Here is a 144179-nt window from a genome sequence, read left to right as displayed (position 1 = left end):
GTCTTCGACGACATATTTTAAATAACCACTACATGTAATTATGATGTGGCACCGATGATGACGACGATGCATTCAAGTCAGGGCTATCCAAGTTAGGGCTATATATTCCCCTTACATCATTTCAACCAGTTCATTTTGAAGAAATAATATTGTCTTTTTGGGGCCAGGATATAGGCTTGTTTGTTTTGAATAGCAAAGGGAGATTTTGGATTTTGCTATATATGTACTTATGATTGTGTATTAGCTCCACACAGTTAACCATAAAAGAAGCAAAACAAATTCAAAATCCAGTAAAACAGCACAGCAACTGTAACCCCACCAACAATAAAAGTATCCTCATCTGGATAGGGAAAGCCATAAAAAGGGGTCAGAGAGGAAGAAGAGAAAGAGTTCTAAATTGTGTGTGTGGGGGGGAGCTTTCCAAAATCCCACATCCCCAGTCTTATCCCACAATTCTAGGCAAAAAAAGATGAAAACTGTTAACGGTTCCCAAGGCAACCAAAAATGGCATCCAAAATTCTTGCAAGGTGAGAATTCAAATGCCATATTTTGGTTGCCAAGGCGAACGCTGAGGATTCTGTGCTCTCTGCTCATGTTGTGTTGCAGGGAATCGCTGCAGAGTTTAGGTCCATCTCCAAAACATTCAGATACTGGGGGAATTAAAGCGGAATGGTTGGCATGCCTGGTGGGGGAGGGGTGAAATCCTATGATTGTAGTTGTTTCCTAAGTGGAGAGAAAAAAGAAGGAAGAAAGAGGAGTGGCGATGAGACCCCTGCCCCTTCACAGCATGATTCCTTGCAGGTCACTCAGCCGGGATATGAAACGGGATACAATAAAAGCCACCGACCAAGTCCAACTTAGAGCTGAGTGGCAGAATACATATAGGCCTTTGCAATGAATGTTCAAAGAAGTATTTGCTCCCCCTTAAGAACATAAGAGAAGCCATGTTGGATCAGGCCAATGGCCCATCCAGTCCAACACAGGTGCAAGTGGAGGTGTGAGGAATCATAAGAACATAAGAGAAGCCATGTTGGATCAGGCCAACGGCCCATCAAGTCCAACACTCTGTGTCACACAGTGGAAAAAAAATTTATATACACACATACACTGTGGCTAATAGCCACTGATGGACCTGTGCTCCATATTTTTATCTAAACCCTTCTTGAAGGTGGCTATACTTGTGGCCACCACCACCTCCTGTGGCAGTGAATTCCACATATTAATCACCCTTTGGGTGAAGAAGTACTTCCTTTTATCCGTTTTAACCTGTCTGCTCAGCAATTTCATCGAATGCCCACGAGTTCTTGTATTGTGAGAAAGGGAGAAAAGTACTTCTTTCTCTACTTTCTCCATCCCATGCATTATCTTGTAAACCTCTATCATGTCACCCCGCAGTCGACGTTTCTCCAAGCTAAAGAGTCCCAAGCGTTTCAACCTTTCTTCATAGGGAAAGTGCTCCAGCCCTTTAATCATTCTAGTTGCCCTTCTCTGGACTTTCTCCAATGCTATAATATCCTTTTTGAGGTGCGGCGACCAGAACTGCACACAGTACTCCAAATGAGACCGCACCATCGATTTATACAGGGGCATTATGATACTGGCTGATTTGTTTTCAATTCCCTTCCTAATAATTCCCAGCATGGCGTTGGCCTTTTTTATTGCAAACGCACACTGTCTTGACACTGTCTTAAGTGGAGGTGTGAGGAATCAAATCTGGTTCTCCCAGATAAGAGTCCACACACGTAACCACTACACCAAACTGGCTCTCCACAACTGGCTCTTGACAATAGTGAGACTGATAGTCTGATGATCTGATTCAGTAGAAGGCTGTGTCATGTATTCCTGCGTGTTCAATAGGCCTTTTCCTGTTTGGGGGCTTATACAAGAGGTAACTGGTCAGCTGTCGTTTGAACAGAGTGCTGGACTTGGTGGGCTTTTGGTCAGATCTAGCCTGGCTCTTCTTATGATCATAGTACAGAAACAATGGCCTCCTGTAGAGGAGTCTGTCCCAACCTGACTCTACCTCATCACCTCATATTTTTGCAATTGCCCCATGTCTGCAAGATCCTCTTGGAGGGTCATTCCACAGTTCTGTTTCCCCATTCCTGGAAATCCTGGTCAGACCTCTCCCAACACCTCCGCTGCTTCGCCTGGCATTTCTTCGCAAAGTTCTTACTCACCAGGAACAAGGGTGTGGAGGTGCCTCCGTGTCCTGCTCAGACATGTCCCTCAGGAGGCAGCTCTTTGCGTGCCCAGTGATGTTCGTTCTTCCCCCGGTTTGCATTCTTTCCTGTGAAGGAATGGCGGGACCCACTTGGCCTGAGGTCCCACTGTCTCTCTCTCTCTGTGTCTTCCTTTCCTCCCTGCTCTTCACACAGTCTTCCTCAGTGAATCACATCTACCTCTGTGCGTTCTTTCCCAGTTTATTCTTCCTTGAGTCCCCTGAAAACTTCTCACAGAACTCTTCCCCCCCCCCCTTAGGAAAAGCAAAGGCAGTGAATTAGGCTTGCGCCTCTCAAAAACTCTCCTTTCTCTTGTATTTAATGTAATTTGAGCAACATGATTTGAAACTAGGGTTGCCAGGTCTGACTCAAGAAATATCTGGGGACTTTGGGGATGGAGCCAGGAGACTTTGGGGGTGGAGCCAGGAGACTTTGGGGGGGGGGGTGTGGAGCAAGCAGGATTGAACTCTGAAGGGAGTTCTGGCCATCACATTTAAAGGGACCATGCCTTCGCTCCATTTGGGAATAACAAAGGATATGGACACCGTCTTTTGGGGCTCATAGAATTTGACCCCCCTGGTCCAATCTTTTTGAAACTTGGCGAGTGTTTTGAGGAGAAGCACCTGATGCTATGCTGACAATTTGGTGCCTCTACCTCAAACAACAGCCCCCCCCCCGAGCCCTAGATATCCACAGATTGCTTTTCTATTATACTCTGTGGGAATTGGTCTCCATAGGGTAGAATGGAGTACCCAGCAGACATTTCCCTCCCCCATCCCTGCCTTCTGATAACCCTGAAATAGGAGGACGGTGTCCAAACCAGGGGATCCCCTGCCCCCAACTGGGGAATGGTAACCCTAGTTGAAATGAAGGGGGGAAATTTCAAAGGCAAAACCCAGAATGCAAGAATCAGAAGAGGAATTACACCTCATAATTGAAAGGAAGGCAACTGGGGGTGGGGTGGGGTGAGGAGTACTACAACGTCTTAGTGAGGGAAAATTCACAAGGTACCAATCAGGTGAACAGCATGTAAACACAGTTTGGGGATTTTAAATGTGTATGAGAGTGGTTAAATATTAGGGTTGCCAACACCCAGAGCTTTTTTGGTAGAAAAAGCCCAGCAGCAATTTATTTGCATATTAGGCCACACCCCTGATGTCTCCATGGTTTAGCCTCTGGACAGGCAAGGGGACCTGGCAACCCTAGCTCCACCTCCAAATTTCCTGGAATTGCTTAGCCTGAAGTTGGCAACGCTTCAGGATTGTTTAAGCTAAGACGCCACAGGCATGTTTATCTGTAACCAGGACAGGCCCGGTTTATTTTCAGGCTCACATGGAGCTGAGATGGGAGGCTTCTTTCTTTAAGGCAGGGATCCTTGACCTTTTTTGAGGCTGCAGGCACCATCAGCGTTCTGATCCAGCATGGTGGGCACAGACAGAAAATGGCAGCCTCAAAAGAGCAGCCGCAAGAGGCAGATAGGGCCGTCAAGCTCCTGCCTGGGGGCGAGTTTTCCCCCAGTTTGGGGGCCCACAACCTGCTGGCATGGAGCTGGCCAGCAGGGTTTTGTTTGTTGCCTATACAATGCCAAAGTTTAACTCTGGCTTAGAATTCAAGTTTTGGGGCAAGAAGCAAACCATAATCTGTTGAAGTACCCATGCTGGGACATCACAGCAAATTACAGTTAAATGGAAGATTTTCTAAACCAGGCAGGTCTTGACCACAGCTCTGCATGAGGTAAAAAAGAGCACATGAGGTCAAAAACAAGTCAGGCTCCTTCTCACAAACAAAATTACTGCTATCTATGGTGACTAAAGGGAACCTCCACCTTCAGTCAGCCTCTGAATTCCAGTGCCAGGAGGCAACATAAGGGAAGACCTTGGCCTCTATTCCCTGTTGTTGGCCGCTCAGAGAAACTTGTTGGCCACTGTGTGAGACAGGAAGCTGGACTAGATGGACCACTCGTCTGATCCAGCAGGTCTCTTCCGATGTTCTTATGGAGGCCTTGATCCCTGTACCCTTTCAGAGGGACTGGTTGGCTACTGTGTGAGACAGGATGCTGGACTAGAGGGACCACTGGTCTGATTCAGCAGGGCTCTTTGTATATCATAAGAACATAAGAGAAGCCATGTTGGATCAGGCCAATGGCCCATGCAGTCCAAGACTCTGTGTCACACAGTGGACAATATATGCGTGTGTGTATACACACACACACACATCCTTATGTAGAAAAGTAGTGACTCACAGGAGATTCAAATCAAAGCTCCCCTATCACTGCTTGTTGCCACACTGGGAAAAGACAACCCTTGGTGAATTCCGTTTGCCAAGAGGAGGTGTCTTTTTAAAGCTATTCTGACAGAAGAAAGGGTTATAAGAAGAAGATTTTTTTTTTAATTGTGTAACTGTAGAATTTGGAATTTATTTCCTTTTAAAAAAAAAAAAACACCGGCCTTCCTGTATCTAATTTCTACGCTAATATGACAAGGATAGCAGCAGAAACTTATTTTCAAGATACACAAAGCCAATTCAATTTGGTTCAGCCCCTTGTGGCGTTTTCATTCCTGGGGATTCTTAACGATTCCTCATGTCAAAGGCAGCACTTTTTGACAAGAAACATCCCCTGCCTTAGCCAAGCATAGATCAGCCGAAGTTATGTGGGTCTCAGAGGCCTGTTGTGGTTTCCTGTCGTTCTTTAAACCTCCAGTGATTGGGATCTTTTCTAGACTAAAAAAAGAAAAAGGGATAAGAGAGGGGAGGACCCTGAATCCCAATCTCCTCTGCTCCAAAGCTACCCCGGCGTAGAAGTGAAATGATTACCTTAAATGTCAGGATATCTCCAGATTACATTAGCGTATTAGGGTATTAGGTCGGACTTCATAAGCAGATTGATTTGGGTAAAAATCTCAGTCTGCGAACCTTGGAGGGGGCTGAAATAAATCCTTTTCTGTATCAACAGTATTTAATCAGATGTCTGCTACATCTGCCTTGTTAGTAGCTCTTCGTCTACAAACACACGGGTTGAGAGGTGAACCAGAGACCACCAAGGAAGACTTTTGCAGAGGAAAGCAGTGGCCAACCACCTCTGCTTAATCGCTTGCCTTGGAAACCCCTTGCTGGGGTCGCTATAAATCAGTTGCGACTCGACAGCACTAATGTATGTAGAGGTAAGTCAAAAGATGTCATGATTTTTCACCCAGGTTTTTAGTTTTTGGCTGTGTTGAGCAACACTTTGATAAGGGGGTGGGTGGGCTTGGTTTGTGAAAATGTCTGACTTGTTATTTGTGGTGTTTTCACTTGCACACTCTGTCTCTTGTGCTAGCTAAGTTGCTTTTGGTTACTTAGGTTTCAAATATCATCCCAGGCTTTATCCATAAATGACTATTGAGGTTTGCCAATGCCCAGGCTGTTGGGCTGACCACCTGGTGTCACTTCTTAGAAAATCCAGAAGTGAGGTCAATCTTTCCTGGGAATCACCAGCAACTCTGTGGTATTATAATAGAGTTTCCAGTGATTCCTAGAGAGGTGTGATGTCACTTCTGCATTTTATAGGAAGTGACATCTTGCCATCACTGAGAGCTGCCCCCTCCCAGGTTTCTTGCTGGTATCCAGGCTGCTTCTGGCAACCCTATGACTAATCCAGGGCTTTTTTGTAGCAGGAACTCATTTGCATATTAGGTCACACACCCCTGAAGTAGCCAATCCCCCAGAGCCCTGTAAACTCTTGGAGGATTGGCTACATCAGGGGTGTATGGCCTAATAGGCAAAGGAGTTCCTGCTACAAACCCCACCCCTAAACTAATCCAAGAAGTTTGAGTCCAGTGGTGCCTTTAAGACTGACAAATTTTAATTCTGGGTATAAGCTTCTGAAGAAGCATGCATGATAGATAGATAGATGGATAGACAGACAGACAGACAGATAGATAGAGAGACAGACAGACACATACATACATACATGCATAGATGGATGGCAGGCAGGCAGGCAGGCAGGCAGGCAGGCAGGCAGGCAGGCAGGCAGGCAGGCAGACAGACAGACAGACAGACAGACAGACAGACAGACAGACAGACAGACAGACAGACAGACAGACAGACAGACAGACAGACAGATAGATAGATAGATAGATAGATAGATAGATAGATAGATAGATAGATAGATAGATAGATAGATAGATAGATAGAAGAACATAAGAGAAGCCATGTTGGATCAGGCCAGTGGTCCATCCAGTCCAACACTCCCTATCACACAGTGGCCAATACACACACCTCTGCTCCATATTTTTATCCAATCCCCCCTTGAAGCTGGCTATGCTTGTAGCTGCCACCACCTCCTGTGGCAGTGAATTCCAAATGTTAATCACCCTTTGGGTGAAGAAGTACTTCCTTTTATCCATTTTAACCTGACTGCTCAGCAATTTCATTGAATGCCCACAAGTTCTTGTATTGTGAGAAAGGGAGAAAAGGACTTCTTTCTCTACTTTCTCCATCCCATGCATAATCTTGTAAACCTGTATCATGTCACCCCGCAGTCGACGTTTCTCCAAGCTAAAGAGACCCAAGCGTTTTAACATTTCTTCATAGGGAAAGTGTTCCAAACCTGTAATCATTCTAGTTGCCCTTTTCTGCACTTTTTCCAATGCTATAATATCCTTTCTGAGGTGCGGCGACCAGAACTGCACACAGTACTCCAAATTAGACCGCACCATTGATTTATACAGGGGCATTATGATTCTGGCTGACTTGTTTTCAATTCCATTCCTAAAAATTCCCAGCATGGCGTTGGCCTTTTTTAAATTGCAATCGCACACTGTCTTGACATTTTCAGTGAGTTATCTACCACGACCCCAAGATCTCTCTCTTGGTAACTCTCTGCCAGTTCACACCCCATCAACTTGTATCTGCCAGTTCACAACCCATCAACTTGCAAATAGGTAGATAGATAGATACATACATACATACATACATAGATGGATGATAGGTAGACAGACAGACAGACAGATTGATAGGTATTGATTTTCTATTCTGTTTGAAATTTTAATAAAAGTTAGTTATTGTCTGAGGAAAAAAATGTATGCAGAAGCCTCTGTCCTTTAGAAGCATACATAGACTTCAGAAGGGCTCCCATTCCCAGGGAACCAGCTTTTTGACTCCAGACATTGCTCAAACACTTGAAGTTTCTGAAGAAGTTAGCAGTGACACACAAAAGCTGATACCCAACCACAGAATTTGTTAGTCTTGAAGGTGCTACTGGGCACTGGCTCTCTTTTACTGCTACAGACTAACACGACTACCCAACTTGAAACCTGTATTTGTATTCATAAAGGCTGGAAAACTGAGGATCTTTAAGAGTTGAGAATAAAAATTCTGCACCTAGTAATTATTGTGTGTTTTTTTTTTCCTGCCACAACACGGAAATTCAGGATGCACACCATCTGGAATATAATCACACACACCAAGTGAAGTTTGCAGAAGGGGAGCTAGAATATTCTGTTCTGCGCAGCACTATCCTCGCAAGAAAATTATAATTATTTAAATAGCAATATCGTATTCACCCTGTTTAATCAAGAAGTTGCTCCAAGGGCCACTGTGGCATTACTCGGATGCAGTGCAAGCTATCATCCAGTTCCTTTAATAATTAAAAGGCATTTGAGTTGTCTAAGCTTCTCTAAAGAGATAAGCTGCTTTCTTAGAGCTTGGAGTGGTTTAATCATAAGGCACATTGGCGGAATACGCCCTTGGCATTTAATAATGCACATTTTGGGCGCCCCGACGAGAGAATAAATGCACAGGGCAACATATCCGCCGACAGATTAATATTTTACTTCCAATAATCTACGGAGGGTAACTTTCAGACTCTTCCTGTGAATCAAGATCAAGCTCGATTCGAAAAGGAACACTGTATCATAATATACGGGAGTGTGGTTGCTGCCAGATTAAAAAATCCACAAGCATCTCAGCAGTTTAATTCTGCAAGGGAGATGCAAAGAGGGGGGGGGGGGGGGAAGCTGGAATGAAACATGAAACCCATCATTGAGAACAGCTCCATGAGATAGCATGGAATGCATTTCCGGGCTTTGAAATTTAATTCGCTTTAGAAATCCTGCCTTCAGATTTCCTACGGGCGTGTTAAAGTGAGCTCAAGATGCTGATTTTTTTTTTAATAAAGGTATAGGAATCAGTTAGAAAATTACAGGATATTTGCAAGGTCTAATGTGATTGGAGGCCTCGCTAATCTGCATACAGATGGCCAACGTATGTGCAAAGTACTGTATCGCTGGGTGATACTGAACACCTTGGTTGGGGGCTACAGATCAGATGCTACAGCAGGTGCAATGAGATCCGGATGCCTCCGTCTTGCTGACAAAGGGCCGTCGCACTTTTGTGAGCTGAAATAATAGGGTTGGCTCAAAATGGGGGGAAATGACAGCCTTCATGTGCCCAGATGGCATCTGTTGAACTCAGTTCCAAACAGCACTAGCTTGGTATCACCTGGCTGGCAGTGCAATGAAGATAATAACTCAGTGTCAAATTATTATATACCAGGAGAAGAAGAAAAAAAAAGAGAGAGAGAGAGGATCATTTTGAATATTGATCCTTTTTATGAACCCAAACTACCTCATCCGCTTTTCTCTAGTTTGGTGTAGTGGTTAAGTGTGCGGACTCTTATCTGGGGGAACTGGGTTTGATTCCCTTTTCCTCCACTAGCACCTGCTGGAATGGCCTTGGGTCAGCCATAGCTCTGGCAGAGGTTGTCCTTGAAAGGGCAGCTGCTGTGAGAGCCCTCTCCAGCCCCACCCACCTCACAGGGTGTCTGTTGTGGGGGAGGAAGATAAAGGAGATTGTGAGCTGCTCTGAGACTCTTCAGAGTGGAGGGCGGGATATAAATCCAGTATCTTCATCTACCTCACAGGGTGTCTGTTGTGGGGGAGGAAGATAAAGGAGATTGTGAGCTGCTCTGAGACTCTTCAGAGTGGAGGGCGGGATATAAATCCAGTATCTTCATCTACCTCACAGGGTGTCTGTTGTGGGGGAGGAAGATAAAGGAGATTGTGAGCTGCTCTGAGACTCTTCAGAGTGGAGGGCGGGATATAAATCCAGTATCTTCATCTACCTCACAGGGTGTCTGTTGTGAAGGAGGAAGGTAAAGGAGATTGTGAGCTGCTCTGAGACTCTTCAGAGTGGAGGGCAGGATATAAATCCAGTATCTTCATCTACCTCACAGGGTGTCTGTTGTGGGGGAGGAAGATAAAGGAGATTGTGAGCTGCTCTGAGACTCTTCAGAGTGGAGGGCGGGATATAAATCCAGTATCTTCATCTACCTCACAGGGTGTCTGTTGTGAGGGAGGAAGATAAAGGAGATTGTAAGCCGCTCTGAGACTCTTCAGAGTGGAGGGTGGGATATAAATCCAGTATCTTCATCTTCCTCTGTGGTCCTTCCTCACAACATTGACAGCTGGGATTAAAATTGTAGCCACTGAGCCAATTATAAGTGACACAGGAGGTTACTAGAGCTAGATTTGAGTCCCGCAGCACATTAAGACCCAACAAGATTTTCAGAGTATAAGCATCCAAGAATAAAAGTTCTCTTTGTCGGATACGAAGCTCCCGTTGGCTGTTGAAAGCTCATTCTCTGAAAACGTCATTGGTCTCTAACGTTCTACCGGACTCATATCTAGTGCTTACACTGACAAAGGGAATTTTGCTCCCTCCCCTAAAATAACAGAACTTGAGGGCATCCAGTGAAGCTGATGGGCAGTAGATTCAGGACAGACAAAATGAAATGCTTCTTTATGCAGCACGTGTGGAATTCATTGCCAGAGGCTGTAGTGATGGCCACAGGAATAGACAGCTTTAAAAGGGGGTTGGACAGATTCATGGAGGATGATAATTCTATCAGTGGTGACTGAGGGGGGACCTTCAAATTCAAAGGCACTAAATCTCAGAGCCAGGAGACAACCCCAGGAGGCCTTGGCCTCTACGACCAGTTGTTGACCATCCAGAGGAAGTGACTGTCCACTGTGTGAGACTGAATGCTGGACTAGATGGATCACTGATCTGATCCAGCAGAGCTCTTTTGTTCATTGTAGGCCAAAATGGTATCCTCTCAACTATCTTCACAGGCGATTCCTGATACTCAGCCCTTGAAGGAGAAGACTGCTGGAGATAATAAGGACCACAACACACTTCTACTTTCCCGGCTTGGATTTCAAAAATGAATAGAATCTCAGGATGTAGTCCAGGAGAGCCTGCATTGTGTAGTGGTTGAGAGCAGCAGACTCTAATCTGAATTTAATTCCCCACTTCTTCACACAATGCCTCCTGGGTGATCTTGGGCCTGTTACAGCCCTCTCAGAATTCTCTCGACTCCACCCGCCTCACAAGGTGCCTGTTGTGGGAAGGGGGAGGGAAAGTGATTGTAAGCTGCTTTGAGGCTCTTTAAAATAGAGAAAAGCAAGGTCTAACCTCCTCCTGCTCTTCTCCTCCTCCTCCTCCTCTGCCTGAAATCTTGAAGATTTACTACCAAGGGTTATGCATAACCGAATTCCCTGACATTTTGTGGTTGGCTCTGCCTCCCCGGCAGCCATTTTGTGGTGGCGCCCACAATTCCAGAACTGTGTCAGAACTCCAGAGATACTCAAGGCTGGAGACCTCTGCCATAATACATAGTACTCTATCCTTGGAAGACCGTTTTAGAAGGACTGAGGAAGTAACAAGACAGCTATAAATTATCCCTGTGACTTTAATCTCTTCTAAGGCAGTTTGGCCTTTCTGATGATATCCCGCTGCTTAGTGGATGGCTGTGGTAGAAAACACCAGCTCACTCATCCCGCTTATGAGCTTGAATTAAAAAGCTTTGCCGATATCTTGTGGGGTCAGACAAAGGGCCAAGCAGCAGGCTAAACCCGGCATTTGCCATCCGACTGCAGGACAGTGCAAATCTCTTGGTGCATTGTTATTTACCCACTTGCTTCTTAAATAAATGTTGCTATGTATCGAGGCCGACAGCCATGAGAACAAGATGGGATTTTGAAACAACAGCAGCCATGCCAGAGACTGCCACGGAACGAGTCAGGCCATTTTCAAACAGGAGGAAGTGGAAGAACAAATGTTCACTTTATCCATTACAGAAAGACAGAGAGAGTGCCAGACTTCACGTAGAGCCCAGTGACAGGCGTTTCCAGACTAATATCAACCCCTCTGCAGTTGCTAACTGAAATTTGCTTTCCTTCTCTGCCCTACAAGAAACAGCCATTTCAGGAACAGCGGATTAGGTTTGATCCACAAGCAAAAGGAATGTGTGAACAGCAGATTGAAAGAGAAGAAGAGAGTAAGGCAAGAAAAGGAGGGGTTCTCTTTCTTTTGAATCTTCCCTTCTCCTTCCTTGGGTTGTCAGGTTTTTTTTTAATTTCAAAACTGCTGGTCCCCTATGTGGGACAAAAGAGGAAAGCCAGGACAGGCAGAGATGGAAGAATTGGGAGCAGATGCTAACGAGCCCCCCGACAATAGAGAGCATAGCAAGAGCCCTGGGGAATCAGACCTATGATCCATCTAGACCTGTCTCACGGAGTGGCCAACTAGTTCCTCTGAGGGGCAACGAACAGGGCACAGAGGTCGAGGTCTTTCCCTGATGTTGCCTCCTGGCACTGGGATTCAGAGTTTTTGTGCTTCTGAATGTGGAGGCTCTCTTCAGCCACCATGGCTAAGAGCCATTGATAGAATTATTTATAGACTTTTTCTTCATAGCAGTGGCACTTTCTACTGGCATAGGAAGAAGTGTCTGGGATGGTTCTGGAGAGGACTCTTTTTCTAGCAGGAGCTCCTCTGCATATTAGGCCACGCCCCCCTGGTGTAGCCAATCCTCCAAAAGCTTAGAGGGCTCTTAGTACAGGGCCTACTGTAAGCTCCAGGAGCACTGGCTACATCAGGGGGCGTGGCCTAATATGCAGAGGAGCTCCTGCTAGAAAAAGAGCCCTGGTTCCAGGTTGGGAAATACCTGGAGACTTGGGGTGGGTGGGTGGAGCCTGAAGAGGACAGGGACCTCAGCACGGTACAATCCCCACCCCGCCATTTTCTCCACAGGAACTGATCCCTGTCGCTTGGAGATCAGTTGTAATCCCACGGGATCTCCAGCCACTGCCTAACTTGCCATCTTTTAAACTGGTCCCTTTTGTAAAGTAGCGGGTTCGGACGCTAGAGTGATTTCAGCACAGCCTTTGATTAGCGAAAACACCACTGAAAAACACACACGGCAAACTGAAACTATATACACATAACCCATCACCAAAACACGCCCCCGGAATACAAACCCACCAATAGAAACATCAGGCGCTGTGGAAACCCTGTTTGCTAGAGCGTTAGTCGATAGAGGTTATCTGATTGGCTGGCTCCGTGAGAGCGGCCAATCTGAGTGCAGCTGTGAGGAGCCTTTGCTTCAAGCTCTCCATACACTATGCCTTTTAATACTGGTTTGATCCACAAGCAATTGTCAGGTGACGCCGTCCACCTCCATGCAATGCAAAGCTGTGGCTGTCTATTTCCGCTTGTTAAAATGACGGGATTATCCTGCTCCCCCTTTGTCCAATTGGCAGCCTTATAGATAAGCCCCCTGCTGTGTGTGACTCAGAATGAGTTCTGTCTGTCTCTCCCTGGCAAGGTTGTGTCTCTTCTGCCAAAGCTGCCTGCAATTTTTCGGTCAGCTCTGGAACCAAGCAGGTGGAGCAGCTGCAGCTATAGCAGGAGGCAGCCTGCTGGAAGTCAGCCTTTTCCCTGTGGAGAATTGCCACAGCAGCCACTCCCTGTTCAAAGCAACTGAAGGCGGGCCTAAAAAGAACTCCCTTCCTCAAGCAACTGGCTTGGGGCGGGGGAATGAATGCCAAGAACGGGAGTCGTAAAGATGCACCTGCCAGGAGGTCAAGGGGAAGCTTTTTGAAGGAGGCAGATGGCTTCCCCACCTGAAAGTCCTTTGCTGCAACTGGGGGGGCATTCGATACCAGATGGATCCAGCTGTCCTTTCGTGGTAGAAGATGCAAGCTGTGATTGTATGAAGAGGGCTTTTGGGGTGGGCTCAGGAGAGTTAAGCAGTAAAGAGGCCCCCATGGAGGATAAGGTTGATGGTCTCCAGTTGATGCCTGGAAATCGAGAATTACAGCTGAGCTCCAGACAACAGAGATCAGTTCCCCTGGAGAAAATGGCTGCTTTGGAGAGCGGGCTGGGTATGGCATTAGGACTTCAGGCTTCATCCCTCCAAATCTCCAGGAATATCCCACCCTCTCCAGGCTCCACCCCCAAATACCCAGGAATTTCCTAACCAGGAGTTGGCCACCCTAGTGCTGCCACATTGGGAAATTTGGCCCTCCGTCAATACTCTGATAATAAGACTGAACTATTTTAAAGATTACTGCCATCAGCATTGCTGTATCAATGCTAGGTAATATTATGATTTGGGTTATGAACTCATATCCCAGGGGAAGGGGATTCTGGGCAGGCCCAGGCAGGGCTGGCCTAATTACTTGTTATGATCTTGGGTTTTCATTTGACCTTTCTCCTTCAGTCAGGATCTTGGTAATTTAAGCCTTTTCCTAGGTTCACAGAAAACAACAGAAATGTTTAGGAAACTTAAATGTCAGGCTTTTAAAATTTATTTTCATGGAAAGAGACCCATGCTGGTGGCACAGTGGCTTAGTCTGGGTCAGCAGAGATTGACAGTGGTGAACCCCATGTCATTGGTGAGCTCTGGGCCTGGATAGTCCAGGCTAGCCCGGTTTCAGAAGCTAAGGAGGGTTGTCCCTTGTTAATTTTGGATCGAAGACCACCAAGGAAGTCCAGGGTCGCTACGCAGAGGTAGGCAGTGGCAAAGTACTTCTGTTTGTCTCTTGCCTTGAAAACCTTATGGCAGGGGTGTCAAACTCATTTGTTAGGAGGGCTGGATCTGACACAAGTGGTACATTGTTGGGCCATGCTATGAGTGTCATAAAATTAGGCTTCCCAACCCTCCCGCCCTGGTGGGGGACCCCAGGATTTCCAGCCTCTTCCCCTGCTCCCCAAAAAAACGGAAGCGGGGGGAGGAGGGGGGAAACGGCGCCAAGGAGCGTGGCGAGCCGCCCCATCTCGGAGCGGGCGACACTGCTGCGCAGCTGCCGCCTCTTCTCCGCTTCACCGTAGCTGCTCCTCCGAGATGGGCTCAAGCTGAGCCCATCTCGGAGGAGCAGCTAAGATGAAGCGGAGAAGAGGCGGCAGCAGCGCAGTGGCATTGCCCGCTCCGCTCCGCCTCTGAGGTAAAATCAGAGAAGGGGAGGGTGGAGGCAGGCCAGGAGCGTGGCGAGCCGCGAATCTGGGCTGCCTGCACCCTCCCCTTCTCTGATTTCACCTCAGAGGCGGAGCGGAGTGGGCTGAGCCCATCTCGGAGGAGCAGCTACAGTGAAGCGGAGAAGAGGCGGCAGCTGCGCAGCGGCGTCGCCCGCTCCGCCTCTGAGGTGAAATCAGAGAAGGGGAGGGTGGAGGAAGGAAGGCATTTAAAAAGTTGTGAGGTCCCTTTAATTGTGATGGACAGAACTCCCTTTGGAGTTCAATTGTGCTTGTCACACCCTTGCTCCTAGCTCCACCCCAGTGTCTCCTGGCTCCACCCCCAAAGTCTCCTGGCCCCACCCCCAAAGTCCCCAGATATTTCTGAAATTGGACTTGGCAACCCAAATAAAATATAATGCCAGGTAGTGGAGGTATAAATTCTATAATGGACACAAACACAAAGATATTATTTAAAAAATTTAAAATACAAACATGCTTAAAACTCTTCCAGTATTTTAAGTTGGAAAGGTGGGGGAACAGTGAGATTTGGCAGTGCAATTTTTAAAATAAAACATCAAGAAAAAGCACAAGACTCTGTGCAACACAACGAAATGGCATTGTAAGCTTCTCCCCCACCCCCCAGTTTACTCAGATTGGTAATGGCTTTCAGTATAATACCCCCCTTTGGCTGTGGATTCCCACATCAGAGTACTCACTAAATTAAGTCCATTCAGCAGAGATAAGCTGGCTGAAAGGATTGACCCTTTGTTTGCAAGAACATAACTCCAGAAAGCATGAGTTTATTTTTTTTTTAATTTATTAGACTTATATCCTGCTCTCTCCGCCGAAGCAGGCTCAGGGAGGCTCACAACCAATAAAATCACAATAAAACAATTCAACCACATCAGCTACATATCATAATTAAAATTAAACAATTAAAACAGTTTGGTGCTAATATCATTTGGTGTCATTTCATTTGCGATGGCATTCAGTGCTTATTAGGTATCATTTCCTACTACTATATTGGCAATTCAAGATCAATTAAAAGCTAGCCAGAATAGTGTTGTCTTGCAGGCCTTGAGGAATTGGACAAGGCCCCGCAAGGCCCTAACCTCATCCGGCAGCTGACTCCACCTGGCTATAGGAATACTGAAAACGTAACAATCTCCACTCCAATTGAAACCATTACAGAGCACAAACAAAGCTGCAAGGAAAACGTGGAATGGATCTTTAAATCCACCCCCATGTTTTCCTTGCATCAGCCAGCAAAGAAAGGCAGGAAGAGCCAGGGAACTGAGACTCAGCCTGGGAGCTTCAAAGAGTGCTTCAAAGAGCCTTTGAAGCTCCAAGGCTGAAACTGTAAGAGCCTCAGAGCTTCAAAGGGTAAGGACAGAAGGGAGAGGAGGGGGGTGGAGAAAAGAGTTCAAGATGTTTGACACCCCTGCCCTATGGGATTGCCATAAAATGGCTGCAACTTGGTAGCAGTTTCTACCACTACATCACTGGGGGGGGGGGCTACCTGGTGGAGCCAATTTGGTGTAGTGGTTAAGTGCATGGCCTCATATCTTGGAGAACTGGGTTTGATTCCCCACTCCTTCACATACACCTGTTGATGTGACCTTGGGTTAGGCACAAGTTCTCTCAAAGCTGTTCTGCTCAACAGCAGTTCTGGGAGAGCTCTCTCAGCTCCACCTACCCCACAAGGTGTCTGTTGTTGGAAGGGGAAGGAGATTGTAAACTGCTCTGAGACTCCTTTGGGTGGCGAAGGGTGGGGTATAAATCCAATCTCTTCTTCTCTTCTCTGAACTCCACCCTGGTCCAGACCCTCCATAGGCACTAATCTGTCCTCCTTAAGGATTTTTTTTCCTTTTTAGGCCTCAGCTGATTTCAGGAAGTTTTTAATGCCTCATATTCTTAAGTTAAAACCAGACTTTTAGGGGGAGTGCATGACCGGCAGTTTGTTTGTCGATCCTTCTATTCCTGGACCCACCCCACCCCTGGGTATTATTTTCATAAACGTCAAAACTTTTGATTCAAATCAGGGGTTATTTTAAGAACATAAGAAGAGACCTGCTGGATCAGACCAGTGGTCCATCTAGTCCAGCACCCTCCCTCACACAGTGATAGGGTTCCCAATCCCCCCGCTTTAGCGGGAGACTTCTGGGTTCCCAGCTTAATCTCCCGGTCTTCAAAAATTGAGAAGCGGGGGGGGGGGGGGGGGTGGAGGGGGGGAGAACATACCTATAGAGCTCCTGTTGTAGAGCTCCTGAGCAGTTTGTAAAATCCCTGTCCCTTTAAGGCTGGGCAGGAAGGAGGAAACAGGAAGGGCTTCGGAGAACGGCCCCTCCCTTCTTTGCTTTCGTTTTCTCAGCAGGCACAGTTCTCCGGAAGAAGACCAAGTAAGTATTTGTGTGTGTGTGTGTGAGAGAGAGGGAGGGAGATTCCTTGGTATGGAGGCCCTCCCTCCCTTTAGAAAGTGTGTGGGGGGGAGGGAAATGTCTACTGGGCACTCTATTATTCCCTATGGAGAATGATTCCCATAGGGAATAATAGGGAATTGATCCGTGGGTATTGGGGGCCCTGGGGGGGGCTATTTTTTGAGGTAGAGGCACCAGATTTTTAGTATAGCATCTAGTGCCTCTCCCCAAAATACCCCCCAAGTTTCAAAACGATTGGACCAGAGGGTCCAATTCTATGAGCCCCAAAAGATGGTGCCCCTATCCTTAATTATTTCCTATGGAAGAAAGGCATTTGAAAAGGTGTGCTGCCCCTTTAAATGTGATGGCCAGAACTCCCTTGGAGTTCAATTATGCTTGTCACACCCTTGTTCCTGGCTCCACCCCCAGTGTCTCCTGGCTCCACCCCCAAAGTCTCCTGGCTCCGCCCCCAAAGTCCCCAGATTTTTCTTTAATTGGACTTGGCAACCCTACACAGTGACCAACCAGTTCCTCTGGAGGGCCAACAACAGGGCATAGAGGCTGAGACCTTCATAAGAACATAAAAAGAGACCTGCTGGATCAGACCAGTGGTCCATCTAGTCCAGCACCCTCCCTCACACAGTGACCAACCAGTTCCTCTGGAAGGCCAACAGCAGGGCAAAGAGGCTGAGGCCTTCATAAGAACATAAAAAGAGACCTGCTGGATCAGACCAGTGGTCCATCTAGTCCAGCACCCTCCCTCACACAGTGACCAACCAGTTCCTCTGGAAGGCCAACAGCAGGGCAAAGAGGCTGAGGCCTTCATAAGAACATAAGAAGAGACCTGCTGGATCAGACCAGTGGTCCATCTAGTCCAGCACCCTCCCTCACACAGTGACCAACCAGTTCCTCTGGAGGGCCAACAACAGGGCATAGAGGCTGAGACCTTCATTAGAGCATCAGCAGAGCCCTGCTGGATCAGACCAGTGATCCATCTAGTCCAGCATCCTGTCTCACACAGTGGCCAACCAGTTCCTCTGGAGGGACAACAACAGGGCATAGAGGCTGAGGCCTTCCTTAGAACATGAGGAGAGCCCTGCTGGATCAGACCAGTGGTCCATCTAGTCCAGCATCCTGCCTCACACAGTAGCCAACCAGTTCCTCTGGAGGGCTAACAACAGGCCAGGGAGGCCAAAGCCTTCCCCTGGTGTTGCCTCCTGGCTCTATTTTGAATCTCTTCTGTGTTGGATGGGGTTATACTCCCCTTGGAAAGGCAAGTTTGTACCTTGTGAGTGTTACTCAATGCAGCAATCAGCAACAAGATTTTTTGGGGGGTGGGGGTGGGGTTGAGCTTTTGAGTGTCAAAGCTGCCTTCATCAGATCTGGCAGAGGGAACTTGGACTCTTGAAAGCTTATCCTCTGAAAATCTCATTGGTTTCTAAGTTGCTCCTGGACCCAAATGTAGCTCTTCTACTGAAGAGCAGCACAACTGCTCCCTGAAGCTATCGCCGTGTGTTATTTGGTTAGGGTTTCATTCTTAAAACTGAGGCATCTTACAAGCACACACACACAAAATCAGATCCCCACCAACAAAATCTTGCAAAAGACAAGCACGTCACACCAACGGTGTCACAAAACGGGCAGTAAGTTCAAGACAGACAAAAGGAAACACTACTTTACACAGAGAGTGCTGAAAATGTGGGATTTGCTGCCAGAGGACGTTGTGATGGCCACAGGAATAAGCAGATTTAAAAGGGGATTAGACAGATTCATGGAGGACAAATGTATCATCTATGCCCTGTTGCTGGCCCTCCAGAGGAACTGGTTGGCCACTGTGTGAGGCAGGATGAAGAACCAGATGGACTACTGGTCTGATTCAGCAGGGCTCTTCTGATGTTCTAATGAAAGTTGTGGCCTCTATGCCTTGTTGTTGGCCTTCCAGAGGAACTGGTTGGCCACTGTGTGAGGCAGGATGCTGGACTAGATGGACCACTGGCCTGATCCAGCAAGGTCTTCTGATGTTCTAATGAAGGCCTTGGCCTTCTGGAGAGCCAGTTTGGTGTAGTGGTTGAGTATGCAGATTCTTATCTGGGAGAACTGGGTTTGATTCCCCACTCCACTTGCAGCTGGAATGACCTTGGGTTAGCCGTAGCTATTGCAGAGCTGTCCTTGAAAGGGCAGCTTCTGGGAGAGCTCTCTAAGCCCCACCTACCTCACAGGGTGTCTGTTGTGGGGGAAGAAGATAAAGGAGATTGTAAACTGCTCTGAGACTCTGATTCAGAGAGAAGGGCGGGGTATAAATCTGTGTTCTTCTTTTTCTCTATGCCCTCTTGTTGGCTGTCCAGAGGAACTGTGTGAGATGGAATGCTGGACTAGATGGACCACTGGTCTGATCCAACAAGGTTCTTATTTCTAAAAGGACACCCAATTGTGTTTTGCATGGACCTCTGTGTACAAAAAGGCAGTGTGAGGAACAGACTTCAAACGCCTTCGGGGGCAGAGACAGCTCTTCCGCCTGGCGCAACAGCCAGCCTTCCAGGCTTCCAACGGCAACATCAAAAACTCTTTCCGAGCCCTTTAAGTAATAACAAGATAAAGGCGACATTGTATCTTCGCCAGGCTCGTTTATCCGTTCTCGTAGGGAAAGGAAGTAACCAGTGTTCCCCCTAAGCTGAATTAGCGGGAACTAGCTCACAGATTTTTAGCCTCCAGCTCACACATTTCTGTCTTAGCTCAGGAAGGATGACCCCAGAGCACACTAATTGATGCAGGAGCTCACACCTTTAATGCCAGTAGCTCACGAAGTAGAATTTTTGCTCACAAAACTCTGCAGCTTAGAGGGAGCATTGGAAGTAACACGCAGCCCCGGCCGGATTGCAGCAGGAGGTGTTTTGTGCCGCAAAGACCAGTTCGCACCTGCCAACTGTGCAGAAGGGAGTTGCAGACAGCACCAGGTGTGCCGATGGAGGCGGATTTTATAGCTGGGTGTGTCACGGGTGTATTTTTAGAGGCACTCCAGTCCACAGCACAGCCTCCATCTCAGACAGGCTGCCTAAACTAAGGGTCAGTGGCAATGTTCCCTCTAGGAGATAAGCCGCCGCTCTGATGCTGATGAGGCTGGCCATTGCCACTGGGCCCCTTCTGGATCGGGGCCTGCCTGCAGACACAGATCCTTTTGCTCATGCTAAACAATGCCGTTTCAACCTCCTTCAGCGACTGCGTAGCAAGCGGATTTTGCCATTTTTTTCGCAATAAAGTCCAGCTGCAAAATGCATCGAAAGTGCGTCCTTTAGTGCGTGTGAAAGTGTCTGCTGCACCAACCAGTCCCTTACGAATACTACTGACCAGTGTTCCCTCTAAGCTGCCTCACACTTGCTCACAAAGTAGAATTTTTGCTCACAAGCCTCTACAGCAGGGATGCCGAACTCATTTGTTATGAGGGCCGGATCTGACATAAGAGACCTTGTTGGGCCGGGACATGTCCGGTTGGGCTGAGCCATGTAGGGCCAGGCCATGTGTGTGCCTATTTAGGTAGCAGAGATACAAGTTTTATAAAGAACAAAGGCCAACACAAATATATATATATTTAAACATCTTAAAACGTTAGCACTCGTTGGTCTTAAAGGTGCTGTCTTTGTATTTCTCCCATGGGATCCAGAAAACTGGGCAAAGGAAGCTCTGGCTCTTTCCTTCCTTCCCCAGGGGACCAGGAGGGGGAGGAGCCTCAGCCATTAGAAGGAAGAGAGGCTTGGTTCAGTAGCTCTGCTGTGCGATTGAGAGAGCCTGGCAAAGCAAGTTATTCCTCCCCAAGGAAGGAGCCTCAGCCAATGGAGAAAATAGAGGTTTTGTTCTGTAGCTCCTGTGCAATTAAGCAAGCCTTGCAAAGCAAGCTGTTATGCAAAAGGAAGCAAGAGAGAGGGAGAAGGAAGCAGATGACAGCCAGTTTGCTCAGGGGCCTGATAGGAGCCCTCCAGTGGCCTGATTCAGTCCCTGAACTGCTGTAGAGGCTTGTGAGCAAAAATTCTACTTTGTGAGCTACTGGCATGAAAGTTGTGAGTGAGCAGTTTGGCTACTGCAAAAATTAGTTTGCTCTGGGGCTGTTTTTCCTGAGCTAAGACGAAACTGTGTGAGCTGCAGGCCAAAAAAAATGTGAGCTAGCTCACACTAACACGCACTAAAGGACACACTTTCAATGCATTTTGCAGCTGGACTTTATTGCGACAAAAATGTCAAAATCCACTTGCTACACAGTCGCTGAAGGAGATTGAAACGGCATTGTTTAGCATGAGCAAAAGGATCTGTGTCTGCAGGTAGGCCCCGATCCAGAAAAGACCCATGCTGGTGGCACAATGGTCTAGTCTGGGTCAGCAGAGATTGACAGTGGTGAACCCCATGTCATTGGTGAGCTCTGGGCCTGGATAGTCCAGGCTAGCCCGGTTTCAGAAGCTAAGGAGGGTTGTCCCTTGTTAATTTTGGATGGAAGGCCACCAAGGAAGTCCAGGGTCGCTACGCAGAGGCAGGCAGTGGCAAAGTACTCCTGTTTGTCTCTTGCCTTGAAAACCCTATGGCAGGGGTGTCAAACTCATTTGTTAGGAGGGCTGGATCTGACACAAGTAGGGTTGCCAAGTCCAATTAAAGAAAAATCTGGGGACTTTGGGGGCGGAGCCAGGAGACTTTGGGGGTGGAGCCAGGAGACATTGGGGGTAAACACCAGTTTCTGTTTGCCGTGTGAAAACGCCAACGTTACTTGCAGCCCCGGGGCAGATAGTGTGAAATCAGAAGGAAGCCCCACTGAGAAGAGGAATGTGAGATCGGTGTATGTTGAGTGGGAAATGGGTAAATATCTCTTTCTTTCTAGCCGATTTCTCCAACTATGCTTAAACAGGAGATCACCACAGAAGACCAGAGGTTGCTATGCAGCAAAGGAAAAGAAAGGTCCCCTGTGCAAGCACCAGTCGTTTCTGACTCTGGGGTGACGTTGCTTTCACAACGTTTTCTTGGCAGACTTTTTACGGGGTGGTTTGCCATTGCCTTCCTCAGTCATTTATGCTTCCCCCCCAGCAAGCTGGGTTCTCATTTTACCGACATCCGAAGGATGGAAGGCTGAGTCAACCTCCAGCCAGCTACCTGAAAACCCAGCTTCCACTGGGGATCGAACTCAGGTCATGAGCAGAGCTTAGGACTGCAGTACTGCAGCTTTAACACTCTGCGCCACAGGGGTCTTTATGCAGCAAAAGACCATGACAAATCACCTCTGACCATCTCTCGTCTGGGATGCTCTAGGGATTTATTTATTTGATTTATATCCCGCCCTACCCCACCAAGGCGGGCTCAGGGCGGCTCACAACACAAATATTCTAACATAAAGTTCAAATTTAAATATAATAACAATTTACATAGTTAAGAAATTAAAACATTAAAAAAACATTAAAAACAGTGCATTCGTCCAACAACATGCAATCCATACACTTCCTTCAGTTTTTGGTACTTTAGTGGTTTGGTGCCTGTCAGTTATAGGCCAACCGGAAGAGGACTGTCTTACAGGCCCTGCGGAATTGTCCAATATCCCACAGGGCCCAGACCTCTTCCGGTAACTGGTTCCACCAGCAAGGGGCTGTTATTGAGAAGGCCCTGTCCCTGGTTGACTTCAACCGGGCCTCCTTAGGCCCGGGGATTACGAGCAGATTTTGGGAGCCAGATCGCAGTACTCTCTGGGGAACATATGGGAAGAGACGGTCCCTAAGGTAGGCAGGTCCTAGACCATAGGATGACGTCACCCTGAATGGTTGCCATTTGACAGCACATTCTGCTTCTCCAAGTGTCTCAGGGTGGAATACATGAGGCTGGATCCAGATGTTGGCTTGACCTGACCCAATTCTTCTACTTCCTGTCAAACCTAGCTTTAATCCATGCAGGTCCCTTGATCTCTAGTGTAGGTTTTGTGGTGGTCAAAGGAGATATGTTCCTATGCTTTTCACCGTTGGGATCCAACCCCATAAGTCTGATTTCTCCATATAACCCTAACCAGTTTGGTGTAGTGGTTAAGAGCAGCAGACTCTAATTTGGAGAGCCGTGTTTGATTCCCCGCTCCTTCACCTGCAGGCAGCTGGGTAACTTCGGGTCAATCACAGTTCTCTCAGCGCTGTTCCTCTCCAGAGCCATTTCTGTCAGAGCTCTTTCAGCTCCATCTACCTCACAGGGTGTCTGTTGTGGGGACAGGAAGGGAAGGAGACTGTAGGCTGCTCTGAGATTCCGAATGAAGAGTAGGGTATAAATCCAACTCTTCTTCAAATGACAATTCTGTGAGGCAGGGCTCTTTTACTAGCAGAAGCTCCTCCGCATATTAGGCTATGCCTCCTGATGTAGCCAATCCTTCAAGAGTTTACAGGTCCTACTGTAAGCTCCAGGAGGATTGGCTACATCAGGGGGGCATGGCCTAATATGCAGAGGAGCTAATGCTAGAAAAGGAGCCCTGCTGTGAGGTAGGATAGCCTGAGAACGTGTGATGGGCATAGGGTCACTGAGCAGATTCATGATAGAATGTGGATTTGAACATGCATCTCCAAGATCCTAATTCCCACGTGTCAACCACTACACCACGCTGCCTCCTTGAGCCTGCTCCTTTGTCCCCATAACCCTCCACAAAATCAACACCTTACAAATCACTGGAGAAGACCCTGATGCTGGGAAAGACAGAAGGCAAAAGGAGAAGGGGACGGCAAAAGACGAGATGGCTGGACAGTGTTGTTGATGTGACTAACTTGAATTTGAGCAGACTTCGGAGGACGGTGGAAGACAGGAGGGCCTGGCGTGACTCAGTCTATGGGGTCGCAAAGACTCTGAGTCAACTGTGCAACTGGACGAACGAAGCTTGGCAAACTCCTACTTGTTTTCAAAGACTGAGCCATAAACGCATGTCAAGATGAGCCTGACTAGGATACTAATTAGAATGGGAACAAAATTTACCCTTATTAAAGAATGATGGCTGCAGCAGTTTGATCAACAGATTAGCAGTGCGAAATCAAGCGTGGAGAGGAGATTTGAAAGAACCACATTTAAAAAGATGGTCACAAATCCACTCAGTTTTCGGTTTCTCCCTCTCCCCCCCCCCCCCTCTTTACGCAGCCTTCGTTTCAATATGGCTTATCCAGGAAAAAGTTTCCTGTGGGTTTGGCCCCCTCTGCATGGAACGAGAAATGTTTTAGCCTCTGGAGCATCAAAGTGGATGCCCGATAGCCTGTCAGAATGGCTGGGCTGAACATTGTTTACAGATGTGATGTGGCCAATTGCATTAACGCTCTTGGGCCGCTGCCCAGATTCGGCAGATGCAAATCTAATTAGGCCTAATTACGCTTCTCAAAAAAAAAAAAATGCTAATTCCAGACTCTATGTGCAAAGATCCCAGGGATGTATTTTTACACAACGTGATTCATCTGTATATTCTCAAACAATGCAGTCCCTCAGTGTGTGTTTCCAAACCACCCCTTTTTGTTTAATAAAAACACCTCAGGAATTGCGCACGTTCTCCCCCCCTGACAGCCCCCCGGGAAATCCTTTATTGATCCTACAGTTTACCTTTTGTAAGGATTTGGAGAACCCTTTTTACAAAATGCTGATGAGATTCCTGAGGTTTCCGTCTTCCTTCTCAGCGATGTGTAAAAAGGGACTCCCATCCAAGACTTATGGCAACCCCAGCAAAGGGCTTTCAAAATGAGTTAGAAGCAGAGGTGGTTGGCTATGGCCTTCCTCTGCAGTCTTTCTTGGTGGTCTCCCATCCAAGACTTATGATAACTCTGGCAAGGGGCTTTCAAGGCAAGTGAGAAGCAGAGGTGGCTGGCCATGGCCTTCCTCTGCAGTCTTTCTTGGTGGTCTCCCATTCAAGACTTATGGCAACCCCAACAAAGGGCTTTCAAAATGAGTCAGATGCAGAGGTGGTTGACTATGGCCTTCCTCTGCAGAGTCTTTTTTGGTGGTCTCCCATCCAAGACTTATGATAACTCTGGCAAGGGGCTTTCAAGGCAAGTGAGAAGCAGAGGTGGCTGGCCATGGCCTTCTTCTGCAGAGTCTTCCTTGGTGGTCTCCCATCCAAGACTTATCATAAATCTGGCAAGGGGCTTTCAAGGCAAGTGAGAAGCAGAGGTGGCTGGCCATGGCCTTCTTCTGCAGAGTCTTCCTTGGTGGTCTCCCATCCAAGACTTATCATAAATCTGGCAAGGGGCTTTCAAGGCAAGTGAGAAGCAGAGGTGGTTGGCCATGGCCTTCCTTGGTGGAGTCTTTCTTGGTGGTCTCCCATCCAAGACTTAAGGCAACCCCAGCAAGGGGCTTTCAAGGCGAGTGAGAAGCTGAGATAGTTGACCATGGCAGTCCTCTGCAGCATCTTTCTTGATAGTCTCCCTTCCAAGCACTGACCCAAGTTTGCTTCTAAGATTGGGCTCTACCATGCTGCTTTTTCTCACTTTTAAATACTCTGCTAAACAATAATCTCTGCAAGTGAAAAAGAAAAACCTAAGAGCAAAGTTAGAGATTAATTACCCTTTTGTGCCAGTATTCTGTCCCCCCTGTCCTCATTTTATTTATCAAAAGAACTTCTGTCTTGCAAAATTCTGAACATGCTGGGGCTTGAAGAGGCTCTCAGTTAATAAAACATCCTTTAAAATACAGTAGTCAATAACTTTAAAAAGTGATGATGTCCAAAAGTGCCAACCAGTCATGCCAACTGACGGCCACCCCAGGCCGGGTCTTCCAACGCAAGGGAGAAGCAGAAGCGGCTGGCCATTGCCTTCCTTGGCGGAGTCTTCCTCGGCGTACCTCCTTCCCGGTACCAACCCTGTTTAGCTTCCGAGATCTGGCTTACACCATGCTGCCTTCCCTCCCGGTTACTCCGACCATGATAGACAAATAATTGCAACAGCTAAAACCACAACTCAGGGAGAATTAGAAATGTGAGCTACCCCCTGCAGGGTGAAGTGGTAGAGTCCGTTCTACCGCCTTTGGACTCCATTCCTCCCCCCCTCCCTTCTGTTGCAACAGTTGATCAGGCCTAAGATAACATCAGAATCCTGAAGCATGCAATGAAACAGTAGAGAGAGTGGCTCTCCCAAAGACATTTCAGGGCAGGAATGTTGGCACCCTGGGTGGTAACGGTTGCTCTGGTCCTGTAAGAGGCAGGATTTGAGCCAGCAGACTGAGGAATTTCAGACAGAGATTCTGTTCGGTGCTCTGCTGCCAAGCTTCAGCCACGAGCTTCAGGATAACTAGGAAAGGGAGCCATTGGAAAGAGCCATTCATGCAGTTTGAGAGCCAGTTTGGTGCAGTGGTTAAGTGTGCAGATTCTTATCTGGGAGAACCAGGTTTGATTCCCCCCTCCTGCCGATGTGATCTTGGGTCAGTCATAGCTCTCACAGAGCTGTCCTTGAAAATTTACAAGGTTATGGATGGGATAGAGAAGGTAGAGAAAGAAGTACTTTTCTCCCTTTCTCACAATATGAGAACTCGTGGGCACTCAATGAAATTGCTGTGCAGTCGGGTTAGAATGGATAAAAGGAAGTACTTCTTCACTCAAAGGGTGATTGACACGTGGAATTCACTGCCACAGGAGGTGGTGGCTGCTACAAGCATAGCCAGCTTCAAGAGGGGATTGGATAAGCATATGGAGCAGAGGTCCATCAGTGGCTATTAGCCACAGCCTGTTGTTGGAACTCTCTGTCTTGGGACAGGTATGCTCTGTATTCTTGGTGCTTGTGGGGGGCACAGTAGAAGGGCTTCTAGCCCCACTGGTGGACCTCCTGATGGCACTTGGGATTTTTTTTGGTCACTGTGTGACACAGAGTGTTGGACTGGATGGGCCATTGGCCTGATCCAATATGGCTTCTCTTACGTTCTTAGAGCTCTCTCAGCCCCACCCACCTCACAGGGTGTCTGTTGTGGGGGGAGAAAGTAAAGGAGATTTTGAACTGCTCTGAAACTATGCGATTCAGAGTGAAGGGCAGGATATAAATCCATCATCATCATCATCTTCTCAAAGACTTCCAGGTCGGGCTTAGTCTCTGGTATAGGCAACCACTGCTGTTCCTTGCCTTGGCTTGCTCTGCTTATTTTTAATCGCTTCATGGTACAGTGTTAAGGTTGCCAATTCACCAGGCGTCCCCTGGAGATCTACTGCTATTACACTTGATCTCCAGATGATGAAGACTGGTTCCCTTGGAGAAAGCGGCTGTCTCCAATTTTAAAGAAATGGAATAGGAGAAATCTGCTCCTCCTCAGCAGCAAAAGTTGGGGTCCGTCCACAACATCAGTGCACATGGCAACTTACATCAAATGCTGCTCCCCTGATCTTCTGTTGGTTTTAGCATGACCTGAGTTCGATCCCTGCGGAAGCTGTGTTCAGGTAGCCGGCTCAAGGTTGACTCAGCCTTCCATCCTTCCGAGGTCAGTAAAATGAGTACCCAGCTTGCTGGGGGAAAAGTGTAGATGACTGGGGAAGGCAATGGCAAACCACCCCGTAAAAAGTCCACCAAGAAAACGTCCTGATGTGACGTCACCCCATGGGTCAGTAACGACTCAGTTCTTGCACAGGAGACTATTTTACCTTTACCTTTTAAAAGATGATGATATTGGATTTATACCCCACTCTACACTCTGAATCTCAGAGTGGCTTACAATCACCCTTACCTTCCCCCACCCCCACAACAGACACCCTGGGAGGTGGGTTGGGCTGAGAGGGCTCTCACCGCAGCTGCCTTTTCAAGGACAACTCCTACGAGAGCTATGGCTGACCCAAGGCCATTCCAGCAGCTGCAAGTGGAGGAGTGGGGAATCAAACCTGGTTCTCCCAGATACGAGTCTGTGAACTTGCCTTGGCCCAAAGTCACCCAGTGAGTTTCCATGGCAGATGGGGGGAACTGAAACTGGGTTGTGTCGGTCTTCACCTGCCATCTTTACTACTATGATAAACAGCTAGATTTGGGTCCAGTGGCACCTTTGAGACTAACAAGATTTTCGGGATATAAACTTTCAGAAGCTTGTACCCCCAAAATCTTGTTGGTCCCTACTGGGCTCTAATCTGGCTCTTCAACTGCAGACCAACACGGCTCTTAGGGATGGGCACAGACCAGTCCATGAACCTCATTTCATCATGGACCAGGGGCCAGTTTGAGGTCTGTTTGCTCAGGGACCTCATGAACCATGAACTGGTTCGTAAACTGGAAAAGTTCTTGAAAGTTCATGGGTCGTGAAATTCATGAACCTCGAACTTCCACAGATCTCCATTTTTCCAGTCTGTGCCCATCCCTAATGACTACCCTCTGAAACCACGATGCTAAGAGAGCCAGTTTGGCGCAGTGCTTAAGTGAGCGGATTCTTATCGGGGAGAACTGGGTTTGATTCCCCACTCCTCCACCTGCACCTGCTGATAAGACCTTGAGTCAGTCACAAGTCCTCCCTGAGCTGTTCTTCTCAAGAGCAATTTCAGTCAGAGCTCTCTCAGCCTGACGTACCTCACAGGATGTCTATTGTGGGGAGGGGAAGGGAAAGGAGGTTGTAAGCAGCTCTGAGACTCCTACGGATACTGGAGGGCGGGGGTATAAATCCAGTCTCTTCTTCTTCTTCTAAAGTGGTTCATGACACAGCAGGTATAACTGTGCAAAAGGATCTATTGTATAAGGGTTTTGCTGCCAAAGAAAGTATCGTTTGTGGATGTGGAGGTGTGAATACAATACAGCACACAGGCCCCGCAGGCTCGGATCCAGTCCTGCATGAAACCGTTCCCTATAGTCCTATTAATCACCGAATCCAGTCACGGCCAATGTTCCCTCTAAGCTGCAGAGTATTGTGAGCAAAAATTCTACCTTGTGAGCTACGGGCGTTAAAGTTGTGAGCTACTGCATAAATTAGTGTGCTCTGGGGCCATCTTTCCCAAGCTAAGACAAAAATATGCGAGCTGGAGGCTAAAAATCTGTGAGCTAGCTCACACTAACTCAGCTTAGAGGGAACACTGGTCACGACTGCATAGCCTTGGAGTTGGCAGTATAGCCGTAGAACGCTTGCCTCTCACACAGCACATCTCAAGAGATCTGTGGCTTTGTCACATGCCTTTTAAATTGCCCCTCTGACTCAGAAAGCATTGCCATGGAAATTAATGCCAAGATGGCAAGCAATGGTGATCGGGCCACAGGGGAAGGGGGAGCTTTCGTTGCCTTCCTTTCTCAGACAGAGAATTTTAGGATTTCCTGTGCTTCAGAGGGCAGCTGTTGAACTTCATGTCTATGACGACGGCACATTTCACAGCATTGCTGAAGGTTGCATTACAAGGGCTGGATTATACTCTTCCAGCGTGAAGCTCTAAGTGACTTCATTTGGAAATAAGATGCAGGGAAAGGATTTAGGTGGTCCGAATCGCGAGAATGTCATTCTAGGTATCCGCGAAGCATTGTCAGGAGCGGTGAGGCTGGATACAACCATGCACTTCAAACATGAACCGTCAACATTCCGCACCCAGAGACGTTGAATTCCGAGAGCTGAATAATTTAAGCAAATACATATTCTGGCTCAGTTTGCATAATTTATTTAGATACTGCTAGTTACTGGACTGGGGAAAGAGCTGTGCAGCAGCGAGCTATCTGAAATTATTAATTACTTGCTATCAGAGGAGGAATTCTGGCAGGAGCTCCTTTGCATATTAGGCCACACACCCCGATGTAGCCAATCCTCCTGGAGCTTACAAGGCTCTTTTTTGTAAGCTCTCGGAGGATTGGCTACATCAAGGGTGTGTGGCCTAATATGCAAAGGATCTCCTGCTAGAATTCCAACTCCTGCTTGCTATTATTAATGAAACACCAAATATGAGCAGGTGTTGTACAATTTTTTTTTTAAAAAAGCCCAAACAAACACAGGCCCTGCCTGCAGGCTTACAATCTGAAATTAAGACTAGGCAACATTATGGCGGGAAGCAGAGTTAAAAGGAAGGCTGGTTGGTAAAAGCGAAGGGGAAGAGGCAGGGCTGGCATCAGCGTACCCTAAGGTGGGGCCCCTCCCGGAGCTCTTGGTGGGGCCCACTGCTGCTAAGTCCACCCACCAGCCTCCTTTGCCACCTATCTACATGCCTTTCCCTATCTGTTTGCTTGAAGCGCTCTCCCACCTTTACTCCCACTGGGGAAAGGCATCATGGGAGAACATGTGGTGTGTGTGTGGTGCAGAGTGGTGATGCTGCTGGTGGTCATGGCAGCAGCACTCCCAGCTGCATGGACCAGACAGAGGTGTTGGGGCAAGGGAGGGTAAGGGGCTTTAGGCCACTGAGCATGGGCAGTGGAAGGGTTTAAAGGCAGGGAGCACACAAGGTATGAGGGGGGCTGGTGGTGGGCAGACAAGGGCCTTTGGGCATTGTGTGTTCGGCCCCCTCAAAACCAGGGACTGCCCCTGGGAAGAGATGTGTCTTCAGGAAGCTGTTGAATATAGTATCCCAGGCACCAGAGAGGATGTTCCGGAAGTAGGGAGCTGCAGGGGTCAAGGGGAGCGAGCGGAACTTTTCAACCTCATCTCTACCTTCTGCATTTTACCAGACTGGTAATTTGTAATGGGGCTATACCAGGGGTGGCCAACGGTAGCTCTCCAGATATTTTTTGCCTGCAACTCCCATCAGCCCCAGCCAGCATGGCCAATGGCTGGGGTTGATGGGAGTTGTAGGCAAAAAACATCTGGAGAGCTACCGCTGGCCACCCCTGGGCTATACTGCTCCCCTAGGAGTGGAAGAAGATTTGCAATATTTGAGTGGCATTCAGAATGTACGGAGCCATTTGGGATTTTGGGCAGCTCCCCTTGCCAGTTGCAATGGTTTTCCGTTAGATGAACTCGCCGATGAAAAACTGCAAACATTAGACACGAACAGGGTGGATGGAAGTTGTTAAGTTTGCTTCTGAGTTTGATAACCCAAGGCGGGCAGGAGCACAAGTTAACGTGGGAGGAAAAATACCCAAAACAAACAAGGCCCCAGAACAAGGTCCTCTGTCATACCCAGCCTCCAAAACCGGAACAGAGTGCTGGAACACAGTAGTGGGCAACGAGAGCATACACAGAGAAATCAATACATAAGCACTTCTGCTATGTCAGAGCATCCACCCATAAATTCTACTCTCCCTTTGCTCCATTCTGCCTTCCAGTCAGCCTCTGCTTTGGACTGGTGGTGTGTACAGCGCTATCACCTTTCTCTGTAGAGCATGAGCGGATCATCTAATAATGCCCAAATCAGGGATGCAGCACACTCTCCAACTTCATGGGAGGCTGCCTGCTGCATCTCTGCATAAGCAACTGCTTTGAATGGTTTTCTACCAATTTGGAGGCATGGTCAGATCAGTAACTCATGGCAGATAGGTGGGGGGGGGGGCTTGTCAAACAGCAAGCTGTTCTGGATGCTCTAAACCTTTTGGGGTGGAAGTGAAGGGTGCCCTTAATTTTCTAGAGCACAGTGGTGGCAACCCATTCTGGGGCACTCCGTGTTGAAAAATTTCACCATCGAGCAATCAGCTACTGAATAAGGGAAACGATTAGAAAACCGTATTAAAATGGAACAAACGATTAAAATGGAGCGAACAATTAAAATCGAACGAATGATTAAAATCGAACGAACGAGCAATTAGTCCTGCTGGCAAGAGGGTTGTGCCAGAGGCCACAGTACAGTGATAAAGACTTCAACTAATTCTTTATTTAAACAATGGAATCGGATTCCTAATGCCCCTTCTCTTTGAGAATTTCCCTTAAAGCAGGATTCCGGGATGTGGTTTGATTTTTATATTGTCCCCTCCCTGCCCCCATTCCCGTACACCTAGATGCTATTCTGTTTTTTTCGGTAGATTCGGGGCAATGTTGCTTTGGAACCACATGATGCAGAACATGACACCCATCGTTTTAGGGAAAGTCTCATCAAATGCAAAACTCATAGAGTCCCGCAGAGGTATTTCCACGACTTCGATCAGCTCCCCTTCTTCCGGCTGCCCACCTCCTTTGCCGGTTTTCATCTCGTCGGTCACTTCTACATAAAATAAGGTCTGCTTCGATCCCGTCACACCGACTCCAGATCTTCAGATGAAAGGAGGTGAGGAGAGAGAGAAAAAAAGACGAAGAAATTGTGATATTTAGGTGTTTTTTTAAAAAAATAACTTTTACCTGATCAAAATGGGGAATATGACTCAATTACTCAACACACAGAGCTGCTGCAGAAAACTGTAACCCTGTGCCAAATGTTTCCCTTTCTTTCTTTCTTTCTTTCTTTCTTTCTTTCTTTCTTTCTTTCTTTCTTTCTTTCTTTCTTTCTTTCTTTCTTTCTTTCTTTCTTTCTTTCTCTCTCTCTTTCTTTCTTTCTCATCTTGCCCTGTGTATCAAAGCTCCCTCTATGCTGTGGAATCTTGGGAGCAAAAATTCTACATTGGGAGCTACTGGCGTTAAAGTTGTGACCTAGCAATTTGGCTGCTGCATAAATTAGTTTGTCCGAGGGCCATCCTACCTGAGCCAAGACAAAAATGTGTGACCCGGAGGCTAGAAAACTGTGAGCTGGCTCACACTAACTCAGCTCAGACGGAACGCTGCCCTGTATCCTAGTGTCATTATGCTGAACGTTTCCCTTATTCATGGTGTGATAAGGATGGCAGGGCACAGACTAAGCTGTATTGTGGAAGGGAGAGGGTGGAAGGAACTAGACGACACAGGGCTGCCATTTTGGGCAGGAGCCCTATGTTTCTTATAACTTAAAGTTTCTGATGGGTAGATGGGTTAGTCTGTCTGTGGCAGTAGAAAAGAGCCAGAGTCCAGTAGAACTTTAAAGACTAACAAAGTTTGTGACGGGGTATGAGCTTTTGTGAGTCACTGCTCACAATGTGACTCACAAAAGCTCCTACCCTGCCACAAACTTTGTTAGTCTTTAAGGTGCTACTGGACACTTGCTCTTTCCTACTTGAAGTTTCTCGTTCAGCATTTAGCTATTTGATGTGTTTTGATCGTAAGTATTTCATGTTAATTACCAGGGCTCTTTTTCTAGCAGGAGCTCCTCTGCATATTAGGCCACGCCCCCGTGATGTAGCCAATCCTCCAAGAGCTTAGAGGGCTCTTAGTACAGGGCCTACTGTGAGCTCCAGGATGATTGGCTACATAAGGGGGTGTGGCCTAATATGCTGAGGGGCTCCTGCTAGGAAAAAAGTCCTATTAATTACACACATGATGGCATAATTCCCTCCAATCGCTATATTTTATTACAGTCCCTCCGTAAATTACGTACAAATCTACTATATGTTATCTACTGATTCAGTTTTGCAATCCTAAACAGAGTTACACACCCTTCTAAGGACACTGGCTTCAAGGGCCACCGTAGGGTATTTCCAAGAATTATACTGTTAATCTCACGAGTGTTCACAGTCTGGCATTCACTCATAAATAAACTGGCTCTTGTGGTATACCCTGTAAACCTGTGGTACAAAAGTGCAAACCTGTGGTACAAACCCTGATTATTAATAAAATACAGTTTAGGAGAACGTACAATCCAGCCTTATCGAGAACATATCGAGCCGTGCTTATAAGCAAATACTAAATCACAGCCTTCTTTGTACTACAGTTCGAATCCTTGCAATGCAAACAATGGGCGAGCTGACGAGCGATTAACGTTCGTTCCCCAGGTAAATCTGTTGCCCCTTTATACAGTTCAGAGATAAGTGGCAGGTGCAGGAAATAAAGAAACACACAACAGAAGCAATTGACACAAAATTATATTACATTATACCATCTGCAGACAGGTGCACTGGCAGGTGATCTCACTCGGACTGGAAGTATGTTACGGCGAGGCTAACATGCTATTTATTCATAGGCTGTCAAGCAAAGGACTGCATTGTGCTCTATGTGGGGCCGTTAGCATACTGCCGCTGTTGGAAAACATCAAAGTAACCACCACCCCCCAATTTATGAAACTGAAGCACATGAAGTGAGATGCAAATTCTGGACTTCTAAAAAGCTTTTGAAGAACATTCCTGGTGTAAAGAAGACGACGGCATTGGATTTATATCCCGCCCTCCATTCTGAATCTCAGAGTCTCAGAGCGGCTCACAATCTCCTTTATCTTCCTCCCCCACAACAGACACCCTGTGAGGTGGGTGGGGCTGAGAGGGCTCCCACAGCAGCTGCCCTTTCAAGGACAACCTCCGCCAGAGCTATGGCTGACCCAAGGCCATCCCAGAAGCTGCAAGTGGAGGAGTGGGGAATCAAACCCGGTTCTCCCAGATAAGAGTCCGTACACCAAACTGGCTCTCTGTGGGTGGGGTCATCAGAGATGGCACCCCTAAGCAATCCTCAGGTGGTACAGCCCCAGCTTGATCCACAGCCTCCGTTGTTTCCCTGCCCTTCATATAAGCAGATGTCAAGTATGTCACCTTGTCTGTGAATTTCTTGGTAGCCCCTAGGGTAGAATTCTAGCAGGAGCTCCTTTGCATATTAGGCCACACACCCCTGATGTAGCCAATCCTCCAAGAGCTTACAAGGCTCTTTTTTGTGAGCTCTTGGAGGATTGGCTACATCAGGGGGTGTGGCCTAATATGCAAAGGAGCTCCTGCTATAATTCCACCCTTAGATAGCCCCATGCTCCAAAGTAACCATTTGACAAGCTGGGTGTTGGTGGTGGAAAGTGCTGTCAAAGCACATCTGATTTATGGAGACCCTGGTGGATTTTTCAAGGCAAGATATGTTCAGAGATAGAACCACAGAGTTGGAAGGGGTCTCCAGGGTCATCTAGTCCAACCCCCTGCACAATGCAGGAAATTCACAAGGACCTGCCCCTACACTCCCTGTGACCCCCTCCTCCAAGATCAGAAAACAAAACAAACCCCTCTCCAGGATCCCTGGCCAAATTGGCCTGGAAAAAAAAATATTGCCTGACCCCAAAGTAGCAATCAGCATTTCCTTGGGTGTGTAATAAAGAGCCATGAGAACTAAGCACTGATTTAACCCTTCCTATCCTCCTTCTCATGATCTGCCTAAGTTCACAGGATCTTCATTGCTGTCAGATGGCCATCTAGTCTCTGCTTAAAAACCTCCAAGGAAGGAGAGCCCACCACCTCCCGAGGAAGCCTGTTCCACTGAGGAACTGCTCCGACTGTCAGGAAGTTCTTCCTAATGGTTTGCCACTGCTTGCCTCTGAGTCACAACCTCGGTATTCCTTGGGAGTCTCCCGTCTGAATACTAGCCAGGGCCAACCCTGCTTAGCTTCCGAGATCTGATGTGAACCAGCTACCCTGAGCTATCTGGGTGAAGGTGAGGGCAGGACAAAAAGCTCCTGAAGCATTTTAGAGAGGCTGTTAAATTGAGCTACTTAGGATGCACATATGTGCAGGGGTGGAATTCTAGCAGGAGCTCCTTTGCATACTAGGCCACACCCCCTGATGGAGCCAATCCTCCGAGAGCTTACAAAAAAGAGCCTTGTAAGCTCTTGGAGGATTGGCTACATCAGGGGTGTGTGTGGCCTAATATGCAAAGGAGCTCCTGCTAGAATTCCACCCCTGCATATGGGGATTTCTGAAGCAATGAAATTCTGTTTTCCAACTGGAGAACAGTTGAGTTTCAGGTTTTATTTGGGGTACTGGGTTGCACATGTAGGCACTTTCTTTTTTGCTACTGAATGCATTGTTTTGCTTTGTTTGACCTTACTAACGAAAAAAGAAACGGTTATCTTGTAAAAATTTGAAATAAATAAATGCCTTTCTGAAATGCAAAGCGACCCCCTCCCGCCCCCCAAGTCACGAGCTTGGCTGCTGTCCTCCTCGTTTGATGTTGTCAGCAACATCTTCCATGCTGTTGAGGAAACAAACAATACTCAGCTAATGAAAGTACCAAGAGCTGGTTTACAGCAGCTCCTTAATATGTATTTTAATTTTTCAAACTAATTTTATTTGCAGTCCACCTTTCTCGCTGAGATTCAAGGCAGACTCGACAGGATAAATCAATGTAGTCCAAAAGGCTTTTTTTTTTTAGCAGGAGCTCCTTTGCATGTTAGGCCACACCCCTCTGATGTAGCCAATCCTCCTGGAGCTTAAAGGGATCTTCTTACAGGGCCTACTGAAAGCTCCAGGAAGATTGGCTACATCAAGGGGGTGTGGCCTAATATGCAAAGGAGCTCCTGCCACAAAAAAGCTCTGGTAGTCAATAGGATGAAGCATCTAATAAACAGATTAGCAGGACTAGGATTATGACCTTGTACCACTGGGGTTTTATGCTGGGGTGTTGGTGCGGATCCTCCCGCTCCACCCCAGTCTGGGTGGCCTGCATGGATCATGCGAGCATCTGTTAACTGCGCATGCGCTTGCTTTTCAACTGTCGATGTCCTGTAGGGGCGCTGGCACACAGACACTTCTTGCAGCTTCAAGTGATCTTGTTGGATGTTTTGAGCTGTCTGTTCCTCCGAGACACTGGACTGGTCTTCTTTCAAGCCTCCTGCCAGATGTGGACACCACACAGCCTGCAGTGGGCACCCTATCAGAGAGTGAATGGCTGAGCTGCCCCCAGCATCCGGTGGGTTGTTCACTCTTTGGACTCCTGATTACTTTTCTCACAGCTCACTTGTCTACCGCTTGGAAGTCACACGACTTACATAGTGTCATGATCCTGGGCCTAGTGAGGCCCGCAGGCTCCAGAGAAGCCTGCCTTGGAGTTATACTGAAAAGCGTACATTTCCCAGGATCCCTTCTGGCCCTCTGATTGGGTGGCAAGGTTTTGGAGTGAAACTGGCCCAGAGGGGGGTGGGACCTGGGAGGAGAACATAAAAGAGCCAAGCCCAGGCAGGGGGTGTTCTTTTCCTAGGAGGCAGAGCTGAGGGAGAGCTGCTGGAAGGAAGAGATCCTTGCCCTTAGAGGAAGGGTGAGTAGGTCCAGGTCTGACTGAGACAGTCTAGGGGCAGTAAGTCCAGATGTGTTAGGGCATTTATTTTCCCTTCACCCCTTTTACTGTTTAATGCACCTTGTTAGTTTATATTGCACTGAACTGATCTTTTAAATAAATCTTTTATTGTTGTTCACTCTGCCTGATCCTCACGCCTATCATTTGGCTAAAGGAGGCCTGAAGGGTTTAGGAGGGAACTCTGGGCCTTCTCAAGGGGAACCCTTAACCCAGAGTGGTGGCAGGAATTGGTAATACCCCCCTGAGTAGTGACACATGGAAACACTGATACAGGAAGGTGTTTTGAGGAACAGGGCAAATGCTGTATAACGGGAAGGGAATCAAGATGGCACTGAGATTAAGAACATACCAGTGGTCCATCTAGCCCAGTCTCCTGTTTCACAGAGCAGGCAACTAGCTGCCTAATGTCATAGGCGACGACAACCATGCCAAGCCAATGCCCAGCCTGTGACACCTCAAAGGGCCAACAAACAAGGCACAGCGGCCAAGGTCATCCCCTCATATTGCCTCCTAGCAGTGATATTCAGAGCTTAACTGTCTCTAGACATGGAAGTTCCCTTTAGCCACTGTGGCTAGTAGCCACTGACAGACTTAAAACAGTTTTGATGCTGCCTTTCCACCCGAACGGGGTCCCAAAGGTGGCATATGTAAAAAACATTACAAAACGGGAACATTTTAAAATTACAAAGCAATTCAATAAAAACACATCAGCACCACCAGAAACATGGAGGGGGGCCAATAACCTCAACTGGGACTACGTCAAACGAAACAGAACGTAGTTTTCATCTGCTGGCGGAAGATGCCGAAAGAGACAGAAAGATAAATCTCTTGGGGGGGGGGGGGCGGGGAGACTTCCCAAGCTTTGGACCTTTACTCCATGAATCTGTCAACCCCCTTTTAAAGCCATCTGTCCTTGTGCACCCCCGACTTGGATAGCCTAGGCTAGCCCCATCTCATATCTGAAGCTAAGCCATGGTCACTCCCTGGATTGAAGACTGCTAAGGAAGTCCAGAGTTGTTATACAGGAGCAGGCAATGGCAATCCACCTCTGCTCATCTCTTGCCTTGAAAACCCCACAGTTGATCGTAGTTCCCCTGTGGCTTGACAGCACTTCCTGCCAACACCCCACTGCTTGGGATTCATGTTCAACCAGACACCAAGTATATTTTCTGCACTTTTTAAATTAAGAAGACTGCAGATTTATACTCCGCCCTTCTCTCTGAATCAGAGTCTCAGAGCGGCTTACAATCTCCTTTATCTTCTTCCCCCTGTGAGGTGGGTGGGGCTGAGAGGGCTCTCACAGCAGCTGCCCTTTCAAGGACAAACCTCTGCCAGAGCAATGGCTGACCCAAGGCCATTCCAGCAGCTGCAAGTGGAGGAGTGGGGAATCAAACCCGGTTCTCCCAGACAAGAGTCCGCATACTTAACCACTACACAAAAAAATCCAGAACGCACGTTACTCAAGGCCATTCTGAATTTTGGGCTTGGAACTGCAACTTTTAAAAAAGCATTCCCTGTTCGTAAATGGGCCCCGGTACACCCTTCCTTGCGAACTCTTCCCTCATTGCTTCAGTTGGAAAAGGGAGAATGCGATGCTGTGCATGCCATCTCCATAGCTGTAACAGGTCCCTATAAGAATAATAAAAACAATACGGGCAATTTTTTTTTACCCCAAGCCTATGACTGCTTCCTCGAAAGTAAGTCCCACTGAGTTTAATAAGGCCAGGCTGCAGGCTTTGTTTCACGTGGAAGAAAGCATCTTTTCAACTGGCAAACCCGTTCTCTAATCTGGCTCCAAGGAGTAGCTAGAGACATCTCCTCCGTTTCACTTCCCCCCTCCCCCCCCCCCAGCAAAAGCTCATTAATCCAGCAGGAAACGACATTTGCCAGGATTGACAGCTGTGGATTTGTATTCAATTCCCAGGTTTTTTTCCTCCCCTTCCCTCTCCACTCTCCCTCATTTTTTTTTAAAAAAGCATGTCAGTGTCCACCTCAATAGAGTTGTCAAGAGGAAAGACTAAGAAAGTTTTGTTTTGCTTCAAAGCAGCCACCCTCTATACATTTAGACATGCATGTCCAAGTAGGGGAACAGATGCTTTTTTCACAAACCGGCAATCTGGGAAGGCAGAAGGCTCCAAGCACATTTTCATTTTAGATTATTTAATTCTTGACATTTCCTTAATTCCAAATACTAGACACATACTACACACACACACACACACAGAGTTGGTTACTTCTCTGATTTCTGACTGAATCTCAATTTTTTTAAAAAACTAAATTCCTTGTAAAATAGTCAGCTGTTGCAACAGCAAGGTTGGGATAAAAAAACCCACGTTCTAACATGCATCTTGTGTGTGTGTGTGTTTAAAGTCATCATACAATACCCCAAGTGCTACAAAATCATTGACTCTAGGAATTCCCAAACTGTGCGCTGTGAGGAACTACAAATGTAAGTCTTCTGTAAGGTATCCACGCTGGAGAGTGCCTACCACATCTCTGCATGATTCCATCAAGCAACCCTCACAGATAATGTATCAATTGTGCAGATCGAGCTTCTGTGATCTGGTGGGAAGTGTCAACTCCCCTTTTTAAGGTTTCAGATGTTTTGGTCAACCTGGGGGACCCCCCCCTCCAAATCTATATGTGGTCCAGGGCTTCAGACCCTGGAGAGCTGCTGCCAGTCTGAGTAGACAATACTGACTTTGATGGACCAAGGGTCTGATTCAGTATAAGGCAGCTTCATATGCTCATATGTTAAATATTTTGGGAAGGGATGGTGGCTCAGTGGTAGAGCATGTGCTTGGTAAGCAGAAGGTCCCAGGTTCAATCCCCGGCATCTCCAACTAAAAAGGGTCCAGGCAAATAGGTGTGGAAAACCTCAGCTTGAGACCCTGGAGAGCTGCTGCCAGTCTGAGTAGACAATACTGATTTTGATGGAACCAGGGTCTGATTCCGTAGAAGGCAGCTTCATATATATGTTCAATTACTATTTTTAATGTGCTTTTACAAGTGCATTTTGGTTCTCATTTTAATTGCTTTTATGATACCTTTTTAAAAACCGTGGGGCAGAAAGGCGAAGCAACAAAGTTTTGTAAATAAGCAAGTCATGTACCATCATTTCGGTATATATGAAAGAAGACTATATATATATCTCCTACTTTGCTCTCCAGCTGGGACTCAAAGTGGCTTAGAACGTTCTTCTGCCTTCCTCCATTTTCTCACAACCCTGTGAGGCAGCCTAAGTCGAAAGTCTGTGAAAGGTCCAAGATCACCCAGTGAGCTTCCACGGTAGAAGTGGGGATTTGAACCTGGGCCGCACAAGGTCACAGTTCATCCCTGTAGCCACTACACCGCAGCTCTGCAGCCATTGAGGACTCATGTGACATCTTTTTATGTTCCCTTCCTGAGACTACAACAACAGAAGGCACAACCAATTGCTGGGGGTGGGGGGTGGGCTTTAATTGTCCTCCAACAATTACCTACTTACCGGTACGACGTAATCCTCTTCAGGCTGGCTAGAGGGACCTCGTAGCCACACTCCTCTAAGACTTCCTGGCAGGCGATTTCCTCCAGAGAGAGCTCCGGCTTGTCTATGATGCCAGCGCAGAGCTCGTAAGTCACTCCTACCGAAGCCGGCAAATGACATTCAAGAGGATGCCAGTTCTCCGAGCAGGTTTTCTCAAAGTCTTGAGGGCAGTGCTGAGCCATGTCACTCATGTAGACCGCTGAAAACAGGCAACAAGCATACCTAGTTTCTGACATCGCAACGCATGGAGAATGAATGACCTTAGCTTAGTATTAGAGCATGCAGTTTGCATGCTAAAAGTCCCACATTCAGTACTTAGCAACCTCAGTCAAAGGATATCTGGTAGCAGCTACTAGAAGACTTTTCTGTGCCTGAGATCTTGGAGAGCCACTGCAGAGGAGACAATACTGAGCTAGGGAGACCATAAGAGCATAAGAACAGAATCACTGGAATAGAATTTGTGAGCTAATTTATGCAGAAACTCACAACTTTCATGCCAGTAGCTCACAAAGTAGAATTTTTGCTCACAAGACTCTGCAGCTTAGAGGGAACATGGACAATGGTGACCCTGGTGTAATCTATTGGGCAAACCACACAATAATCTGTTCCTTTCTCTGACCTGTATTGTCACTGCAGAATCAAGTGGCAGAATTCATAAAGCAAACCAGCCCTTGGTGTGCTTTAAAATTGTGAAGGACTTCAACGAATCTTTGATGTCTGCGTATAAATAATCTCAACCCGCTTTAATGAGGTTTGCACAACTGATTTCTGATAACCGATGAAGCAACTGATGGTGAAAAGTGCTGCTAAACAGATGGAAAGAGCTTCCATCAGCGCCAGTTCGGTGTAGTGGTTAAGTGTGCGGACTCTTATCTGGGAGAACCGGGTTTGATTCCCCGCTCCTCCACTTGCACCTGCTGGAATGGCCTCGGGTCAGTCATAACTTTCGCAGGAGTTGTCCTTGAAAGGCCAGCTTCTGGGAGAGCTCTCTCAGCCCCACCTACCTCACAGGGTGTCTGTTGTGAGGGAGGAAGGTAAAGGAGATTGTAGGCCGCTCTGAGACTCTGTCCTTGAAAGGGCAGCTGCTGTGAGAGCCCTCTAAGCCCCACCTACCTCACAGGGCGTCTGTTGAGGGGGAGGAAGGTAAAGGAGATTGTGAGCCACTCTGAGACTCTTCGGAGTGGAGGGCAGGATATAAATCCAATATCTTCATCTACCTCACAGGGTGTCTGTTGTGGGGAAGGGGAAGGTAAAGGAGATTGTGAGCCGCTCTGAGACTCTTTGGAGTGGAGGGTGGCATATAAATCCAATATCTTCATCTACCTCACAGGGTGTCTGTTGTGGGGGAGGAAAGGGGATTGTGAGCCGCTCTGAGACTCTTCGGAGTGGAGGGCGGGATATAAATCCAATATCTTCATCTACCTCACAGGGTGCCTGTTGTGAGGGGGAAGGTAAAGGAGATAGTGAGCTGCTCTGAGACTCTTCGGAGTGGAGGGCGGGATATAAATCCAATATCTTCATCTACCTCACAGGGTGCCTGTTGTGAGGGGGAAGGTAAAGGAGATAGTGAGCTGCTCTGAGATTCTTCGGAGTGGAGGGCGGGATATAAATCCAATATCTTCATCTACCTCACAGGGTGTCTGTTGTGGGGGAGGGGAAGGGAAAGGAGATTGTGAGGCGCTCTGAGACTCTTTGGAGTGGAAGGCGGGATATAAATCCAGTATCTTCATCTACCTCACAGGGTGTCTGTTGTGGGGGAGGGGAAGGTAAAGGAGATTGTGAGCCGCTCTGAGACTCTTCGGAGTGGAGGGCAGGATATAAATCCAATATCTTCATCTACCTCACAGGGTGTCTGTTGTGGGGGAGGGGAAGGTAAAGGAGATTGTGAGCCGCTCTGAGACTCTTCGGAGTGGAGGGCAGGATATAAATCCAATATCTTCATCTACCTCACAGGGTGTCTGTTGTGGGGGAGGGGAAGGTAAAGGAGATTGTGAGCTGCTCTGAGACTCTTTGGAGTGGAAGGCGGGATATAAATCCAGTATCTTCATCTACCTCACAGGGTGTCTGTTGTGGGGGAGGGGAAGGTAAAGGAGATTGTGAGCCGCTCTGAGACTCTTCGGAGTGGAGGGTGGCATATAAATCCAATATCTTCATCTACCTCACAGGGTGTCTGTTGTGGGGGAGGGGAAGGTAAAGGAGATTGTGAGCCGCTCTGAGACGCTTCGGAGTGGAGGGCAGGATATAAATCCAATATCTTCATCTACCTCACAGGGTGTCTGTTGTGGGGGAGGGGAAGGTAAAGGAGATTGTGAGCTGCTCTGAGACTCTTCGGAGTGGAATGCGGGATATAAATCCAGTATCTTCATCTACCTCACAGGGTGTCTGTTGTGGGGGAGGGGAAGGTAAAGGAGATTGTGAGCCGCTCTGAGACTCTTCGGAGTGGAGGGCAGGATATAAATCCAATATCTTTTTCTAAGTCACAGCTGACTTATGGTGACCCCATAGAGTTTTTAATGCAATGGGTTTTTTCAAAAGTGGTTCACCGTTGCCTGCCTCTGCACAGCAACCCTGGACTTCCTTGGCAGTCTTCCGTCCGAATACTAATCCGGGCCGACCTTGCTTAGCTTCCGAGATCTGATGAAATCAGTCTTGCTAGCAAATCATTAATAGCGGCACTTAGATGACAATGGAGCACTTAATGTTTGAAAACGGCTGGAGGAAAACCAATTAAAGCCATTTAGCAGAATGGAAGACAATCTGATAATACTTTTTTTTTTTTGGAAGTCAGATTTCTGCAAGATGGTTCTTCGAACACCGTCTCTTCCTTGAGGAACAACTTCTGTCTCAAGGAAACTTCCACTTGTCAGCCAACAGGCACGTTTCACAGGATTCATTGATACTTGCTTGGACGTTGGGCTGTACGGGATGTACCATGTGCACAAGGATTAGTCTTTCAGCCTGGAGTTATGAGAAGCGTGCATGTCTGTTTGGGAGGGAAAAACATTCCCTTTTGAACATACAGGACCCCATCGTGCAGACTGCCAAGTGTAATTCGCAACGGGCCTTTTGCATTAATCCAGCAACAGTTGTTGTAGTAAATACTCTTCCAAAGGAAACTCAAAGAACCACATAATACCATCAAAGGAAACACGAAGGGTTGGATTCTGTGCTACCACTCGACACCATGTTCGTGGGCAGGCTACTGAAAGACAGACCACCATTGCCCGTGGCCTTTGTTGTTAAGTTGCTAGCCTTCTTATTGGCCCAGCCTTTAAGAACAATCTGACAAGCACAAAGCCAGTTTGGTGTAGTGGTTAAGTGTGCGGACTCTTATCTGGGAGAACCGGGTTTGATTCCCCACTCCTCCGCTTGCACCTGCTGGAATGGCCTTGGGTCAGCCATAGCTCTGGCAGAGGCTGTCCTTGAAAGGGCAGCTGCTGGGAGAGCCCTCTCAGCCCCACCTACCTCACAGGATGTGTTGCGGGGGAGGAAGGTAAAGGAGATTGTGAGGCACTCTGAGACTCTTCAGAGTGGAGGGTGGGATATAAATCCAATCTCTTCATCTACCTCACAGGGTGTCTGTTGTGGGTGAGGAAGGTAAAGGAGATTGTGAGCCCCTCTGAGACTCTTCGGAGTGGAGGGTGGGATATAAATCCAATATCATCATCTACCTCACAGGGTGTCTGTTGTGGGGGAGGAAGGTAAAGGAGATTGTGAGCCCCTCTGAGACTCTTCGGAGTGGAGGGTGGGATATAAATCCAATATCATCATCTACCTCACATGGTGTCTGTTGTGGGGAAGGGGAAGGTAAAGGAGATTGTGAGCCCCTCTGAGACTCTTCGGAGTGGAGGGCAGGATATAAATCCAATATCATCATCTACCTCACAGGGTGTCTGTTGTGGGGGAGGGGAAGGTAAAGGAGATTGTGAGGCCCTCTGAGACTCTTCGGAGTGGAGGGTGGGATATAAATCCAATATCTTCATCTACCTCACAGGGTGTCTGTTGTGGGGGAGGAAGGTAAAGGAGATTGTGAGGCGCTCTGAGACTCTTCGGAGTGGAGGGCGGGATATAAATCCAATATCTTTATCTACCTCACAGGGTGTCTGTTGTGGGGGAGGGGAAGGTAAAGGAGATTGTGAGCCCCTCTAAGACTCTTCGGAGTGGAGGGTGGGATATAAATCCAATATCTTCATCTACCTCACAGGGTGTCTGTTGTGGGGGAGGAAGGTAAAGGTGATTGTGAGGCGCTCTGAGACTCTTCGGAGTGGAGGGCTGGATATAAATCCAATATCTTCTTCTTCTTCTTCAAAGGAAGCAGAGGAACAAAAGAACACAGGAGCAACAGTGCTGGATACCAATGACTCATGTAGTCCAGTGTTCTGTTTCACATGGTGGCCAACTAGGGTCCCTTCTAGTCACCAACCGGGGATGTGGGGCAGAGTTACTCCTGGGGATTCGGAGGTGGAGCCTGGGGAGGACAGGGGACCTCAGTGAGGTACAGTGCCATACAGTCCACCCTTCCAAGCAACCCTTATCTCCAAGGGAATGAGTCTCTGCTGTCTGGAGATGAGCTATAATTCCGGTTGATCCCCAGGTCCCACCTGGAGGTTGGCACCCTTGTGGGGAACTGGAGGCCTCATACTTTTTACAAGCCTGGAGTTTAGCACTAGAACAAGCTTCATCTGCTGTAATGGAATTCACTGCCACAGGAGGTGGTGGTGGCTGCCAGCATAGCCAGCTTCAAGAGGGGATTGGATATACATATGGAGCAGAGGTCCATCAGTGGCTATTAGCCACAAGGTATAGATGGAACCCTGTGGCACAGAGTGGTAAAGCTGCAGTACTGCAGCCGGAGCCCTCTGCTCACGACTTGAGTTCGATCCCGGCGGAAGCTGGGTTCACGTAGCCGGCTCCAGGTCGACTCAGCCTTCTATCCATTAGTAAAATGAGTACCCAGCTTGCTGGAGGGGAAAGTGTAGATGACTGGGGAAGACAATGGCAAACTACCCCGTAAAAGGTCTGCCGTGAAAATGTTGTGAAAGCAACATCACCCCAGAGTCGAAAACAACTGGTTCTTGCAAAGGGGACTACTTTTACTTTTATAGATGGAACTCTCTGTCTGGAGTAGTGATGCTCTGCATTCTTGGTGCTTGCGGGGGCAACAGTGGGAGGGCTTCTAGTGTCCTGGCCCCACTGACAGACCTCCTGATGGCACCTGGGTTTTTTGGCCACTGTGTGACACAGAGTGTTGGACTGGATGGGCCATTGGCCTGATCCAACATGGCTTCTCTTATGTTCTTATGTGTGACACAGAGTGTTGGACTGGATGGGCCATTGGCCTGATCCAACATGGCTTCACTTATGTTCTTAGGTTCTAACTTATGAGAGTCAGGCCTTTGTTAAGGCAGAAGAGCTGGGGCTGATAATACAAGGTGGTAACCCTACTTGGTACACTGTGCCTTGTTAAACCTTGCTATGAAAAAAAAGGGGGACAGACTGGGTTCGCCAGCTCTGGGAGATTCCTGGAGATTTGGGGGAGGAGTCTAAAGAAGGCAGGATTTAGGGAGCGGAGGATCTCAGCAGGTTATAATGCTATACGGCCCAGCCTCCAAAGCACACATTTTCTCCAGGGGAACTGATGTCTGGAGATCAGTTGTAACTCCTGGGAGACCTCCACACCTGGAGGCAGGCAATCCTAGGATGGACAGATGTTGGCAGTCCCAAGCAGCCAGGAAAAAACAGGGTTTTTTGAGACTCTGGTCTGGTTTGGCGAATTGTATAGATCTGATATACAGCACTCGCCACGGAATGGAGAAGGGCCTTGGCTCAGTGGTAATATATCTGCTTTGCATGCAAAAGGTCCCAGGTTCAATCCCAGGCATCTCCAGTTCAGTAGGCGATGTGAACCCAGATTCACATCCTTGCATGGCCCTGAAGTTCTCCAAGTCACTTGGGACCACGTGAACACCTGAAGCTGCCTTATATTGAATCAGACCATCAGTCCTTCAAGGTCAGTATTGTCTATGCAGACTTGCAGCAGCTCTTCAGGGTTCTCAGAAGTCTTTCAGACCTCATGAGAGCCAGTTTGGTGTAGTGGTTAAGTGCACAGACTCTTATCTGGGAGAACCGGGTTTGATCCCCCACTCCTCCACTTGCAGCTGCTGGAACAGCCTTAGCTCTCGCAGAGCTGTCCTTGCAAAGGCAGCTTCTGAGAGAGCTCTCTCAGAACCACCTACCTCACAGGGTGTCTGTTGTGAAGGAGGAAAGTAAAGGAGATTGTGAGCCACTCTGAGACTCTGAGATTTAAAGTATAGGGCAGGGGATAAATCCAATATCTTCTTCTTCTTTCACATAACTCACTAGCTGGTTCTTTTACCTGGAGATATTGGGGATTGAACCTGGGACCTTCTGCTTGCCAAGCGGATGATTCTACTTCCGAGCCATGGCTCCTCCCCAGAGTTGTTGCAGTTATAACACTGACCTAGGCCTAGGGAGCCCTCCTTTGAGGTGAACCTTTTTCACTGAAAGGAGGCTCTTTGGCTGGTAAAGCGCACCATTGGATTGCAACTGACTCCCAGCAAACCCGTGAAGTGCAACTCCGTGTCAAAAGATGAGCAGAGCTGTTTTGAATTCTTCTGCACAACAGCCCCCGTCTTTAGGTTCGCTGTGCATTCTGCTTTCAAGTGGGGGCAGGGGATCCCCCGGTTTGGAGGCCCTCCCTCTGCATCAGAGTCATCAAAAAGTGGGGGGGAGGGAAATGTCTGCTGGGCACTCCATTATTCCCTATGGAGACCAATTCCCATAGGGTATAATGAAAAATTGGTCCACAGGTATCTCGGAGGAGGGCTGTTTTTTGAGGTAGAGGCACCAAATTTGTAGCATAGCATTCAATGTCTCTCCTCAAAATGCCCCCCTCCCAAATTTCAAAAAGATTGAACCAGGGGGTCCAATTCTATGAGCCCCAAAAGAAGGTGCCCTTATCCTTCATTATTTCCAAAGGAGGGAAGGCATTTAAAAGGTGTGCCGCCCCTTTAAAATGTGATGGCCAGAACTCCCTTTGGAGTTCAATTATGCTTGTCACAACCTTGCTCTTGGCTCCATCCCCGAATCCTCCTGGTTCCACCCCCAAATTCTCCTGGCTCCACCTCCAAAGTCTCCAGATATTTCTTGAATTTGACCTGGCAACCCTACCTGTCTTTCTTGGTGGTCTCCCGTCCAAGTCCCGGCCCTGCTTAGCTTCTGAGCTCCAGCAAGATCGAGCTCGTCCGGGCTATTAGGTCTGCCACCTTAGACCGCTGGAAGGCTCAGTGGAATGGTTGGATCCAAGCCAATTCTTCTGGCCTCTCCCTAAAACATCCTATATGGCGTCAGTGGAATATAGAGCATAGGTTGTCGGCAAACCTGATGGGGCTCAGGCTGGAATTGACCCGCCAGGCAGCTTACAACACAGGCATTTCCCGGAAGATGGAGCGTAGTAGGTTCGTCTGGCTACGGAACGAATATTACACCACAACTATTCACAGGGCCCCCAGTTCTTTTACTGCTAAAAGACGTAACAGCTTGCTTCATGGGAGGGTTAAAAATAAAAAAAAAAGTAAAGCAAAGTGGAAAAAAACGGATTACCTGGACGGAACTGCTTCACCACAACAAAGCACTGCCGAGAAGTATTAAAGATCAGAATGGACACGCTGAGGAAGGAGAGGAAAGAAAACCAAAAAGGAAAAGATCAATGCACTCAGAAGAAGGGGGAAAAACAACAACACACCATGCTGCAGAGTCATCCCTTTTAATGGGTTTAGCATTCGCCTTAGAAGAAAGGATGAGTTAGCCATGTGAGCTAAGGAGGCCGTTATTAAATTATAGCTCTGCAAGGGAGCAGACTAATTCCGAGAGGCTAGCGCCTTCTGATCTCGGGGAGACAGGTTTTCAGAGGCGTGCTCCGGTACATGTGAAGGGTGCTCTTCTAATGGAAACAATGTACATTCGCAAAGCCAGCATTGGACCTGTGCGTGTGTGTTTGTCTTTCAACAGGCATCAGAAAAACTTGTGCCAGAATCAGGGGTCATTTTGTAAAAAAAAATAGCATAAGTCATTAGCATATGCCCCCCCCCACCAGCCAAAAGCAACCCGATGCAAGAAAGGAGAGCCTCAGGCGAGCGAGGTCTGCTTGGGCTGACTAGAGATCCAGCCAGCTCAAGAAGGCCTCGCTCACCTGGGGTTCTCCTTGGCCACCGCCCCCCATAGTCAAAAGGCCAGCAAGCCACCCGCTGCCCAAAATCACATAAAAAGTGGAGAAAGGGTGGTGTGGGCTTCTCCAGGGGTTAATGAGGGCTGCTGGGGGCATGGCACTGGTGACTGGCTGGCTGCCTGCTCTCCTAATCCAGGGATTGTTATGCAGCTGCACCTACCATTCAATGGACAAGGTAGGTGGGGAGGAAGAAGGGGAACCCTCCGAAAGGTTCAGGAGCTGTGCTCCTGTGAGCTCCTGCTGAATTCAAGGTCTGGCCGGAATCATCCACTCACAACATGTGGAACGTTACGTCTCAGCTGCATTAGTTCAAATAATAAGTTAAGAGCCCCGGCTCTGCGGAATGCCCTCTTGGAAAACATCAGGGCCCTGCGGGACCTGCCACAGTTCTGCAGGGCCTGTAAGACCGAACTGTTCCAATTCACTTTCAACGGTTAAGGGGAGGTGGCTATTATTCCACAACACTGACAATCTCACTGAACCAATACAACTGAAACCAGACCATCAGAATAACCAGAACATCAACCTGCATCTTGGACTTCTAATGATTGTAAAATGTATGGAATGATTTTATTGCATATGCTGTTTTTAATATTTTATGTTGTTTTTAACTGTTGTTAGCTGCTCCCTGAGCCCACCAAGGGAGGGTGGCATATAAATTTGATTAAACAAACAAACAAACAAACGAACAAACAAATAGCTCTGTTAATTTTGCTACCTGCCCTACTTTTGGTATCCAGGATTTCATACATGTTTTCAAAGCCCACTTTCCATAAACTCCAGTGTGAGGGAGTGGTTAAAAGCGTCAGATTTGGGGGACTCCGAGTTGTGCCATGGAAGCCCGCTGGGTGACCTTGGGCCAGTCACACTGTCTCAGCCCTGCCTACCTCACGGGGTTGTTGTGAGGATAAACTGGAGGCGAGGAGGACGATATAAAATGCTTTGGGTCCCCATTGTGGAGAAAGGTAGGGTACAAATGAATTTTCAAAAAAACAAGACCTAGTTTCTCTGCGAAGTCTCAGCCATAGTTCCCCCCCCCCCCCCAAATAAACAGCATTTGTTCATTTGGCCCTTGTGTCAAGTGAGACACATGCTTGTACATACACCTGTATGAGAAAGCAACAGAAATATTGGTATTTTATAAAATCTTATCTATTGCTTCACACTTGCACTACAGCTTTAATATGTCTTTGGTTTTGGTTTGCTTTTTTTACATGGATATATATACCCAGGGCTGTTCTGTAGAAAAAGCTCAGCAGAAACGCATTTGCATATTAGGCCGCACCCCTTACGTCACCATTGTTTCACACAGGACTTTTTTGTAGGAAAAGCCCAGCAGGAACACATTTACATATTAGGCTACGCCACCGTGCATCACCATTGTTTCACACAAGACTTTTTTTTTACAGAAAAAGCCCAGCAGGAGCCTATTTGTATATTAGGCCACAGCCCCTGACGCCAAGCCAGCCAGAACTGTATTCCTGTGCGTTCCTGCTTTAAAAAAAAAAACAGGCCCTGTATTGGTAACTTGATTCACCCTGTGCATTCTATGCACTGGGTTCTGTCAAACTCTGTGCGTTTTTAGTGCCTTCCAATTCTCTGTGTATTAGGTTTGCATCCGCAGCTTATTTGTTTTGATCATACTGCCTTTGTATTGCATCTACCTCTTGAACCCCGCCTGAAGCCGATCCTAGGATGATTTGAATAGCTGTTTTTTGTATAGGTTTCTGTCTGGGTGTGTGTGCATGTGGGATTAAAGGGTCAGATATTTTGTAAATACCGGTAGTAAGTCTACAATTGTAGTTAAACTTTAAAATTTTTAACAAAACGATGCTGAAAAAAATACCTATTGCAAAAGAAGTATTGGTATTCTTTCTTTCTATCTATCTATCTATCTATCTATCTATCTATCTATCTATCTATCTATCTATCTATCTATCTATCTATCTATCCATCCATCCTTCCTTGCACAGCTCACGGTGGCTCATAATATTAAGATAATACATAAAATAGGTTACATAAAAACTTAAAACCAAGACTGAAAACCACAATTTAGGAGTGCTTTAATTAAATGCAGTTCTCACTGAAACTGTCTTTAGCTGCCTCCTGAAGACGGATAGGGAAGGCCCCCCTCCAGATGCAAATCCCTGGGGAGGTTGTTCCATAATCGTGGGGCTGCCCAGATGAAAGGCCTCCTTTGGATGACTTGAAAGCAGAATGCAAAAGCCATTTTTTAGATTAGCTTTGTCCCCCCGTCCCTCCCTTGAATGTTAAATGTTTCCAGTATCTCTCAGGGCATTGTGACAGAATTTCTTTTGAGGTTGGTCCTCTTTATGAAATTGGCCACGAGATCCCTTTATGAAATTGGCCATCAAGGGGTCCAAGCTATCCAGCACTACCATGCATCCATATTGCTTATAGCTTAGGCTGAGAATGAAGGTCAGCAGAAAGTGGGTGAAAGGTAAGAGCTATCTGAGGGCAACCTTAGCCTTATATGGTATGAGCAGGAACCGGAAAGAGTGAAGATAACTGACCATTTGCAAATGCAGCTGGGAGTTCTGGAATGTAGTTGACGTATAGAATCATAGAGTTGGAAGGGATCTCCAGGGTCATCTAGTCCAACCCCCTGCACAATGCAGGAAACTCACAAACACCTCCCCCTAAATTCACAGGATCTGCATTGCTGTCAGATGACCATCTAGCCTCTGTTTAAAAACCTCCAAGGAAGGAGAGCCCACCACCTCCCGAGGAAGCCTGTTCCACTGAGGAACCACTCTAACGGCCAGGAAGTTCTTCCTAATGTTGAGCCGGAAACTCTTTTGATTAAATTTCAACCCACTGGTTCTGGTCCTACCTTTTGGGGCCACAGAAAACAATTCCACACCATCCTCTATAGGACAGCCCTTCAAGTACTTGGTGATCATATCATCTCTCAGCCGCCTCCTCTCCAGGCTAAACATCCCCAGCTCCTTCAACCTTTCCTCATAGACCCCTCACCATCTTTGTTGCCCTCCTCTGGACCCATTCCAGCTTGTCTATATCCTTCTTAAAATGTGGCACCCAGAAATGAACACAATACTTACCAGAGTAGAGTAAAGCGATACCATCACATGACGTGATCTGGACACTATACTTTTGTTGAAACAGCCCAAAATTGCATTTGCCTTTTTAGCCACCACATCACACTGTTGAGTCATGTTCAGTGTATATGATAAGATGATGATGAAATAGAGATAAGTGATAAAGTTACCGGTGGGAAAGCCTTTATAAACCTTGACATTTTGTGCAGAAGTTGCTGATCTACACTAGAGACAGGAGACTGTCTCTATGCTGGTCATGCCAAACTAATTGGGACTTGGGACTTAGACTCTAACCGGCAAAATGTAGACTAACAGGGTGAAGTACCTAGAATAGGGACTTAGACTTTTCATAGAAGTTATGACTATAGAACTATGCTTAACTATATTCTAACTGTGTTAGTATTCTGAAACTGCACTAATGTTATCTATTGCTTTGCTTTTCTATATATTATTAAGCCTTCTGTCTGGAGAGAAGAAACTTGGAGTCTAACAGAGCTTATCTGTATGGTCCTGAAACTTATCAGTGTGTATGTATAAGCCTTCTGGAAACTGCTGGTTGTTTTGGTTACTGAGGTGTACAAAAGTAAATCCCGCCTCAGGCATTGAAGGAGCCACCTCGAGAAATATTAAATGGACTATATAAAGCCATTGTTTCCTTACCAGGGGGTTAACCTGATGGTTGCTGCAATGTGCAAACAAATTCTAAACCTGGGGTGTCAAACTGAGGTGGCCTGAGGGCTGGATCAGGTCCTCAGAGAGCTCCTATCAGGCCCATGAGCAACTCACTGTCATCTGCTTCTGTCTCTTTCTCTTGCTTCCTTCTGCATCACACAAGAGCTACAGAACAAAGCCTCTATTTTCTCCATTGGCTGTCCAGAACACAAAGCAACTTATTTACAAAAGCTCACAATGCCCAGCCATTTCATGTTTTCCCCTGAGTCTTAGGCTCAAAGCATGAGATTTCTGTAATGAATGTCAATAAGTCAAAAGCAGGTTTACGACTTACAGATACACACCCAAACAACACCTGAACAGCATACTCAAGATTGCTACAGCACAGACATTGTCTCCAGATTTTAATGCAGAAATTCAGAGCAAGAGATGTCAGTTATCAGAAACTGTTAAATAAACAAACTATTGCAAGAGTGCTAATCTTTTATGCATATTTTAAGTTTTTTAAAAAATCTGTAATTGTGTTTGTCTGCGTCATTTATAAAGTTTATATTTCCACTATGTGGCATCACATTTTATGATACACACGGCCCAGCCTGACAAGGGCTCATTTATGTCGGATCCAGCCCTCATAATAAATGATTTTGACACCCCTGTTCACAACATTCAGGATCAGGGCCAAAGTCAGCAGTCAGTCAGCCCTCAAACAGAGCGTAACGTATTCATCGTCATGGCATCGTTTCCCCAGACCCTATGAGCGCTGGGATCATTTATCATTTGGTGAGTCATAAGGTTTCTTCGTATGACTGGTTACGGCTAGATCGCGTGCAGTGTGGTGGCTAAGAAACCACTAGTGCTGTTTTAAGGTAGAGTTGTGATACGTGCACGTAAAGACGTGTCAGCTCGACAGAGAAGACCTGTTCGCACGAGTCATATAATTCACTGAAATCCCATTGTCTAATTTGATTATCAGCTGCAATGCAGATACCTTGGCAAAAGTAACCAAATGTTTAAAAGCAATGTTATAAACTCCTACTCTGGAACAAAGTTTGAGTCCAGTGGCTCTTTAAGAACAACAAAGTTAAATTCTGGGTATAACCTCCTGTGTCTGAGAGCCAGTTTGGTGTAGTGGTTAAATGCAAGGACTCTTATCTAGGAGAACAGGGTTTGATTCCCCACTCCTCCACTTGCACCTGCAGGAATGGCTTTGGGTTAGCCATAGCTCTCATAAGAGTTTTCCTTGAAAGGGTAGCTGCTAGGAGAGCTCTCTCAGCCCCACCCACCTCACAGGGTGTCTGTTGTGGGGGTAGGAGATAAAGAAGAATGTAAGCCGCTCTGAGACTCTGATTCAAAGAGAAGAGCGGGGTATAAATCTGCAGTCTTCTTCTGTACCTCCCCATTTGGGCAGAGGCTGCAGCTCAGTGGAATAGCCTTGCATGCAGAAGGTCCCTGTGGAGGTGAAGTGGGTGGAAGCCAAGTACAGGGCTTTTTCAGTGGTGGCTCCTCACATATGGAATGCCCTCTCCCTTGAGATTCATCTGTTGCCTACTCTCTTTTGAGTGCTGGGCCAGAACACTTCTTTATACCCAGGCTTTAAAAAACAACAACAATGTATTAAAAACAAACAACATAAATAACTCATTCCACAATTAAGAAGTGAGGGGGACAAAATAACACTAATCACCCCAAACTGTATAGCTGCCAAAAGTCGGACAAAAAGTCCCCATGTTTCTTATAAAATCTCTCTTCTGGAACACATTATACACTTTTATAACTAGGTTCTAATCTTTCCAGCATTCTGTGTGTGCACCCAGGCTTCTAACCAAGGGATTAGATCTGTTAAAGTTGTGGTTACAGTCTGCTTCTAGCTGGAGGACTGTATTACAAGCATCATGTCAGGCTGCTATTTTATACCTTGATCTGAATGGCCTGGGCTAGCCTGTTCTCACCAGAACCTGGAAGCTAAGCAAGTTCAGCCCTGGTTATTATTTGGATGGGAGACCACCAAGGAAGTCTAGGGTGGCTTTGCAGAAGCAGGCAATGGCAAGCCACCTCCAAAGGTCTCTTGCCTTGAAAACCTTACTGGGTCAGCTGTGACTTAACAGCACTTTCCGCCACCTAGCTGGGTTTTTAATGTCTTTATGACGTGGTCAACGTTACTCCTATTTATGCCAATTGTATGATTTTTGCCGCATTCTACTTTACGAACTGCCTCAAATAAGTATCTGGAGATTTTGCATTTTGTAAATGAATAAACCCAGAGTATCATTGAGCATCAAAAGATCAACAGACTAATTTTGGCGGATGAAGCTTCTGTTCTAGGGTTGCCAAGTCCCCTGTGGTCTCCGGCAGGGGCCTTTTTTTGTGCATGCGGCGCAATGACATCACCCGCAAGTGACGTCATCATACCGGCGACTGGGGACTTATACTTATTGTACCATAGAGCTTCCCCTCCCAAATTGCTAGAGTGTCTGGGAAAACCATAGAGTTTGTCCTGGAAATGCCTAGAATGGCTAGTGTGCAATGTCACCGGCGCGATGGCATCGCTTGTGGGTGATGTCGCTGTGCCGGTGATGTCGGGGGAGGTTCCCCCCGCTGGCCCAATGTGGGCTGGCGAGTTGGGAACCTTCAGCGCGGGAGAACCCCCCGCCCAGCTCGGGGGCTTGGCAGCCGTAGCCTGTTCCGAAGTGTCCCCATTCAGGGGCCATGGGGAAGAAGGGCTGAACTAGAGAGCGCTGAGACTTTCCTCACCGATAGGCTATGAAAATGGTTCACTGGAGGTTTTCAAACAGAGGCTAGATGGCCACCTGACAGCAATGCGGATTGTGTGAACTGAGGCAGATCATGAGCGGAAGAGCAGGAATCAGTGCTTAGTTCTTGTGGCCCTTTCTAACACGCCTAGAGAAATGCTAGATTGCCACTTTGGGGTCAGGAAGCCATTTTCTCCAGTCCATCTTGGCCAGGGATCCTGGAGGGGTTTCTGCCATCTTTTGGGTATGGAACAAAAAGCAAAAAGCCCCACGTGAAACCAGCTTCAATATCAAATTACATAAACAAGAAAAACCATTCATATATAAATAATTGTATTTAACCCACATATATTGCTTTCATCAAAACAACCATAATACTCAGTCCCTAGAACAAAAGGAAGCGTTTACACCGAGAGTTCTTTTCTTTTATATGGTAAAATTGTCCAGCTTTTCCATGTAATCCTGGTGTGATATTCCAAATGATGAATGTCTCTCAATGGATGCAGTCAAATAATTCAATTTTCAAAGAGGAAAGGGACAAGGTTGTACTAATACCCTTGTTTCGGAAAAAGCTTTTTCAAGCTATAAAAGACCTCTTAGCAGAGAGCTTCTTCAAGCTGCAAGACACCTCTTGGTAGAGAGCTTATTCAAGCTGGAATAGACATCTTAACAGAGAGCTTCTTCAAGCTGCAATAAACCTCTTAGCAAATTCTTAAAGCAAAGGCAATCATAGCCCAAATGTTTTCTAACTGAACACCCAAAGGTGCTCTTTTGGGTATGGAGCAGGGGTCACTGGGGATGTGTGTGAGGGGGAGGTATTTGCGAATTTCCTGCCTTGTGCAGGGGGTGACTAGATGACCCTGGAGGTCCCTTCCAACGCTGATCCTGTACTCCCATCACAATTAGAGAAGTGACGTCTGGTTCCTGCATAGCTCAAGAAGAGACCCCAAAACCTGACATGGGATTGGATCCCAAGGATCTATTCTAATGGTGATGCCTTCCCCTTGTCACCAGGGCCAGCCCTAGACTGTCTGGCACCCTAGGCAAGGCTAACTTCTGCCCCCCCCCGCACTGATAACATCACTAGTCACATGGGAGATGCCCAATTTGGTGCTCCCAGAAGGCTGGTGCCCTAGGCAATTGCCTAGCTTGCCTAGTGGCAGTGCCGGCCCTGCTTGTCACAGGAATCGTCCCCTCATGCAGGAGGCCAGCAAACAGCCTCTTCCCGCTTGGACCAGAGAAAAGCGCTGCCATTAGCAGAATGGGACCCAATCTGTGACAACGATCACAGGACACCGACTTGCTCTTCAGCACAAAGCCAAATAGAGTTTAGATGGGGCAAATTTATGAGCTGTGGGGGGAGGAAGGGCATGGGGGAGGATTAAGAGAAGCCAATGGCCCATCCAGTCCAACACTCCGTGTCACACAGTAGCCAACAAAACCAAGTGCCATCAGGAGGTCCATCAGTGGGGCTAGAAGCCCTCCCACTGTGCCCACCCAAGCACCAAGAATATAGAGCATCGCTGCCCCAGACAGAGAGCTCCAACAATAGGCTGTGGCTAATAGCCACTGATGGACCTCTGCTCCATATGCTTATCCAATCTCGTCTTGAAGCTGTCTATGATGGCAGCCACCACCACGTCCTGTGGCAGTGAATTCCACGTGTTAATCACCCTTTGGGTGAAGAAGTACTTCCTTTTATCAATTCTAACCTGACTGCTCAGCAATTTCATTGAATGCCCACGAGTTCTTGTATTGTGAGAAAAGGAGAAAAGTACTTTTTCTCTCTATCCCATGCATAATCTTGTAAACCTCTATCATGTCACCCCGCAGTCGACGTTTCTCCAAGCATTGGAGGCATGCTCAGAGGCAGAGCATCTGGGTTGCACGCAGAAGGTCCGAGGTTCATTCCCCAGCACCCCTAGTGGGAAGATCAAGCAGAAAGTGATGTGAAAAGATCTTTCTCTGCCTGAGAGTCCAGTCTGTATAAACAAGGATGACCTCGAGAGACCAATGGTCATGGGAGGAGCTCTGGCTTAGTGGTAGAACATCTGGTTTCCATGTAGAAGGTCCCCGGTTCAATTCTTACAAAAAATAGTTGACATTTCCCACTTTTTTTTTTAGACAGAAGCGGCTGCATGTATCCCACTTTTGCGTTCCAGCTCTTTTCAATGCAATGTCTTCTTTGTGATATATTCTCTGACACAAACATTTCATTAGCCAACGTATGTTTCTCTGTTTCCGTGACAGCTTGACAACTACCTAAGCATGCGTTTCGATTGACCCTCTGCCCTAATAATCAGTAGAAACCTAGGATGGAGAATGTAAATCCAGACGCTGGGTTTAACCATCCATTTGCTTGGTGCAAATCATATTTTTTGTCTTAAATTCCTCATCGGGAACAGTGATGTGCAATACACTCTCTAAGCTGTGGAGTCCCGCAAGCAAAAATTCTACTTTACAAGCTACTGGCATTAAAGTTGTGAGCCACTGCATAAATTAGTTTGCTCGGGGGCTGTTTTTCCGGAGCTGATAAAAATGTGTGAGCTGGAGGCTAAAAAACTGTGAGCTAGCTCACACTAACTCAGCTTAGAGGGAATGCCGGCAATGCGCCTTCACAATTTTGAGGGACGGTAGCAGTCCCTCCATGGACCTGGTGCCTTTCCACTTAATCACCTTTTAATAAAAATAAATTCTAATGTTCCATCCATTGCACTTTAATAATCTCCTTATCTCGGAGAGCCAGTTTGGTGTAGTGGTTAAGTGTGCGGACTCTTATCTGGGAGAACCAGGTTTGAGTCCCCACTCCTCCACTTGCACCTGCTGGCATGGCCTTGGGTCAGCCATAGCTCTGACAGAGGTTGTCCTTGAAAGGGCAGCTGCTGTGAGAACCCTCTCAGCCCCACCCACCTCACAGGGTGTCTGTTGTGGGGGAGGAAGGTAAAGGAGATTGTAAGCCTCTCTGAGTCTCTGATCCAGAGAGAAGGGCGGGGTTTAAATCTGCAATTCTTCTTCTTCTTCTCTCTTTGTCTTTCTGTAGCAATGCTCCCTTGAAGCCATGGAGTTTTGTGAGCAAAAATATTACTTTGTGAGCTACTGGCACTAAAGTTGCGAGTGAGCAATTTGGCTACTGCATAAGTAAGTGTGCTCTGGGGCCCTCCTTCCTGAGCAGAGACAAAAATGTGTGCGCCGAAGGCTAAAAAACTGTGAGCTAGCTCACACTAACTCAGCTTAGAGGGAACACCGCTCTGTAGTGTTTCCATTTGGAGAAGAGGTGGTGGACATTTCTGCTGACTCCTCGATCCCATTACATACTCATAGCCTATTCCTAGCATTCAGTCCCTTTCTCCTGCTCAAACATCAGTCAGGACAGAAGACAAGTGCAGGCTGGGTTGGCAACATCCTCAAAAGCTCAGGGTTACCAACCCAATATGTGGGATGCCATTAACTCCCATGCTATACAAAAAGCCAATGCTCACAACCCAAAACGCTGCAAAATTAAAGCCAATTTTATATCTAGTATGCACAAATAAACCACATGAATTCAAAAGCAACACAGTTGCAGTTTTGAAACACTGCTGACTCGAACTGATACTTGCAGATTGTGCCATTCCACTGCTTGCAACAAATGTCCGTTTTTAAAGAGCTGCCGCTCTATTCCTTCACGTCCTTCCTGTGCGTGGAATATGGCGACTGATGACACAGTTCTTAATAGTTGATGGTAAGTTCAGTCATTATTGTTTCCAAGATGAGAATAGCGCAACGGTGAACTGGTAATCATTCCGTTTCCCACAAACGCTTCGACTGGCGCATATCCATTGCTTGGAACAAACTTTCTGATTTCCCCAGTGAGCTAGCACCGGCGGTCAGCGGGTGCTCTTTAAAAACGGATATTTGTCGCCAGCAGTGGAACGGCATGATCTACAAGTATCGTATATTGGCCACTGTGTGACACAGAGTGTTGGACTGGAGGGGCCTTTGGCCTGATCCAACATGGCTTCTCTTATGTTCTTATGTGTGACACAGAGTGTTGGACTGGATGGGTCATTGGCCTGATCCAACATGGCTTCTCTTATGTTCTTATGTGTGACACAGAGTGTTGGACTGGAGGGGCCTTTGGCCTGATCCAACATGGCTTCTCTTATGTTCTTATGTGTGACACAGAGTGTTGGACTGGATGGGCCACTGGCCTGATCCAACATGGCTTTTCTTAGGTTCTTATGTGTGACACAGAGGGTTGGACTGGATGGGTCATTGGCCTGATCCAACATGGCTTCTCTTATGTTCTTATGTGTGACACAGAGTGTTGGACTGGAGGGGCCTTTGGCCTGATCCAACATGGCTTCTCTTATGTTCTTATGTGTGACACAGAGTGTTGGACTGGATGGGTCATTGGCCTGATCCAACATGGCTTCTCTTATGTTCTTATGTGTGACACAGAGTGTTGGACTGGAGGGGCCTTTGGCCTGATCCAACATGGCTTCTCTTATGTTCTTATGTGTGACATAGAGTGTTGGACTGGAGGGGCCTTTGGCCTGATCCAACATGGCTTCTCTTATGTTCTTATGTGTGACACAGAGTGTTGGACTGGATGGGCCATTGGCCTGATCCAACAGGGCTTTTCTTAGGTTCTTATGTGTGACACAGAGGGTTGGACTGGATGGGTCATTGGCCTGATCCAACATGGCTTCTCTTATGTTCTTATGTGTGACACAGAGTGTTGGACTGGATGGGCCGTTGGCCTGATCCAGCATGGCTTCTCTTATGTTCTTATGTGTAACACAGTGGTTGTTTTCGCACTCACCTCCAGCCGGCGCGACCCCCCTCTTCACCGCGCAGGATCTGCGCGGATTTCGCACTAAATGCCGCGGAGCAGCCTTTTGCACCGGAAACTCCCGGCGCAAAAGCCGCTCAAACGTAAACTGCCAAAAAGCAGTTTCCGTTTGCGCGGCTTTTGCGACGGGAGTTTCCGGCGCAAAAGGCTGCTCCGCGGCATTTAGTGCGAAATCCGCGCAGATCCTCGCAGTGAAGAGGGGGGTCACGCCGGCTGGAGGTGAGTGCGAAAACGACCAGAGTGTTGGACTGGATGGGCCATTGGCCTGATCCAACATGGCTTCTCTTATGTTCTAATCAGTTCGAGTCAACAGTGTTTCAAAACTGCAACTGTGTTGCTTTTGAATTCATGTGGTTTATTTGTGCATACTAGATATAAAATTGGTTTTAATTTTGCGGCGTTTTAGTCGTGAGCATTGGCTTTTTGTATAGTTCAGGTTATACATGACCTTCTCCTTGACTTACATCGCTGTAATTGTGGGGACATTAACTCCCATGCAGCAAATACAAAATGTCATGAGGAGGAGGAGTTGGTTTTATACTTCACTCTTTACTACCTAAAGGAGTCTTGGAGCAGCTCACAATCACCTTCTCTTCCTCTCCCCACAACAGACACTCCGTAAGGTAGGTGGGGCTGAGAAAGCTTTGAGAGGACCATGATTGGCCCAAGGTCGCTCAGTTGGCTTCATGTGGAGCAGAAGTGGGGTCTCAAACCCGGTTCTCCAGACCAGAATCCGCTGCTCTTAACCGCTACACCAAACCGGCTTTTTTGGAGACATGTTGGCTGCTAACAGACGGTCAGTTTAGGGTGGGTGGGAGGCATTCTGAATTGGGCCAGCTCAAAAAGAGCCGTCCTGAAGCCTCCACATGCTCCCCAGCAAGGCGCCTGTATCCTGTCTGCGAGGCGGCTGGGCACCTCCAGACGCAGAGACACCTCAGAAGCCAGACCACTCTTTCTTCCCGCAACAAGTTAAGCCCTCAAGCGCTCCTGACAGTTTTTAAGGGGGGGGGGGAGGAAAGGTGGAAGCAGCTTGGTGCAGCTTGGTGCTTTCACACAGTCAAGTCGCCTCGCATCCGCCCTGCTGCTTCCAGATGGCAAAGAGGCGACTGGTGGCCAGCTCAAAGACTTTCAAAGTGGTAGCTTTTTGAGCTACTCTGTGGAGCCTGGAGGACGGGGTGAGAATGGGATAGGGACGGGCGGCAGATGCTGCCGTCTGGAGGGGTTTTTTGGAGTCGATTTCAGCAGTGTCTCTGAGTTGGCCCAAAGTGCTGGTCTGTAATCAACCTGTCAGAGGGGGGCACAATCCATGTCAATGCACTGATATCAGGGTTTCCTAGCTTCCCATTTGGGGAGAGGTTACAGCTCGGTGGAAGAGGCTTGCATGCAGAAGGTCCCAGGTTCAATCGCAGACATCTCCAGGTAAAAAGGACCAGGCAGCAAATGATGAGAAAGACCTCTTACTTTCCAGAGAGCTGCTGCCAGTCTGAGTACAGAAGACAGACTTTAATAGACTGATGATCTGCTTCAGAATAAGACAGCTCTCTCTGTGTGTGCCTGTGTGAGAAGTGCTGTCAAGTTGCTTCAGACTTATGGAGACCCTATGAATTAATGTCCTCCAAAATGTCTTTTTATTAACAGCCTTGGTCAGCTCTTGCAGACTGAGGGCCCTGGCTTCCTTTATTGAGTCCATCCATCTTATGTTGGGTCTTCTTTCTTTCAGCCTTCAACTTTTCCTAGTGTTATTGTCTTTTCCAGTGCCTTTTGCCTTCTTATAGCCAGTTTGGTGTAGTGGTTAAGTGTGCAGACTCCTATCTGGGAGAACCGGGTTTGATTCCCCACTCCTCCACTTGCACCTGCTGGAATGGCCTTGAGTCAGCCATAGTTCTCGTAGGAGTTATCCTTGAAAGGGCAGCTTCTGGGAGGGCTCTCTCAGCCCCACCTACCTCACAGGCTGTCTGTTATGGGGGAAGAAGATAAAGGAGATTATAAGCCACTCTGAGGCTCTGTTTCAGAAAGAAGGGCGGGGTTTAAATTTACGGTCTTCTTCTTACTATTGTAGTATAACCAAAGTACAATAGCCTTAGCTTAGTCATTTTAGCTTCTAAGGAGAATTCACGCTTGATTTGATCTAGAACCCACTCATTTGTCTCTTTGGTGGTCCAGGGTGTCCATAAAGCTCTCCTCCAATGCCACCTTTGAAACAAATCAACTTTCTTCCTGTCAGCTTTCAGTGGGACATGCCTCTGAGTAAACACGTACAGAGCATTGCACTGCAATTACTGAACGCATTTCAACTTCTTCCCCAGTTTCCTTCTTTTCCCACAGAACCCAACCTCCCAACTCCGGACAAAATAATCCACCACAACCATTTTCCGAAGTTTTCTGCAGAAAGGATGAGCTATTTCATGGGGTTCTTCTAAAATATATGTGACACAACCACCACAACACTGTTTGTGATAAATAATCAGTGCATGAAATGAAGCATTTCATGTGGATGAGAAAGAAACAATAAGTTAAAAACTGGGTTAACATGCGTCAAGTAACGGAAGAATAGGTTATTATTTTTCCTAAGATTCAGTCTCTTCGAGAAGTGTTCGGAACAGATGGAACAATCAGAGAACCAAGCTGTCAAAGTTAAGGAACAAGATCAATTTAAGCTTGAATGAAATAGTGTTGTCATTACAACTGTCTCCTTTCTGTGCCATCTTGAGACAACAGGGAACACTGGAACATCAAAGATTGGCGAAGCTTACCAAATTAATCTGCACAAAAACAAAATTAGTCAGCAATTCAAGTAGCAACCTGATTTTCTCAAAAGCTGACAAAAGAGACAAAAAAATGAATTTTGCTTTCTCTCAGATAGCTATAGGAGGATTCAGAGAAATTTGGTTTCCCTTACGGAGAGTGAAACCTTGGTTGGATGGAAGTAATCAAGAAATATTAGGCAAATGAAGGTTTCAGAAAAACTGAAAGCACCTTGAAAAATTATTTTCTCTTGTTAATCTTCTCTGGTTAGACCTCACTTAGAGTATTGTGTTCAGTTTTGGGCACTACAATTTAAGAAAGATAGAGACATGTCCAGAGGAGGGCAACAAAGATGGTGAGGGGTCTGGAGCCCAAATCCTATGAAGAAAGGCTGAAGGAGCTGGGGATGTTTAGCCTGGAGAGGAGACGACTGAGAGGTGACATAATCACCATCTTCAAGGACTTGAACGGTTGTGTCATATATGGAGGATGCTGCCAAGTTGTTTTCAGTTGCCCCAGGTCAGTCCAGAACCAATGGGCTGAAACTAAATCAGAAAAGTTTTTGACTAAATATTAGGAAGAACTTCCTGACAGATAGAGCGGTTCCTCAGTGGAACAGGCTTCCTCGGGAGGTGGTGAGCTCTCCTCCTTTGGAGGTTTTTTTAAACAAGAGACTAGATGGCCATCTGACAGCGATGCTGATTCTGTGAACTTAGGGGGAGGTGTTTGTGAATTTCCTGCATTGTGTGGGGGGGTTGGATTAGATGACCCTGGAGGTCCCTGTGGTTCTAGAATAGATGCTGCATGAATTCCAGTTCACCAGGATTTGGTCAACGATAAATGGGTGGAGTGGATTTCATCATTACAAGATGCACACAAGTGGGTTAAAAGCTTATTAAAAACAGAGAATCCAGCGATGGTTTCCCTATATTGTATGGCAACATAATGCACAAAAGATTAGTGCCTGACCAAGGCATTATGTTATCAGAATGCCAAAACAGAACACAAGAACAGGAAAAGAGTAGACTTTCCTTGGAATGTATGAGGTCTATACAAGAATTTAATCTGAAATTGACATCAAACGGCCCCGAACAATAGGTCTCATGTGCAAACATGCCAAAAATGCATACAATTTGTTTTTGTTCTCGCTCCCTCCCAGGAGAATTTAAACAGTCAACAAAACCATGCTTCAGGTACAATGGGATGCTGATAGCTTTGTGAATAATGACACAGCCTGGAGAAACGGTCTGAAGGAAGACTTCTGCTGCTGATGTGGGTGCCCCAATTTGCATACGGGGCTCCCCGCTTGCAAAGACTTGTTCTAAGAAGGGAGCACAGCTATATGCTTATCAAGGCAGAGAAAGAAGTACTTTTCTCCCTCTCTCACAATACGAGAACTCGTGGACATCAACGAAATTGCTGAGCAGTCGGGTTAGAACGGATAAAAGGAAGTACTTCTTCACCCAAAGGGTGATTAACACATGGAATTCACTGCCACAGGAGGTGGTGGCGGCTACAAGCATAGCCAGCTTCAAGAGAGGATTGGATAAACATCTGGAGCAGAGGTCCATCAGTGATATTAGCCACAGTGTATTGTTGGAACTCTCTGTCTGGGGCAATGATGCAATGTATTCTGGGTGCTTGGGGGGGGCACAGTGGGAGGGCTTCTAGTGTCCTGGCCCCACTGATGGACCTCCTGATGGCACTTTTTTTTTTTGCCACTGTGTGACAGAGTGTTGGACTGGATGGGCCATTGGTCTGATCCAACATGGCTTCTGCTTATCACTTTGGCATGGGAAACTGTCCCACCCTCACTGAACCTCAAGATTCGTGTCATCACAGGGGCGCTCCCAGGACTTTTGATCTGGCGCTTGAATCTGTTGTTGGGGATGCCCGTGTTTGAAGTGAAAGCCTGGTTCTTGGCAGCTTCCTACCTCTTCCAGTCCTCGGGCTCACTGGAGCAGGGCTGGTGCTAGGGTTTTTGGTGCCCTCGGCGAGCTGCCCATTAGTGCCCCCTCCCCATTTTTTTTTTAAAAAACAGAGAATTGTAGGAGAAATGAAGAAACTTGGAACTATTTACATTTTTAATATTTTTTTTATTTTAAATCTTGTTTTATTATTATTATTATTTTTTTAAAAAAGCGAGATTAAGCAGTTAAAATTGTGAGAACACTACTTGATCCTTTTAGCTGGAGGCGCCAGAGCCAAGACCTTGTGCGTGCGAGAAAGATGCTCTACTGCTGAGCTATGGCTCCCACCCCGCCCTGTAACAGACCCAGGAAACGTGGAACTGGCCGGACAGCATCTGCACTCCATGAAGCCTGCTTTCCATTGGGGAAGGCAGGCTCCAAGGAGCACACCCGCTGCGCGTGGGGAGGGGCGGTGCCTGGCATCTCCCAATAGGCCAGGTGACACCCTAGGCAGCTGCCTGCTTCCACGAAGTGGCCATGCACCAGACCAGCAACACAGTTCCAAAATGCACGGTGCTCCCTTTTGCACGACTCCTCTGCTAAAACAGACTACAGTTTTAGCAGGAATGCTTCTGAGGTGGCCCGATGGCCTTTGTTGGGGCAACAATTCCCTAGGCTTGAGCCCAGGCGGTCTTGTGCTGTGATCCCCGGGCCTGCTTTCATCCTTGTCATTCCACTCTTGGTTCTTTTGCCTGCATCTGTATTGTGTGAGTGGGGGGTGGGTGGGTGGGATGCTTTGCATGTAGAAGGTCCTGGGTTCAATCCCTGGCATCTCTGGTTCAATGACCACAGGTAACAGCTGTGTGGAGAGACCTTTTCCTGCCCCTCCACCACTGTATTGTTTTAACTTTTTAAATTAATTTATATTTGTACTTATATTGTTATTGATTTTATCTGTCATTGTGATATCATGATTTCGTATCATGCTCTGTAAGCCGCCCTGAGCCTGCCTCGGCGGGGAGGGCGGGGTATAAATAAAAATTTACTTACTTACTGCTTACTTACTCTGGAGAGCAAATTGGGGAACAGAGTAGACAGTATTGAACTAGATGATGAACGGAGTTGAGTGACTGAATGTAGGGAAGGATCAAATGTTCATATGCAATCCTCTTCTCATTCCTTCCCAGTCCCAGGGCTTTTTTTTGTAACAGGAACTCCTTTGCATATTAGGCCACACACCCCTGATGTAGCCAATCCTCCTGGAGCTTACAGTAGGCCCCGGAATAAGAGCCCTGTAAGCTCTTTGAGGATTGGCTACAGAAGGAGGAGGAGGAGATGATATTGGATTTATACCCGCCCTCCATTCTGTATCTCAGAGTCTCAGAGTGGCTTACAATCTCCTTTCCCTTCTTCTCCCACAACAGACACCCTATGAGGTAGGTGGGGCTGAGAGAACTCTCACAGAAGCAGCCCTTTCAAGGACAGCTCTGCAAGAGTTATGGCTGACCCAAGGCCATTCCAGCAACTGCAAGTGGAGGCGTGGGGAATCAAACCCGGTTCTCCCAGACAAGAGTTCGCGGACTTAACCACTACACCAAACTGGTTTAATATGCAAAGGAGTTCCTGCTACAAAAAAAAAAAGAGCCCTGTCCAGTCCCACCATTGGACAGATTTCTGGACTGATGAATTTCAGCTATATTTGATATCAACTGTTGCCTGCTCCTGATGGGACCCTGTGATTAACCTGGGTGAGCTCCAGCTTGTGAGAAAGAGTGCTTGTGGGAAGGGCTGGAATTCTAGCAGGAGCTCCTTTGCATATTAGGCCACACACCTCTGGTAAGCTCTTGAAGGATTGGCTACATCAGGGGTGTGTGGCCTAATATGCAAAGGAGCTCCTGCTAGAATTCCACCCCTGCTTGTGGGTGTCCTGAAAGACAGGGGTCCCCGGCGTGGTGCTCACAGGTGCTATGGAGCCCACCACCTTTTCTGCTGCCTGCCAAGTGTTTTTAGGAAGTGGGCGGGGTCATGTGAGGCTTTTGCCCAGCAAAGCTTCTGACGGGCCACGGGAGTTGATTGGCTGATAGATTTTTAAAATAATACTGCTTTGACAGCCGCTGCCACCACAGAAAAAGTGGCTTATAAACTAAAAATGAGACCATTTTGTTTTAAATGACAAACAGCTGCACAAACGTTTTGAAACAGCCTCGCTCCCTGAACAGAGCGGCCGATTTAAAATGGCCCCCTGAAACAGAGTAGCCTTTCGTGCTGTTCAGAATATAAGGTGGGGATATGTTCACCTGCTGAGAATCCTTAGTGGGGTAGCAAGCGACCATCCCTTTGTGGATGGCTGTCTGCCGCGAGGAGGGACAGTGGCTCGGTGGTAGAGCATCTGTTTAGTAAGCAGAAGGTCCCAGGTTCAATCCCTGGCATCTCCAACTAAAAAGGTCCAGGCAAATAGGTGTGAAAAACCTCAGCTTGAGACCCTGGAGAGCCGCTGCCAGCGTGAGCAGACAATACTACATTTGATGGACCGAGGGTCTGATTCAGTATAAGGCAGCTTCATATGTTCATATTCCCTTACGCCTGAGTCCTCAGGGAAAGGAGTTTCTGGAAGCCATGTCCTGTCCTGCCATTTACCTGCTTTCTCAGTAGCCCTTGATGTCTCTGGTTGAGGGCCAGTCTGGTGAAGTGCTTAAGTGTTCGGACTCTTATCTGGGAGAACTGGTTTTGATTCCCCACTCCTCCACTTGCAGCTGCTGGAATGGCCTAGGGTCAGTCATAGCTCTCACGGAGTTGTCCTTGAAAGGGCAGCTGCTGAGCGAGCTCTCTCAGCCCCACCCAGCTCACAGGGTGCCTGTTGTGAGGGAGGAAGATAAAGGAGATTGTGAGCCACTCTGAGACTTTGATTCATAGAGAAGGGCGAGGTATAAATCTATGGTCTTCTTCATCCTCTTATGCAAAGGAGTTGCATATTAGGCCCCTCCCACCCCCGAAGTAGCCAATCCTCCAACAGCTTGCAGGGCTCTTAGAGAGCCAGTTTGGTGTAGTGGTTAAATGTGCGGACTCTTATCTGAGAGAACCTGGTTTGACTCCCCACTCCTCCACTTGCACCTGCTGGGATGGCCTTGGGTCAGCCATAGCTCTTGTAGGAGTTGTCCTTGAAAGGGCAGCTTCTGGGAGAGCCCTCTCAGCCCCACCCACCTCACAGGGTGTCTGTTGTGGGGGAGGAAGATAAAGGAGATTGTGAGCCGCTGCGAGACTCTGATTCAGAGAGAAGGGCGGGGTATAAATCTATGGTCTTCTTCTTCTGGGGCTGGGAGGCAGGGGAATTCTCCTTGGCACAAACCCGGAAATGCTTAAATAGGCAGGAGCAACCGTAATAGTCTAATCTTTTTGGATGGCTGGAAGCTCAGCAGGGTTAAGCACTTAGGAGAGCCCACCAAGTTAGACTGGGGCTGTTATACAGAGGAAATAAGGTTGCCAGCTCTAGTTTGGGAAATATCTGGAGATTTCAGGGGTAGGGCCTGAGGAAGGCAGGGTTTGGAGAGGGGAGGGACTTCAATGGGGTGTAATGCCATAAAGTCCACCTTCCAAAGTGGTCGTTTGCTCTAGGTGAACGGACCTCTGTTGCCTGGAGATCAGTTGTAACAGTAGGTCTCCAGCCACCACCTGGAGGTTGGCAACCCTGCAAAGAAGGCAATGGCCAACCTCCTCAGTTCATCTCTCACCTTGATAACACCACAAGGTGGAACTTCATAGGGTTGAATGAGTCAGTTGCAAGTCAATGATACACAGGGCTTTTTTTTGTAGCAGGAAACTCCTTTGCATATTAAAAAGGCAAAGGCAGTCCCCTGTGCAAGCACCAGTCGTTTTCGACTCTGGAGTGACGTTGCTTTCACAACATTTTCACTGCAGACTTTTTACAGGGTGGTTTGCCATTGCCTTCCCCAGTCATCTACACTTTCCCCCCAGCAAGCTTTGCATATTAGGCCACTCTTACCCCCACCCACCCGATGTAGCCAATCCTCCAAGAGCTTACAGGGCTCTTAGTACAGGGCCTACTTTAAGCTCCAGGAGGATTGGCTACCGGGGGGGGGGGGGAGATGCGGCCTGATATGCAAAGGAGTTCCTGCTAGATAAAAAATCCTGATGACACACTTTAGGTTGCACAGTTCCTTCTCTTCTCATTCCCTGGAAGCCTTGGAGGTTTTCCCAGCATCTTTAGCAATTGGCTCAGAGTTTGGTTAACGCAGGTAGAAAAACATGCATTGAATGGGAGTGTGGAAGCCTCTAAAACATTTTCCAGAAAGGCTTCCCCTGGAAACATGGATTTCAAACCCATCTAACAAGCTTTTGCCTATGTGGGTGTGGAAGAACACAAAAGCACTAACACCCCCCGGGGTGACGTTCAATGGGAAAGGCATGTTCTAACTTAACCTTCAGTATTTCAGCTACCATGCTGCTAAAATTCCTCTCCAAACTGCAGGACTTTTCCTGTCTTGAGTTGTTTAGGAGGAAGAGAAGTGAGCTAATCTTAAAAGTTGCTGAGATAAAGTTGTCTGTTTCTCGTCTATCCTGGTTTCAACTGTACATTTGGTGCAGGATGCAGCCAGTTTGGTGTAGTGGTTAAGTGTGCGGACTCTTATCTGGGAGAACCGGGTTTGATTCCCCATTCCTCCATTTGCACCTGCTAGAATGGCCTTGGGTCAGCCATAGCTCTGGCAGAGGTTGTCCTTGAAAGGGCAGCTGCTGTGAGAGTCCTCTCAGCCCCACCCACCTCACAGGGTGTCTGTTGTGGGGGAGGAAGGTAAAAAAGATTGTGAGCCGCTCTGAGACTCTTCGGAGTGGAGGACGGGATATAAATCCAATACCTTCTTCTTCTTCATGCAAATGCAAGGGACTGCAGCATTTTTTTATCGTAAAAGAAAGAAAAGGTGAGAGGAACAGAACTGTTTCTTCCAACTCATTTTCATTCCATCGTGGCCCTTCGTTTTTAAAGATACACATCTGGAAAAGGTTCTTTGCAGAAATGTACTGCACGAAGGTATCCATTTGTTCTCCATATCCACTGAGAAAACTGAAATTGGTGTGTACCAATTGTACAATGGGTGGCTAGATTGCTTCTGGGCATACTCGAGATGTTGTGCCCTGAGAGAGCCAGTTTGGTGTAGTGGTTAAGTATGAGGACTCTTATCTGGGAGAACCGGGTTTGATTCCCCACTCCTCCACTTGCAGCTGCTGGAATGGGCTTGGGTCAGCCATAGCTCTGGCAGAGCTGTCCTTGAAAGGGCAGCTGCTGTGAGAGCTCTCTCAGCCCCACCCACCTCACAGGGTGGCTGTTGTGGGGGGAGAAGATATAGGAGATTGTAAGCTGCTCTGAGGGCGGGTTATAAATCTGCAGTCATTGTTTTTAACATGTCACGTACTTTAAGAGTTGGTGGAGAGATAAAGGAAGGACTATTTCCTGCCCACCAGTTTAGGTCATTCCTAGGGTTGCCAGGTCTGTGTTGGAAAACAGCTGAAGACTTTGGGGGTGGATCTGGGAAAGGGCGGGGTTTGGGGAGGGGAGGGGCCTCAACAGGGCACAATGCCATAGAGTCCACCCTTCAAAGTAGCCATTTTCTCCAGGGGAACTGATCTCTGCCTGCTGGAGATCAGTTGTAAAAGTGGGAGATCTCCAACCCTAGCTCACCAGATGCTGCTGAGATGGCAACAAGCAGTTGATAATGGCCACAGTACTACCCTAGAAGTTTGACCTTCAGCTAAGGTTCTATTTTGCAGGACAGGTGGAAAGCATAGCGCTACGTACTGGACTTTATGTTTGGCGGGAAGCTTTCGTGCACGCCCGGGCAGCAGCAGGAAATGCTAGAGACTCTTGATGGATTTGAGCACTACACAGTAACCAATGAGCGATCTTGGCACGAAACTTGACTGCCGTGATTTGGTATGGGAATGGGTGTGTGTGTGTTTCATTTGCATGTATATAAACAGGGTCGTGGCCCCGCCATTTTGTTTTAGCATGTAGTTGCCAATAAAGTACAATCCTGGTTGAACTCCAATGCACTGAACCCAGCAGGGCTTTTTTGTAGCAGGAACTCCTTTGCATATTAGGCCACACACCTCTGATATAGCCAATCCTCCAAGAGCTTACAGGGCTCTTTGTACAGGGCCTACTCTGAGCTCCAGGAGGATTGGCTACATCAAGGGGAGGTATGGCTTAATATGCAAAGGTGTTCCTGCTACAAAAAAAGCCCTGGAACTCAGTATTTAACACATAGGGAAACAGGGGAAGGGAAAAGCCATAACACGGAGATTCATGAGTAGGTTCACAGGGGTAGAATTCTAGCAGGAGTTCCTTTGAATATTAGGCCATACACCCCTGATGTAGCCAATCCTCCAAGAGATTACAAGGCTCTTTTTTGTAAGCTCCTGGAGGACTGGCTACATCAAGGGGGTGTGGCCTAATATGCAAAGGAGGTCCTGCTAGAATTCCTTACAGGGCTCTAAGTACAGGGCCTACTGGAAGCGCCTGGAGGACTGGCTACATCATGGGGGTGTGGCCTAATATGCAAAGGAACTCCTGCTAGAATCCCACCCCTGGGTTTTCAACACAAATTAATGCTTAACTTATTAGGAACCTATATCAAGAAGCTTAAGCTGGAGATAAACTGTTTGATTCCAGGATGGAAGTACCGCAGCGACAGCCTTCGATTGTTCCCTGGTACAACTCCTTTACTTTCCCAGAGCTCTAAGTATAATGTGGGCAAGCCAGAGACCAAACGTGTGTGCTCTCGCACAAGCCTTACTGCTTGGTTCTGAGCTTTCCTTCACAGCATTCTGAATTCCACCCCCAAAGGCCAATGCTAGTTCAAACGGCTAGTTAGGATTCAGTTCGCTGCACAGGCAAAGCTATAAGCGCTTAACAACAACAAAACTCAGCCTGTCACACATATCACAAATAAAATGGCTCTGAAGTGGTGGTTGTTGTTCAGTTGCGAGTCGAGTCTGACTCTTTGCAACCCCATGGGCCAAGTCACGCCAGGCCCTCCTGTCTTCCACCATCCTCCTAAGTCCTCTCAGATTCATGTTAGTTACATCAGTAAAGGGTCGTTTTGTATAAAAATAGGTGGTGGAGCTCATCCAGGGATTGTTATGCAGCTGCACCTACTATTCAATGGGCAAGCCTTACGTGGCCTGGGACCAACATACCTGTGGGACCGTCCCCTTCCATATATGCCCAGGAGGTTGTTATGTTCAGCCTCCCAACATCTGTTGGCCATCCCCAGCCCAAGAGATGCCCGCCTTGCCTCAACTAGGGCCAGGGCTTTTTCAGTCCTGGCCCCGACCTGGTGGAATTAGCTCCCGGGAGAGATCCCTACTGAGAACACACGGGAGTGACACAGATTAAAAGAGAGAGAGAATTATGCTTATTAACACTTTGCTGATGTCGGGGGGAGGTCAGTTATGGCTCCAAATGCACAGAGAAAAGGGTCTCCAAGTAATTCACTAGTTACCGCAGAGAACAGGGGCCCCCAATCCCTGGGTCGTGGACCAGTACCAGTCTGTGGCCTGTTAGCAACCGGGCCGTAAGTTATTTCATTATATAATACAATGCAAGAAGAAGAAATTGGATTTATATCCCGCCCTCCACTCCAAATCTCAGAGTCTCAGACCATCTTACAATCTCCTTTATCTTCCTCCCCCACAACAGACACCGTGTGAGGTAGGTGGGGTTCAGAGGGCTCTCACAGAAGTTGCCCCCCTTTCAAAGACAGCTTAACCACTACACCAAACTAATAAAGTGCACAATTGTATCATCCTGAAACCAACATGAACGCCCCCCCCCCCCCCAGTCTGTGGAAAAATTGTCTTTCACAAAACCGGTCCCTGGTGCCAAAAGGGTTGGAGATCACCGCTCTAGAAGACCTGGGAAGAGACTGTTCAAAGACCTGTTCCCGGGTTTTATTATTTTTTAAACACACTTTTATTTTGTAAGGTTTTGCTCTGCACTGTTCAGGTGATACCTTCAATTCTGGGGCTCCTCCTGGCCTACGGAGAGCCAGTTTGGTGTAGTGGTTATGTGTGTGGACTCTTATCTGGGAGAATCGGGTTTGATTCCCCACTCCTCCACTTGCAGCTGCTGGAATTGCCTTGGGTCAGCCATAGCTCTGGCAGAGGTTGTCCTTGAAAGGGCAGCTGCTGTGAGAGCCCTCTCCAGCCCCACCCACCTCACAGGATGTCTCTTGTGGGGGAGGGGGAAGGTAAAGGAGATTGTGACCGCTCTGAGACTCTTCGGAGTGCAGGGCGGGATATAAATCCAATATCTTCATCTACCTCACAGGGTCTCTGTTGTGGGGGAGAAGGTAAAGGAGATTGTGAGGCGTTCTGAGACTCTTCGGAGTGGAGAGCGGGATATAAATCCAATATCTTCATCTACCTCACAGAGTGTCCGTTGTGGGGGGGAAGGTAAAGGAGATTGTGAGCCGCTCTGAGACTCTTCGGAGTGGAGGGCGGGATATAAATCCAATATCTTCTTCTTCTTCTACATTTTGTTTCTAGGAAAAAGCAACACTTGGTAATATGCCAAGGGAGTTGGGGGCAGGATAGTTTTCATTACTTAGAAAATGAGATCTCATTAAGGAAAACATTGGAGACCCCTGGCATAAAGGATCATCTACAAACAGTTCCTTAGAAGAAATTTATTTGTGTCTCGCAAGAACTTTTTAGAGATGTTCCATGCCAAAAAAGCTCACTGCAGGCGAATGAGGAATAACTATACATTTCAAGACGTGTTAACAATCCTGTAAGCATCTATCTCGGAAACATAAACTCTAGCTACTTGCTGTTGCCTCTTGAACTGTGAACAATATTTTATTTAATCAGCGTATAAAAGAATGAGGTGCCGGGGAAAGTAAAATAAACAAATCCTCGTCAACGGTGGTTCGCATGTAATAGATAAAAGTATAGCATGTAAAAACTCAATTGCAGCAATGAAATATTCGGCCAGCGTTCTGTATACAATATTCTGTCTTTGTCAGGGCATTTTGAAGATAGAATATTTTCTTTTTCTCTTCTGCGATAACTTGGCTCGCATCCCAGGATCCACAAGGCAATGAGGCCTTGCAGCTTAAAAAACATATTAGCCCCCCTCCAAAAAAACCCCTTTAATAAAACTTGAAACCTACTCTGTTTAGCTTCACTGAGCTCTCTGTGAGTGTTGTTTGCAACACATTTTGGAATAACCCTTCGTTATTCGTGAAAGTTGTTTTCTTTTAAAAGTCCCTGAGCGTTATTACCCTGGAATAACCCCCCCCCCCCCAAAAGCTGCAATGGCACACAAAATTGTTTTGATGGGGTGTGAACTGGCAGAGATTGACCAAGAGAGAGATCTTGGGGTCGTGGTAGATAACTCACTGAAAATGTCAAGACAGTGTGCGATTGCAATAAAAAAGGCCAACACCATGCTGGGAATTATTAGGAAGGGAATTAAAAACAAATCAGCCAGTATCATAATGCCCCTGTATAAATCGATGGTGCGGTCTCATTTGGAATACTGTATGCAATTCTGGTCACCGCATCTCAAAAAGGATATTATAGCATTGGAAAAAGTGCAGAAAAGGGCAACTATAATGACTAAAGGTTTGGAACACTTTTCCTATGAAGAAAGGTTAAAACGCTTGGGGCTTGGAGAAACGTCGACTGCGGGGTGACATGATAGAGGTTTACAAGATTATGCATGGGATGGAGAAGGTAGAGAAAGAAGTACTTTTCTCCCTTTCTCACAATACAAGAACTCGTGGGCATTCAATGAAATTGCTGAGCAGTCGGGTTAGAACGGATAAAAGGAGGTACTTCTTCACCCAAAGGGTGATTAACATGTGGAATTCACTGCCACAGGAGGTGGCAGCGGCTACAAGCATAGTCAGCTTCAAGAGGGGGTTAGATAGAAATATGGAGCAGAGGTCCATCAGTGGCTATTAGCCACAGTGTGTGTGTGTATGTATGTGTATGTATGTATCTACGGCTCCGAATCGTGGGTTTTATACCGTCATCACCTGCGATTCCTTGAGCGCTTTCATCAGCGCTGCCTTCGCACCATCCTCAACATCCACTGGAGTGACTTTGTGACCAACACTGAAGTCCTCAAGGGGGCGGACGTTACAAGCATCGAAGCACTGCTGTTGAAGATGCAGCTGCGGTGGGCAGGGCATATTTCTAGGATGGAAAACCACCGCCTTCCCAAGATTGCTCTGTATGGCGAACTTTCCACTGGCCATCGAAATAGAGGGGCACCAAAGAAGAGGTACAAGGACTCCTTGAAGAAATCCCTTGGCACCTGTCGCATCAACCATCACCAGTGGTCTGACCTAGCCTCAGATCGCAAAGCATGGAGGCACACCATCCACCAGGCTGTCTCTTCTTTTGAGAACGCACGCATAGCTGGTCTTGAGGACAAAAGGAGATTGAGGAAGAATCGCACTGCTACAGCACCAACCCCAAATCAGACTTTTCCCTGCAGCCACTGTGGCCGGACTTGCCTGTCCCGCATTGGTCTTGTCAGCCACCAGCGAGCCTGCAGCAGACGTGGACTACTGCACCCTTCTTAAATCTTCGTTCGCGAAGTCAAGCCGATATATATATATATATATATATAAAAATAATTTTGGCCTCTGTGTGACACAGAGTGTTGGACTGGATGGGCCATTGGCCTGATCCATCATGGCTTCTCTTATGTTCTTATGTTTCTGCAGGTGCCGCTGCACTGGCAAATCTGATCTGCCTGCCTGCCAGGGGTAATCTGACTGTCAAGTGTGTAGAAGCAGAAATTCTTTGAGAGTGATGCACAGGTGAGAACTCCTAAATCCTATTGCAGTCAATCCCAGACTTGGTGATGGCACACAAGTAATGCATCGTGAGCAAGTCAATGAATTACTGAAGTTTCCCGTCAGGGGTGGAATTCTAGCAGATCTCCTTATCAGGCCACACACCCCTGATGTAGCCAATCCTCCAAGACCTTACAAAAAAGAACCTGGTAAGCTCTTGGAGGATTGGCTACATCAGGGGTGTGTGGCCTAATATGCAAAGGAGCTCCTGCTAGAATTCCACCCCAGTGAACCTACTCATGAATCTCTGTGTTATGGCTTTTCCCTTCCCGTTTCCCTATGTGTTAAATAAAACAGAGCCTTGTAAGCTCTCGGAGGATTGGCTACATCAGGGGTGTGTGGCCTAATATGCAAAGGAGCACCTGCTAGAATCCTACCCCTGGTTCCCGTAAGTGCACAATCCCCACCTCCGGAGATGACTGCCCATATTGCTTCTATATAATCCATGGCTTCAGTCTTGGCTCCTTCCTGGCAGCTCCTAGTGTGGGACAGGAAATTCCCGCTGGGTTGTAATACAGAGGCTGTGCCGGAATTACATGCTTTTAGGAAGGGGCTGTCTGCTGCATCTCTGCACGGGTTACTGTTCTGGGCTGATTTCTTACCAATCAAAGAGGTAGCATGGGCCAACCAGCTATACAGAAAAATAAGGAATCAACCTACTGAGTATTCTAAATAAGCTTTGGGAGGCACATAAGAGTGGTTAAGAAAGCTGATTTATTTGAAATGTTGGAGGAGAGTTTTATGGGTATTGTGGACTTCCCAGAAGCAGGCTCTAGAGAAAACCAAGCCTGAACTCTCCCTAGTATCTAAAATAATCTAAACTGAGCCTATCATAGGAGATTACAAGGGTCACTGGAAAAGACAGTAATGCTAAGAAAAGTTGAAGGCAGCAGGAGAAGAGAAAGACTCAACGTAAGATAGACTGAGTAAATCAAGGAAACCAAGGCCTTCACTTTGCAGGACCTGAGCAAGGCTGTTTACAATAGGATGTTGTTGTTGTTCAGTCGCACAGTAGAGTCTGACTCTTTGCAACCCCATGGACCAAGTCACGCCAGGCCCTCCTGTCTTCCACCATCCTCCGAAGTCTGTTCATATTTGTGTTAGTTACATCAGTAACGCTGTCCAGCCATCTCATCTTTGGCCGTCCCCTTCTTCTTTTGCCTTCTGTCTTTCCCAGCACCAGGATCTTCTCCAGTGAGTGCTCCCTTCTCATTTGGTGGCCAAAGTATTTGAGCTTCAGCTTCAGCATCTGGGTTGATTTCCCTTAGGACTGACTGATTTGATCTTCTTGCAGTCCAAGGGACTCTCAAGAGTCTTCTCCAGCACCACAGCTCAAAAGCATCTATTCTTCTGTGCTTGGCCTTCCTTATAGTCCAACTCTCACAGTCATAAATTTCTACTGGGAATACCATTGCTTTGACTATACGGACTTTTGTTGGCAGGCTGATGTCTCTACTTTTTATTATACTGCCTAGATTTGCCATAGCTGTCCTCCCAAGGAGCAAACGTTTTAATTTCAGGACACTGGGAAGGTAATTAATTCATAGGGTCACCATAAGCTGGAAGTGATTGACAGCACTTAACACACACACACATACAAGTGACATTTGCTTCTCAAGCACCACAAAGGACACTGTAGTTTCTCCTTTGCTGCTGCAGCTGCTGATACACCACAGCAGCAATGTCTTATGGCATATGCCAATCATGGCCTTTTGGCTTTTTTTTTTCCAAATGAACCACTGAATATCATTATACCATTATAACAACTGGTGTCTGCAGTTCTCTGAATTCCCAGCTTTCATTTTTTAAAAATGTCTCTAACCCTTTTCGTTGCACATATATTAATTGCACATGTATTCTGAGAGCCAGTTTGGTGTAGTGGTTAAGTGTGCGGACTCTTATCTGGGAGAACCGGGTTTGATTCCCCACTCCTCCACTTTCAGCTGCTGGAATGGCCTTGGGTCAGGCATAGCTCTCGCAGGAGTTGTCCTTGAAAGGGCAGCTGCTGTGAGAGCCCTCTCAGTCCCACCCAGCTCACAGGGTATCTGTTGTGGAGGGAGAAGATATAGGAGATTGTAAGCCGCTCTGAGTTTCTGATTCAAAGAGAAGGGCGGGGTATAAATCTGCAGTCTTCTTCTCCCTTAATTCTCCTCAACAAAAAGAGCTACAGACCTACCATCTTCCAAAAAGAAAAGAAAAGAAAGCTAGGAATTCAGAGAACTTGATACACACAGGGCTTTTTTTGAGCAGGAACACACAGGAACGCAGTTCCAGTTGGCTTGGTGTTGGAGGTACGGCCTAACATACAATTGAATTCTTGCTGTTTTTTCCCTACAAAAAAGCCCTGTGCGAAGCAATGGAGATGCCAGAGGGTGTGGCCTAATATGCAAATGAGTTCCTGCTGGACTTTTTCTACTAAAAAAGCCCTGGATATGCAGATTTCTATATGATATAACGATATTCAGTTACTGATTTCTTAAAAAAAAAAAAAAACAAATTTTGTGACAGGAGGAGGAAATTGTGAGCACAGGGGCAGGAAAAATGGCCGCCATATCAGCAGGTCCAGGAAAATCCAAACTTTTATAACACAGCAGCCTTTCCAGGTCTTACTGTGATTTCCTTAAAACTCTGCAGCTAAGTAGGTTTAGAAAAGATCAGACTGCAGTCAGGGAAACCTCACGAGGTGCACTATGTGCCACAATTCTATGGGGAAGCAGGAAAAAAACCCTGCTTTCTGACAGCATCAAACATAGGGCAAACAGCTCCTGTGGAAAGGTCTAAATTTAATCCAAGGGGAACAAAAAAAAGTATCTCAAGATATTTTAAGTTTGGCACACATTGTCCTGTCATCAATCCTGCCCCCACCATGTCAGGATGATTTCTATGTAATGTGACAGGTTCGCACAATGTTGTTCAGCCACATCTTCCAACAGTGGCCTTTGCAAGTTTTATGAAGCCAAGCAACACTTATCTACCAACATCTCCATGGATTAACTTGCTGTGCTGGCATTTTGGTGGTCACTAGATCCCTTCTACCCCACAAAACACAGCCACAAGGACTGGTTTTGGAACCAGTGGGAAACTATGGGAGCACAGGATGTGTTGCTAGGCAGCACATATTCATCTCATGTCCCTGGTGCCATTAGAAGATTTATTTTAAAAACTGTTATGAGAGCTGCAAAGGCTGAACCATTGAAGTTCTAGGATGGGCATGCCCTCCACAGGAAAGGGGCTGTGGCTAAGTGGTAGAGCAGGGGTGGGACCTTCTGCTTGGCATGCAGAAGGTCCCAGGTTCTATCCCCAATTAAAAGGACCAGGCAGTAGGTGATGGGAGAGACCTCTGCCTGAAACCCTGGAGAGCCACTGCCAGTCTGAGTAGACTCTACTGACCTTGATGGACCAATGGGATGATTCAATATAAGTATGTTCATATAACTCTGGCTTAAGAAATATCTGGAGTTTTGGGGAGGGGGCAGAGCTTAGAGAGTGCAGAGTTTGAGGGACAGTGGAATTTGGGGCAGAGGCGGACCTCAGCTGGTTATAATGCCACGGAGCCCACCCTCCAAAGTTGCCATTTTCTCCAGGGGAATTGATATCTGTTGCCTGGAGATCAAAGGTGGTGGGCACAATCACAAAATGGCTGCCATGGGAAGTAGAGCCAATAAAAAATGGCTGCCACAGGAGGTGGGGCCAACCACAAAATGTCAAGAGACTGAGCTACATCCAACTCTAATGGTAACTCTTCGTCGTTTCAGGCAGAAGCTCTGTTTAACGGGATTCCTTTTAATCTGCATAGCCAATCAGAAGCCTGCTGGGGAAAAGCCCCGCCTACTTTTTAAAAATACTGGGCTGGGTCTTTGAAAATGTGTATTCTCCCATCCTTGCTTACAGCTTGCTAACACACACGGAAAATCAACAGTATCTCATTCTTTGGTCGAGAGAATGTTTTTCTCCCTCTCCTGTAATACTAGCACTGGGGCCAATCTATTAAGTTGATGGATCATAGATTCAGGAAATCAATGGAAACACTTTCTTACTCAACAAGTAATTAAACTACACAGTTCACTGCCAATAGATGTAGTGATGGCCATCAGCACAGGTGGCTTTAAAAGGGGCCTTAAAAAAAGGTGAGATAGAGTCATGGAGGAGAGATTCATCAGTGGCTATGAAGATTAATATTCAGAAACATCAAGCCTCCACACAGCAGTGGTAGGAGTCAGCATCCAGGGAAGACCTTGGCCTCTATGCCTTGTATGCTGGTCTTCCAGGTAACTGGATAGCCGCTTTGTGAAACAGTGTGGACCACTGTTCTGTTCCAACAGGACTCTTCGCCACAGGAGGTGGTGGAGGCTACAAGTATAGCCAGCTTCAAGAGGGGATTGGAAAAACATATGGAGCAGAGGTTCATCAATGGCCTTTAGCCATAGCATATTGTTAGAACCCTTTGTCTGGGGCAAGTGATGCTCTGCATTCTTGGTGCTTGGGGGGCCCAGTGTGAGGGATTCTAGTGTCCTGGCCCCACTGATGGATCTCCTAATGGCACCTGGGTTTTTTTGGCCACTGTGTGACACAGAGCGTTGGACTGGATGGGCCTCTGGCCCGATCCAACATGGATTCTCTTATGTTCTTAATGCTTGCTTACACCCCAGAACTCAGAATGAATAAACATAATAGCTTAGGCCATGTCCAATTCATGTGTAGTTCCTACACAAACGACGTGGCGGTGGACAGTGCCATCTAGTCGCAGCTGACCCTGTAGGGTTTTCAAGGCAAGAAACGTTCAGAGGTGGCTTGCCATTGCCTGCCTCTTTGTTGCAATCCTGAACTTCTTTGGTGGCCTCTCATCCAAAAACTGATCAGGGCCAAACCTGCTTAGCTTCACTGACCTGATGCAATTGGGCTGGCCTGAACATCCAGGTCAGGGCACACAAATGATACCTTATGAAATTTCCAGATTTCAGCTCCACTAACGGAAACGCAACCCAGATTCAAAAGGTCACTACAAAACAATAGCATTCTATATAAATCAGGCTCAGGCTTTGAGGTAGATGTGTTTCCTATAAGCATAATAGTCAGTTCTCAAAACTCCATCACACTCCAACAAAGCTGTGAGTATAAGCAACAAATGGAACACAAGAATGAATTTAACCTCAACCCAATGGGGATACTTGGCATTACAGTTCCAAGATAGCATCCTACCATCTGCAGTCTCTGAAGAAAATATACTAGGTCCACCATTTTTAAACAGGTACTGGGGTTCTTGCTTCAGGATCACAGAAACTGTGAAGCATGTTTTATTTGAATGTATAAGGAAACTAGAGAGAAATGGATCAAGTCACTTACACCCCAGTGAAATGAGCCTCTTCCAAGCATTTTAGTTTCTAAAATTAATAGTGCCTAGGCCAGCAAATACACTTTTAAAACTAAATTCCTTGTTCAGGCCATGAGAATTTGGACACACAGTGATGACATCTTCCCTAACTTAGTAGATCATGTCCTCTCTGGCTTGAATTTTTCCTTTCTTCTTTTTATTCTTAGTTGGGATAGATCAATACTACTCAAGACCTATAGGTCAGAGGAAGAAAGAGTGGGAGGAAGGAAGGAAGAAAGAAAGGGAAGGAGGGGTAGAGAGAGAGAGAAAGAAAGAGAGAAAGAAAGAGAGAAAGAGAGAGAGAGAGAAAGAAAGAGAGAAAGAGAGAAAGAGAGAAAGAAAGAAAGAAAGAAAGAAAGAAAGAGAAAGAAAGAGAGAGAGAGAGAAAGAAAAAGAGAAAGAAAGAGAGAGAGAGAGAAAGAAAGAGAGAAAGAGAGAGAGAGAAAGAAAGAAAGAGAGAGAAAGAAAGAGAGAAAGAAAGAAAGAGAGAGAGAAAGAAAGAGAGAAAGAAAGAAAGAGAGAGAGAGAGAGAAAGAAAGAAGGGAAGGAAGGAAGAAAGAAAGAAAGAAAGAGAGAGAGAGAGAGAGAGAAAGAAAGAGAGAGAGAGAGAGAGAAAAAGAGAAAGAAAGAGAGAAAGAAAGAGAGAAAGAAAGAGAGAAAGAGAGAGAAAGAAAGAAAGAGAGAAAGAAAGAAAGAAAGAAAGAGAGAAAGAGAGAGAAAGAAAGAAAGAAAGGAAGGAAGGAAGGAAGGAAGGAAGGAAGGAAGAAAGAAAGAAAGAAAGAAAGAAAGAAAGAAAGAAAGAAAGAAAGAAAGAAAGAAAGAGAGAGAGAGAGAGAGAGAAAGAAAGAGAGAGAGAAAGAAAAAGAGAAAGAAAGAGAGAAAGAAAGAGAGAGAGAAAGAAAGAGAGAAAGAGAGAGAAAGAAAGAAAGAGAGAAAGAAAGAAAGAAAGAGAGAGAAAGAAAGAAAGGAAGGAAGGAAGGAAGGAAGAAAGAAAGAAAGAAAGAAAGAAAGAAAGAAAGAAAGAAAAGAAAGAAAGAAAGAAAGAAAGAAAGAAAGAAAGAAAGAAAGAAAGAGAGAGAGAAAGAAAGAGAGAGAGAGAGAGAGAGAGAAAGAAATCCAGTATCATCTAAAGAACAGCAATTATGCTATGAAGAACTTAAGGTCCAGTCATGTTTATGAGTACAATATGCAAACAAATCAGATCACTGCCACCAGCTGAAAAGAGCATACAACAGATCATTCCGGCACAGTTCCCTCCACAAAGGCAGGGTGGAATTCATTCTCCTTGTATCATCACTGATAAAGAGGTGTCAAGTCTATACTGGATTAACTTCAACAATAGCGATCGCACAACATATCCTTTCACGGCTTGTTCACAAAACTTTTCCTTAATGCTCAACCTGAAACGTTCTGTCTTCCACTTCAGATCTTACCTTGTACTGTTCTCAGTGGCTAAGGGAGATAATTGATACCTCAGCCTCTGTTAAAGATCTCTATATTTATTTATTTATTTAAAAAGTACCCTGCCTTCTGTTAAGCCTCACCAGCTCAAGTACAAGCATGCCTTGCTCTTTTAACAATTCTTTCTCATGATGGAGAATCAGGTACTTACAATTCTCCATCACACACCTCCCAGAAACTGTGATGCAAACAGTCTATATACATACATTTAAAAGCAGAAATCCAGACTGCATAGCTCTAATTTCGAGGGGAGGGAACAATTGTGCAAGCTCAAATCATACACATGAAGGCTTCATGTCATAAATTATGGGCAATGCAATGGGAGCCATTCATTCCACCAAGTTCCTTTGCATATTAGCAGGAGCTCCTTTGCATATTAGGCCACACCCCCTGATGTAGCCAATCCTCCAAGAGCTTACAAGGCTCTTTTTTGTAAGCTCTTGGAGGACTGGCTGCATCGGCGGTGTGTGGCCTAATATGCAAAGGAGCTCCTGCTAGAATTCCACCCCTGCTTGGGCCCATGACACAGGTGGACTTGGGCTGTGTCTGCAGTGGTCCGGTGGTGGAAGGTGCCGTCAGGTTGCAGCCATCTATGGCGATGCTGTAGGGTTTTCAAGGCAACAAGCAAACAGAGGAGGTTTGCCATTGCCTGCCTCTGTGGAGAAATTCTGGACTTCTTTGGTAGTCTCCCATCTAAGTATTTATCTAGGACGAACTCTGCTTACCTTCCGAGCTTTAATAAGACCAGGATAGCCTGGGCCATACAGGTCAGAGCATGAAAGAGTCATCAAAATAAGATATGGACCTAAACCAAGCTCTTATATGGACCTAAACCAAGCTCTTATCAAAATAAGATATGGGCCTAAACCAAGCCTAAGCCACAGCCCCTTTTCTAAACATACCACAAACGGGTCTAATGTTAAAAAGCAGAACCGCTGGATTCGAGTCCACTAGCACAGTATCTCCCAACCTTTTTGGCACCAGGGACCGGATTTACGGAAGACAGTTTTTCCACGGACCAGTGGTGGCGGGAGCAGCACTGGGTTTTTTGCTGGCCCAGGCTGCCCCCCCCCACACCCCATCCCTGCCCCCATGAGGGTCTTTAAATTGGGGGGAGACTGGGGCTGCTTTTGCTGCCTCCCTACTAAGTGGACAAGTGGCAGAAGGCCAATCTGCTTCCCCTTCACATTTAAAAATCCCCACCAGTCAGCTGATCAGGTGCTGGGCGGAAGGGGCGGCGGGGCTGCTCTGCCTCGCTCTGAGGCTGCCTTCCTGCCTTGGAGCAAAGCTGCACTGCCTCTTTTGTCTGCCTGGGTGGGCATGGGAGATGCAGCGCCTCTGCAACCCAGTTATTGGCAGGCCACGGACCGGGACTGGTCTGCAACCTGGTGGTTGGAGACCCCTGCGCTAGCACCTTAGAGACCAACAAGATTGTGGGTGTGTATGCTTTCGAGAGGTAAAGTGAAAGTAGCTTTGACTCTCAAAAGCTCGTACCCTAAAATATCTTGTTGGTCTCTCAAGGTGTTACTGGATTCGAATCCACCCACTACTCTCTTGAAACTGATAAAAAAGTAGCCTCGTTGGCATTGTCTAGTGCTATGTTATCAGACTTTGGCTATATGGACTGATGCATGTGTACATTTTAAATAATACGCATGGGTAGAAATACTTGGTATAGTAGAAGACTGTAGATTTATAACCCGCCCTTCTCTCTGAATCAGAGTCTCAGAGCGGCTTACAATCTCCTATATCTTCTCCTCCCACACAGACACCCTGTGAGGTGGGTGAGGCTGAGAGGGCTCTCACAGCAGCTGCCCTTTCAAGGACAACCTCTGCCAGAGCTATGGCTGACCCAAGGCCATTCCAGTAGCTGCAAGTGGAGGAGTGAAGAACCAAACCCGGTTCTCCCAGATAAGAGTCTGCACACTTCACCACTACACCAAACTGGCTCTCAGTGGTATAGTAAGTGGTATCGTATCTTGCGCCCTGACCTAGATGGCTCAGGCTATCCTGATTTCATCAGATCTCAGAAGCTAAGAAGGTTAGTACTTGGATGGGAGACCATCGAGGAAGTCGGGCGTCCTGAACATCTCTTGCCTTGAAAACCCTATGGGGTCACCATAACTTGGCTGTGACCAGCGTTCCCTCTAAGCTGAGTTAGTGTGAGCTAACTCACAGTTTTTTTAGCCTCTGCCTCACACAGTTTTGTCTTAGCTCAGGAAAAAGGGGCCCCAGAGCAAACTAATTTCTGCAGTGGCTCAGAACTTTCATGCCGGCAGCTCAGAAATCAGCATTTTTGCTCACAAGACTCCACAGCTAAGAGGGAGTATTTGCTGTGACTTGAAGGTATTTTTACATGCACATAGCAACTGCGTGTCTGGGTATAGCAGGTGCTTATCTGTATCCACCTTCTGTTTTTCTGGAACCAACTTCTGAGATTTCTCCGATAACTCCTTCTGCTAATGGAAGGGATGGAGGGAATCTCCACCCATTCCTTCTTACTGCTGTCCCTAAGGATCCCCTGTGCCTTAGGCATGCAGGGGAAAGGGTTAATGATCTGTTTAGAAGGAGGAGGAGGAGGAGAAGATGATGATATTGGATTTATATCCCGTCTTATACTCTGAATCTCAGAGCAGCCTACAATCTCCTCTACCTTCCCCCCCACAACAGACACCCTATGAGGTAGGTGGGGCTGAGAGAGCTCTTATAGCAGCTGCCTCTTGAGGACAACCTCTGTGAGAGCTATGGCTGACCCAAGGCCATTCCAGAGGCTGCCAGTGGAGGAGTGGGGGAATGAACCCTGGTTCTCCCAGATAAGAGTCCGCACACTTAACCACTACACCAAACTCTCCACCAGAGAGATCAAGGGCTACTGAGAAAGCGGGTAAACAATCCAGGAAGGAAGGGAGGAGGAGGCACCGGCGGCCGCTTTTTCAGCAGCTCACTTGTCCTTCCTGCTGCTGCTGCCTGCCCCACCCCACACTGATTGTGATTGCACCGGAGGGCCGGCATAGGAGCCGCGAGCCTTGGGTGCTGTTTTAAAGTGGCCAAGTTTGCGGATGACACTAAATTGTTCAGGGTGGTGAGAACCAGAGCGGATTGTGAGGAACTCCAAAGGGATCTGTTGAGGCTGGATGAGTGGGCGTCGACGTGGCAGATGCGGTTCAATGTGGCCAAGTGCAAAGTAATGCACATTGGGGCCAAGAATCCCAGCTACAAATACAAGCTGATGGGGTGTGAACTGGCAGAGACTGACCAAGAGAGAGATCTCGGGGTCGTGGTAGATAACTCACTGAAAATGTCAAGACAGTGTGCGTTTGCAATAAAAAAGGCCAATGCCATGCTGGGAATTATTAGGAAGGGAATTGAAAACAAATCAGCCAGTATCATAATGCCCCTGTATAAATCAATGGTGCGGTCTCATTTGGAGTATTGTGTGCAGTTCTGGTCGCCGCACCTCAAAAAGGATATTATAGTATTGGAGAAAGTCCAGAAAAGGGCAACTAGAATGATTAAAGGGCTGGAGCACTTTCCCTATGAAGAAAGGTTGAAACGCTTGGGACTCTTTAGCTTGGAGAAACGTCGACTGCGGGGTGACATGATAGAGGTTTACAAGATAATGCATGGGATGGAGAAAGTAGAGAAAGAAGTACTTTTCTCCATTTCTCACAATACAAGAACTCGTGGACATTCGATGAAATTGCTGAGCAGACAGGTTAAAACGGATAAAAGGAAGTACTTTTTCACCCAAAGGGTGATTAACATGTGGAATTCACTGCCACAGGAGGTGGTGGCGGCCACAAGTATAGCCACCTTCAAGAGGGGTTTAGATAAAAATATGGAGCACAGGTCCATCAGTGGCTATTAGCCACAGTGTGTGTGTATATATAAATTTTTTTGCCACTGTGTGACACAGAGTGTTGGACTGGATGGGCCGTTGGCCTGATCCAACATGGCTTCTCTTATGTTCTTACCCACTGATCAGCTGATCGGCGGGGGGTCCTTTAAAGAGCCTGGGAAGCGTGGCGCTCCACTGCCCCTTCCCGGGCATTGAAATGGTGGGGAAGGGAGGGATCAGGAGGCACAGTGGAGCACAGCCCTCATAGGCAAAGGACGCATTTGCCGGGGGGGGGGGGGGAGGGCCGAATTTGGCACCCTCGCCCTGCCGGCGCCTTAGGCAAACGCCTAATTTCCCTAGTCGGCGAGCCAGCCCTGCATGGAAGACATGCACTGCTCTCTACTACAAGCAGTGACAGCACACTGTGTTATATGCACACAGTAAACAGTCAGCAGGGAAGAGAGAGTCCAAGCGCAGCCATACCTGCAGCAGAATGGATCATGCCGTACCCAGGTAACATACTGAAATTTGGAAGAGACAGTTACTTTGTGGGAAGGCGACACTATTGTCTATTGTTTTGCAATCTCTTCTAGAAACATGGATATAGAACGCCTGTTGCTGTGAGCTGGTTTGCCGTAGGTAAAAAACAACAAGGGATTTAGCACAGCAATCAACCTCGCTAGCCCAAGGCACTGAGAAATCGCAAGGATATCTTTCCCCCCTACGAATAGCTTTTCCAGTACTAAAATCTGTGCTGGCTTTTCCAGTACTAAATCTGCGCTGGCATTTCAACGATATCTGCTTTTGCTCCTCCACCACCACCTCAGGTCCTTTGAGGAAAACAAAAAGTTCCACTTAAATGTTTATCCTTAGAGATGCTGCAACTTTTTTTAAAAAAAATGCAGAGAGATCTTTTTCCCACATGACAAAGCTAAGGAGCTTGAAGATTTTTTTTTAAACTTTAGAAAAGAAAAACATCCAAAATGAAACATGAAGATATTTATAATCTTGCGGGGAGGGCAGGATATAAATCCAATAAAGCAATAAATAAAAATAAAATTGAGCTTGGCATAAAGCACTTTCACAAATGCTGAAAAATGAACTTCCAATCCCCTTTCATTGCACTTTGCAACTGGGTTTTACTGTATGAAACAGCAAAAATCCACTAGTAAATGATAGCCAATGTGCGATGAAAGTGGATTGAAAGTGTACTATTCAGCACATAGTAGGACTGCCAAGCCCCCGGGCTGGGCGGGGGTTGTCCCGCCCTGGAGGTTCCCAACCCACCAGCCCACATGGGACCGACGGGAGTAACCTCCCCCTGCATCACTGGAGTGATATCACCTGGAAGTGATGTCATTGCACTGCCGATGTTGCTCGCCAGCCGCTCTAGGCGTTCCTGGGAAAACTCTATGGTTTTCCCAGACGCTCTAGCGATTTGGAAGGGAAAACTCTATGGTTTCCATAAAGTTTTCCTGGAAACGCCTAGAGCGGTTGTCGGTGCGATGATGTCACTTCCAGGTGACGTCATCACGCTGCACGCATGTTGTGCACACAAAAAAAGTCCTCCACGGAGGCCATGGGGGACTTGGGAACCCTAGAGCAGGGGTGGCCAACGGTAGCTCTCCAGATGTTTTTTGCCTACAACTCACATCAGCCCCAGCCAGCATAGCCAATGGCTGGGGCTGATGAGAGTTGTAGGCAAAAAAACATCTGGAGAGCTACTGTTGGCCACCCCTGCCCTAGAGCATGGTGAAAGGGGGGGGGGGGAATCCTTTCTCTGTTTCCCATAGTGCTAGATTTGAAGGGCACATGATAAAACTGATGGACAGCACCTTCAGGACAGACACAAGGAAGTCTTTGTTAACTAATTTAATTATCTACTTAGTCTGCCTCTCTCACTGAGATTCAGTGTAACTGCAGGAGCAAAATGGGGTAGAGGCTGGCTTTGTGCCAATGCCACAATGTTATTTCCACCTGGAAGTGATGTCACCACATCAGCACAACACTCTAGTATTCACCTGAAAAAATATAGTTTTACCCGGGGTGTTTTTTGTAGCAGGAAATTTGCATATTAGGTCCCACACCCCTGATGTAGCCAATCCTCCTGGAGCTTACAGGCGGCCCTGTACTAAGAACTCTGTAAACTCTTGGAGGATTGGCTACATCAGGGGTTTGGGGCCAAATATGCAAAGGAATTCCTGCTACAAAAAAAGCCCTGGTTTTACCATACAGTTTGGGGTGAATCCTAGAGCATCACACCAACATAGCGACATCCCTTCCAGAAGCAGTGTTGATGCCATGTTGCTCATTGCGCCTCTGTCCCCCATTTCCTTTGATTGCCACAACTAGTGTAAATTGATACAATCAATATGAAGAGACATTTAATAAGCAAGAACTAATAAAATGGCCCTCGGACGACCTGCAGAAATGTTTCAACCCCTGTAACCGCAACAAACTAGATAACTTGCATTGTATAAGTAATAGGCAGTTTTCTTCTCCATGAACGGAAAACATATCCTTCTCGAAAAAGATTCCTAGAAGGATCCTTTAAAGAAAAAGAATATCACATCCCAATGCTCATAAGAGAAGATTGCACTGCTTTTCATGAACTGGATTCTGCACTGTTTTCAGGCTTGCCTCTCATTTTTGTGTGTGTTTCGGTATGTAAATGTAACCCCCATGTAGGCAAAGGACCATTTATCTGAAGATTCAAGTAAAACGTTCAGAAATGCTCAGGAAGGCATTTTCATAAAGGGATCAGAACTGTAACAGCATGGAACAATCCAGGAAGGTCCCTTTATAATGGAACAGGACTATAATCTACTGCAGTGATTACTGTAATCTCGCTTTTACTGCATTGTCTTCTACCTTTTTAATGCTGCTCTTACATTATTCTTGCCATGGGCGGTTTCCTGTTTGCATGGTTTTCTAATTTTGTAATCCCAGTTCTATGGCGTCATTCATTGGCTGTTTTTTTTTAAATATATATTTTTGCTTTTTTAATATGTGCATGTGAGTGGGCTGTCATACAGAGGATGGTGCAGAATTGTTTCCTGTAGCCCCAGAAGGCAGGACCAGAACCAATGGGTTGAAAATAAATAAGAAGAGTTTCCGGCTCAACATTAGGAAGAACTTCCTGACCGTTAGAGCAGTTCCTCAGTGGAACAGGCTTCCTCGGGGGGGGGGGGGCTCTCCTTCCTTGGAGGTTTTTAAACAGAGGCTAGATGACCATCTGACAGCAATGCGAATCCTGTGAATTTAGGGGGAGGTGTTTGCAAATTTCCTGCATTGTGCGGGGGGGTTGGACTAGATGACCCTGGAGGTCCCTTCCAACTCTATTACGCTATGAGTGTGTCTGCCCCTGAAGTCACTGGCAACCTCCGGTGACTGACCCCTACTGGGGGCCTGGTGGATATTCAGGGAGGTGGTTGAATAAAGCCTGCCCTCACTTCCCTACTGCTGGTATTCCAAGGAAGTCTCCCACCCAAGTACTCCCCAGAGTCGATCTTGCTTAGCTTCTGAGATCTGATGAGATCGGGCTTGCCTGGGCTATAATCCAGGTCAGGACATTCATTGGCTATCTTGTGCAGTATGACCGCACTGTTTTTTTGGCTTTTAAAAAATTCTGTAACCTGCCTTGAGTCACAGTGAGAAAGGCAGGCTACAAATAAAGTAAGTCAAACAAACAAATAACTAAAGCATTGCATCCATACAGCATCATATCCATGTCAAGCAAGATATGGAAGAGCAGGCATGGGTCCCTGTGCACTGCCAGCAAAAAAGATTTGACCGGGGCTTTTTTTTTGTAGCAGGAACTCCTTTGCTTATTAGGCCACACACCCCTGATGTAGCCAATCCTCCAAGAGCCTTGTAAGAAGAGCCCTGTAAGCTCTTGGAGGATTGGCTACACCAGGGGTGTGTGGCCTAATATGCAAAGGAGTTCCTGCTACAAAAAAAGCCCTGGATTTGACAGTCTGGGATCTTCCCCACTGCCCCCAGAGCCCTTTCTGATCCCAGAAAAGTCTTGCCAGGGTTGAGCACTCAAATGTGCTAACAGCTGCGTCAGTTGGACAGCTGTAGCAGGGAGGGGAAACGGGACAAGCTTGCCCTTTCTGTCTCTTGTGTGAGCAGAGCTCCACTCACGGAAGAGAAAGGAGCGATTTCACTCCCTTCCTCCTCCTCACTGCAGCTGCCTGACTTGTGTGGCTCTCAGTGCACCCAAGTTCTTCAACCCCACCGTGAAACTTCTCCAGGATCAGAAAGGGCTCCTCTGGGAAAGGGGAAGGTGGGGATGATCCACAGTCTTTGCACCTGTGCAGTGCAGCATCCAACCCGTAACACTGAAGCTATGAATTCACAACCTTATTGCAAGGAGAAAACCCCTAGAAAAACACCGCGGTCTCTCTTTCTTTCTCTCTCAGACGAATTTGTTTTGAGATTCAGTCTGGTGTGGTGGTTAAGAGCGGAGAGCTGGGTTTGATTCTGGAGAGCTGGGTTTGACTCCCCACTCTTCCTCCACATGAAACCAGCTTGGGTTTCTCAGAGCTCTCTCAGCCTCACAGGATGTCTGTTGTGGAGAAAAGGAAGGGAAGGAGATTTTAAACACTTTGAGACTTTGGGTAAAACAGGGTATGAAAACCTCCTCCTTCTCTTCTTCTTCTTCTTCTTCTTCTTCTTCTTCTTCTTCTTCTTCTTCTTCTTCTTCTTCTTCTTCTTCTTCTTCTTCTTCTTCTTCTTCTTCTTCTTCTTCTTCTTCTTCTTCTTCTTCTTCTTCCTGGCTGATTTTATACACTTTCCTCCAGCAAATGCTCTTAGTCACTTGCACAATCTGTTTAGACCCGGGAAGGGTTTGCGGGCCAAGTACTTTTCCTGCCTTGCTGTCATTGGGGTTATGCAAATTTAGAACTTTACGGTCACGTTCAAAATCTCTTTTGACAATCTTAATGCATCTTTACTAAAAAAGGCAACTTTCTTTTAGCATGTACTCGCAGCTTAACACACGTTGCGTCACAGCTAGGACCGCAAAGAGAGAAACAACCGCTACATAATGTGGAAAAGACTCATGAATGAGTCTGCAAGAAAGAAAAAATCCCAGCACAACTGTTTCAGAAATTCAAATCCAAACTTTGCATGGTGGCAGACTCTAACCTGGAGAGCCAGCTTTGATTCCCCACTCCTCCTCCTCCACCTGAAGCCTGCTGGGTGACCCTGGGCCAGTCATGGTTCTTTCTGAACTCTCTCAGCCCCACCTGCCTTGCCTGCTGCGAGGAGAGGAAGGGAAGGCTATCGTAAACCACTTTGGGACTACTTAAAGTAAAGAAAAGCCAAGGATAAACCTACGTCCTTTTGGTGTACTGGTTAAGTGCGTGGACTCTTATCTGGGAGAACCGGGTTTGATTCCCCCACTCCTTCACGTGCAGCTGCTGGAATGGCCTTGGGTCAATCATAGCTCTGGCAGAGGTGGTTCTTGAAAGGGCAGCTGCTGTAAGAGCCCCATCCACCTCACAGGGTGTTTGTTGTGGGGGAAAAAGACAAAGGAGATTGTAAGCTGTCCTGAGACTCTGATACAGAGAGATGGGTGGGGAATAAATCTATAGTCTTCTTCTTCTACTCTTCATCTCCATTGGTGGCCTCTGCTGAACTGATCCCAGGTCCAACCAACCCAGCTATACTGAAATAAACAGTGTACTGCTTTAATGCTATAGCTCTGCCAACAGTGTACTGCTTTAATGCTATACCTCTATAATGGAAGAGGTTCAAGCTACCTTTGGACACAATTCTGCTTGCTCTGTGCACAGGGCACTTCTCTGGAGACCAGAACAACCATCCACTTCCTACTAACTGGGACTTTTATTGTAGCAGGAACTCCTTTGCATATTAGGCCACACACACCCTGATGTAGCCAATCCTCCAAGAGCTTACAGGACTCTTAGTACAGGGCCTACTGTAAGCTCCAGAAGGATTGGCTACATCAGGGGGTGTATGCAAATGAGTTCCTGCTACAAAATAAGCCTGCTACAAATAAGCTCCATTAGGATTGGCTACATCAGGGGGTGTATGCAAATGAGTTCCTGCTACAAAATAAGCCCCACCACTATCTTCATTCATCACTATCTGCACATTAGCGCTCCCAAGATACGCTATGCTGAAGACAGAACATTCATTTCAAAAGGAAGCCCTTCTTCCTTTTGAAGATGGTGAGGGGTCTGGAGACCAAGAAAGTTTAAAGGAGCTGGGCATGTTTAGCCTGGAGAGGAGGCGGCTGAGAGGTGATATGATCACCATCTTCAAGTCCTTGAAGGGCTGTCATATAGAGGATGGTGTGGAATTGTTTTCTATGGTCCCAGAAAGGTAGGACAAGAACCAATGGGTTGAAATTAAATCAAAAGAGTTTCCGGCTCAACATTAGGAAGAACTTCCTGGCCGTTAGAGCGGTTCCTCAGTGGAACAGGCTTCCTCAGGAGGTGGTGGGCTCTCTTTCCTTGGAGGTTATGAAACAGAGGCTAGATGGCCATCTGACAACAATGAAGATCCTGTGAATTTAGGGGGAGCTGTTTGTGAGTTTCCTGCATTGTGCTGAGGGTTGGACTAGATGACCCTGGAGGTCCCTTCCAACTCTATGATTCTACCATATTGCATACTGAAGCATTCCGTGGTTGCCTGAGACCCAAGCATATGGAGCTGCTTCTAATAAGTACAGCCTGTGGTCCTTACAGCTTGCAAAAGCAGTGGCCATGGAATCCTTCAGTATGAGGGAATGGCCTCCTTTGAGACAATGGGACAAGTATGGAGAGCATCCAACAGCTGGATCCTGAGGCAATGCAGTGGTTGGGGAGAAAGGAAGAAGCTAGACCAGTTTCTTTGAAAGCCAGCATGACGTACTGGTTAGACGAGAATCTGAGAAACTCAGGTTTGGATCCCATTCTACCACAGAAGCTCACTGGGTGACCACGGGCCAGTTATACACTCTCAGCCTAACCTACCAGTGTGGTTGTTATGTGGACAATATGGAGGATGGAAGAACAGTGTTATAAGCCACTTTGGGTCCCCATTGGGGAGAACAAGTGGGGTATAAGTATTGAGATATAGAAAGTGCTCACCGTGCCTCAAGAAAGCAGTATTCTGCTGTTTACGATATACAGCCCCCATAATTTTTTGCCATCAAGTCATAAGAATAGAAGATGCCCTGTTGCATTAGGCCAATGGCCCATCCAGTCCAACACTGTTACACGGTGGCCGAAACCCAGGTGTCAAAACCATTGGGGCCAGGACACTAGAAGCCCTCCCACTGTTGTCCCCCAAGCACCAAGAGCATCAGTGCCCCAGACTGAGACCGATTCCCCACTCACCTTGTTGCTCCTTTTCCCACAGCGCTTCTGCTAGATTTCCCTCCATGGCAGGCAGAAACCAGTTTTCAGAGAATCCTACCTGCTGTGGAGGGAACTTGAAAAGAGGCAAGACAACTCGCCGCCTTGGGGCAGCTTGTGCGAAATCCAGCAGAAGCGCCACGGGAAAAGGAGGAACGAGACCAGAACACGGCAAGTGGGGAATCGGTCAGAGAATTCCATCTATACCTTGAGGCTAATAGCCACTGATGGACCTCTGCACCCTTTGTTTATCCAGTCCCCTCTTGAGGTTGTCTGTACTTGTAGCTGCCACACGTTAATTACTCTTTGGGTGAAGAAGTACTTCCTTTTATCTTTTCTAAGCCCACTGCTCATTAATTTCATTGAGTGCCTACAAGTTCTTGTACTGTGAGAGTCGCAGCCAACCTATGGCTACTCCATAGAGTCAGGGCAAGAGATGTTCAGAGATGGTTTCCCATTGCCTGTCTCTGCATAGTGAACCCGGTATTCCTTCGTAGTCTCCCATCCAAGCACTAACCAGGGCTGGTTAGCTTCTGTGAGCTGACTAGCCTTGGCTATCCAGGAGAGGGTATATAGCCCTATGATGAAACTTGCAAGCTAAAATCCCCTTTAATGGAGTGCCAGGATACTGGATTTATAACAAGGGTTAACTGGTTGACTTTGGGCCAGTCACCATCTAACAGCTTAGCCCATGACAAAGGTTTGTTGAAGGAATAAAATGGAGTGAACCCGTGCTTGTGGACTAAGAACATAAAAGAAGCCATGTTGGATCAGGCCAATGGCCCATCCAGTCCAACACTCTGTGTCACACAGTGGCCAAAAAAACCCAGGTGCCATTAGGAGGTTCATCAGTGGGTTCAGGACCAGTGTTCCCTCTAAGCTGAATTCATGTGAGCTAGCTCATAGATTTTTGGCCTCTGGCTGACACATTTTTGTCTTAGCTCTGGAAAAATAGCCCCAGAGCAAACTAATTTATGCAGCAGCTCACAATTTTAATGCCAGTAGCTCACAAAGTAGAATTTTTGCTCACAAGACTCCATGGCTTAGAGGGAACATTGGTCAAGACACTAGAAGCCCTCCCACTGTTGCCCCCCCCCCCCCCAAGCACCAAGAATACAGAGCATCCCTGCCCCAGACAGAGAGCTCCAACAATAGGCTGTGGCTAATAGCCACTGATGGACCTCTGCTCCAGATGTTTATCCAATCCCCTCTTGAAGCTGTCTATGCTTCCAGCCCCACCCCCCGCCTCCTATGGCAGTGAATTCCATGTGTTAATCACCCTTTGGGTGAAGAAGTCCTTCCTTTTATCAGTGTGTTGGAAGAATGGAAGAGTACAAAAGTGTCAAAAGTGAATGAAGTAATTTCACCTTGATAGATGCTTTCCGTGTGAGATTTCTCAGTGGGATCTACACAGAAATAAATTACCTGAGAAAGACAGTTCGGGATAGGACAATTCAACAGATCTGGGACGTGTGTGTGTGTGGGGAGGAGGGTGCAAGCCAGTTTTATTCCTGCAAAGGCAGAAAATAAGCACTGTGGAGCAAGTTGGCTTCGTTCTCTCTCTCTCTGCCTCTCTCTCCAGTTCAACGCTGTCACTAAAAAAGTTACAGATGACAGCTGCTGAACATGCAAAGGCAACAAATGTTATGTGACCAGAGATGACTGGCATGACATGTGCACCTTATGCAATCATGTTCCCTGCTATTTTAAAAATGTCCTGTGAAAAAAAGCTCCCATTTTTTTTTTTAAAAAATGGTAATTGTCAGAAACCTTCTGGAAAACGGATCTCTTGTTAAGCATTTTTCTGCAACTCTTTTTTAAATGGCCGTAACGCACTTTTGTTTGAATTCGCAGCAATATTTGTGAAGCGTCAGTGCAGGAACAATGAAAGAAGTTATGTCTAAAACTGCAATGCACAGGGAGGCACTGCCTTCCCAGCAATTCCCTCTGATCTCTCTAATCCACCCAAAGCGACATATGAACATATGAAGCTGCCTTATACTGAATCAGACCTTCGGTCCGTCAAAGTCAGTATTGTCTACTCAGACTGGCAGTGGCTCTCCAGAGTTTCAAGCTGAGGTTTTTCATACCTATTTGCCTGGACCCTTTTTAGTTGGAGATGCCGGGGATTGAACCTGGACCTTCTGCTTACCAAGCAGATACTCTACCACTGAGCCGCCGTCCCTCCCCTTCTCAGAGATCTCCCCCCACCAGGCCTGTAGTCAGGATTTCAAATGTTGGGGGGCATTTAAATTTCTGAGGGGGCACTTTAAATAATTTAATTCTTGTCGGCGAGCTGTGTACTGATGCTCTATCTGTCTGATCTTTGCCAGGCTGTCTTTGGGCAGAAATTCGAGTAGCACACACATACAATATATATTCAATTGCTCATTATATTCAGTTGCTCATATCATAAACACAGTATACACAAAAATATATTCACAAAGTCCAAGTCCACAGATGCCCACTGTATTCCAAAGTCTACTTGAAATGCAATCTTCAATTCCTTGTGTGAAGTAGTGGAGAAGAAAAGACGGGACGTAACCAGCTGTGGAATTTATGCGAGGCATTGCCCATTAGCGAAGTAGGACTGAGTCCCAATTAACGGATGATCATTTGTATAACTGGAGAAGGTGTACGCAGCGATTTGCGTTGTGAGTGACGATTGAACAAGATGTGGCCGAAACCAGTCTCCATCTTTTCTTCTCCACAACTTCACACAAGGAATTGAAGATGACATTTCAAGTAGACTATGGAATACAGTGGACATTTGTGGGCTGGGACTTTGTGAATATATTTTTGTGTATACTGTGAGCAAATGAATATAATGAGCAACTGAAGATATATATTGTATGTGTGTGCTACTCGAATTTCTGTGTTTTTGACATATCTATATCAGGTATCCTCTGTCTTTACCAGGCTGTCTTTGGGAGCAGCAAGGCACAGGTGGGGCTTCCTTACTTTCCAAAGGGCCATCTCTACCCCCACTCCCCAGTCTCTGAACAGGGAGGACCAACCTCTCACAATCTGCCCACCTGCTTCCCAGGCAGCAGCAGAGGCAGCAGGAAGGGAAGGCTGTGGGTCAGGGGCCCTGAGTCAGAGGCCTCGCCAGGAAGTCGGGGGGGGGAGGCAGGGCCCCCACAGGCCCCCCTGTGGCTACAGGCCTGCCCCCCACCCCTTGCATTACTCAAGTGTAACACTGGGAACATGGTAGAGCATTTTTGGAAATGCCTTCCCCAAGTTTTTAAACCTGTTTCCTTGAGTAGACATGGGAAGTATGAATCAACTCTTAATTCAAATGCTTGGCAAGGGCATGTGACACAATGAGTGTTGTCAACTCTGGTTTGAATAATTCCTGGAGATTTGGGACAGTCCCTGGGTATGGCAGAGTTTAGGGAGGGGAGGAATTCTCTGTCTGGGGCAGTGATGCTCTGTATTCTTGGTGCTGGGGGGGGGGGGCAAAGAGGGAGGGCTTCTAATGTCCTGACCCCACTGATGGACCTCCTGATGGCACCTGGTTTTTTTCGGCCACTGCATGACACAGAACTGATAAAAGGAAGTACTTCTTCATCCAAAGGGTGATTAACACATGGAATTCACTGCCACAGGAGGTGGTGGGAGCTGGAAGCATAGGCAGCTTCAAGAGGGGATTGGGTAAACATATGAAGCAGAGGTCCATCAGTGGCTATTAGCCACAGTGTATTGGTGGAACTCTCTGTCTGGGGCAGTGATGCTCCGTATTCTTGGTCCTTGTGGTGCGGGAGAGACAATGTGGGAGGGCTTCTAGTGTCCTGGCCCCACTGATGGACCTCCTGATGGCACCTGGGTTTTTTGGCCACTTTATGACACAGTGTTGGACTGGATGGGCCATTGACCTGATCCAACATGGCTTCTCTTATGTTCTTATGAGGAACTCAGCAGGTATATCATGCCACTAAGAAGGGGTCCCAAGCCTTTTTGAGCCTGCAGGCACCTTTGAAATTCAGATACAGTGTGGTGGGCACAGCCACAAAATGGCTGCTACAAAATGGCTGCTGCAGGTGACAGAGCCAGCCACAAAACCACTACCGTGGCTGACCTTCAGTCACACAGTGAAGATTCTTAGTACAGTGAGGGTGGCTGCTGCCAAAGCAACACTTTTAAAGACCTGCACAGGCAATCAAATCTGCAGTGGCCAATCAGAAGCCTTGCTGGACAAATGCCACATTTGGTGCCACCCACTTCAACCTATTAGGTGGTTCCAGACTTCTAAAATCCTAATGCATTGGTAAATGAATGACCCATCATCCCTCCTACTAGCTCCTCTCTTTCCAAGCTTCAAAAGAAAATCATCTATTGGTTTTGAACCTATGCTGGAGCCGAACCTCTGTTTTTTGAATTGCAGAAATCACTTAATAGTTTTGTGAATTGTAGAAATCACTTGCTAGATACACTTAATATGTCCCGGGAACTGAACTTTCACCTCCACTTGCAGCTGGACCTGCAGCTAGGGAAGGGCATGAGCCAACTCACAAACATAAGTTTGTGAAGAATTCTGGCCAGTTAGTGCAACTATATTGGAGTCAAACCTAGAATTCTGAATTTAGAAATTTTTGAATTCTTCCTTTGTACTATATACGTAGAATTATTTGTGACAGGACTTCTCAGACAAATGTTCTGGAAAACTCAGAAATGTTAACAAGTTCTAAAGGTTTGGGGTTTTTTAACTGTACGTCTTAAATATATTCATTCACTTAAAATATTCCTGTCTTGTTTCTTCCATAAACAAAGTAAGCACAGCAATTTTCTTAACTCATTTCTTATATATAATCCATCCAGCTCTCCTTCGGAAATCTATTGGCAGGGCCGGATATGGGGCGGGGGCAGAGGGGGGGGGCGCTTGCTCCGGGCGCCGACAGAGGGGGGGCACCAAATTGGGTATGGAGTCCACTCTATTCTATGGGCCCATAAAATAGAACAGGCCCATAAGGGGGCGTCATTTTTTAATTTTGCCCCCCCTTAAAAAACATGTAGATCCGGTCCTGCCTATTGGTGGATGTTCATCAAGGGACTAATCTGGTCCAGTCATGCTCAGCATTGGTAGAGTCAGGCCTCATTTTGGGCACAAGCTCAAAGGAGCGGAGCTCTGGAACCTCTTAACTTTCATTGTGCTCCTTCTTTCTTACCCCCTCCCCCCAAAAAACTTGCTTCTGGGCTTCATTGTTCAACCTCTCCCACCCCTGTGAGAATTTTCCTGAACTCTAAGCTTTGACAAACTTTCTAATATTTTCCCCCCCACAAAAAATGGGAAAATAACCAAAACATCAAGCAGTCAGACGACAATCTTCAACAAGCCCCTGTGGCTACACAGGAGAAAGTAATTTTAAAAAGTATGATGGGAGGAAAGGTTTTATGATGACAATTATAATTGAAGAAGCATTTGAAGGTAGATGCTGAGCTGATATCATTTAGTACCCCTTCCGGTGATGTCAAGGATGTGTGGCATACGCAAATGAGTTGTGCTAATGAGCTGTGGCACTTCTTCCTCTACAAATTATGTCAAAATGACCCCTGGGTAGAGCTTCTTCCTCTTCAAATGATGTCAAAATGACCCCTGGGTAGAGCTATTGTCCTGATTGTTCCCAGATAATTCTCATCATCATAAAATTATCATTAAGGGTTGAAACCACATTGGGAAGGTGTGTCAAACCATGCCACTTGTCACGGCAGCAGTAAACAGAGGTGGAAAGGTGTCCAGCCACCTGGTGAATCTTACTGCCACCACTTCCCACTTCCTCTTCCCTTTTTACCTTCATTCCACCCACACAGAAGTACAGGCATTTAATTTATTTATTGCCTTTTTTAAGCTGTTACTGACCCAAAGGGTTTTGCAGCGACTTGCAATATTAAAACCATATAAATGAGGTAAAAACAGAAAAAAAGATAACAAATATGTGGCTAGCGTTATACTACTGGGAGGGGGGGGAATTAAAGGAATATAATGCTTGCTACCAAAGCTGTTCTGCAAAGTTTACCTGTCATGTGTCCTCATGAAGTCCCAGATCTTTGAAACACCATTCTGGAAAACAAAAACCCATTACTAATTAGTGAGGTCTTCAGGTTGACTTCATAACAACCACTAATTGTGACATTTTACCTATACATTTTCAAGCTTAATTTGATGTTTTTGCAGCAGACTGAAGTGGTAAATTCATTTTATTCTTTATTTACATTATTTATAGTCCACACAAAGTGAGTCAGTATAATCAACAAAATGGGTCATACAAAAACCAATGCATTAGGATTTTAGGAGTCTGGAACCCCCAGAAAGAAGTGAAGCACAGCGTAAATATTAACATGAGACATTAAGCAGTACAGAAATTAGATAAATATAGGGTTGCCAATCCCCTGTTGGGGGCAGGGGATCCCCCTGTTTGGAGGCCCTCCCCCAATTCAGGGTCATCAGAAAGTGGAGGGAAGGGGAAGGAAATGTTTGCTGGGTACTCCATTATACTCTATGGCAGGGGTGGCCAAAGGTAGCTCTCCAGATGCTTTTTGCCTACAACTCCCATCAGCCCCAGCCAGCATGGCTAATGGCTGGGGCTGATGGGAGTTGTAAGCAAAAAAACATCTGGAGAGCTACCGTTGGCCACCCCTGCTCTATGGAGACCAATTCCCATAGGGTATAATGGAGGATTGATCTGCAGGTATCTGGGGCTCGTGGTGGTTGTTTTTTGAGGTAAAGGCATCACATTTTCAACATAGCATCCAGTGCCACTCTCAAAATACCACCCCCCCAAGTTTCAAAAAGATTGGACCAGGGGGTTCAATTCTATGAGCCCCAAAAGAAGGTGCCCCTCTCCTTCATTATTTCCAAATGGAGGAAAGGCTTTTTAAAGGTGTGTGGTCTCTTTAAATATAATGGCCAGAACTCCATTCAGAGTTCAATCGTGCTTGTCATACTCTTACTCCTGGCTCCACCCCCAAAGTTTCCTGACTCCACCCCCAATGTCTCCAGATATTTCCTGAGTCAGACCTGGCAAACCTAGATAAATAGGATCCTACTTACAATAAGCTGTACACAGCATCACAGATCATAGTCCCTAATCATTTATCCGAGTAAGTCTGTGAACCGTTTTATACAGTGCAAGCCTACTGCCTGTGCAGAAAAGTCCACTTGAATAACAGCTTTGTATAGTTTGCAGAATGCCAGGAGAAGGAGAACTTTCCCTCATAACGTTTTACCCTTCCCTTTCTCCCAGGAGCTCATTCTCCCCATCTCTATTGGACCCTCACAACAACCCTGTGAGGTAGGCTGAGAGGACTGAATGGCAGAGTGCGATTTCAACCGGGGCCTTCCAGATCCTAGTCTTTACACCAAGCGAGTAGCTTCTTTTTGGCAACAGATGAAACACAACTCCCCCCCTCCCCCAAAAATCCCATTCAGTATAGCAGTTACTCACTAGGAGACCTGGCTCTTAGAAGCGACACGGGTGTCAGACCTTGTCCTGAAACCTGGCGTGACTGAGTTATGTTCAGGAAGCTCTTACAGGTTCCAATATTCAGGTGCTGCTTCCTTCTATGGCAGTACACTGTTTATTCATTCAGAACGTTCTCACAATACAAGAACTCGTGGGCACTCCATGAAATTGCTGAGCAGTCCGGTTAGAACAGATAAAATAAAGTACTTCTTCACCCAAAGACTGATTAACACAGGAGGTGGTAGCAGCTACAAGCATAGACGGCTTCAAGAAGGGATTGGATAAACATATGGAGCTGAGGTCCATCAATGGCTATTAGTCACAAGTTTTAAATGGAACTATCTGGGGCAGTGATGCTCTGTATTCTTGGTGCTTGGGGGGGGGGGGGCAACAGTGGGAGGCACCTGGATTTTCGGCCACTGCGTGACAGAGTGTTAGACTAGATGGGCCACTGGCCTGATCCAACACAGCTTCTCTTACGTTCTTATGTTCTTAACATTTATATGCTGTTTCTCCAAAGAACTCGGTTGAAGTGGCTCACAAATAAAACCGCAAAGCAGCATAAAAATAATTAAGCACCCAGTTACCGAAAACCCTGTCAGGGAGTGAAAACAGCATCTAGAAGCCCAAGCTGTTCCTTGTAAAACTGTTCCTCGGGTTGGAAGCAGATGGTAAAAACACCTGAAAGAGGCCGGTAGGTAGGGTCACCAGCTTCGGGAAACATCTGGAGATTTGGGGGTGGTGGAGCCTGGGGAAGGGGGGTTGGGGAGCAGAGGGACCTCAGCAGGGTACGTTGCTATAAAGCCCAGCCTCCAAAGCAGCCATTTGCCATAGGGGGATGGATCTCTATGGTCCGGAGATCTGTTGTAAAGTGGGAGATCTCCATGTATCAACTGGAGGGTGGCAACCCAAGCAGCAGGCATCAGGCAAGCCTTAAGGGAAGAGCATTCCACAGGTGAGGCAACCACTGGCAAAAAAACAAAACAAACACCATAGGATTGCCAGGTACAGGTTGGGAAATACCTGGAGATATGGCGGGATGGGGCCTGAGGAGGACAGGATTTGGGGAGGGGAGGGAGTTCAGTTGGGTATAATGCCATAGAGCCTGCCTTCCAAAGCAGCCATTTTCTCCACAACTCACCTCTGTCAGGAAATCTCCCGTCACTTCCTGGAGGTTGGCAACCCTAAAACCACAGCACCCTGTCTCAGGTGCCATCATTTCTGCTGGCAGGGGAAGACAGAATGAAACAAGCAACTGCAACTGTGTACATAAACAATAAAGAATTCTACACCAATATAGAAAAGTCTCTATTTGTTCTTCAATGATACCTCATACGCAGTACAAAAATATATATTTCTCCTAAGGGAATAGGTTCCACAAAATAAGTATTTTTCATCCAGTTTTTCTCCAAGAATATCCAGTTCATATTCAGAAATGTTTACAAGAGATGTACAGTCAAAATCCTTCACCATAAACTGTGTGGAGTCCGGTTCCCTTAAAGATATTGGCTCCAAAGGCTTCTTTCTCCTTACGTGCCAGTCGACTAATGGATCACGTTTCGCATAAAATGCTTTTTCATATAGCCATTCTGTAATAACGATCAATTGACTTCAAGCTAAGACTTCTTCATATCATAGAATCATAGAATAGGAAGGGACCTCCAGGGTCATCTAGTCCAACCACCTGCACAATGCAGGAAACTCACAAACACTTCCCCTCTAAATTCACAGGATCTTCATTGCTGTCAGATGGCCATCTAGCCTCTGTTTAAAAACCTCCAAGGAAGGAGAGCCCACCACCTCTCGAGGAAGCCTGTTCCACTGAGGAACCGCTCTAACGGTCAGGAAGTTCTTCCTAATGTGAAGCCGGAAACTCTTATAATTCACATCAGGCACAAGCTCAATCAGGGGAAGACAAGCAAGGCTTGAGAAGGTCTTAAAATAGTGGGCTGGAAAGTACTGCACAGGCTGAATATCTGTTTGGACCCTGACCCATTCTGGGTCTTGAGTTTCCATAGTACCTTTCCTCACAATCTCCTGAGGCAAAACAAGCCATCGTATTTTGACCCAAATGAGCCTTTCCTCACACAACATACATTTTAAAAAAAACATCATTTTACTTCATGAGGCTGTGGGAAATGTTTGGAAAACCTTGAGCTAGGTACGCGAGAACAATAAATAAAGAAATTGAGCTACCGGGTGGGCGAAGACACTGCTCAGCAAATGTAGGCCTGAAGGCTTAGATACAGATTTGTCAGGACAACTGAACACAGAACAGTTGGTGGGGATTAGGTAACCACCACAATTGCCTTGGACAATCATCTTCTAAGCTTTATAAATTTAACTAAGGTTCCCCCCCCCCCTTTTTTTTTCTTTTTTGGGAAAGGGCGAGTGTTTGCCCAGCGGCTGTGTTTGGTCATAAATGATAAAACAGTTGTTACTCTGGAGCAATGCCTTACCATAGGCACAATTTCAGTCTGAACATATGAAGCTGCCTTCTACTGAATCAGACCCTTGGTCCATCAAAGTCAGTATTGTCTTCTCAGACTGGCAGTGGCTCTCCAGGGTCTCAAGCTGAGGTTTTTCACACCTATTTGCCTGGATCCTTTTTTGGAGATGCTGGGGATTGAACCTGGGACCTTCTGCTTCCCATGCAGATGCTCTACCATTGAGCCACCGTCCCTCCCCAACTATCTGTTAAAAATGGCAGGACTTGGGAAGCGAAAAATGCCTCTTTGTGGAACACATCATGATGACGGAGTAGACATTTACAGATGCAAATCAGTGACACGAAAGCAAAGGCCCTCTGTATTGGGTACTAGGGATGCCAACCTCCAGGTGGGGACCTGGGGATCCCCTGGGATTACGACTCATCTCCAGACTTCAGAGATCATTTCCTCTGCAGAAAATGGATGCTTTGGGGGGGGGGGGGACTCTGTAGCATTGTACCCTACTGAGGTCCCTGTCCTCCCCAGGCTCTATCCCCAAATTTCCAGAGGTTTCCCAAACCCTACTCCCCATACTTTGAAACACCCTCCCAGAAGCCATCAGTTCCGCAGTTCCGCAGGGCCTGCAAGACTGAACTGTTTCGGATGGCATATGACATTTAATGGGAGAGGGCTGCCATCATCACATCTGGATCTATCATGCTTCAGTGCTAACTGCCTAGGATCTGTTCATGTTGAGAAAGGAAAATTATATGATCCACCTGAAGTAGCACCATTGCAATGTTTTGTTATGAGGGGCGGATCTGACATGAAGGAGACCTTGTGCAGCTGGGCCATATCAGGCTGGGCCATGTGTGTATCTATTTAAGATTAGGTAGCAGAGATAGGAACTTTATAAATGACACAAACACAATTAATTAAAAAAAAAACTTAAAACATGCTTAAAATGTTAGCACTCACTGGTCTTAAAGGTGCTTTCTTTGTATTTCTCCCATGGGATCCAGGGAACTGGGCAAAGGAAGCTCTGGCTTTTTCCTTTCTTCCCCAGGGTACTGGGAGGGAGCCTCAGCCAATAGAAGGAAGAGAGGCTTGGCTCAGTAGCTCTGCTGTACAACTGAGAGAGCCTGGCAAAGAAAGCTATACCTCTCCTCCCTACCTCAGCCAATGGAGAAAACAGAGGTCTTGCTCAGTAGCTCCTGTGCGATTGAGCAAGCCTTGCAAAGCAAGATGTTATACAGAAGGAAGCAAGAAAGAGGGAGAAGGAAGCAGATGACAGCTAGTTGGCTGGGGGCTTGATAGGAGCCCTCCAAGGGGCCTGATTTGGCCCCCGGGCCGCATGTTTGACACTCCTGGATTAGAGGAAGAGACCTCTGCATGGGTGACTTTCAGCTATACTTCTTCACCTTCTCCCCTTTCCTGTCACTCTTCCCGTCATTAATTATCTATCAGCCTCGTGGAAGCTACGATTTTTGCCCATGCACAGCTCAGTTGTGTCGTACAAAGATCCTTTTTTGGTGGGGGGAGGGGGGTTCTTTTGATCTACAATAATGAAGTTATGAGTAGATTAACCCTATAAAGGCATATATGCATGGTCCTGCTTATCCTTATGCACTGATCAGATAATGCTGCAAAGGTATCTGGTGGTTATCTCCAATAACATCCAATTTTACTTGGCCAGCTTGCACCTGTTCAAATAAATAAGGCAATAAACGAATGGAACGGTCCAACATCCCATTGTTTGCCGTGGCAGGAACTCAAATGAGTGCCCATTTGCTTTTATTGTCCCAGCCTACTGTAATTTGAACCCGGCTATACGCGGCCGGGTTTCCATTGTGCCGAATGCCTCCTGCTAATTATTAATAGCAGGTAAATAGTTACCAATGGCTATACAGCTCTGTGTACTTTGCAGCACAGTAAACCCAACGGGCTTCTGGCTATTTTATCGAGAAATAGGCAAGATCGCAGCACCGATGTACTTGTCTTGAGTTCAACAAACCCGTATATTTATTGCATACAGTAGAGATAGGCAATTGGGAACGCGGTGTGACTTTTGGCAAGTTCTCAACAGTAAGTTTTCCCTAGCAATGAGAAAGGTTGTTAAGCATAGCCCGAGTAGACCCTGCTTTGTTATTATGCATTTCAGCCATGTTCTAAGACACTTTGCCTGTACCTTAGAATAGGGGTCCCCAACCCCTGAGCCATGGACCGGTACTGGTCCATTGCCTGTTAGCAACTAGTGCTAACCCCTTTCATCCGGAACCCGGACAGACGAGAGGCAGCACGGCTTCGCTCCAAAGCTGCCTCCCCTTGCAGGGAAGGCAGCCTCAGAGCGAGGTCACACCGCCTCTTTCATCCACCCAGGTTCTGGAGGGGCAGCACTGCTGCGACCTTTGCCTATCCCCTCATTTATAGACCCCTGCCAATCAGCTGATCGGTGGGGGGGTTAATGGAAGGCAGATTGGCCGCTTTTGCTACCTGGTCACCTAGTGGGGAGGAAGCAGAAGCAGCCATAGTCTCCCCCCTCATTTAAAGACCCCCCATGGAGTGATTCCCCATTCCTCCACATGCACCTGCTGATGTGACCTTGGGTCAGCTACAAGTTCTCTCAAGGCTGTTCTGCTCAAGAGCAGTTCTGTCAGAGCTTTCTCTCAGTCCCACTCACCTCACAGGGTGTCTGCTGTGGGGAGGGGAAGGGAAAAGGAGATTGTAAGCCGCTCTGAGACTCCTTTGGTTAGCAAAGGGCAGGGTATAAATCCAACCTCCTCCCCCTCTTCTTCTTCTTCAATTTGGAAGAATCTCAGGCAGCAGGTCTGAGAAAGACTCAAGGCTCTGGAAAGCTGCTTCCAGATAGCAGGCTAGGTTGCCCAAGAAGAAGAGATTGGATTTATACCCTGCCATTCACTACCCAAAGGAGTCTCAAAGCAGTTTACAATCTCCTTTTCCTTCCCCTCCCCACAACAGACATCCTGTGAGCTGGGTGGAGCTGAGAGAGCTCTCCCAAAACTGCCCTTGAGCAGATCAGCTCTGAGTTATAACTGACCCAAGGTCACTCCAGCGTTGCATGTGAAGGGAGTGGGGAATCAAACTGAATTCTCCCAAATAAGAGTCCATGCACTTAACCACTACAACAAACCGGCAACAGTCTCACAGTGCAAGGCAGCTTCATACCCTCATACACCACTATGAAGATACTGCTCCTTCCCTAGGTCATCTTGTGCCGGCTACAGAGAGCTAAACTTTTGAGCAGAAAAAGTAATGGACGAATATACACATTAACAGACAGTATGCACACAAACGTGAATATGAGGGGGCATCTAGCCACCATCACCCTCTGTACAAACCTTTTGTCCTTTCTCTGTTTGCCTTGCTGGAGTCTCTGCTCCCATCAGGTGAAAATGTCATTTCATGCATCCATTTTCCGTTTTAGCTTAATGGAAATTGATTTTCACATCTACAGTAGCTGGCAAGAGAGGACGAATGGGGATTTCATAATTTGACTGAGTCGTTCTCCCCCCCCCCCCCCCCCCCGCCTTGTGGCAACTGCATTATTAATGCCAGTTACTGTCATGTAAAGTCAACAGCTCCCCTCGCCAGTGACTATGGCAATGGCCCTCTACGCTCCGTACCTCCAGGTCAATCTGAACTTGGCGCGTCTCGTTCATGTGCATTGCCATTTGCGTGCTTTAACCTTGATGTCATTTTAATTAGCCCCAGCTCAGGAGGGATTGTTTTCAGCATCGCTTTTAGTGTCGCTTTCAAGTAAATAAAATAATGCGGGGGGGGGGGGGGGACTGTTAACCTTCGGTGCCAATCTCCACTTAAAACCATCAGGGATTTTCGAAAGGTAACGCGGAGCCAATTCTCCGAGTGGTGTTGTGAAATCTGAATTATCCCCACGAGCCGTACATGGCAAGACAGAGAGGCAGCAAGTCTAGGCTTGCAAAGATTGCTGTGTAACAAACTTAAATGAACTCCTTTCCGTACTCTTCTTACAAAGATCAAGGTTTTCAGTTTTCAGTTTGGTGTAGTGGTTAAGTGTGCGGACTCTTATCTGGGAGAACCAGGTTTGTTTCCCCACTCCTCCACCTGCACCTGCTGGAATGGTCTTGGGTCAGCCATACCTCTCACAGGAGTTGTCCTTCAAAGGGCAGCCTCTGGGAGAGCTCTCTCAGCCCCACCCGCCTCACAGGCTGTCTGTTGTGGGGGAAGACGATATAGGAGATTGTAAGCCGCTCCGAGTCTCTGATTCAGAGAGAAGTGCAGGGTATAAATCTGCAGTTCTTCTTCTCAAATACCCTGCCCTCCAAACACGGAAAAGATTCCCTCCTTCTCCAGAGATACTTTGCACACTCTTGATGCAGAGAGACTGTGTGCTACAATTGGACTCCGACCAAAGGGGATCTACGTTAGAAACCAATCTCAGCCATGAAACTGGGAAGACTGGTGGTGGGCAAATGTCCTCATCTTTAAGAAAAGGGGAAAGGAAGATCCGGATAACTACCAACCCATCAGCTTGACATCTGGAAAAGTTTTAGAACAAATCATCAAACAGTCATTAAGTATTTAGAAAGGATGACTGTGATTACTAAGAACCAGCATGGGTTTCTCAAGAACAAGTCATGTCAGACTAATCTGATTTCTCTCTTTTTTTTTAGGAAGTTACAACCTTGGTGGATCAGGGGAATATCGTAGACATAGTTTATCTTGATTTCAGTAAGGCTTTTGATAAGGTTCCACATAATATTCTTATTGACAAGTTGGTAAAATGTGGTTTGGACTCTGTTACTGTTAGGTAGATCTGTAACGGACTCATAATGGTTCCTCATCCTCTTGAAGGGACAAGTGGGGTGCCTCCAGGATCTGTGTTGGGACCAGTTTTGTTTATTATCTTTATAAAATGATTTAGATGAAGGAACAGAGGGAATGCTTATTACATTTGCAGATGACACTAAATTGAGAGGGATAGCAAATACGGTAGAAGACAGAGTCAGGATACAGGCAGGGAAACTTGACAGGCAGGGAAACTGGGCTAAAACAAATAAAATGAATTTTAACAGGGATAAATGTAAAGTTCTGCATTTAGGTAGGAAAAATCCAATGCATAATTATAGGATGGGGAAGACTTGTATTGGCAGTAGTTTGTGTGAAAAAGATAGGGGTCTTAGTGGACCGTATGCTGAACATGAGTCAGTAGCGTGATACAGTAGCTAAAAAGGCAAACATGATTTGGGGCTGTATCAACAGAAGTATAGCGTCCAGATCGCACAAAGTGATGTTATCGCTTTACTCTGCCCTGGTTGGACCACACTTAGAGTATTGTGTTCAGTCTGTTTTGAATTTGCCTCATAGAAATAAAGTCTTCTTTACTGAAATACATTTCAAGAAGTGTATCTACTTATGTGAGGTAGATGCACTATGGAAGGGATAGTGGCTCAGTGGTAGAGCATCTGCTTGGTAAGCAGAAGGTCCTAGGTTCAATCCCCAGCATCTCCAATTAAAAAGGGTCCAGGCAAACAGTTGTGAAAAACCTCAGCTTGAGACCCTGGAGAGCCGCTGCCAGGCTGAGTAGACAATACTGACTTTGATGGGCCAAGGGTCTGATTTAGTATAAGGCATATATATGTTCAGAAGCATACCAAAATTTTGCCTCAGAAACCTGAGATCAAAGAACAATGGAAAACATCTCATGTTTAAATGCAAGATTTGGGAATGTCCTTCAAAATTATAGTGACGCTGTAGATGCTCTTCTTTATTTCAAAAAGGAAATCAACAAGCAATATCCGAAACACACTTTTGCAACACATAAAATATGTAACTGTGCTCTGATAACGATTATTCCAGAAAGCGATATCCTTCTTCAACTATTTGCCCAAATTATTAATATTATCCTATTCTTTTCCCCTGGCCTGTCGAATGCCAGGAAGCTTTTCCATCTAATACACACAAGAATGCATATTTTCAGCCTTTCCAGTCCAATAATGCTCTTGCCAACCGCGTTTCACCCACATGATTTCAACGACGATTAACGAGCTCCATCCGTATAATGGAAACTCCTTGACTGTAGGAGCTATAACATTTCACTCATTGCAGTAATCCCACACCAAGTGACACATGCATAAATTAATAGCCTGAAACCATAAGTCTCTGTTAGCTTTCGCAGAGCAAACAGTGATTTTTGTCAGTACAACTGAACTGTCACTTTCATTGCACAACTCTTGTCTTGACTGCCGCTGAAAGAAAAAAAAAGGGGGGGCAGGGATACACTCCCTAACCCTTGCGCCACTGAGAAGCAGCAGACAGGCTTGTCACTGGTCCCAATCCAGGGGTGTCAAACATGTGGCCCGGGGGCTCCTATCAGGCCCCCGAGCAACTGGCTGTCATCTGCTTCTTTCTCCCTTCCTTGCTTCATTCTGCATAACAGCTTGCTTTGCAAGGCTTGCTCAATCCCACAGGAGCTACAGAGCATAACCTCTGTTTTCTCCATTGGCTGAAGCTCCTCCCTTGAGAGGTAGGGAGGAGAGGTATAGCTTTCATTACCGGTCTTTCTCAATTGTACAGCAGAGCTACTGAGACAAACCTACTGGCTGAGGCTCCTCCCTCTCCTGGTCCCCTGGGAAAGGAAGGAAAGAGTCAGAGCTTCCTTTGCCCAGTTCCCTGGATCCTATGGGAGAAATACAAAGAAAGCACCTTTAAGACCAGCGAGTGCTAACGTTTTAAGCATGTTTTATTTTAAGGTTTTTTTTAAAATTGTGTTCGTCTGTGTCGTTTATAAAGTTTATATCTCTGCTACCTAATCTTAAATAGATACACACATGGCCCAGCCTGATATGGCCTGGCCCCACAAGGTCTCATTTATGTCAGATCCGGCCCTCATAACAAATGAGTTTGATACCCCTGTCTTAAACTGTCTTCGCTGGTGCCTCAAGTACTGTGATGAGATGACTGTCACATTCTAGGACTGCGGTCTCCAACCTTACTAAGCCTGTGGCTGCTTTTGGAATTACGGGGGAGTGGGCGTCAACACAAAGTGACTTCCATGGGTGTGGGAGGCAGGGTTACCAACCCCAGTTGTGGGCACGGTTCTCCCCCTCCCTGATTTGGAGCCCCTTCCCCCATTTCAGGGCTATCAGAAAGCAGGGGGGATATAGCTGCTGGGTGATCAATTATGCCTATGGCAGGGGTGTCGAACATGCAGTTCGGGGGCCAAATCAGGCCCCTGGTGGGCTCCTATCAGGCCCACGAGCAACTGGCTGTCATCTGCTTCCTTTTCCATATATCTTACTTCCTTCTGCATCACAGCTTGCTTTGCAAGTCTTCTTCAATTGCAAAGGAGCTACAGGGCAAAACCTCTATTTTCTCCATTGGCTAAGGCTTCTCCCTTGGGGAGGAAGGGGGGGAGGAATAGCTTGCTTTGCCAGGTTCTTTCAATTGCACAGCACAGCTACTGAGCCAAGCCTCCCTTCCTTCTATTGGCTGAGGCTCCCCCCTCCATCCCCTAGGGAAGAAAGGAAAGAGCCAGAGCTTCCTTTGCCCAGTTCCCTGGATCCCATGGGAGAAGTACAAAGAAAGTATCTTTAAAATCAATGAGTGTTAATGTTGTAAGCATGTTTTAAGTTTGTAAAAAATATATATTTGTATTTGTCTGTGTTCTTTATAAAAAATTATATCTCTGCTACCTAATCTTAAACAGGTACACACGTGGCCCAGCCCGACATGGCTCAGCCCAGCCTGACATGGCCTGCCCCAAAAAGTATTTTATGTCAGATCCGGCCCTCATAACAAATGACACCCGTGCCCTATGGAGACTGGTTGCCATGAGATATAATGCAGAATTGATCCGTGGGTATCTGAGGCTCGGGGGAGGGGAGTGTTTCTTTAGTTAGATGCACCAAATTTTCATCATACTTGCTGGAATTATATATTGTTGGGTCATATTTGGATTTTTGTATTGTCCACCCATTCCAGCTGTTCTCCAGCAGGTCAACATAGCAACCCTTTGAAACAATAACTGAATGGGCATTCCCCAAAGATCTGAAGGTGATCTCTCCAGGGATCTTCTGAATCACTACTCTAGATTGGCCCTTCATTTGGGAAACACACTGGCGGGCACTCATGGGACCTGTCTATCTGCAGGATCGCCTTTCCCCACATGTTCCCCAGACAGTACTGTGCTCGGGGACTCAGAACCTCCTCTCAATCCCCAGGCCAAGGGAGGCCAGGCTGAGTTCCACCAGGGCCAGGGTCTTCTCTGTGGCAGCATCGATATTATGGAACACACTTCTGGAGGCCATTAGGGCCTTGTGGGATCTCTCCCAGTTCCTCAGGGCCTGTAAAACTGAATTGTTCCAGTTGGCATATAACAGCTAAAATGGGAGAGGGCTGCCAACCTGCCTGGATCTGACTACTGTCTACCAATGTCTATAACAATGCCTCTAAGGAACACCGACAGATATTGGAAAAAACTGAAAGGAATATTTAGGAAATTGTCTGTATTCTGACATATAGCACCATGTTTTTTAAAAAAAATTTAAAAGGTTTTAACTGATGTACTTGTTTCTGATGCCATTTTAGATTGTTAGCTGCCCTGAGTCCACTCGCAGAAAGGGCGGGATAAGAAAGAAAGAAAGAAAGAAAGAAAGAAAGAAAGAAAGAAAGAAAGAAAGAAAGAAAGAAAGAAAGAAAGAAAGAAAGAAAGAAAGAAAGAAAGAAAGAAAGAAAGAAAGAAAGAAAGAAAGAAAGAAAGAGAAAGAAAGAAAGAAAGAAAGAAAGAAAGAAAGAAAGAAAGAAAGAAAGAAAGAAAGAAAGAAAGAAAGAAAGAAAGAAAGAAAGAAAGAAAGAAAGAAAGAAAGAGCCCTTGGTCGAGGATTGCTGTTTTTAGAACTTTGGTCTGCAGTTAGATTTGCGGGAGTGTTACACTGAAATGCGGTGGCCATTTCTCTGGTCCTCCATCCATCCTGTGAAGTGGACTGCCAGAAAGCCCCATTTTCTCAACCACCAGTTCCCTTCCGCAGGGCTGTCCCTGGAGATGGAGGAGAAACTGTCAAGACACATCCTACCTCCGGCATTCTGGCAATGGAGCCTCTGAACATACTTATGAGGCCATTAGTACAAAGCCTTAGGCATGAACTCCTCTCACAGCACACGCTTGCTCGGAAACAAGTGACTCATGAATTCCATGGGACGTACTTCCTGTGTACACATGAAGCTGCCTATACCATGTACCTTATATGTTAGTAACGATTCCCTCTCTTCTGAGGGAAACGGTGCTCAAAATGGCAAAAACAACATATAAGGAGGGTATGAAGTTCCAACCTAGGATCAGCATAGGGGTGGTACATTTACACCTAGTTTCTTTAAATGAAACAAAGTCCTCAGGGCCAGATGAATTGCATCCAAGGGTTCTAAAAGAGCTTGCAGATGTAATTTCTGAGCCTCTGGTTATTATTTTTGAGAATTCTTGGAGAACAGGAGAGGTGCTGGAAGATTGGAGGCGGGCAAATGTTGTCCTCATTTTCAAGAAGGGGAAAAAAGATGATCCGGGTATCTACCGACCCGCCAGCTTGACGTCTATGCCTGGAAAAGTTTTAGAACAAATCATCAAACCGTCGGTCCTGGAACATTTAGAAAGAATGGATGTTATTACTAAGAGCCAGCATGGTTTTCTCAAGAACAAGTCATGTCAGACTAATCTGATCTCTTTTTTTGAGAAAGTGACTACCTTGCTGGATCGGGGGAATGCTGTAGACACAGCATGACGTACTGTATTAATTTGCTGCTTGCTGACATGAGAGAGCTCCTGAAGGATGTGCGAAGCCTGCTTCTGTGCTGCATCCGGAAGGGAGGGGACCAAGGTGGTAAGTTGGTAGGTCAGATTGAAAATATATGCCAAAAAATAGGCCAAATAATTGTGAATTTTGGAAGTAGCAGTGGTAAGAGAATAGATCATTCTTCCTAAAGTGTCCAATTTCTTCCCTTCCTTTTCAGGTGGAACCGGGTGTCATGTTTGTTTAGATTTTGAGGACAAATGCACAATCATGGAACTTGGTGCCGGATGATTGAAGAGAAATTTTGATTCAGGAGCATGAATTTTGTAGAGGGATTCAACTCATTTAGATGTCGGTGGCACTGAAGTGGGTTTGTCCCATGCCTCTTTCAAGGCTTCCAAGTGAACTGGAAGCATCGGGAGAAAAGAGCCTGCCAGTAGGTCTGCGTGTACTAAATCGTGGACTACATCTGAAACTCTAGGTGCGTCAGTAGTCAGTTTAATATTAAGTGAATTTGCCATGTTGGACAGCAAATCTAGGTAAGATTTAGAACCCTCTGAGGGTGATAGGTCAGCAGGTTTGATGATGTCGGAGGCTGGTAAAGGAGGAGCAGAGGCTGTAGAATGGGAGGAATCCGATTGTTCCGCTTCATATTCTTCCTGAGTTTCAATGGGTGTATCAATGGGCTTGGTAGGCATCGATATTTGTTTGGTCAGCAGGGGAGGCTGTTCCGTCTGTTGTTTAGGGGAGCACACTGAAGTCGATCTAGCTGGAGACAATGGTTTTGATACCATAGTGTAATGCTTAGAGTGTCGATAGGGACTCTCACAGGGTCAATAAGACACGTCCTCACGGTACCGAGGATGATCCTCACGGTATACGTGCTCCCAATGTGGATGATAAAGCACCTCACGGTATCGAGGGTCCTCACAGTACTGAGGGTCTTCATGGTACCGATACCGATGGGAATCCGAGGAAGGTGATCTGTAATATCGTCGGTATCTATGAGGAGATGGTGATCTGGACCGTGATGGGCTATAATAGTAATAGCGTTCCCTATGACGACTTCGAGATCTCTCGGCTCGGACTCGAGTGGATGGCTCTCTCGGTATCGAGGGTTCTCTTATGAGTGGAGATGCGGGTGTCGTTATCTGTTGTTTGCTAGGCGTCTGTCTATTAGGCATCGAAACATCCCGGAAGGAGTGTGCGCCGAGAAGGTTAGCACACTGACTTCTGTGTGAACCTGGATATTCGGTGTTGAGGATATTTTCTGGCAAAGACCCATGAAGTGATGGGGATCGAGAATGGATATGTACGACCTCGAGAGGTACGGTATCGATGGGCACCGAGACCTTCGATTAAGTCAGTGCTGTCTGTACTGAGGCCACAGTGTCGACATTCGGGTGCAATGAAGAAGTCATGGTGGGAGACTTTGAATCAGAGGACCTATGGCCCGTCTTAGATTTGGTTTTCGGTGATGTTGAAATCGAAGGATGTTTAGAAGTCGATTCTGTGCGATGTTTCTTTCTAGAATCGTCAGAATTTTTTGAGTGCTTCCCGGACTTAAGCTTGCTGGGAACCGAAGCCACGGAAGCTGCCGGTCGAGCCACTCCCTTTTGAGTAGATAGGGAAGATGGCGAGGTTTGGGATCCTGAAGTATGGGACATAGTAGGGCGCAGTGACGACTCTAACAAATGACTTCTGAGTCTAGCCGCGCGGTTTTTTCTTGCTTGCTTTCCAAACTGACTACAATGCAGGCAAGTATCGGTACGATGGGCCTCACCCAGACAAAAGAGGGATAAAGAATGTCCGTCTGTGGATGGGATTTTTGAGGCGCACCAAACACACTTCTTGAAAGTGATTTTGTCTTTCCCTTCCGCCGGGGGGGGGGAGGGGGAAGGAAAGGGACAAAGGTAGAAAGAGGGTAGAAAGATAATATTTTTTTTATACAATGATACCGGTAAAGTTGAAGAAGGAGACGAAGACAAACGGTGAGGAGAAAATGCAGGAAAACAGATGAAGATCGCAGTGAATAGAGGAGACTCAGCGAGGTAGGTGTATCTCGGGCGGCGGTAAAGAAGAAACTGGGTGGGTGAAGCGCCTCCCTCTCGTCTAGGCATGCGCAGTGGATGGCTCCTTCCTGGGACGAGAGGAAGTGCGTGCCAAAATTAACGCTCCAAGATTTCTTTGAATTCTCCGAGATCGGGATCGGTCCTGGCGGATAACCCATGTGTGGGACTGCACAGAGACCACGATGAAGATTAGAGGGAATGCTTATTAAATTTGCAGATGATACTAAATTGGGAAGGGTTGCAAACACAAAAGACACAAACAGGATACAGGATGACCTTGACAGGCTGGAAAACTGGGCTAAAATCAAAAAAATGAATTTTAATGGGGATAAATGTAAAGTTCTGCATTTAGGTAGGAAAAATCCATTGCATGGTTATAGGATGGGGGAGACTTGTCTTAGCAGTTGCATGTGTGAAAAGGATCTAGGGGTCTTAGTGGATCATACGCTGAACATGAGTTAACAGTGTGATGCAGTGGCTAAAAAAGGCAAATGCAATTTTGGGCTGTATCAACAGAAGTATAGTGTCCAGATCACGTGATGTGATGGTATCGCTTTACTCTGCTCTGGTAAGACCTCACCTGGAGTACTGTGTTCAGTTTTGGGCACCACATTTTAAGAAGGATATAGACAAGCTAGAACGAGTCCAGAGGAGGGTGATGAAGATGGTGAGGGGTTTGGAGACCAAGACCTATGAGGAAAGGTTGAAGGAGCTGGGGATGTTTAGCCTGGAGAGGAGACAGCTGAGAGGTGATATGATCACCATCTTCAAGTACTTGAAGGGCTGCTGTGGAATTATTTTCTGTGGCCCCGGAAGGTAGGACCAGAACCAATGGGTTGAAATTAAATCAATTAGTTACATATGAACATATGAAGCTGCCTTATACTGAATCAGACCCCAGAATTGGTCCGTCAAAGTCAGTATTGTCTTCTCAGACTGGCAGCGGCTCTCCAGGGTCCCAAGCTGAGGTTTTTCACACCTATTTGCCTGGACCCTTTTTTGGAGATGCCAGGGATTGAACCTGGGACCTTCTGCTTCCCAAGCAGATGCTCTACCACTGAGCCACCGTCCCTACAATTTCACTTCCTTGCCCTCGCAATGGGCCCACCATTTCCTTGCTCTTTTTCTTACTCTGAACATAAGAAAAAAACCTTTTTTTGTTGTTTTTAGCATCTTTGGCCAGCCTAAGCTCATACTGAGCTTTAGCTTTCCTAACTTTTTCTCTACAAGCACTGACGATTTGTTTAAATTCATCCTTGGTTATAAGGCCCTCCTTCCAATTCCTAAAGGAGTCTTTTTTATTTCTCAAGTCTTTAGAGAGCTGTTTATGGAGCCACTTTGGCTTCTTTAGGCTTTTTCCATTTTTTATTCTCACAGAAATAGTCTGCGATTGCACTTTCAGTATTTCACTTTTAAGAAACTCCCACCCCTCCTGAACCCCCTTCCTCCTAAGTATTTCTGACCATGGGATTTTATCCAGCATAGTTCTAAGTTTATTGAAGTTCGCCATTCTGAAGTTCAACCTATAAGTCTGACTACGTATAGCTTTTCCCTTCCCTAAGACTGTAAATTCCAAAATCACATGGTCACTACTGCCCAGGGTGCCCACTATTTCCACTACTTCAATCAATTCTTCCTTGTTGGTGAGAATCAAATCCAAGACAGCAGATCCCCTTGTTTCCTTCACTTTCTGGAAAAGGAAGTTGTCAGCAAGACAAGTCAGGAATCTATTTGACTTTTCATTTTTAGCAGAGTTGGACTTTCAACAGATGTCTGGGTAATTGAAATCTCCCATGCTCATGGTATCCCTTCTCTTGGAGAACTTTGCAATCTGCGGTAGAAGTATCTCATCCAAGTCTTCTGCCTGACTTGGTGGTCTATAGCAGACCTCCAGAATAATATCACTGTTATTTCTTACTCCTTTTATTTTTACCCAGAGCCTCTCAACTGAGCTGCCATGCTCAGATTCACATATTTCCTCAGAAGGTTCCAAGTTCAACCTCCAGCTAAAAAGATCAGGTAGTTGGCTGCCCTTGACTAAAGAGATACACATTCATTTAAAAAAAAATCACAAAAGAGTGTAAATATCCCCCCGCCACCCGCACATATCCTACACCACCCCATAATCACTTTAAAAAAGAATACAACCTCAGGTCACGCTCAGAATTTTTACAACCTGCACCTTTCCCCAGTCTTCAAAGTGAAGCATTACATTTTGTCAGGAGACTACAATGAAACTGCATCCAGATGGTTATGGCAGCAGAGTCTACTGTTCAAAGGTGCCATTTCTTTTTTTCACCCTTTAGGAGGCAAAACAAACATTTGCGAACACGTTTGCTTACTCAACTGTTAATGCGATACCTGGGCCGGGCCAGCGTGTTCCTTTCATTGGCTCCCAGAATGGGTACGTTAGCCTCAGTGATGTACAAGGCAAGGCTTATTTATTTATTTACTTGATTTATAACACACCCTCCCCTGTGTATCAGGGCTCAGGGCGGGGGACAACATTTCCAATACACAAATTCGAATATCAAGTTAAAAACAACCTCAGCTATTCAGGAAAGCACTTACAGACGGAGGAAAGAGAAGCCAGGCTAGATAGAACATATGAACATATGAAGCTGCCTTATACTGAATCAGACCCTCGGTCCATCAAAGTCAGTACTGTCTACTCCAACTGGCTTATGCTTATCAAGGTAGAGAAAGAAGTACTTTTCTCCCTCTCTCACAATACAAGAACTCGTGGGCATTCAATTAAATTGCTGAGCAGTTGGGTTAGAACTGATAAAAGGAAATACTTCTTCACCCAAAGGGTGATTAAAACATGGAATTCACTGCCACAGGAGGTGGTAGCGACTACAAGCATAGATAGCTTCAAGAGGGGATTGGATAAGCATATGGAGCAGAGGTCCATCAGTGGTTTTAGCCACATCCCTTATGAATATACAGTGGAGGTGAAGAATAGGTTTAAGGAACTAGAGTTGATAGACAGAGTGCCTGAAGAACTATGGACGGAGGTTCGTGACACTGTACAGAAGGCAGCAATCAGCACCATCCCAAAGAAAAAGAAATGCAAGAAAGCAAAATGGCTGTCTGATGAGGCTTTACAAATAGCTGAGGAAAAAAGGAAAGCGAAAGGCAAAGGTGAAAAGGAAAGATTCACCCAACTTAATGCAGATTTCCAGAGAACAGCAAGGAGAGATAAGGAGACCTTCCTGAAGGAACAATGCAAAGCAATAGAGGAAAATATTAGAATGGGAAGGACAAGAGATCTCTTGTCAAATGGGCCTTAGAAAGCATTACTACAAAGCGAGCGGAGATGACGGAATCCCAGTTGAGCTATTCAAAGTCCTAAAAGATGCTGCTGCTAAAGTGATACACACATTATGTGAACAAATTTGGAAAACGCAAGAGTGGCCACAGGATTGGAAAAGATCAGTTTATATTCCAATGCCAAAGAATGTTCAAACTATCGCACCATTGCACTCATTTCACATGCCAGCAAGGACGTGTTAAAGATCCTACAAGCTAGGCTTCAGCAGTATGTAGATCGGGAACTACCAGAAGTTCAAGCTGGGTTTCGGAGAGGTAAAGGAATAATAATAATAATAATAATAATAATAATAATAATAATAATAATAATAATAATAATAATAATAATAATAATAATAATAATAATAAGGTTTTATTTATACCCCGCCCTCCCCGCCGAAGCAGGCTCAGAGATCAAATTGAACTAGAGATCAAATTGTCAACATTCACTGGATTATGGAGAAAGCACAGGAGTATCAGAAAAACGTCTATTTCTGTTTCATGGAGTACGCAAAAGCCTTTGATTGTGTGGATCACGACAAACTGTGGCAAGTCCTTAAAGAGATGGGAGTACCAGACCACCTCACATGTCTCCTGAGAAACCTGTATAAGGGTCAAGAAGCAATAGTCAGAACGGGATATGGAGTTCGACAAGGATATAGATTGTCACCCTGCTTATTTAATTTATATGCAGAGTACATCATGCAGAATGCTGGCCTAGATGAAGCAGAACAAAAATTGTTGGAACTCTGTCTGGGGCAGTGATGCTCTGTATACTTGGTGCTTGCAGGGGGGGCACAGTGGGAGGGCTTATAGCCCCACTGGTGGACCTCCTGATGGCACTTGGGTTTTTTGGCCACTGTGTGACACAGAGTGTTGGACTGAATGGGCCATTGGCCTGATCCAACATGGCTTCTCTTATGTTCTTAACTGGCTCTCTGCAGCACATCTGAATTCCTATCGGGAATTTGCAGCTGGCGTTCTGCTGCAAGTCCCTGTGGTGATGACATGACAGATGTAATGTGTAGTTTGGCCCCGAGATCTTGGAGATCCACAGTTGCTCAAGAGGAGACAGTACTGCCCACGACAGACCAATGGTCTGAGTCAGCATAAAGCAGATACATGTTTGCAGTGTGTATTTGGACAACTCACTCTCTCTCTCTCTCTCTCATTGAAAGGATAAAAGGAGATAGCCCCAGACGCTGCACTGAATTCCGGAACAAATTACTTAACCTATCACTAGAAGTAAACACTGTTACGCAAGGCGGCTACTTATAAAGACGGCCCTACCCCCTTCAAGCTGCTATACAGTAGGAAGTTGAAACTGAAATCCGAAAGAGGATGTGTGGTAAGCACTAAGAAACTTGATAAGTTATGACATTAAAGTTATGACTTTGCTCACTAACATCAGTTTGCTACCAGGTCAGCAATAACTTTGGATGCAGACTGGGGCAACGGCCACTGACATAACAAGATTCCAAAAAACCTCCACACTTTTATCTCAGTGCTTTATGTTAACATATGAAAGTGGTTCAGACAGAGGCTGTTATCACTGCCTGGATTCTTCTGCAGGTCTTTTACAAAAAACAGGGGTGGAGAACAGTGGCTCTCCAGATGTTTTTTGTCTACAACTCCCATCAGCCCCAGCCATTGGCCATGCTGGCTGGGGCTGATGGGAGTTGTAGGCAAAAAACATCTGGAGAGCCACTGTTCCCCACCGCTGACATAAACCCAGCAGTAGCCTTTTCTATAGCAGTGTAACATTATAAGGCGTTACCTATCAGGTTCACTGAATTTTCAACTTTCTTTTTTTTTAAGTTAAGTCTCTGTTTCCTTTTGTTGCAGACATGGAGGGGGTGTATCTTGGCAACAGAAAGGACGAGAGACTTCCTTTTTTAACTGAATGCTGAGTATTCAGAGGACTTAGAAGACAAATAATCAGGGCCGGCTCACCGATTAGGCAAACTAGGCATTTGCCTAGGGTGCCGGCAGGGCAGGGGTGCCAAAATTGGCCCCCACCTCGCCCCGTAGATGCCTGCCTTCTTCCCGCTCCCTCCCACCCACCAATTCTTAATGCCTTGGGAACCTGTGGCGAAGCGCCAGCTCCCAGGGCTCTTTCAAGATGCCCCCCTCCCCTGCCAATCAGCTGATCGGTGGGAAAAGCTGTGGGGAGGCCAGTGCTAGGAAGGAAGGAAGGAAGGAAGGAAGGAAGGAAGGAAGGAAGGAAGGAAGGAAGGAAGGAAGGAAGGAAGGAAGGAAGGAAGGAAGGAAGGAAGGAAGGAAGGAAGGAAGGAAGATAGGCGGGGGAGGGGAGGGAGGGAGAAGTGGAAAGGAAACAACTGGCTTGACTTGGAGAAGTGATTTAAATAGGCAAATGCCTTCTTCAATCCAGCTGATGGGGCAGTGGAAGCGTTGAGAGCCACGCAATATGTGAGAAATAGCTACATGTGGCTCCTGAGCCACAGTTTGGCCACCCCTGCGCTATAGTAATTTTTATAAAGCGTTTCATGGTGTAGGGATGGAAATGGCAGATTCAGAGGAATGCAGCACAGAAAATGTGCCTAAGCAGGGGGCACCTTTTGATGCCCAGCACCCTTTTTATAGGGAAGGCACTTCAGCCACATACTGGCAGGAAACACAGGATAAAAGACGGCTTGCAGAAGCACAGAAAAAGTGCTGGGAAATGTTGGAAAGACAACGGATGGGCAATGATGCTGTGGGGAAGCTCAGAAGTAATCAGCTAGAATTGGGAGCCCAAAGGGAAGCAAAAAGCCCATGTAGAATTCACCACTGTGAAAAACACTTAACCAGGGATTTTTTTGTAGCAGGATCTCCTTTGCATATTAGGCTCTTATTCCGGGGCCTACTGTAAGCTCTTGGAGGATTGGCTACATCAGGGGCGTGTGGCCTAATATGCAAAGGAGGTCCTGATATTAAAAAAAGCCCTGCACTTAACACAGGTGGGGGTAGCAGCAGGGGATAAATTGTCTTATTTTCTCTTGCTTGCACAACAGTGTCTGATCAGAACAGTCTGTCTGAGTAACGACAGCCTCAGAAGCACTTATACTGCTCTTCAATTTATATGTTTATAAAATATTTTAATCATCTTTGTTTTATAACTAGAAATGGAAACCGACATTTTTATGTATAGTGTTTTTATACTGTGCCCAGACTGAATTGTATACCCTGGTATACAATGCCACTTGTTACTTTTTGGGGCGATAGGTCTCTGATTATATTAAACTTGACTTGACTATACTACTCTTTGGGGCCTAAAGGCAGCTCTTCTGGAGTGGGAGAGGGGGGGGGCAAGCTCCCCCAAATATGAAAAAAAAAATCAGTTGTGGCACTGGAAGTAAGCAAGTTGGGAGAACATGGGGCTCTTTAGCTTGGAGAAACGTCGACTGCGGGGTGACATGATAGAGGTTTACAAGATAAAGCATGGGATAGAGAAGACAGAGAAAGAAGTACTTTTCTCCCTTTCTCACAATACAAGAACTCGTGGACATTCAATGAAATTGCTGAGCAGTTGGGTTAGAACGGATAAAAGGAAGTACTTCTTCACCCAAAGGGTGATTAACACGTGGAATTCACTGTCACAGGAGGTGGTGGTGGCTACAAGCATAGACAGCTTCAAGAGGGGATTGGATAAGCATATGGAGCAGAGGTTCATCAGCGGCTATTAGCCACAGCCTATTGTTGGAGCTCTCTGTCTGGGGCAGTGATGCTCTGTATTCTTGGTGCTTGGCGGGGGGGGCGGGGCACAGTGTGAGGGCTTCTAGCCCCACTGGTGGACCTCTTGATGGCACTTTTTTTTTTGCCACTGTGTGACACAGAGTATAGGACTGAATGAGCCATTGGCCTGATCCAACATGGCTTCTCTTATGTTCTCAACATGCAAGCAGCCTCTCCACTGAATACGGAGGCTGAAGCTGAGAGGGGCAAATGTCCCTTATTCCAACAAACCACCTTTCCAGCAGTTCTCTTTCCAATCCCTTCTTCTCTTAAAAAAAAAAAAAAAGTACATGCAAACTGGTTAAAAAGGCTCCAAAAGGGGAATTTTCAACACAAAAGCCAAGATGTCAAACTTTTACCTTCGAGTTGTTACGACTTTAAAAAAAAAACACCTTAGGGTGACAGTGTCTTTCATAAGCACTTCTTCCCTTGGTCTTTGGGGCATTTTATGCAAAAAAGCAAAAGCAGTCTGCGGCTCAGTCTCACCCAAATTGCTCAGGAGCCATTTTCCGCTCACTTGCTTTGAAAGCCATTAAAATATCTTGACGAAGACTAGCGGCAGGGGGTTAATGGAAGGCAATGCTTAGAAGCGAGCTTTAGATTCTCCCCCCTAAGACTTTCTCACAGGACCTTCTTACAGAGATTGCGGGGACCTTTCACCTCCCTCACTCCTTCACAAAAAACCAATACAAAGCTGACAGATGCTACCCACACTCCAGATTTCAAATTACCCGCTAGAACTAACAGCTGGCCGCCCCCTTCTCCAAACCTGGGAAAGGCATTCCTCTTTCTACCAAGCTAAGCGTGTGCGTGATGCTGAGTTTAAAAAAGAAGACCACGCTGGTTCATCCCTGTCCCAATTTTTTTTTTCTGCACTAGAATCATAAACTCATAGAGTTGGTTTCTATGATTCCATGACTCAAGTGTAGAATGTCAGTTTGAGGAAAGGGCTGAACCAGGATTAAAGGTCTAGTGCGGAATTGGCTCATAGCATGTTGCATTCGAGCTGTGGTGCTGGAGAAGAATCTTGAGAGTCCCATGGACTGCAAGAAGATTAAATCAGTCAGTCCTAAGGGAAATCAACCCAGACTGTTCCCTGGAAAGTCAGATGCTGAAGCTGAAGCTCAAATACTCTGGCCACCAAATGAGAAGGGAGCACTCACTGGAGAAGACCCTGGTGCCGGGAAAGACAGAAGGCAAAAGAAGGGGACGGCAAAAGATGAGATGGCTGAACAGTGTTACTGATGTAACAAACACGAATTTGAGCAGACTTCGTAGGATGGTGGAAGACAGGAAGGCCTGGCGTGACTTTGTCCATGGGGTCGCAAGAAGTTGGACTCGACTGTGCGACTGAACAACAATGTTGCATTAGGACATTCACTGATGGTGAATTATTTATTACTTTAGATTTTTATCCTGCCCTCTCTGCAAGCGGACTCAGGGCGGCTAGCAGTCTGTTCAATTGGAACATCTACAGTTACCGATTAAAAGCAATAAAACAATTCAAAACATTTGCTGTTTAAATACAATATACAGTAAAGGCGGGATCTTTCTTCCTAACAGTGATCCCATAGTTGTCATAATTTCTCAACAGTGTAAAGTGGCAGTCCTCTCCAGGTTTAGATGGTAAAGGCCTGTCGAAATAATTCAGTTTTGCAGGCCCTGCGGAATTGGGAAAGATCCCGCATGGCCCTTATGGCCTCCAGGAGGGTGTTCCACAATTCTGGTGCTGCCACTGAGAAGGCCCTGGCCTGTGTAGAACACAGCCTGGCCTCCCTTGGTCTGGGGATAGATATTAGATGTTGTGTCCCTGAACACAGTGCTCTCTGGTGAACATGCGGAGAAAGGGGGTCCCGTAGATAGGCAGGCCCTCGATCATATAGGGCTTTAAAGGTCAATACCAACACCTTGAACCGAACTCAGAACACAACAGGAGGTGAATAAGATGATGGTTTCCAAACCAGTCCATTGATGGTAAATAAGGTTGCCTGGACCAAGGAGCCGCTGATTTTGAGTCTAGCAGCACTTTATAGACCAACAAGATTTTATGGGTATAAGTTTTCGGGAGTCAAAGCCACTTTCGCCAGATACCAAGGATGACTCCTTCATCTTGATAGCTGAAGCATCTCGTGGTGCTTTTTATTAACTATTTATGGTCACCATCTATGTAGCATCACATTTTACAGAATATGAGAAGCCATGTTCAATCAATCAATCAATCAACATTTTATTTATATCCCGCCCTCCCCGCCGAAGCAGGCTCAGGGCGGCTAACAACATCAAATACAATAGGTTATACAATAAGTATTTAAAATCAGTATTTAGCTTTAAAATAGTCTAATTTAAAATTTAAATTAACATTCTGGTGCTATTTCCAATAAGCATGATGGCGAAAATCACTTAGGCGAGTCCCTCTGTTATTTAATCGGCAAAGGCCATCCCAAAAAGGGTGGTCTTGCAGGCTCTGCGGAATTGTTCAAGGTTCCTGCCTCAAAGAGCTTATAATGTTAAGAATTTGATGGGGGCAAAAAGAGAAAGCAAAGGGTGGGGATAAACAGAGAGGAAATACATGTTCCTTCCTGTTTCACGTACTTAGCCTGATTTCGGTAGGAGATGGGTTGCACGTATATGTGAATAAGTTAACACAGGACAAACACCGTACCACTTTGCACTGCTTCCAGATCCAATGTTTTTTCAGAGTCACAATCTAACTTGGAAAAAAAATGAAGCCGTAAGAAATCACAATCTGACCAAAGAGTCACAATCTAATTTGGAAAAAATGGAGGCATAAGAAATTAAACATTGCAAGTCTGAGCTGGCCCTAAGAGCTGCAAAGACAGGGAAATCCACCACATACAGACTTTCTCATCACTTCTATCCTGTCAAAGAAAAAGCCACACCTGGTACAATTCTGCTTTCTATGCAAGTTTCAGATGCTACTGAAGTTCCCACAAGCACCAGACTTGATAACTGTATCTGTAATGCATTTTTCACGTTGCACCCCAGCCCATGATCAGAGTGCTGAAAACCTGAACTGCTTTTCTAATCTTTCCAACTTTAGAAGAAAAAAACCTAAATCCAGTTTCAGTTGAAAGGGAGTCCCTTGCAGATAACATGAGTTAGAAGTATTAAACTGACGCCAGAGAGTGAAGGAAGAAAGTCTAGCTGAGATCCTTTTACATTCACCAGGGAAGGGGGTAGGTAAGTAGTTGTTCAGTCGCACAGTCGATTCCAACTCTTTGCAACCCCATGGACAAAGTCACGCCAGGCCCTCCTGTCTTCTACCATCCTCCGAAGTCTGTTCAAATTCATGTTAGTTACATCAGTAACGCTGTCCAGCCATCTCATCTTTTGCCATCCCCTTCTTCTTTTGCCTTCTGTCTTTCCCAGCATCATGATTTTCTCCAGTGAGTGCTCCCTTCTCATTTGGTGGCCAAAGTATTTGAGCTTCAGCGTCAGCATCTGACCTTCCAGGGAACTGTCTGGGTTGATTTCCCTTAGGACTCACTGATTTGATCTTGCAGTCCAAGGGACTCTCAAGATTCTTATCCAACACTACAGCTCAAAAGCATCTATTCTTCTGCGCTCGGCCTTCCTTATGGTCCAACTCTCACAGCCATATATTACTACTGGGAATATCATCACTGACTATACGGACTTTTGCTGAAAGGGTAGGTAAGACCCAGGGCCAAACTCAAGGAGATCGCCCCCTTTTGAAACGAAACTCGACCAAAAGAATAGACAGGACTATCTCTATGCTCACATGTATGTGTGTTCAGGGAAGAACTGTGAATATTTCTTATGAAAATTGCCACAGACATTCTGGTTCTATAAGAGTGAGCACGCACTTGAATCTGACAGACCCACTCGCAATCAAGTATAAAGGCTCCTCTTCCACCTGGGTTTATAAATTTAGTATATTTAAGATATTTCTATTCCACCCCTCCTATGACTAGATGCGAGCATTTAAAAAGAAAAGAAACATCCGTCAAATAACGCAATAACAGAAGAGAACAAGATTAAGTCAACAGAGTTAATACATATATCAAGGTGGGTAGCTGTGTCGGTATGAAGCCATATAACAAACTTAGAGTCCAGCGGTACTTTTAAGACCAACAAAGTTTAGTTTATTTATATCCTGCCCTCCCCGCCGAAGTAGGCTCAGGGTGGCTCACAAAGTGTAATTCAAGGTGTGAGCTTTCGTATGCAAGCACACTTTATCGGACAATTCCATTCCACTCCATTGTCTGCCGAAGTGGGCTTGCATGTGAAAACTCACGTCTAGAATTAATATGCACTCAACAACACTATTCCAAAGTCTTTCTCAGAAGACATAAGAACATAAAAGAAGCCATGTTAGATCAAACCAGTGGCCCATCTAGTCCAACACTCTGTGTCACACAGTGGCCAAAAAAATCCAGGTGCCATCAGGAGGTCCATCAGTGCGGCCAGGACACTAGAAGCCCTCCCACTGTTGCCCCCCCCAAGCACCAAGACAGGTAGCTACAGTCTCCCCTGGGGGCCAGAAAGGACATGCTCCAGCGGACATCATCTGGAAGGCCATCCTACAGGAATGACTGGCAATTCTGCCTTATGAACAACTTAAAACAGGGGGTTGTACGTTCGGACAGGATGCCAGAGTTCCCTTCAAAGCCTGAGAAGGGTTCTAAGTAGGGTTGTCAACGGGCCTGAAGATAAATGTCACTTTAACAGAGGCTTAATAGGATATTATTTCCCAGATGATGTTCTTTACCTCCATGCCATGAAAAAGCTTCATTTCCACCCAGGAAATTTTTTTTCATCCAAGACTGCTAGCAACTCTCCTTCTAGGTCAGGGGTGGTCAAACTTGCTTAATGAAAGAGACACAGAATAAGCATTAGATGTTTGAGAGAAGGAAGGAAGGAAGGAAGGAAGGAAGGAAGGAAGGAAGGAAGGAAGGAAGGAAGGAAGGAAGGAAGGAAGGAAGGAAGGAAGGAAGGAAGGAAGGAAGGAAGGAAGGAAGGAAGGAAGGAAGGAAGGAAGGAGAGGTGGAAAGATAGTAACTTTAACTTTAAATGCATTCTCCAAGCTGCTATCTGGCTTCACTTGGAGAAATTATTTAGAGGCAAATGCCTTCTCCAAGTGGACAATGAGATAGTAGGGGCTTTGAGAGCCACACAATATGTGTGAAAGAGCCACATGTGACTCCTGAGTCACAGTTTGGCCACCCCTGTTCTAGGTCTTACGACTGGCAGCCCTGTTTTACAGTCGCCCAGGCCTTCTTAGTTTCCAAACTTTACTAACTGAAAGGGTGAGCCAGTTTAGCCCCATGGACTTCAACGGGGCTAGGTTTAAATCCAGTTCACTCTAAATGGAACTAGTGTGGCTGGGACAGCAAACAGGATAGCCACAGCCAGATAAGAAAGGAGAGCAGGGTTCCCGCGCCTTCCATAATGGTGTAGCTGGGGCTTTTCTTTTGGTAGAAAAAGCCCAGCAGAAACTCATTTGCATTTTAGGCCACATCCCCTGACATCACCATTGTCTCACACAGGGCTTGCCTTGTATAAAAAGCCCAGCAGGACCTCATTTGCATATTAGGCCACACCCCTGACATCACCATTGTTTCACACAGGGCTTGTTTTGTAGGAAAAGCCCAGCAGGAACTCATTTGCATGTTAGGTCACACACCCCTGACATCCCCATCATTCCACACAGAGCTTTTTTGTAGGAAAAGCCCAGCAGGAATTCATTTGCATATTAGGCCACACCCCCTGACACTGAGCCAGCTGGAACTGTGTTCCTGCTCAAAAAAAAAGTCCTGGGTGTAGCAAAGAAGATATTGTCAGGAACCACTTGTTGTACATGGTGAGAAAAGACACACCAGCTGCCAAAATCCCTCTTAAATTCTTGGTTCCCCTTACGCTTGATACCCAGTTGTAACAGTCCCCTCGCCCCCAACGTCTTGTGCTTTTTGCTTTTGCATGGCAAAAAGTGATCCACCAAGAAATATCTCCACCCGCAACTGCGGACATTAGCAGCAGGACTGGGGCGGGGGGAGACCAAAGGAAATTTTAAAAAATCACAAGTTTACACGTAACCCCTTGCATGTACATACCCCCCCCCCCTCTAAGATCCAACTTCTTCATGCCTTTTGTTCTCGCATCCAGATAAAAACACCTGCTCTGCTCACAGCAGCTGAAAGGCCCGGTCAGCCAAACCCAGAGTGTGCATAATCTCTTTCCCTAGCACGCATCATAAACATGGCTTTAGGGAAAGATAGAGACTCCCTGCCCCTCCCTTCCATAACAACATTTGACCGATTCGCGGAAAAGCACATCGCTCACCTTGAGGAGTTTTGCCCTTCTCTCGCCTCTAATATATTCATCGCTGCTCATCGCAATCTGTCCCCGCAAAATCCCATTTCCTGTCCTATTCACGAGGTGCAGCAACCTGGAGCTTCAGAAATCGCCGCCACGCTTTCTTTCCCACGGCCTTCTCACCTCTCCTCTCCCCCCCAAGCCCCCCACTCCCATTGTTTCTCATCTGTTCTCCCCTCCTGCAAAACTGCTGTCAGATGTTCACTTATCCCTAATCTTAGCTCGCTGCCTTTGATATTCTTTCTAATCCAACAACCTGTCAACTGGGGCATCGGCCCATGTCCAGGCCAGCTGCTCCGTCCCAGGCTCCAAGATTCCCTTCCCAGCTTCCGTATGGGAGGCTCGGAGGACTCTGACCCAGGAAGGGAGGGGGAAAGAAACTTGAAGCAAATAATTAATACCCTTTCGACCAGTACTCGGGACCTCGGTGCGCCATTAAGTGGCCTTCTGTGTGGAGGAAAAGTAATCCTTAAATGTTTAAATTTAAGCGTTAATGCATTAATTGGACCTTGGTCAATGTTTAAGGGGGAAAAGGGTGAGAAGATGCTTTCTATCTGAAGAGCTGGCATTGAGCTCACAGATGAGCTCCGCAAGGGACACAAAGCCATCTTGTTTGCAAGGAGGACAGTACATGGGGAAATGAGGTACCTGCACAAATCATAGAATCACAGAGTTGGACCTCTAGGGTCATCTAGTCCTACCCCCTGCACAATGCTCACAAACTCACAAACACCTCCCTCTAAATTCACAGGATCTTCATTGCTGACAGATGGCCATCTAGCCTCTATTTAAAAACCTCCAAGGAAGGAGAGCCCACCACCTCCCGAGGAAGCCTACTGAGGAACCGCTCTAACGGTCGGGAAGTTCTTCCTAATGTTGAGCCGGAAATTCTTTTGATTTAATTTCAACCCATTGGTTCTGGTTCTACCTTCTGGGGCCACAGAAAACAATTCCACACCATCCTCTATATGACAGCCGTTCAAGTACTTGAAGATGGTGAACATATCACCTCTCAGCCACCTGTGGCTAATAACCATTGATGGACCTCTGCGCCATATTATTCGTTCCCCTCTTGAAGCTGTTTATGCTTGTAGCCACCAGCACTTCCTGTGGCAGTGAATTCCACGTGTTAATCACCCTTTGGGTGAAGGAGTACGGTACTTCTTTTCATCAGTTCTAACCCATAGCAAAAACAATCTGTTCTCCACCCCACCCCAAAGCCCCTATTAACTCTAAACGCAGGACATACTGAGCCCAAGCCCAATGGAACAGCTGTAGGAAAGGGTTCCCAGTCCCAGTCCCAGTTGTAGCTTTGGGAGGTGATAGCAAAATACAAAGTATAGAGGAAACATAGAAACCCAGCTGGTTGCCAAGTCCAATTCAAGAAATATCTGGGAACTTTGGAGGTGGAGCCAGGAGATATTGGAGGTGGAGCCAGGAACAAGGTTGTGACAAGCATAACTGAACTCTAAAGGGAGTTCTGGCCATCGCATTTAAAGGGACTGCACACCTTTTAAATGCCTTCCTTCCATTGGAAATAATGAAGGATGGGGCACCTTCTTTCAGGGCTCATAGAATTGGACTCCCTGGTACAATCCTTTTGAAACTTGGAGGGTCTTTTGGGGAGAGGCACTGGATGCTATACTGAAACTTTGGTGCCTCTAACTCAAACAAATTCCTTCCAGAGTCCCAGATACTTGTGGATCCATTATACCCTAACGCAGGGGTGGCCAATGGTAGCTCTCCAGATGTTTTTTTGCCTACAACTCCCATCAGCCCCAGCCAGCATGGTCAATGGCTGGGGCTGACGGGAGTTGTAGGCAAAAAACATCTGGAGAGCTACCGTTGGCCACCCCTGCCCTAACAGAATCGATCTCCATAGGAATATTGGCGTGTCCAGCAGACATTTCCCTCCCCTCCCCCCGCTTTCTGATGTCCCTGAAGTGGGTGGATCCCCAGCCTCTACCTGAGGATTGATGACCATATCTCTCACCCAACCTGCCCTCAGGCGTGATTCTTACTGCTACTACTAATAACATTCCAATGATCAGTCTTCAAAAGGACAGTAACATTTCACTAACGTTTATCCTCAAACAAGTCTAAAATGCACTGCAAACCAGCATTTTTCTCCGTCCCCTGCCCCGGGGAGATGAATGAATAAATGTATTCTATATTAAATGTATTCATTGGTCCAACTCATTTCAATGTCATCTAAGGTGGCTGATAGTTCTCCAATGCCTCAGGCAAAGGTCTTTCCCATCACAAGTGTTCAACAACCTTTCAACAGGAAATTCTGGAGAGTGCACCTGGGAATGGCATGCAAAGTATGGGCTCTACCACTGACCTATGACCCCTCTACTTATGTATGTGACATCTTTTTCTATAAGGCTAGAACAAGGGTGGCCAAACTTGCTTAATCTATGAGCAGCATAGAATAAAACATCAGATCTTTGAGAGGCGCAAGACATGAACATCAGATGTTTGAAAGCGGGCAGGGAAGGAGGGAGGGGAACAGATGGAGGGGAGGGGGAGGGAGAGGTGGAAAGAAAGCAATTTTAACTTTAAATGTGTTTTTTAAGCTGCTGGCTTGGCTCGGAGAAGTGATTTAAAGAGAGAAATGCCTTCCCAAGCTGGCTGATGGACTAGTGGGGGCTTTGGGAGCCACACAGTAAGTTCGAAATAGCCACACGTGGCTCCTGAGCCACAGTTTGGCCACTCCTGGGCTAGAAGCAAAATTGTGTCATTTAGTATGTTGCACAGCTGTCTTCCTGGGGGAAGGATTTTCTGTGTTACTCATTTAGGTTATCAGACATACCATCTCATACACTGCAGGTTTAATTTTTATTTGTACAGGTGACCAAATTTCCAAAGGCACAAGGATACCTTCATGTAACTTTTGCACATGGCAAGCTCAAACTCAGCCAACATTGCATTGCTCTAGTAATAAGGATTTTGTGTGGTGACCTCAGAAAAAGAAGATGATGACATTAGGTTTGTATCCCACCCTCCACTCTGAATCTCAGAGTCGCAGAGCAGCTCACAGTCTCGTTTACCTTCCTCCCCCACAATGAACACCCTGTGAGGTAGGTAGGACTGAGAGAGCTCTCACAGAAGCTGCGTTTTCAAGGACATCTCTGCGAGAGCTATGGCTGACCCAAGGCTATTCCAGCAGCTACAAGTGGAGGAGTGGGGAATCAAACCCGGTTCCCCCAGATAAAAGTCCACGCACTTAACCACTACACCAATGGCTTAGAGAAAAGCGGTAAGAAAATATATGGATTGCGCAGTAATTAAAAGGGAATCTTGCTGGGGAGAAATGGAGATATCTTAATAGAGGATCTCCCCATCTAAGAAAGGGATTAAGAAGATTGCAGAAACTGCCAGAAAAAGGAAATGGGACAGAGATTCTGGGTAAATTGAGGACGGACTAGAAGATTAGATGCACTGAGAAAGCAGGAAATGGGGTAAGGAAGCTGACTGGAAGGCAGGATAGTGGAGGGGAGAGTAAAGGCCATGGGAAACGAAAGGGTAAATGAAGGAAACTGGTGGGGCGGCTCTACGGAAACTTAGGGGGCACTGAAAGCAATAACTTCCCATCAAAAAGTTATAAGCAGCAACTGCATTTATCACATATAGAATAAAGCACTAAAATAATCTGCATTTAACCGCTACATATTCATTTGTTTACTGTATTTCTCACTGAGACGCAAGCTGGGTTACAGAAGAAAGGCAACAGACTCCTACAGCAGAAGACAAGGGAATAGTACAGAATTAAAAGGCAACAACGAACTGCCTAAAGCAGTTGGAGAACCAGCGTGGTGTGGTGGTTCAGAGTGGTGGACTCTAATCTGAAGAACTGAGTTTAATTCCGCACTGCTCCACATGAAGCCTGCTGGGTGACCCTGGGCCAATCACAGTTTCCTCAGAACTCTCTCAGAGAGGAACGGGAGAGGAAGGGAAAGCAGGGTATAAAAACCCAACTCTTCTTCTTCTTAAGGTATACTATAAGCAATGTAGTTCAGGTACAATGTACAACTGATTTAGTTAGAGTAATATTTGGAATAATCATGGCAGTAGACTGTACTCCTATTGATCAAAGATCAGCAGCCTGGGAACTATGATGCAGAGTGGTAAAGCTGCAGTACTGCAGTCAAACTCTCTGCTCATGACCTGAGTTCGATCCTGGTGGAAGCTGGGTTCAGATAGCCAGTGCAAGGTTGACCCAGCCTTCCATACTTCTGAGGTCGGTAAAATGAGTCCCCAGCTTGCTGGGGGGAAAGTGTAGATGACTGGGGAAGGCAATGGCAAACCACCCCGTAAAAAGTCTGCCGTGAAGAAGACAACGACTGCAGATTTATACCCCACCCTCCTCTCTGAATCAGAGACTCAGAGAGGCTTACAATCTCCTATATCTTCTCCCCCCACAACAGACACCTTGTGAAGCAGGTGGGGCTGAGAGGGCAAGGAAAACTCCTGCGAGAGCTATGGCTGGCCCAAGGCCATTCCAGCAGCTGCAAGGGGAGTAGTGGGGAATCAAACCCGTTTCTCCCAGATAAGAGTCTGCACACTTAACCACTATATCAAACTGGCTCTCAAACGTTGTGATGCGATGTCACACCAGAGTCGGAAATGACAGGTGCTTGCACAAGGGACTACCTTTACCTTTTTTTAGGCATGTCTATGCAGAAGTTTTCTGTTATTCAGTAGGTCCCACTCCCAGGGAAGAATGTTAAGATTTGCACTGTATGTGGCCAATCTGTCACCCTTCAGATTCAATCCCAAACAATATGATGATAAGAAGAGTGACATTATCTACCTCAGAGGTGTCAAATATGCAGCCCAGGGGGCAAATCAGGCCATCGGAGGGCTCCTATCAGCCCCCCCCCCCAGCAATTGGCTGTCATTTGCTTCCTTCTCCCTCTCTTGCTTCCTTCTGCATAACAGCTTGCTTTGCAAGGCTTGCTCAATTGCGCAGCAGCTACAGAGCAAAGCCTCTGTTTTCTCCATTGACCGAGACTCCTCCCTTGGGAAAGAAGGGGGGAAGGAGAGCTTGCTTTGTCAGGCTCTTTCATTTGCACAGCAGAGCTACTGAGCCAAGCCTCTCTTCCTTCTTTTGGTTGAGATTCCTCCATCTCGTGGTCCCCTGGAGAAGGAAGAAAAGAGCCAGAACTTCCTTTGCCCAGTTCCCTGGATCCCAAGGGAGAGATACAAAGAAAGTACCTTTCTTTGTCTTAAGTAGACAGCAGACCATCAATTGCTTTACCTTACTAACTTTTGTACTGTTTATTTAATTTTTTATATTCTAATAGCCTGTGGGGAGGTAGAAGGGCTGTGGCTCAGTGGTAGAGTATCTCAGGTTCAGTCCCTGGCATCTTCAGTTAAAAGGACCAGGTAGTAGGTAGTGTGAAAAACCTCAGTCTGAGACCATAGAGATCCCCTGCCAATCTGAGTTGATAAGACAGACCTTGATGGACCAGGGTCTGATTCAATATAACACAGCTTCATGTGATCATAGTACAGATAGGAACTGCTTTCACCACACTGTACTTTTTGCACTGCCGAAGAAAAAGCCCAGCAGGAACTCATTTGCATATTAGGCCACACCCTCTGATGCCAAGCCAGCCAGAATTGCATTCCTGCTCAAAAAAAGGTCAGTGTATTGATATTTGGTTTGCACATAAATTAGCATATTAGTCTTTTCTTTTGCGTGGCCTAGAAGACGACAACGACATTGGATTTATATTCTGCCCTCCACTCAGAGTCTCAGAGCAGCTCACAATCTCCTTTACCTTCCTCCCCCACAACAGACACTCTGTGAGGTAGATGAAAATATTGGATTTATATCCCACCCTCCACTCAGAGTCTCAGAGCAGCTCACAATCTCCTTTACCTTCCTCCCCCACAACAGACACTCTGTGAGGTAGATGTAGATATTGGATTTATATCCCGCCCTCCACTCCGAAGAGTCTCAGAGCGGCTCACAATCTCCTTTACCTCCCCCCCCACAACAGACACCCTGTGTGGTAGATGAAGAAATTAGATTTATATCCCGCCCTCCACTCTGAAGAGTCTCACAGCGGCTCACAATATCTTTTATCTTCCTCCCCCACAACAGACACCCTGTGAGGTGGATGGGACTGAGAAGGCTCTCACAGCAGCTGCCCTTTCAAGGACAACCTCTGCCAGAGCTAACGCTGACCCAAGGCCATTCCAGCAGCTGCAAGTGGAGGAGTGGGGAATCAAACCCAGTTCTGCCAAATAAAAGTCCGCACACTTAACCACTACACCAAACTGGTACTCTATTTGTATTGGAGCCAGGGCTTCCAGAGGACCTTTTCCCTCATGCTGCTGGTTTTTTTTTTTTGACAACTTGAAGCGTCCTCCATGGAGCTGCTATCGGCCCCATTGGGCGAGTGTGTGTGCAGCCATTAAAGAATGTCTGACTAACAGGACCTGGTGCAGACAGGAGGACTTAGTAACACGATTGGGCCCTGAGGCGATGTGATTTAGTCTCACAACACTAAACCAAGGGTGGGCAGAAAGAGGCTTCTTCAGGATTAAAATACTGGTGGTTCAAAACAGGCACTGAGGGAATGCGGAGCGGATTCTACCGGAAGCCTCTCCTTTAGGAAGCAAAACAGTGCATCGGGGATCAACCATGTATGAGAGGATACAAAGAAACACTGATCGACAGGTATGTTTCCCAGCCAGAGTTGTACTGACCCAGCCTCTTGTCTAGTTGCCAGAAGTGATTGATGCAAAGAGAACCCACTCTTGTTATTAATGAACAAGCATGACATAAGAACATAAGAGAAGCCATGTTGGATCAGGTCAATGGCCCATCTAATCCAACACTCTTGTGTCACACAGTGGCCCAAAAAACTAGGTGCCATCAGGAGGCCCATCAGTGGGGCCAGGACACTAGAAGCCCTCCCACTGTTGCCCCTCCCAAGCACCAAGAATACAGAGCATCGCTGTCCCAGACGATACGCTGTGGCTAATAGCCACTGATGGACCTCTGCTCCATATGTTGATCCAATTCCCTCTTGAAGCTGCCTATGGTTGCGGCTCACATCACCTCCTGTGGCAGTGAATTCCACACGTTAATCACCCTTTGGGTGAAGAAGTACTTCCTTTTATCCGTTCTAACCCAACTGCTCAGCAGTTTCATTGAATGTCCACGAGTTCTTGTATTGTAAGGAGAAAAGTCCTTCTTTCTCTACCTTCTCTATCATGTCACCCCTCAGTCGAGGTTTCTCCAAGCTAGAGTCCCATGTGTTTTAACCTTTCTTCACAGAGAAAATGTTCCAACCCTTGAATCATTCTAGTTGCTCGTTTCTGCACATAGCACTGATCTGGATGACCCTGACATAAGTAGCAACTTTAAATGCATTCTCCAAGCCAGTAGTGAGTTAGAGAGAAATGCCTTCTCCAAGCTGGCCAACGGGGCAGCGGGGGCTTCCGGAGTCACACAATATGTGTAAAAGAGCCACAGTTTAGCCACTCCTGCTATAGCCCAACCTATCTCACAACATAAAAAATGAGGGATAAAACAGGGGAAAGGAGAATTGTAGATGCCCCCAAGCTTCTTGGGGGAAGGATGGAATAAAAATAGAGCTGGCAATAACTGACAGCTGGCACGAATGGGGGGGCAAGAATATGGGGGGTACCATCACCCACCACAGAGTTAACAGCTAGTTCTAGAGTGCTGTGATATCACTTCCAGGTTTCCCCAGAAGTGATGTAACACCACCGTTTTTTTAAAAAAAAAATTTCCTGCCAGCCGCTGAAGCAATAATGGGCAGTGGAACCTGGGTGTGGAGATCTCATGCCCTCAGCCGGTGTGGCAGCCCAAAGGTAAAAATTAGATAAAGAGATTTTTAGTGGGAGCCATACAGTACCCCAGGGGGCAATCTAAAACCTTGGAAGGAATTCAGAATTTATCAGGGAGGGGCATTTGGGACTCAAAGCATCCCCTTCTCCCCACTTACAATAGCCTCTGACAGCCAGCAAAATAATTTTATAATGCTCAATCTGCCAGGAGGATAAAATTCCACATTTTCCCTTCAGACCCTTAACATGCAATAAACAGAAATCAAATGTAACTTCAAGAAGCGGGCTGATGGCCCTCAAACACAAGGGGCTGCTCGCAGACAGGCAGTTTGGGGTGCATGGGAAGCGTCCCAAATCGGGCCGGCTCAGAAAGAAGCAGCCTAAACCGTCTACAAGCTCCACCGCAAGCTGTTCCCATCTCGTCCATGGCGCAACACGGGCGTGATCAGACAGCTGTTGCGCACCATCCCTGTAGCTTGGTTTGGGTTTCTTTTTTTGCCATTCATTTATTGGTTATGCTCAGGGGTCATTTTGTAGAAAAATAGGTGGTGGGGCTCATTAGCATATGCTGCCCTCCCCCAGCCAAAAGCAACCCAATGCAAGGAAGTAGAGCCCCGGACGAGTGAGGCCTGCTTGAGATGGCTAGAGATCCAGTCAGCTCAAGCAGGCCTTGCTCACCTGGGGCTCTCCTTGGCTGCCCCCCCCCCAGCCAAAAGGCCAGCAAGCCACCTGCCACCCAAAATCACATAAGAAGTGGAGAAAGGGTGGTGTGGGCTTCTCCAGGGGTTAATGAGGGCTGCTGGGGATGTGGCAAAGCTCCTGATGGCTGGCTGGCTGCCCGCTCTCCTAATCCAGGGATTGTTATGCAGCTGCACCTACTATTCAATGGACAAGGAAGGTAGGAGGGGAGGAGGGGAACTCTCAGAAAGCTTCAGGGGCTATGCTCCTGCTGAATCTGAGGCCTGGTTATGCGCATGTGCAATCATGCGCCCATGCACTTGAAATCAATATATTTTTAAACAAAAAAGGCCAAAAGCAGCTTGGGGGGTTCACACTGCCAAGGCACCTCACTTGTGCGTCCAGACGCTAGTGAGGCAACTGGCGTGCAGCTCAGAAATGTGCTACCACTTTGAAAATGGTAGCTTTTTGAGCCGCTCAGAGGATGCTAGAGGACGGGATGGGAGTGGCCAGCAGATGTGCTTGTTTGGATGGGTTTTTCTAGTTGGCTTCTGAGGCGTCTCAGGGCCACCTCGAACTGCCCGTCTGTAAGCAGCTAAGGGGTCTCAATGATTGCTTGAGATGTATATATCAGATGCACTTATGAGGAATATAAAGATTATGAATAGGGTCAGGGGAGGAAACGTTCTGCATTTTATGCACTCTCTTTTTCCCACTGGCAACAGCTTCTAACAATCAGCAGAGGGCATTGTTTTATAGCGGGGGTGTCAAACATGTGGCCTGGGGACCAAGTCAGGCCCCCAAGCAACTGGCTGTCATCTGCTTTCTTCTCCCTCTCTTGCTTCCTTCTGCTTGCTTTGCAAGGCTTGCTCAATCACACAGAAGCTACAGAGCAAAACCTCTATTTTCTCCATTGGCTGAGGCTCCTCCCTTGGGAAGGAAGGGGGGGAGGCAGAGCTTGCTTTGCCACTCTCTCAATTGTACAGAAGAGCTACTGAGCCAAGCCTCTCTTCCTTCTATTGGCTGAGGCTCCTCCCCTTCCTGGTCCCCTGGGGAAGGAAGGAAAGAGCCAGAGCTTCTTTGCCCAGTTCCCTGGATCTCATGGGAGAAATACAAAGAAAGCACCTTTAAGACCAATGAGTGCTAATGTTTTAAGCATGTTTTAAGTTTTTTTTTTTTTTAAAAACATTTTATTGTGTTTGTCTGTGTCCTTTATAAAGTTTATATCACTGCTACCTAATCTTGAATGGGTACACATATGGCCCAGCCCAACAAGGTCTCATTTATATCAGAACCTCCTAACAAATGAGTTCAACCTCCCTGTTTTATACTGCTGTCTCCACCAGGAGAATAAATTCCAGGCTCTTAAAAAAAACAACAACAAAAAAAAACCACAAAGAGCAAACAGGAATCAAACCTAAAATTAAGGTATTGACTCATGGCCATCCAGCAGAAGGATCTCATAAAATATATGCCTGAGATCTAAGTCCTATAGGCATCTATAAAAAAAAAAACAGGCCTCAGATTCAGCAGGAACTCACAGGAGCACAGCTCCTGAACCTTTCTGGGGGTTCCCCCTCCTTCTCCATTGAATGTGCAGCTGCATATCAATCCCTGGATGAGCGCCATCACCTATTTTTCTACAAAGCGACCCCTGATAAAAACACTTATATAAATACTATGCCTGGAGGGCTCCTTTTTAAAACTGCATTTTGGGATAGCTGAGAGCCAGTGTGATTCAAATCTCCATATGGCCAGGTCCAAATCTCCCAGGTTCAAATCTCCACATGGCCAGGTCCAAATCTCCCAGGTTCAAATATCCACATGGCCAGAGTCCAAATCTCCTAGGTTCAAATCTCCACATGGCCATGATGCTTTCTGGCTGGCCTCGGACTCCTTGTTCCCAACCCAGTCTACCTCACAGGATCGTTGTGAGGAGGAGGAGAAACTGGATTTATATCCCGCCACTCTATACTCTGAATCTCAGAGAGGTCACAGTCTCCTTTACTTTCCCACACACACAACAGACACCTTGTGAGGTAGGTAGGTGGCCATCACATTTAAAGGGACCACGCTCCTTTCATATGCCTTCCCTCCATTTGGAAATAATGAAGGATAGGGGCACCTTCTTTTGGGGATCATAGAACTGGACCCCCTAGTCCAATCTCTTTGAAACTTGGGGGGGGGTGTTTTTTGGAGAGGCATCAGATGCTATGCTGAAAATCTGGTGTGTACCTCAGCACCCCCCTCTCCCGAGCCCCAGATACACAGAGATCAATTTTCCATTATACCCTATGGGGCACCTTCTTTGGGGGCTCATAGAATTGGACCCTCTGGTCCAATCTTTTTGAAACTTGGCGGGTATTTTGGGGGGAGGCACTGGATGCTATGCTGAAAATATGGTGCCGCCATCTCAAAAAACAGCCCCTACAGAGCCCCAGACACCCACAGATCAATTCTCCATTATACCATGGGAATCGATCTCCATAGGGAATAATGGAGTGCCCAGCAAACATTTCCTCCCTTTCCCCACTTTGTGATGACCCTGAAACGGGGGGGGGGGGGGGAGCCTCCAACCCGGGGATCCCCTCCCCCCTCCCGGGTATTGGCAGCCCTCTCAGGTCTCCAGCTACCACCTGGAGGTTGGCAACCCCCCAGTCTCCCATCCTACCCTACCTCACCGGGTTGTCGTGACCATAAAATGGAGGGCGGAAGAATGGGAGGGGCATAAACGAAGTATAACAAATAAGCCACGGCACCCTCCGTGCAGAAAAGGCTCCGAGGCCTCAGCCCGGAGCCCCCGTCCCCTCCTCGCCGGCTCGCTCCGCGGGCGGGACTCCCGGCTCCTCCTCAGGCCGCCTCTCGAGCAGGAAGAGCCAGGCCCGCCCACCCACCCACCCGAAGCCGCGCCGAGGCCTAGTTTCCCACCGGCAGGCCGCTCTCCCGCCTTACCTGACGGTAGCGGAGCCGCAGCGGCCGCAAGTAGGCCGAGGCCGTGCAGGGCCCCACCGCCAAGTCCTCGAGGGATTCCATCGCCGCGGCGGCCGCGACTGACTCGGCTGCCTCTTCCGCGGTGCCGGGCTCGGCTCGGCCTTCCTCCCGCCCGCCTCACAGCGATGCGCCGAGGAAGGAGGAGGGACGGAGGGAGAGCGAAAGCGCCCGCGAGGAAGCCCTCCAGAGCGGGGCTGCGTCCAAACTGGGGGTTCCCTGCTGCTCTCTTTTGGGGGGGGCAGCAGGCCCGCTCCCCATTTGGTGTTCCCGTCCTCTTTGGGGCTCTTTAAAAAAACGGAGGGAAATGCCCTCTTATTTGAGTTGGAAGGCTGGGAATATTCCTAGTAGATAGATCCAGGTGGGCAGCAGTGTTCCCTCTAAGGAGATGATATTGGATTTATATCCCGCCCTCCACTCCGAAGAGTCTCAGAGCGGCTCACAATCTCCTTTTCCTTCCTCCCCTACAACAGACACACTGTGAGGTAGACGAAGATATTGGATTTATATCCCACCCTCCACTCTGAAGAGTCTCAGAGCGGCTCACAATCTCCTTTCCCTTCCTCCCCCACAACAGATACCCTGTGAGGTAGATGAAGATAATTGATTTATATCTCGCCCTCCACTCCGAAGAGTCTCAGAGTGGCTCACAATCTCCTTTCCCTTCCTCCCCCACAACAGACACCCTGTGAGGTAGATGAAGATATTGGATTTATATCTCGCCCTCCACTCCGAAGAATCTCAGAGTGGCTCACAATCTCCTTTCCCTTCCTCCCCCACAACAGACACCCTGTGAGGTAGATGAAGATATTGGATTTATATCCCACCCTCCACTCCGAAGAATCTCAGAGCGACTCACAATCTCCTTTACCTTCCTCCCCCACAACAGACACCCTGTGAGGTAGATGAAGATATTGGATTTATATCCCACCCTCCACTCCGAAGAGTCTCAGAGCGGCTCACAATCTCCTTTACCTTCCTCCCCCACAACAGACACCCTGTGAGGTAGATGAAGATATTGGATTTAAATCCCGCCCTCCACTCCGAAGAGTCTCAGAGTGGCTCACAATCTCCTTTCCCTTCCTCCCCCACAACAGACACCCTGTGAGGTAGATGAAGATATTGGATTTATATCCCGCCCTCCACTCCGAAGAGTCTCAGAGCACCTCACAATCTCCTTTACCTCCCCCTCCCCCACAACAGACACCCTGTGAGGTAGATGAAGATATTGGATTTATATCCCGCCCTCCACTCCGAAGAGTCTCAGAGCGCCTCACAATCTCCTTTACCTTCCCCTCCCCCACAACAGACACCCTGTGAGGTAGATGAAGATATTGGATTTATATCCTGCCCTCCACTCCGAAGAGTCTCAGAGCGGCTCACAATCTCCTTTACCTTCCTCCCCCACAACAGACACCCTGTGAGGAAGATGAAGATATTGGATTTATATCCCGCCCTCCACTCCGAAGAGTCTCAGAGCGCCTCACAATCTCCTTTCCCTCCCCCTCCCCCACAACAGACACCCTGTGAGGTAGATGAAGATATTGGATTTATATCCCGCCCTCCACTCCAAAGAGTCTCAGAGCGGCTCACAATCGCCTTTCCCTTCCTCCCCCACAACAGACTCCCTGTGAGATAGATGAAGGTATTGGATTTATATCCTGCCCTCCACTCCGAAGAGTCTCAGAGCGGCTCACAATCTCCTTTCCCTTCCTCCCCCACAACAGACACCCTGTGAGGTAGATGAAGATATTGGATTTATATCCCGCCCTCCACTCCGAAGAGTCTCAGAGCGGCTCACAATCTCCTTTCCCTTCCTCCCCTACAACAGACACACTGTGAGGTAGACGAAGATATTGGATTTATATCCTGCCCTCCACTCCGAAGAGTCTCAGAGCGCCTCACAATCTCCTTTACCTTCCCCTCCCCCACAACAGGCACCCTGTGAGGTAGATGAAGATATTGGATTTATATCCCGCCCTCCACTCCGAAGAGTCTCAGAGCGCCTCACAATCTCCTTTACCTTCCCCTCCCCCACAACAGGCACCCTGTGAGGTAGATGAAGATATTGGATTTATATCCCGCCCTCCACTCCGAAGAGTCTCAGAGCGGCTTACAATCTCCTTTGCTCTGGGGCCATTCCTCCTGAGCAAAGACAAAAATCTGTGAGCTGGAGTCTAAAAATCTGTGAGCTAGCTCACACTAATACGAGAGCCAGTTTGGTGTAGTGGTTAAGTGTGCGGACTCTTATCTGGGAGAACCGGGTTTGATTCCCCACTCCTCCACTTGCACCTGCTGGAATGGCCTTGGGTCAGCCATAGCTCTGGCAGAGGTTGTCCTTGAAAGGGCAGCTGCTGTGAGAGCCCTCTCCAGCCCCACCCACCTCACAGGGTGTCTGTTGTGGGGGAGGAAGGTAAAGGAGATTGTAAGCTGCTCTGAGACTCTTCGGAGTGGAGGGCGGGATATAAATCCAATATCTTCTTCTTCCCAGAGCACAGTTGTTTATGCAATAGGGCACAACTTTAATGCAAGGAGCTCACAACTTTAATGCCGGTAGCTCACGAAGTAGAATTTTTGCTCACAAGACTCTGCAGCTTAGAGGGAACATTGGTGGGCAGCTGTGTTGGTCTGAAGCAAGGTGGCCAAATTTGCTTCACATAAGAGCCACATGGAATAAATGTCAGATGTCTGAGAGCCACAAGACATGAACGTCAGATGTCTGAGAGCCACAAAACAGGGAGGGAGGAAAGCCATTACCTGGGGAAGGGGAGGGAGATAGAGGTGGAAAGAAAGCAACTTTAAATGCATTCTCCAAGCTTCCAGTTGGCTTGGCTTGGAGAAGTGATTTGAAGAGACAAATGCCTTCTCCATCCTGGCCACACAAGAGCCACACAATATGTATGGAAGAGCCACATGTGGCTCCTAAGCCACAGTTTGGCCACCCCTGGTCTGAAACAATAGAACCTCATTCCTCGTCTGAAGAAGTGTGCATGCACACGAAAGCTTACATTCTGAATAAAACTTTGTTGGTCTTCAAAGTGCTACTGGACTACTTTGTAGGAATATTCCTAGTTAGTAGCAATGATCAAAGCTTAAACAGAACAAATTGTGGAGTCCAGAGTGGCACTTTGAAGACCGACCAAGTTATTCTGAGTACAAGCTTTTGGGTGCATGCACACTTCTTCATATTGACCCAACCAAGTTTAATTCTGGGTTCAGGCAGCCGGCTCAAGGTTGACTCAGCCTTCCATCCTTCCGAGATCGGTAGAATGAGGACCCAGCTTGCTGGGGAGGAAAGTATAGATGACTGGGGAAGGCAATGGTGAACGACTTCATAAAAAGTCTGCTGTGAAAACGTGATGTGACGTCACCCCAGAGTTGGAAACAACTGGTGCTTGCACAGGGGACTACCTTTATCTTTTTACCATGTTTTATTTTAGGTTTTGTTTTTTTTAAATAAATCCTAACTTGTGTTTGTGTCCTTTATAAAGTTTATATCTCTGCTACCTGGTATTACATTTTATGACACACATGGCCTAGCCTGACAAGAAGAAGAAGAATGGCAGATTTATACCTCACCGTTCTCTCTGAATCAGAGACTCAGAGCAGCTTACCATCTCCTATATCTTCTCCTCCCACAGCAGACACCCTGTGAGGTGGGTGGGGCTGAGAGGGCTCTCACAGCAGCTGCCCTTTCAAGGACAGCTGCTATGAGAGCTATGTCTGACCCAAGGCCATTCCAGCAGCTGCAAGTGGAGGAGTGGGGAATCAAATCAAAGTACTTCTTCACCCAAAGGGTGATTAACATGTGGAATTCACTGCCACAGGAGGTGGTGGCGGCCACAAGCATGGCCACCTTCAAGAGGGGTTTAGATAAAAATATGGAGCAGAGGTCCATCAGTGGCTATTAGCCACAGTGTGTGTGTGTGTGTGTATATATATATATTTTTTTTGGGGGGGGGCACTGTGTGACACAGAGTGTTGGACTAGATTGGCCTGATCCAACATGGCTT

At 46.8% G+C, this 144179-nt stretch overlaps 1 protein-coding gene across 2 annotated transcripts; it reads right to left on the bottom strand.

Moving 5' to 3' along the window:
• Positions 1-31590: 31590 nt before the first annotated feature.
• On the bottom strand, positions 31591-140400 carry NUDT14 (nudix hydrolase 14). Of its 2 annotated transcripts, none has more exons than XM_060261908.1 (5): positions 140131-140400; positions 99535-99578; positions 47982-48046; positions 40320-40557; positions 31591-31984 (listed from the first exon to the last, which is right to left on the bottom strand). In XM_060261908.1, the coding sequence occupies exons 1-5, from the start codon at positions 140209-140211 to the stop codon at positions 31738-31740; spliced, it is 675 nt and encodes a 224-aa protein (XP_060117891.1). In that variant the 5' UTR covers positions 140212-140400; the 3' UTR covers positions 31591-31737. The 2 variants fall into 2 exon arrangements, with proteins under 2 accessions (XP_060117891.1, XP_060117892.1); XM_060261909.1 differs by lacking the exon at positions 140131-140400 and adding an exon at positions 128635-128791.
• Between the last annotated feature and the right edge of the window lie 3779 nt (positions 140401-144179).

This window comes from Heteronotia binoei, chromosome 21 (genome assembly GCF_032191835.1).
Source record: "Heteronotia binoei isolate CCM8104 ecotype False Entrance Well chromosome 21, APGP_CSIRO_Hbin_v1, whole genome shotgun sequence".
NCBI lineage: Eukaryota > Metazoa > Chordata > Lepidosauria > Squamata > Gekkonidae > Heteronotia > Heteronotia binoei.
The sequence above is the reverse complement of the archived record's forward strand: the minus strand, read 5'-3'. Positions and strand labels throughout refer to the sequence as shown.

Coding starts and splice junctions, on each gene's coding strand:
- NUDT14 (XM_060261908.1), bottom strand. CDS start 140,211: ATGGAATCCCTCGAGGACTTGGCGGTGGGGCCCTGCACGGCCTCGGCC. Junction 99,579..140,130: donor TGCGGCTCCGCTACCGTCAG/GTAAGGCGGGAG, acceptor TTTGTTTTCCAG/AATGGTGTTTCAAAGATCTG. Junction 48,047..99,534: donor TTCATGAGGACACATGACAG/GTAAACTTTGCA, acceptor CTCCTTCCTCAG/CGTGTCCATTCTGATCTTTA.